The sequence below is a fragment of the Erythrolamprus reginae genome, chromosome 3 (assembly GCF_031021105.1).
Source record: "Erythrolamprus reginae isolate rEryReg1 chromosome 3, rEryReg1.hap1, whole genome shotgun sequence".
NCBI lineage: Eukaryota > Metazoa > Chordata > Lepidosauria > Squamata > Dipsadidae > Erythrolamprus > Erythrolamprus reginae.
Window position 1 is genome coordinate 122,081,658 of NC_091952.1, and position 144,179 is coordinate 122,225,836.

At 40.1% G+C, this 144,179-nt stretch overlaps 1 protein-coding gene across 4 annotated transcripts; it reads left to right on the forward strand.

The window, feature by feature from the left end:
- Nucleotides 1-23,954: 23,954 nt before the first annotated feature.
- PTBP2 (polypyrimidine tract binding protein 2) lies at nucleotides 23,955-102,819 on the forward strand. Of its 4 annotated transcripts, none has more exons than XM_070746530.1 (14): nucleotides 23,955-24,124; nucleotides 31,930-31,960; nucleotides 42,606-42,681; nucleotides 59,951-60,123; nucleotides 67,299-67,442; nucleotides 71,813-71,977; nucleotides 72,416-72,526; nucleotides 88,126-88,321; nucleotides 97,130-97,278; nucleotides 98,833-98,866; nucleotides 99,271-99,363; nucleotides 100,695-100,911; nucleotides 101,014-101,091; nucleotides 101,216-102,819. In XM_070746530.1, exons 1-14 carry the CDS (start codon nucleotides 24,117-24,119, stop codon nucleotides 101,343-101,345), a joined length of 1,605 nt encoding a protein of 534 aa, XP_070602631.1. In that variant the 5' UTR covers nucleotides 23,955-24,116; the 3' UTR covers nucleotides 101,346-102,819. The 4 variants fall into 4 exon arrangements, with proteins under 4 accessions (XP_070602631.1, XP_070602632.1, XP_070602633.1 ...); XM_070746531.1 differs by having other exon boundaries at nucleotides 97,145-97,278; nucleotides 101,213-102,819; XM_070746532.1 differs by having other exon boundaries at nucleotides 97,145-97,278.
- Nucleotides 102,820-144,179: the final 41,360 nt, after the last annotated feature.

Genomic DNA, 144,179 nt, shown 5'->3' on the forward strand with positions numbered 1-144,179 from the left:
CTCTTTTTCTCACTTTCTCTCTCCCTCTCTTTCTGTCTCGCTCTGTCTGTTGCTCTCTCTCCCTGGCTGGGAGTGCGGATGAGGAGGAGGAGAATCCGCAGCCGCCACCGCCATGGGAGAAGTCGCACCCCAAGACGGGAGGCGGAGAAAGCCAGAGAGGAGCGGATTGGGCGGGCGGGGGGCAGTGGCGAGAGGCCAGGGGCGTGAGGGGTCCGGAGGCATTGTGGGGAGCCGGGGGCAGTCGCGGCTCCACGGCTGGCAGGGGGATGGGGAGCACGCAGGGCACCTCCGCACTTTTGTCGCTCCCCGCCCCCAACTCCCGGCTCCTTGAACGCCCTTGAAAAAGGGTGCGCAGGGGTTTTATTTTGGGGCTCATGCATGCGCGCGCCACGCACAGCTTACAGGGAACAGTGCCGGGGGAGGGGCGTTTTTGCCTTCCCTGGGCTCTGGAGTCCCTCTGGAGGCTAGAAACAGGCCCATTTCCAGCCTTCCCAAACTTCCAGCAGGCCTGTTTTTCACCCTCCCAAAGTCTCTGTGTGTGCCCTGTGCTTATCTGCATCCAAAACAGGCTACATGGGGACTCCTGTGAGGGGAGGGATGGGGAGGGCCAGCCAAGAGTGGGATTACCCCAAATCCCAATTCTCTGAACTGCACAGAATCTTAGCTAGAGGTTCTCTGGACCCCTATGAACCCCCCAGCAGCCCATCCCTAAATAGTCATAAACACTACTTTGCCAATTAAAGGATATGCTTAGGGTTACTTCAGATGCTCAAAATACTTGTATTATTATTAACATAGTTACAGTTCACGCCTAATCTTCCTCGCACAAAAGCAAAAACCATTGAGTTCACTGCTACAGACTTACCTCATTTTAAGGCCCACGAATAAGAGCAGAATTTACTTTTAAACAAACCATTTAGCCAATCTCCTTAGGATTTAAGTCTTGAAATAGAGTTTTTATCTGAGATATTGTATATGTATTTCCTGCCAAAAAGATCATTTGTCATTTTTCTATGTAGGATTGGGACCGTACGTTACATTTAAATTGTAATGTGGTTTAGTTGGTTTGGGGTTATTGTCATGTGAATCCTGCCATTTATTGATAATATATTTAACAGTGCAGTCATATAGTTACTGGCTTGGAACTAACTTACTTCTAGGGAATTAACTTATTTCTGATCGATGTGCCTAGGATTGCTTTGTATAATCAGCAGGTGCTGTCCAAAAATAAAAAGAACCTCTGCCCACAGTCTAAAAATAACAGTACAATGAATTATGGATGAAGTCAAGGGAAGGAAAGCACAAGAAGAAATGCCAATCCCTTGCAGAGCACAAACCACCCACTTCCTAGTTCCTCAGTCTCTACCATGTTGTGGATAAAGACTTTGATTTCATAGAAACATAGAAACATAGAAGACTGACGGCATGGTCCATCTAGTCTGCCCTTATACTATTTCCTATATTTTATCTTACAATGGATATATGTTTATCCCAGGCATGTTTAAATTCAGTTACTGTGGATTTATCTACCATGTCTGTTGGAAGTTTGTTCCAAGGACCTACTACTCTTTCAGTAAAATAATGTTTTCTCATGTTGCTTTTGATCTTTCCCCCAACTAACTTCAGATTGTGTCCCCTTGTTCTTGTGTTCACTTTCCTATTAAAAACACTTCCCTCCTGAACCTTATTTAACCCTTTAACATATTTAAATGTTTCGATCATGTCCCCCCTTTTCCTTCTGTCCTCCAGACTATACAGATTGAGTTCATTAAGTCTTTCTTGATACGTTTTATGCTTAAGACCTTCCACCATTCTTGTAGCCTATCTTTGGACCCATTCAATTTTTTCAATATCTTTTTGTAGGTGAGGTCTCCAGAACTGAACACAGTATTCCAAATGTGGTCTCACGAGCACTCTATATAAGGGGATCACAATCTCCCTCTTCCTGTTTGTTATACCTCTAGCTATGCAGCCAAGCATCCTACTTGCTTTTCCTACCACCCGACCACACTGCTCACCCATTTTGAGACTGTCAGAAATCACTACCCCTAAATCCCCTAAATTTCAACTTTCAACTTGCTCCATTTTCATTGTTGGTATGCTCCAGTTTCTTGGGTACCTGAGCCTGATTCCTTCTTAAATTCAAACAATTCTGCTTTATTTGAATTTAGTAAATACTCAAAGTACCCATGTTTATTTGAATTTGGGAGGAAATGTCTAAAAATATTACAGAAGTAAAAACCTTTGAGAGGTAGAATTTGAAAGAAATTCACCAGTACCGGATTCACATCAAAACAAAAGAGGAAATACTGATGCTAAATTATTTATTACATTGAGATTCTTTTTTTTCCACTACAGTCCAATTTAATGTATACAAACTGAATCTGGACAACGTACAATAAAACCAAACAAAATAGAAAATACGATAGAATAAAGATTAAAAAAAGAGAATGGAATAAAGAACAGGAACGGTGCAGGCAATAATTAAAAATTGATTAAAAATGTTACTGTGTTTAAAAAGTCAGTAAAATGAAAACGTATCAATAAAGAAGCATTGTCTATGTGCAGATGTTCTCTTCCTAAACTTTCTTAAATATAAACTTTTCAGCTCTTTCTGTGCCTTCTGTGCTCAAATCGAAATGAGCTTGCGATGCTTTGCCTGTAGAAGAATGAAGTAAAACTGTTTTGACCTGGATATGGATTGAAATATGCTTATTCGAGGCAGAAGTGGCATGGGAAGAATAATAAGAACAAGAAAAGGCCAACACTGAAGGCTTTGTGATGACAAATATGGAACAGCAGCAGCAGGAAATGAAGGGAGCAAGGGAAGAGAAGATGCTGGATAGATCAGGGAATAGGTGAATCAGTGATATGCCACACATCAGCAGCACTGATGGCAGAAAGAAGGGAGAGGATGGAAGGAATGTAGTGATAGTATTATGGAGGGCTTACAAATGGAAAATGATGCCCTGGGAAATTTGGTGGTAGAAGATTTCTGCAGGGAGAATGTTCCAGAGGGTAGGGACTCTGGTATATAAGGCATGCCTCCTAATTTGTGCCAGCTAACATTACTTAACTGATGGGATCGTAACATATCCAACTTGCTGGTCCAAGTTGAACAGGTAGAAAAAATTTCTGGGAGAAGATGGTGCCTTAGGTAGCCCAGGTTCTGGCCTAAGATTCTGATTTTGAAGCTGAAGAAGTTGCTCCACCTTAGCCTCCAAAATGTCAGCCTCAATGTCCAGCACTAAGGTGGACATCACATGTGGCTGATCAATCATAAATGCCGTCTGTGCAGCTGGACCTGTCTAGTGAGGATGACTTAATAACTCCTGGTCCCCATATCAAAAGGAGAGTAGAACAGAGAAAGTCTATTATGCTACTTGCCGAGCAACAGAGTAAGTATTCCAATTAGTGACAGCAGGCTGCAGCTTATATATACAGTATATATACAGTAGTACCCCTACTTATGAACTTAATTCGTTCCATGACCAGGTTCGTAAGTAGAAAAGTTTGTAAGTAGAAGCAATTTTTCCCTTAGGAATCAGTGTAAAAGCAAATAATGCATGCAAACCCATTAGGAAAATCCAAATTTTAAGGCTTAAAAAAAAAGTGGTGGGCAGGCAAAGTGAAGGCTAACAGAGTGGAGATGGACAGCGAGGAGAAGTGAGGAATGGAGGTCCTAACAAAGGCTAACGCCACCCCAAATCACTCCCAAAATCATCCTTCCAGATGCTTTCTATAAAACTCCAAATCACTTCCAAAATCACTCCTCCAAAAGCTTCCTATGCCACCCCAAATTGCCTCCAAAATCATCCCTCCAAAATCTTCCTATGCTGCCCCAAATCGCTCTCAAAATCACCCCTCCAGATGCTTCCTATGCCATCCCAAATCGCTCCCAAAATCACCCCTCTAAAAGCTTCCTATGCCACTCCAAATCACCTCCAAAATCACTCCTCCAAAAGCTTTCTACGCCACCCCAAATTGCTCCCAAAATCACCTCTCCGAAAGCTTCCTATGCCACTCCAAATCACTTCCAAAGTGTTCCAGAATCTCATCTCCTTTCAAAATGTCTTGTTTCTCCTTGCTGCATTTCATCAATCCATTTGCCTTTGTTAGAACCTTGATTTGGGGTGGCATAAGAAGCGTTTGCCTCGTTTCTCCTTGCTGCCTTTCTTCAATCCATTTCCCTTCATTAGGACCTCGATTTGGGGTGCCATATAAAGCTTTTGGTGGGGTGATTTTGGGAGCGATTTGGGGTGGCGTAGGAAGCTTTTGGAGGGGTTATTTTGGAGATGATTTGGGACAGTGTAGGAAGCTTTTGGAGGTGTGATTTTGGGAGCAATTTGGGGTGGCATAAGAAGCTTTTGGAGGGGTGATTTTGGAGGTGATTTGGGGTGGTGTAGGAAGCTTTTGGAAGAGTTATTTTGGGAGTGATTTGGAGTGGCATAGGAAGCATCTGGAGGGGTGATTTTGGGGAGTGATTTGGGGCTGTGTAGGAAGCTTCTGGAGGGTTGATTTTGGAGGTGATTTGGGGTGGCATAGGAAGCATCTGGACAGGTAATTTTGGCAGCGAGATGGGGTGAAAGAAGCGGTAGGCTAGGGGGGATTTTGGCAGCGGGATGGGGCAGCTGCGGAGAGCAGAGGAAGTGGAGGACTAGAGGGGAAAGTGGCAGGGATATGGGGCGGCTGTGGAGAGCTCCTCTGACATGCACCGTTTTGGCTACTGCTCGCAGCAGCAGCAGCTGAGAGAGAAGCGAGGGTTCATAAGTAGAAAATGGTTCGTCAGTAGAGGCAAAAAAATCTTGAAAACACGGTTCGTATCTCGAAAGATTCGTAGGTAGAGGCGTTCGTAAGTAGAGGTACCACTGTATATACTGTGTGTGTATGTGTGTGTGTGTGTGTGTGTGTGTGTATATATATATATATATATATATATATATATATATATATATATATATACACACACACACACACACACACACACACACACATATATGAAGGTCTTGGCATATTTGGGTTTCTTCCTGTGTAAGTTTCAGAGATTTCTTGTGACGTTTCGACGAGGTCCCACTCGTCATCTTCAGGCTGGTGCTTTTGTCCTTGTGCTAGGGTGAACACAAAGACAAAAGCACCATGACCAGGTTCTTAAGTAGAAAAGTTTGTAAGTAGAAGCAATTTTTCCCATAGGAATCAATGCAAATAATGCATGCAAACCCATTAGGAAAGAAATAAAAGCTTGGAATTTGGGTGGGAGGAGGAGGAAGAAGAAGAGGAGGAGGAGGACAGTCACTGCCAAAGGCAGAAGGTGAGGTGAAGTGAATCAAAAATTCCAAAATTTTAAGGCTTAAAAAAAAAAGAGGGACTCTGATGTGGCGAGGAGGAGCGTGTGCCTCCCATACACCCGGCGCAAGGCTGCCTCCATTACACTTACTAGAGAGAGAAACTGGCCAGGCCTTCGTGCCGCTCTCAAGTTTCCTGGGAAATTTTTCTGGGCTGGGTTCTTAAGAAGAGGCAAAAAAATCTATGCCTGATTTGTGCATGTCTTCCATGAGTGAATTCTACTCTTGTACTTGAGACTTTAAACTGGCTGACAACAAGCTTTTGAAACTTGGACCAACTTGAGATAATTCTTCTGCATATTCCCGTTTTAATACAAGCTTCACAGTCAAGCCTTTGCTTTGTTTGACATTCCTTGCTATAGAGCTCACTCAATTGCCTGAAAATAAAATTGGTAATTTCCCAAGAAACCGTCGATGCATCTGTGGCTGAAACCTGAAGCAGGACACTAGTGTCCCAAGTTATGGAGGGGTTTAAATGTGACAACCAGCACCTTAAATTGCATCCCGAAGCACAGTGGCAACCACTGTAGCTCATGTAACAGTAGTGTGACATGAATCAAATATCTGACAAATTTATTACCCACACAGCTGCATTCTGCGGTAATTGAAACTTGTCAGTGCTTTTTCAAGGGCAGTCCAATGTAGAGTGCATTGCAGTAATCTAGAGGGAGATGGTGCTGATAAGTAAAAAATAAGGACCTTGTTAAGTACTCCAAGGTCCTTTTAAGGACCTTGGAGTAATCATCTCTAATGATCTAAGTGCCAGAGCCCACTGTAACAACATTGCCAAAAAAGCATTAAGAGTGGTTAACATAATCTTGCATAGCTTTTTCTCTGGTAATATTGTACTTCTAACTAAAGCATACAAAATATTTGCTAGACCAATTCTAGAATACAGTTCATCTGGCTGGGACCCACACTACATATTGGATATAAATACAATTGAGAATGTATAGAGATATTTCATAAGAGTCCTCCACTCCTCTGTTCACAACAGAATAACTTATACAACCAGACTTGAAATTTAGGGCTTAGACAATTTACAACTATGTCATCTTCAGTCTGACCTAAGTGTAGCACATAAAAATATTTGCTGAAATGTCATGTCAATGACTACTTCAGCTTCAACCACAACAATACAAGAGCACAAAAATATGACTTCAGCAATAGCGTGATCAATCCCTGGAATGCACTACTTGACTCTGTGGTTTCTTCCCCCTCCCCCAAACTTTAATCTTAGACTATCTACTGTTGATCTCACCCCATTCCTAACATGTCTGTAAGGGACATGCATAAGCGCACCAATGTGCCTACCATCCCTATCCTAATGTCCCCATGTATTTGTAACCGTATCATGTACTCATAACCATGCTTATACTTTCTCTGTAATCTCATATATGCTTAACAAAATAAATATTACAGTGATCCCTCGATTATCGTGAGGGTTCCGTTCCAAGACCCCTCGCGATAATCGATTTTTCGCGATATAGTGGTGCGGAAGTAAAAACACCATCTGCGCATGCGCGCCCTTTTTTTCCATGGCCGCGCATGCGCAGATGGTGTTTTTACTTCCGCACCTGGGAAGACCCAGGGAAGGTTCCTTCGGCCGCCCAGCAGCTGATCTGCTCGGCAGCGCCGCAGCAGCGAGGAGCCGAAGATCCGGGTTTCCCCGCCGCCCACGCAAAGGGGAAACCCGGATCTTCGGCTCCTCGCTGCTGCGGTGCTGCCAAGCAGATCAGCTGCTGGGCGGCCGAAGGAACCTTCCCTGGGTCTTCCCCGCCGCCCACGCGCCACTCGAGAGCAAGAGGGGGAGAGATAGAGAAAGAGAGAAAAGGAAAGAAAGAGATGAGAGAGGGAGGAAGAGAGTGTGAGAGAGGAAGAAGCAAGATAGAGAAAGAGAGAGAGAAAGAAAGATGAGAAAGGAAGAGAGTGACGTCATCGGGTGGGAAAATATTTTTAATTAATATTTTTTGAAAAATCGCGATATAGCGTTTCGCGAAGATCGAGATCGCGAAAATCGAGGGATTATTAATTAATCGAGGGATATTATTATTAATTATCAAGGATGGTCACACAATTCCCATCCTGGTCCTGGCAGAGATCATCTGAAAGTACAATCAATGCTGTCTCTGTTCTGTCACCTGATCTGAACTTTAACTGAAAGACCTCCCAATAAGGTAGAACACAAATATAATAATTATATATATCTATACTTAGGATTTTCAATTCAAACCCATTGCTCTTCTCTAGCATACCAATCGTAAGAACGTTACATTCAAATAAATCTTTTTGGGCTATCTCCTTGTTAAGTGCTTATAGGATTGCAGATTATAATAATATGTGTGGGTTTTTTTTAAAATGGCCAATGAGGAGACCCTCATGGCATAGGACCAGACTACCTCCAGGACCGCCTTCTGCCGCACAAATCCCAGCGTCCGATGAGTTCCCACAGAGTTGGCCTCCTTAGGGTCCCATCGACCAAACGATGCCGGCTGGTGGGACCTAAGGGAAGAGCCTTTTCTGTGGGGGCCCTGGCCCTCAGAATTCAGCTCTCCTCGGAGATTTGCACTGCCCCCACCCTCCTTGCCTTTCGAAAGAGTTTAAAAACTCATCTTTGCCGCCAGGCCTGGGATTTTTAGATCTTCGCCTCTGACCAATGAATGTTTTTTAGTATAATTGTCGAATGAATTGTGAATGATAGTCTTTTTTAAATTAGAACTTTTAAGGATTGTTTTAAATGTATTATTAATTGGATTGTTGATTACTGTTTTCTGTATATGCTGTGAGCCGCCCCGAGTCCTTGGGCAGCATACAAATCCAATTAAATCTTAAATCTTAAAGTGGACAGAAATTCCAAATTGTAATTTTACAGTAGCACACATTTCATCACTTCATCATTTTCTTTGCTAATATGGAAGATTTCATTCTATACCATACAATGAGTATCTCTGCATTTGCGGAGTAGCAGAGGATACAAGACATGGTTCACATCCTATTTGATAGTTGCTTGTATAAGGGAGTGAGATACAGGTACCTTGGTCTATATACCAAACAAATGACCCATTTGGATCCCCCATATCAAAACAATTTACCTTATGTGCAGCCTAGAAACTGAAAATAACATTTAACACAGCACAGTACTTAAACAAAATGGTTCAGTTGAGATCTGCATACATGGGACTGATTGGGGTAGATTCTAGGGATGACACCAAAAAATAATTTGATCATATTTTATCTATATCTTAAATTATTGTATTTTATTAAATTTCATTTTAGACTGTATTTTATTCCAACTTGATTTTAAATTGTTATTTTATTCCAATTCCATTTTAAATTGTATGGTATCAAATTTTAGTAATAATTTGTTTCTGGAACTTTGCACTTTGATATGGCTCAAGGGCTAATCAATGAAGACTCATGTCCTTTTCTTTGCTACATGAAAATTTGTTCACAGTATTTGTCTATCACTAAGTCCTCCCCATTGTAGTGTTCAAGGAATGTTACATGCTGGTTCAATTTTGCAAAAAACTAATATAATAAATGAGAGATCATAAAAAGAGTGCTTGCTGTAAGATGCTGTGCCTGTAGAATTTTCATAACATCCTGAATTTTCTCTGTACCCCTTAGTATGCCTTGGGTATAAATAGTATACAATATACAACCTGGGAGAAACCCCTTTTAGCAGTAGCGACTGCGAAAGATTGGTGGACAATCAACTAAACATGAGCCAACAATGTGTAGCAGCAGCTAAAAAAGCCAACACAATCCTAAGCTGCATCAACAGGGGAATACACTCCAAGACCAGGGAAGTCTTAATATCACTCTACTATGCCCTGGTCCAACCACACCTGAAGTACTGTATTCAGTTCTGGTCACCACACTTCAAAAGAGACATTGAAACTCTGGAGAAGGTGCAAAAAAGAGCAACCAAGATGATTAAGGGACTGGAAACCAAGACTTACGAAGAGAGACTGAGGGAACTGGGCATGCATAGCCTAGAGAAAAGGAGGGGCAGAGCGGACATGATAGCAGTCTACAAGTATACGAGGGGATGTCACAGAGAGGAGGGGATCACTTTATTCTTCAGGGCACCAGAGGACCGGACGAGGAACAACAGCTGGAAGCTGACCAAGGAGAGATTCAACATGGAGATAAGGAGGAACTTCCTGACAGTCAGAGCGATCAACCAATGGAACAACCTACTAGCGGACGTTGTGAACTCCAACACTCTGGACATTTTTAAGAGAAGATTGAACTGCCACTTGACTGGTGTACTATAGGGTTCCTGCTTGGGCAGGGGGTTGAACTCGATGGCCTTCATGGTCCCTTTCAACTCTAACAATAAATAAATAAATAAATAAATGAATGAATGAATGAATGAATGAATGAATACATACATACATACATACATACATACATACATACATACATACGTAGTACTAGATTATTATTTTTTTAAAAAAAACCTCTCAACAATAGTTCTATTGTACCTCCAGGGTTCTGTGAGGATCTGGTGAGGTTCTCTGAGGGACTAATAAGAAACAAACAAAAAAAGTTAACAAGAACACAACTAATTTTCTATCACTAAAGTTCTGTCTTTTGATCAGAGCTCTGAGATTTCTTTTTTCTTAAACTCACAGATTTAATGGCCTGAAAAAAGTTGAAAATCCCTCCCATAATGCACTGATTTTATAGCACCATCTGTAAAAATCGGTGCCGATTTAACAGGTTGGTGCTGATTTAACACCTTATCAAAGTGCTGATGCAGATGTTAGTCCAGAAACAAGTTTATAAATTTAATTGTATTTATGGTGAGAAACACTCTGAAATCTTCCTCCTCCAGAACACTAGAGAAACCCTTTTAGATTTATTTTGCTGAAATGTTGCTCTGCAGTGAGGTTAGCAAAAATGTCTTCAATTCCAGCAAGCACTATTGCTTGGCATATAATTGTGGATGAATGGTAACTGTTAAATCAGCACAAACTTTACTGTACCAGAATTTTAACAAGAAGAACCACAGGATTCACCCTTAGCTTCCCACTAGTGATGGGCGAACCCAATGGTGTTCGGGTTCGGCAAGTTTGAATGAACTTCGTGTAAAGTTTGGCCGAACCCGAACCGAACCGAACTCGAACTCTGAACGTTATGTGACGTCAAAGCTCTGCCCCCAGAATCCCATCGTTTTTTATTTTTACAGATTTTTTATTTTTATTTATTTTTATTTTTACGAAAAAGGATGCCGCAGTGGCGCTGCAAGCAAAGGGCGGACCTTTCACGTAAAAATAAAAATGTTTATTTTTACATGAAAAGTCCTCCCTTTGAAGGAGCTGGGGAATCCCTCCCATAAAGAGATTCTGGGGGCGGAGCTTTGACGTCACATATACCGGCAGGTTGCTAAGGACGCCAAGGTGATCACTTCCTGGATTCCATGGAATCCAGGAAGTGATCACATTGGCGTCCTTAGCAACCTGCCGGTATACGTGACGTCAAAGCTCCGCCCCCCGGAATCTCTTCGTGGGAGGGATTCCCCAGCTCCTTTTGTGCCTCCCTCCCATCCTCCCGACCGGCTGACAGCTCCCCAGTGTTCGCCTTCCTCTGCCGGCACCTGCACCTGGCTCCTCCTCCTCTTCTCAGCAGATGACAGCCGGGCGGTGGCTTTCGCAGTGTTCGGCATGAACGCCAAACAAAAGCACAATTTTTTTAAAAAATTCGGGTTTGGGTCCGGTATGCCAAACACCACAAAATTTGGTATGGACCCGAATTGTGCGGGTTCGGTTCGCCCAACACTACTTCCCACTAGTTCAATGTCTGCATACACTGCAGTATATAGCACTGAACATACTTTATGAAATTTGGGAGTGACACTTTCTTGTTATACAATTTTACCAAATGGTGCTGTGCTTGAGTGCTGTTCACCTCTTTCGAAAATGTTTCTGATCAGTGTACTTTACATTGACAGATATTACACTGTGATCTTTTTGCCAGTAATCGTTTTAACTGTACAGTGGTACCTCTATCTACAAACGCCTCTACTTACAAACTTTTCTAGATAAGAACAGGGTGTTAAAGATTTTTTTGCCTCTTCACAAGAACCATTTTCCACTTACAAACCCGAGCCTCTGAAACTGTAACCGGAAAAGGCAGGGAGAAGCCTCTGTGAGGCCTCTCTAGGAATCTCCTGGGAGGAAACAGGGCTGGAAAAGGTGGGGAGAAGCCTCCATGGGGCCTCTCTAGGAATCTCCTGAGAGGAAACAGGGCCTCCACCCTCCCTGTGGTTTCCCCAATCGCATGCCCTATTTGCTTTTACATTGATTCCTATGGGAAAAATTCCTTCTTCTTACAAATTATTCTACTTAAGAACCTGGTCATGGAATGAATTAAGTTTGTAAGTAGAGGTACCACTGTATTTCTAGTAACTTTGGTTTGGCATTATTAAAACACTCCTCAAATTCATGCTGCTAGTCATTAGGAAAGCAAAACCAATATCCAACTTCACTGATAAGATGTTGCTATTCTGTATTTGATGAGAGACCCATTGCAGGTCTTATTTTCATGCAAGAGATTGGCTACCCTGGTTTAGTAATAAATTCTTCATCTGCAGTAGTTTCTCAACCTGGGCAATTCAATAGTTGGCTGGGGAATTCTGAAAGTTGGGTTCCCTTCATCTCAGAATTGCCAAAGTTGAGAAACTCTGATTTATAGCCTTTCCTATTGCACTCCTTTTAAAGTAATGGCTTGGTAGTTTATCTCAGCAAAGGGTTTGCTTTTCCTTTAACAACAGGTTCTACGGATATATTTCATAGAAAATATTGTGTCATTTCCAGCTAACAAATAAAATACTCTGGAGTCACAAGCTTGACGCTGCTCTGTTGAACCTTTTAAAAGAACTACTGTAATTCTCAGGAGCCTCCAAGAGCAAAACACCTACAGGCAGCCCCAAGCAATCAAACCACAACCCCAGATCACAGGCATGCCTAATCAACCAACAACTACCCAGTACACTACAGTAAGGTAAGTTAACCAGAGTATTACTATAACACTTGTCGAAAATGTGCCTTCAATATGAGCAACACATTAGAACTTTAATTGAACTGGCTTAATGCTACCCTGACTCTTATCTAATAAATATATGTAGAAGTCATACTATAGGAAGCCCCACTCCGAGAATGAAATATTTCGGGGACTATTAAAAGAGGCAGAATATTATATTTCCCCAAAGGAGAAATGGAGGAGGAAAAAACCTTAGCAAAATCAGAAAGCAGCTCCAACAGCCTCCAGTAGATGCCTGAACTCTTTAGAAATGGATATTTTCTGCCCATTAAGAAATCTAGGCCAGTTGATTCACAAACAAAACACTTTCAGTTCCAGCTGATGGGATTAAAATTTACATGCCCCACCCAAACTCTTAAGAACAGGACATGACTTATAGGACATGAAAGGATTAACCCACCATCATTAGAATAGAAAAAGACACCAGGCTCACTACATTGCACAACCCCCAAGGAGCCTCTCAAAACCCTACAAAAATCCATGTGCTCATCAAACCAATTTGCCAGCTGTCCCAGAACTATATGCTGTTGTTGGATTATGTTCATCAACAAAGAGAGTCCTTCTTTCCAATCAGCCTCCATTTTATTTCCAGAAACTTTCCCCCTGTTAGCCACCAGACCAGATTTTTTCCCCAACAATACTTTATACCTGCATTCATTTATGCAACTGGAATAAATTCCTATTTGCACTGTTAGAAAACTAAATAAACTAAACCAAGGAAAACAGAATAGAGCTCAATTCTCAGCCCTTGTGGGGATGGCTCTTTACCTTCAATCCTATCAGAACAGTATACATAACAAACCAATTAAATATCTATTACATTGCATAATACAGCATGCAGGGTTATTGTTTTAACCTCACAGAGTCCAAACCTAAGTTCCAGTAGATCGGGTATGTCAAACTCACGTCATCATGTTGTTGTCACGTGATGTATCATGACTCCCCCCATCACTAAACCAGGGATGAGCGTGGCCAGCATATGACATATCCAGCCCTCAAGCCACAAGTTTGATACCCCTGCAGTAAATAGTGGACATTTTGCTTTGTTTATAACCAGGACAAAGTTTATAAATTGTTGTTTGAAATAAATCTGTTCTTTCAATTTCTAGATAACAATGGGGCTGTGATTTAATCAGAGGTGCTCTTCTTCTGTTATATTTTATAATCAGTATTGAATCTCTATGTTGGACAATGGTGACTTCAGCTCCTTCCTGTCACCACAGTTGGGGCCATTGTGTTTTGTTTTGTTTTTTTTAGTTTGAACTGTTCCTTTAAATAAAAAAAACACCCAGAAACAAACATCCAGGAAAGCTCTGCAAAGCTGGTGGACTGTTAATCAAAATGGCTGCACTCTAAAAGAGCAGATTGCCCTCCATTTGGCTAGGTGATCTGGTTCCAGGTCTCTTGGTAAGTAATCTTTCTCTGTGTGTTATGCAAATGTCTTCATTGGGTTTTGCATAATCCATAAACCATCTGAGCACATTTCAACCTAGAATAAGAGTGTCATGCAAAGACAGAGATTACACACTTGTTACAACTTTCTTCACACACCCCTTTCTCTCCAGTCTGGTTACTTTTCTACTGGATCAGTATTTCTTCCCGTGATCACCAATGAATCATTTCAATGAGTAAAAGTATCTGTCATGCCCACATAGGCAGAGGAATTGACAGGATTGTATTTCAAAGTAAGGAATTGGGCAGAGCTTTAGTTGTCAAACATGAAGCAATTTCAACAGCTATTAGCTGGATTCACACTTCTCTCTAAGCCATAATACGGTTTATTTTTGGTGTGGTGTATGAACTCAACAATTGTGCCTTGTGGCTTAATAGGCTGGGCAAATAAAGTCAGTTCTGGTTTGTTCCCATTTATCTATGTGTGATGAGAAGCCAGTCCCTTGCTGAATCTACAAAATGTAACAAATTGTAGCTTTGCCCAAGTGTGAATCCAGCTCTTATTTTTTAAAATTACCCTTTTGAATTAATTTCTACCTATTTAAAAGAGAAAAAATTCCTACAGTAGAGTTGACTCTACATGGACATATCCATGCAGTTTTCTTGGCAGCATTTCAATCTAATACCTGTTTTTTCCCCATGCCTTTTGCATCTGCCATCAGGACCAGAAAAAAATGCAAGGGACATCAACATCTGCTGGATAAAGAAAACCCAAGCTGTCTTCTTTGGCAGCCGTTCCTGGGACAGTGTTAATTCTAAAAGCTGCAGGAGGCCAGAGATTCAAAACTGAATAGCAAACAGAACATCTGAATATAGAAAGGGAGGGAAGGAGTAATAATTATTTCCACATGGCAATTCCTTTTTCTCTGTTCTAAAAACCTTTTTGAAGTCATCTTTGCTCAGAGATGCCATTTAGCTCAGGAAAACTTATTCCTGGCTAGAAATGTGAAGGCCAAAAGGTATTTAAAAAAAAAAAAAAGATGGTAAAATTCCTTCTCTGATATTTTTGCTTTGCCTGAACAACCAGACAAAAAGTGGATAAAATACCAGTACAGTGTTCCCTCGATTTTCACGGGTTCGAACTTTGTGAATAGCCTATACCACGGTTTAAAAAAAAAAATTAAATAAAAAAATACTTTGTGGGGTTTTTTCTATACCACGGTTTTTCCTCCCCAATGACATCATACGTCATCGCAAAACTAATGATTTTTGCAAATAAATAACAAAAAAATTATTATTATTGTTAATAAATAATTGTTTATAAATATCAGGCTCACTAAGTGTCTTATTCAACGGTGAGTACCAGTAATAATGATGAGTAAATGGTTAAGGGAACGGAAAATGGTAATTTAGGGGTTTAAAGTGTTAAGGGATGGCTTGTGATACTGTCCATAGCCAAAAATGGTGTATTTACTTCCGCATCTCTACTTCGCGGAAATTTGACTTTCGCGGGCGGTCTTGGAACGCATTCCTTGCGAAAATCGAGGGAACACTGTATTTCCTGATAGTTTCTTTTTAAAACATAACAGCTGAAAGAAATTGGCCTATACAGTGGTTCCTCTACTTAAGAACGCCTTTACTTAAGAACTTTTCCAGATAAGAACCAGGTGTTCAAGAATTTTTTGCCTCTACTTAAGAACCATTTTCTACTTAAGAACTCAAGCCCGGAAAAATTTCCCAAGAAATTTGAGAGCCGCACGAAGGCCCAGCCAGTTTCCTGCCATTCCCTCTTTAATCACGGCCATCTCGGGCTTTTCTGGGCTGCCAGAGGAGCCTTTCATTGGCACTTAAGGAGGCTTTGACAGTCTAGAGCAGTGATTTTCAACCTTTTTTGAGCCGCAGCACATTTTTTACATTTACAAAATCTCTCTCTCTCTCTCTTTCTTTCCTTTCTCTCACTTTCTCTCTCTCTCTCTTGCTGTGTGTCTCTCTTGCTTCTCTCACTCTTTCTCGATCTTTTTCTCTCTTGCTTTCTTTCTCTTTCTTGCTTTCTCTCTCTTTCTCTTTCCCCCCTCTCTCTTTCTCTCTCTCTCTCTCGCTATCTCTTTCTCTCTCTTGCTATCTCTCTTTCTCTGTCTTTCTCGTACACCACGCCGCAGCAGCAGCATTGGGCAGTAGCCGTGGGGCGGCGGCAGGGCAGTCAGCTGTGAGGCGGAGCTCCGGAAGGGAGGCACCGAGGGTGGTGGCTGGACATGTTGCTAGATGCCATACATGCTGGCGCTGGGCATGGGCGTGGGGCTGGAGCCTCCGTCCCGGCCCAGCCAGCGGGCCAGTGCCAGCCCCGCAGTGCCAGCATGTACAGCATCTAGCAACACGTTCAGCCACCGTCGGTGGCTTCATTCGGGAGCTCCGCCTCACAGCTGACCGCCCTGCCACCACCCCACAACTACTGCCCAATGATGCTACTGTGGCGTGCTGTACACTGTTGCCGATCGCTCGCAGCAGCCGCCCCGCAGCTACTGCCCGGTGCCGCTGCTGCTAGCGCCCTCCCGCCAGGCCCCAAAGCTTACCTGCTGCTGCCGCCAGGGAAGCTCCAGCCTGGCGGGGTGCTGCAGCTGCCGGAAAACTTGGAAGGCACGAAGAAGGAAGCTCAGCTTCCAGTCTCGCAACTTTTTGCTCTTCACATCCTCAGCAAAAAGTTGCAAGACCAGAAGCTGAGCTTCCTTCTTCGCGGCACAACTGACCATGTCTTGCGGCACACTAGTGTGCTGCGGCACACTGGTTGGGAAACACTGGTCTAGAGCGAACAAAGCATTTTCCTTTCTCTGGGCACTTGGAGAGGGAATAAACCTCCGCTAGCACCCAGAGAAAAACGCTCCCTTCGCTCTGTGCAGCCCAGAGCAAGCATTTTCCTTTCTCTGGGTGCTGCCTCATAGTCCCTCTTTTATTTTTTTAAGCCTTAAAGTTTTGGATTTTTTTTATTCCCCTCCCCTCACCTTCTTCCTTCAGCAGCAACTGTCCTCCTCCTCTTATTCCTCTGCCTCCCACCCAAATTCCAAGCTTTTATTTCTTTCCTAATGGGTTTGCACGCATTATTTGCTTTTACATTGATTCCTATGGGAAAAATTGCTTCTATTTAAGAATGTTTCTACTTAAGAACCTGGTCATGGAACGAATTAATTTCTTAAGTAGAGGTACCACTGTACAGTGATCCCCGGGTATCGCGATCCCGATCATTGCGAACGGCTATATGGCGATTTTTCAACCCGGAAATAAAAACACCATCTGCGCATGCGCGCCCTTTTTTCTATGGCCACGCATGCGTAGATGGCGCCGGGCAGATCAGCTGCTGGGCGGCTTCCCTGGGTCTTCCCCCTCTTGCTGGCGGGAGGGCGAGCGGCGGGCATCAGCGAGGAGTTTCCCCACCGCCCACGCAAACTCCTCGCTGCTGCCGGGCCCGCCGCTTGTCTTGTCTGCCCGCCGCTTGTCCGCCGCCTGCCTGCCCGCGCGCCCGCCGCTCGCCCGCCCTTCGCCCGCCCACGCCGTTCGCTCGCGCCGCTTCCCAGCTGAGTCCTGAAGCCAGAAGGCAAAGGCGAACTTCTGCGTTTGGCTTCGGGACTCAGCTGGGAAGCGGCGCTGGGGTTTCCCCACCGCCCACGCAAACTCCCCGCTGCCGCTCGCCCGCCCTTCGCCCGTCCATGCCGTTCGTTCGCGCCGCTTCCCAGCTGAGTCCTGAAGCGAACTTCCGCGTTTGGCTTCAGGACTCAGCTGGGAAGCGGCACGAGCGAACGGCGTGGGCGGGCGAAGGGCGGGCGAGCGGCAGCGAGGAGTTTGCGTGGGCGGTGGGGAGACCCCAGCGCCGCTTCCCAGCTGAGTCCCGAAGCCAAACGCGGAAGTTCGCCTTTGCCTTCTGGCTTCAGGACTCAGCTGGGAAGCGGCGCGAGCGAACGGCGTGGGCGGGCGAAGGGCGGGCGAGCGGCAGGCGCGCGGGCAGGCAGGCGGCGGACAAGCGGCGGGCGGACAAGACAAGTGGCGGGCGCGGCAGCAGCGAGGAGTTTGCGTGGGCGGCGAGGAAACCCCAATCTTCGGCTCCTCGCTGCTGCGGCGGAAGTAAAAACACCATCTGCGCATGCGCAGATGGTGTTTTTACTTCCGCACCGCTACTTCGCGAAAAACCGATCATTGCGAAGGGTCCTGGAACGGAACCCTCGCAATAATCGGGGGACCACTGTATTTTGAAATATTCATTCCAAATCAAATGACTGTGTAAAAGACTAGAGAAAGTCGCCTCAATATTGGAGACCTTTGGTTTTTTCAGATACATGCAAATGATAAAATAAGGGTCAAAAATTTAGAAATGTACTAATTAGAAAGCATAGTAGATATGTATTTGTGAATGATGCTAAAAAAAAGAATTGTGTACTGTATACTGTATTCAATTTTCCCTTTGGAATGTACATTTCGCCCCAAAGAAATTTTTTTCTTCCTGGCTTCCAAATTTCTCAAAATGTTATATTTATTTTCTTAGGCAAGCATAGGATTATCAACCAAAATATGTTGACATATTAGCAAATTTTATTGCATATGAACTACATATTAAGCCAGCGTGGTCTAGTGGTTAAGGCACTAGGCTAGCAAGAAGTCTCTGAGTTCTACCGTAGTTCTCCCTTAGGCATGAGAGCCAGCTGGGTGACCTGTCTCAACCCAACACACCTCACAGGGTTGTCGTTGTGAAAAAAATAGGAGGAAATAGAATTAGATATTATAGTTAAAGTTATAATGTGGTTTATTTTGTTTTATTAATATTATTATTATTTAGATTTCTATGCCACCCTTCTCCAGTGGACTCAGGGTAGCAAAAAAATACAAAATCAACAATATAAAATCCTATGCTAAAAGCTACATTCAAGAATCCAAATAATTAAAACCTACTCTTAAAAACCCAAAACTTTTAAACCATTCAATCAAACATTTGTCTCATCAAAATCATAGTATTCGGTCAGAGCAAGTATCCATGCTCAACGGTACCAGACCTGCTGGCAAAGGTGTGTTTTTAAAGCCTTACAAAAGGCCGGGAGGGTGAGGGCAGTACAAATCTCTGGAGGGAGTTGGTTCCCCTGGACTGGAGCCACCACAGAGAAGACCCTTCCCCTGTTTGGCTTATGGGATCTGGAGAAGGCCGACTCTGTGGGATCTGACCGGCTGCTGGAATACATGAGACAGGAGGTTTTAATATATTATCTTAGCTATTATGAGTTAGAAACTATTCTGTCTCATTGAACAAATATTACCTGTTGTACATACTCCTGATCAGTGGGAGGAGGATGAAAATATTGAGGACTTTGATTCAGATAGTGTTTATGAATTAGTGGGGGGCCTGGGGTTACAGGTAGTATAACAGGTGGGAGGCCAGCCACAGGATGGGGCTATGAGTTCAGGATCTAGCCAGGGAGAATCAGACGCTCGCTGGGTTAACCCTAAATTCAGAAGGGTCCAAAACGTAGAGAACAGAGGTCTGGAAGAAGATATGAAGGAGAGGAATGGGTTAAATACTGTAGTGATGTATTTGGCACGTCAGGGGGTCAATGGAGAAGAAGGGTGGAGTTTCAATGTTGCCGAAGGGAAAATGGATGTGTTTTTTGCCACGCTAAAGTAAGCAAAAGTAGTGTTGTTAACAGTCAGTTGTGTTGTTTTTCAAAGTCATGTTGTTAGGAAAATAAATCTTGTTAAGTGAAGCAGGAGAAGGAATGTGTGAAATGCAGCTAAGAGAGATAAGGACCGAATGCCTGTATGGAATGTGTTTGAATTACAGGAGAGCAAAGAAATAAATGGAGTTTCTTTATTCATGAAATGAGGCATTTCATGAGTTATTTGTAAATGCTAAATTTCTACCAGAAACCAGAACATTGCCTAACACAAAGTATGAACCCAGCTATAAATTGTGAACCATGAAAAGAATCCTGAAGATGTTGTGCAAATAAACCATATCAATAGAACCTCTAACAAAGTGACTGAGTACATATAATATGGTAGACTTCTACCTTGCTGGTTTGTATACTATGTTTGTTACATAGGTTTTCTGGTTTGTTTACATAACATTGGATGACTTGTAGAACTAGGTCACAAAGTGTTTGGGTCAGGGGTGAAATGATCCTGGTTCAATCATGTCTATCAGTTGTCGGAGAGCCAGTGGTGAAGGGAGCATGAGGCTCCATCCACCCATCTGGACGCCGTCATTTGGGTTCTTTTACCTTCTTTGCATGCGCAGAACACATTTCAGGTGCACAGAGGTAAAAGAACCCAAATGGGCGACATCTGAGCAGGTGGGCAGAACCTCGTGCTCCTTTCGCAATCGGCTCTCCCACGACCGATAGGCATGAGCGAACCTGGAGCATTTCACCCCTGGTTTGGGTGTATATTGTTAGCCATGATGTGGACTATTTACTTTTAGGTTAAATGTGATGCACAAACTTAGTTGTTGTTAATAGTTTACTGAATCACTCCAGCCAATTGTGCTGCTAAAGCAAATTACCATTAAGCAATCCATGGCTTACCGCAAGAGCTAGCTCATTGCTTCCCTATGGCTCTCAATAGCAAGTGACGATGATCAATAAAAAGAGAGCCAATGAAAATTGATTCCCTGAAGCATCCAAGTTAAGATACAAATACAGGTAGTTTTTGACTTGCAACCATTCATTTAATTACCATTCAAAGCTGCAACAGCACTGAAGAGTGCCTTATGACTGTTTTTCACACAACCATTGAAGCATCCCTGTGGTCAAAATTCTGACGCTTTGGCAATTGGCATGTATTCATACCAGGGTCATATGATCACCTTATGTGAAATCAAAATCAGCGACGAAGCCAAAATTCACTTAAGAACCATATTGCTAACTTAACAACTACAGCGATTCAATTAATTGTGGCAAGTTATAAAATACGAACTGAATAATCAAATTATCACAGATAATCCCCACTCGGTTAAAGACCTTGGTATACTAATAACAAAAGATTTAAGTGCCAAAGCCCACTGCAACAATATAGCCAAGAAGGCTTCAAGAGTTGTAGACCTAATCCTATGTAGCTTTTGCTCTGGCAATCTCACGCTACTTACCAGAGCTTACAAAACTTTTTTTCCAGATCCATCCTCGAATACAGCTCATCCGTTTGGAACCCATATCGCATCTCAGACATTAACACCCTTGAAAATGTCCAAAGATACTTAAGCAGAAGAGCCCTTCACGCCTCCACTTGAAATAGAATACCCTATGAGACTAGACTTTCAATCCTGGGCCTAGAAAGTTTAGAACTAAGACACCTTAAACAAGATCTAAGTATTGCCCACAAGATTATATGCTGCAATGTCCTGCCTGTCGGCGACTACTTCAGCTTGAACCACAACAACACAAGAGCACACAACAGATTTAAACTTAATATTAACCGCTCCAAACTTGACTGTAAAAAATATGACTTCAGTAACCGAGTTGTCGAAGTGTGGAACTCATTACCGGACTCCATAGTGTCATCCCCAAACCCCCAACACTTTACCCTTAGATTATCTACGGTTGACCTATCCAGATTCCTAAGAGGTCAGTAAGGGGCGAGTACAAGTGCACTAGAGTGCCTTCCGTCCCCTGTCCTATTGCTCTCCTATATCTCCTATACCTTTCTTCTATTCCTATATCTCTTCTTCTATTCTTTCATTGATATGTTCTATTACTATATCTTCTTTTCTATTATTTCTTAGATATATTTTACTATGAGTATCTCCTCAATAACCTTCATCATGTATTTTACTATGTGTATATAGATATATACCCACTAAAACCCTCATTTGTATTGGACTAACTAACTAACTAACTAACTAACTAACTAACTAACTAACTAACTAACTAACTAACTAAATAAATAAATTAGAAAACAGCCCCATCACCCAAGATCCCACACAGGGCAAAAGCCATTAGTCACAATAGGAACTGTCCAACACCCTTTCAGAACACAAGCCCATTCATTGCACCACCCCAGAGCAGTCCAAACTTCAAAGTCACAGAAACCTGGTAGCTCAGATTAAACAATAAAACAGAGATTGGCCAAATTAACTCAGACAAGCACTGAAGATTTGCATTTCTTCTTTTGCCTATAGAACGGGTGAAAACCAGCAGGTTCTGTCAGGCTCTGGATAATTGGTAGCAGAAATTTTGAGTAGTTTGGAGAACTGGCAAATACCACATCTGGCTGGTCCCAGAGTGGGGAGGGAATGGAGATTTTGTAATATCTTTTTCCCAGGAGTGGGGAAGGCATAGGGATTTTGCAATGTCTTTCCCCTGGAGTGGGATGGGAATGGAGATTTTGCAATATCCTTCCCTTGCCATGCCCACCAAGCCACGCCCACAGAACCGGTATGTAAAATTTTTGAATTTTACCCCTGCTATAGTACCAGCTATGACAGCTACATAACCTCTACATGACCCCACAGGAATCTGATAACAGCCAATAGAATATCAAAGGACATGTTCTTACACAGGAACAGGAAGCTCAAATACAAAGCCCAAATAAAATATAACACTCCCCCTCTCAACTCCATTTCAACAGCTGTCCAAAAATCATATGTGGTTGGTAAACCCTTCTTTCCAATCAGCCTCATGTTTTCAGTGTCTTCCTCCCAGCTCGGAACTAAACCAGATGATTTCCCCCCCCAAAAATTGTCTTGCTCAGCAATGGAAATTTTGGGTTCAATTGCGGTCCAAGTCAAGGACTATCTGTGGTGACATGTAAACATTTACAGGATAATAATAAATGGGTCTCAAGTTACTGCTTGTGCAAGACATGATTATGATCTTGCATAATCTTGCATAATCAACTCCAAAATAAAGCCCTGATTAAGAGAAATAGTGAAAATAGAACTTAACTATGTTAAGAGTTCCGCTTGCTCCTAGCCTCTTTACCGCTCAGGAGATCATAATTGTCCTAGAAGTTGTGGTAACGGTTTGGATCATATTTATAAAATTAACCTGCATTCCACTGAGGACCTGTATACTGCACGAGTCAAAGAGGGCTGTGAAAATATTTAGACCCCTCGCATTCTGGACATAAACTGTTTCAACACCTACCCTCAAAATGACGCTATAGAGCACTGCATAACTACAGAACAACTAGACACAACAACAGTTTTCCCCCGAACGCCATCACTCGGCTAAACAAATAATTCCCTCAATATTGACAAACTATTTACTAAGTCTGCACTACTATGAATCTTCTCATCGTTCCCATCACTCATCTCCTCCCACAAATGACTGTATGACTTTAACTTTATTGCTTTTATCGTTACAATTTATATTGATTGGTTCTTAATATGATTTGATCACTTATTTGTATCAGGACTATCATTAAGTGTTGTACTTTATGATTCTTAATGAACCAAGCATGTGAACCAAGACAAATTCCTTGTGTGTCCAATCACACTTGGTCAATAAAATTCTGTTCTACTTCTATTCTATATTCTATTCTATTCTGGAGTAATTGGTATATAATCGAGTTTGAAACAACTCTTAAAATTGGGGGTGAAGACATATACAAATACAACCGCAATGATTATCTAATGCCTCCCATGTTTTTAAAGACAAATTCAGGGATTTTTGATTCAGTATTCTCTGCATTTTCCAAACTTTTACTTAGTATATAGTCTTAGTAATACTGCAAAAACCTTACCAGTTTGGGGCACAAATATGCTAATCACAAATAAGAAACTGTATGTCTGAGACTGAAGATGGGCTGGAAGCCTAACAAGTGCAAAATCCTGTAGATATTTACTCAATATTTACTACACGAAAGAAAAACAGGGCCTGGTGTAGATATGAAAGGGTTTGTCAGATCAAAATGAGCTACTCCGGAAAAGCATCTTTCTATGTAAATAAATACAACTCGGACAATTGTATTTGTCCGATTTGTATTTATACAACTACAATACATTAGAATACTGTATAAAATACAATATTCTAATGACCGAAACGCGGAAGTCTCCTTTCCCGCATGTATACACATCCCATTTCCCTTTTCTTTACACTTCCCATAATCTTTTGAGGGCAAAACCAAAAAAAACCAAAAACCCCAAACCCTCAGTCTTGCGGACTGAGCATGCCCGAGCCGCCTCCGCGCATGCTCATTGAGAACAAAAGAGCTCGCCGATTTGATGGGGAGCAGAACCTAATAGAGCTCGGCAACCTTCGGTGTTTTCCGTTGGGGCCCGGCCGCCATTTTCTTGCTCCCTCTCTTTACTCGTTCAGCTGCGCGGCTCCCTGCCTTGGTCGCCAGCGCTTTTGTCCTTGTTCGGCGATGGACGGGTGAGTGAGGGAGTGAATAAGGGACGGCGGCCGGGAATAAGCAAAGGGAGGAGGGAGTCATGTCGCCGCCGCCGCCGCCGTTTCTCCCGCCTTTCTTGTCTCTGCATCGTAACTGACGGGAGAATCGGCCGCGCATCCGTTGCCCGTCCTAGGCTTTTCCTCGGCCGGCTGGTTCGCGGTGTGCGAGCCAGAAGGTTTTCGGAATGAGAGGAAAAAGGAGTGTGGGGTTTTATTTTTTTTGGGGGGGGGAGAGGCGGAGGCCGGGAAGATGGAGGGGAAGATGGCTTCTCCCCTCCCCCTCCCGTCTCAGGTTCCTCTCAGGGACTGGGCCCGCCGCAGCAACTGAGGCGCTGATATGAGGCATCACCATCATCCTATGGCTGGTCTCTTGAGATGCCGGGTGATCCAAGCCGGGGGGAGGGGTGGTGGTGATAGTGAACCAGAACAAGGCCTTCAAAATGCTGAAGGAATGGATTGAGCACACTTTCTGACGCTTCCCCTCCGCCTTCCTCCCCCACCCCGGAGCGGCCTTTTTCCCTCCCATTCGGCCTTGAAGGAAGCTCGCGCCCCACAAGTCCCAGCCCCCCTTTTGTAGTAGCCCCCCCCGCCCCCCTCCCTCCCCTCAGACGAGGGACCAGAGAACAGCAGGAGGCAGACGCCTTTGGCTCTTTTGTTCCTCTTTTAGAGCTCTGCTCCGCGGCCTGCTCCACCCCACCCCTTCCGAGACAGAAAAGATGCCTTTGTATGCGTGGAAAGACCGCCTGTCAAAGCCGAAGGCAGGAAAGAAACGGCTGTGGGGTTGGTCCGCCATATGGAAACAACCCTCACCATTTATGCCGCCAATGAGGGCTCTCTCTCTCATTGGCGGCATGAAATATTTCGGGTGGGTAAAGTCTGTAGCCACAGAACTCACCACGAGGCCTTCCTTTTTTCTTTTTCTTTTAAAATTGGAGGCTGAGAAGCCCTGGCTGTCGACTTCTACAGTATTTAAATTTGCTTTGGGAATAAAGCTCCAGACATTTTTTAACAGGAGGAATTCGGGAGTATTCGAAGGTGGGCCTTAGGGAATTCATGGTTGAGAACTGTCAGTGATTTAAAATTGGTTGGTCAAGGGCAGGGGTAGGCAAAGTTGGCTCTTCTATGACTTGTGGACTTCAGTTTCCAGAATTCCTGAGCCAATCATGCTAACTCAGGAATTCTGGGAGTTGAAGTCCACATGTCATAGAAGAGTCAACTTTGCCTACCCCTGGTCACGGGGAAAATAATTAGGTACCTACTATTACTACTACTACTACTACTATACACAATAATGTGAAATCACACTGCCAGCTCTTTAGTTCAGGGGTCTCCAACCTTGGCAACTTTAAAACTTGTGGACTTCCAACTTCCAGAATTCCTCAGCCAGCTTTCCTAAAGGCCAACACCAACTAAAGCAGGAGTCCCAAACCTTGGCAACTTTAAAACTTGGGGACTCCAACCCCTAGAATTCCTCAGCCAGCTTTGCTGGTTGGGGAATTATGGGAGTTGAAGTCCACAAGTCTTAAAAGTTGCCAAGTTTGGAAATCCCTGCTTTGGCTGGTGTTGGCCTTCATGTATGTCATGTTCTACCCAAGAATCTAACATGTCCTAATTTATTGGTATAGTACACGTGTAGATCCAAACAGCATAAGAACATAAGAAGAGCCATGCTGAATCGGGCCAAAGCCCCTTGAGTCCAGCTTTCTGTGTCACACAGTGGCCCGCCAATGGTACATGGGGATCTTGAGCAGAAAGAGAAGGCAAAACCCTCCCTTTCCCCTGACCCCCAATAAATGGTACCCAAGGGAATCCTGCCTGCCTCAACCAACATAGGGGCGGCATTTGGACATCCGTTTTAAAAGCATGTCCTTTTGTAAATGACAGATGGAAATTGAATTAATGTTCAGTTTTTTTGGTATTGTGCCCTATGTACAAATAACAACTGGAATCACCAAGGCTAGTTTTTTGCCATAATCTTTCAATTTCAGATCTTGATACACCAATTCTTTACCTTTTATCCTACCATATCCCTGATATCATCATCAATCCACACTTCATTTTTTCCAATCACGGTTATTTTTGGTGTGTTATGAACCAAGACTTTTATCATTTTGGAAATGGCACAGCATTTTCTACTACTTTTTCGACTGTAAACTTCCATCAGTTTTTCATTACTGGCATATAATTTTTCTTTACAGATGTTCCAATGTGAATCATTGCAGTTATTAAGTTACTTATGATTGTTAAGTGAATCTGGCTTTTCCTTTGACTTTGTCAGAAATATTTAACTGTGATCATATGATGCCAAGACCCTGCAACATCAGAAATATAACCCAGTTATTTGTTCATCAGTCATTTATTTAAATATGAGCCAGTTGCCAAGCGTTGAAATTTTGATCATATGACCTCAGGAATGCTGCTTTGTTTATGTGAGAAATGATCATAAGTCACTTTTTTTATCACCATTGTAACTTCAAGTGCTCACTAAACAAATGGTTGTAGGTTGAGTACTACCTGTATTCATCAGTGACAGGGTTTGGAAGTTTCAGATCATCCATATAAAACCATGAGGTTTGATTAGCATTTTTGTAATATGGTAGCCAGTATTTGTTTTTTTCAAATATTGTAGCAATGACAAATAATAAAGATAATATTAAGTCACCCTCAAAGTTGTCTCTCCTAATGTAGACAAGCCCATATATTCCATTTCCAACCACCAATTCCGTCTTCCGCTGCTTCATTTTATTTTCTATAAGCATTCTAATGGTTTTATTGACAAAAGTTGTTTGCAAACATTTGATCATTCATTTATGTGGTAATGAATCAAACTGTCTTTTTTATAATCAATTCAGAACACATGTAAATTAGTTTTCACCTTTTTGTAATTCTTCAAAACCATTTTACCAATCAGAAGTTGAACTTTTGTACCTTTGCTTTTCTTTTTCTTTTTGTTTTATTGGAAGGATATTCTTTTTTTCTAAATAATCTTGAATATTGTCTGCTACTAATCATTAAACATTGTAGGAAAGTATGTTATTGTCCTATAGTTTACTAGTCTTGTCCTTTTCCCTGGATATTTTTGAATCAGGTACATTTTGCCAGAATAACCAGTGGCTGATGTCTCCCTTGTGCAATATTTCATTAAGATATTTAGCTATAATTGGATGTAAGCTACTCAGATATTTGAGCCAAAAGCCATGCAATTGATAATTTTCAAGAGATATCCAGTTCTTAATTTTAATCATTCCTGCTGTAATTATTAGTTCTTTCATTTGATTTTATTAAATTCATCTTCAGATTCTTTTATCCATCTAGCTTTTTTATTATAGTCTATAGGGGTTTCTTATAGATCTTTCCAAAACTGGATTGTTTCCTTTTTGTTTGGTTTTACATATTCAGAATTTCTACTGTCATTTATTCTTAGAATTCCCTCTGGTCTTATGGCTATTATGAACAAGATTCCTTTCTGTTTGGATCTTAAAAGTCCCATAATAACCTAACCTGCTCATTTTTCAAAAGCATCTCAAGTTTGATGGCACCAGTAGTTTTTACTATATTTAAATCCAAGCCTCTGACAATTCAGTCATGACACTTATTGTAATTTGTAAAATTTTGCTCTTGCTGCAGCCACTGATTAAAAGGTCAATTGTTTCTTATGTTTTACTACAAAGGTGACATTTGCCATTATTTGTTGTATGTTGTATTTTCACTATAATGCAGTTAAATGACAAAATTTGTTTTTCAGTCACTAAAATAAAGCCTTCAGTTTCTTTGTTTAACAGTCTTGATTTTAATCAACTCCATAAAGGGTTTTGAATCTATTTTCTTTAAGTATTGACAATGCATTGGCTTGTTCTTCCAATTAACAAATTGGTTTTCAATTGTTTATTTTCTATATTAAGTATTCAACTTTATTGTTTTAAAGACCTTTTCTTGAATGACTTCCTTCAGCAAGGCTTTAATTTTTTTTCATGTACCTTAATAATTCAGGCCATACTTTTCTTCCTCCAGTTTGCTTCACTTGTAGGAATTATAGAATTATAGAACTCTTGCGAAATACAATTGCTCAGTGCCATTTTTGGGGGGTTCAAGGTTTGTGCATTGTCATTTTTTCTTGGCTTCCAAGTTATCAAATTCCAATTGAATCCAATCAATACAAAATAACAGACTGGTGATCCTATCATTCAGCTTTGATTTCAAATTTTTCAAAATAATATATTGTAAAAGAAAGTAAAGATAGTAGCAATAACGATAGGCAATCTCAAAACATATATAGCACACCATCAATCAATTATAAAAAACCCAGCTTTATTTGGGACAGCTTACAGGCAGTGGTGATAACTTTTGCACCATTAGACAATATCTACCTATCCCAGGCCCTTGGAAAGGGCTTAATAGATGGATAAAAATGCCAAATCCAGTCTAAATATGTGACTGTGTGACTAACTACAATGGTAATAATGAGCTAAAGTGGTATGCTGTAATTTTGTTATTTTTGTTCGGTCCATTCTTGATAATGATTTATATGGTTATTACCTATAAAACTTTGTAGGGTCTAGATAACACTCCGGAAACTGCTTATTTCCAATAACAAAAATCCGTCATTTCCAAATCCTCTGCATTAACACGCTGCCATCTTATGGGACCTAGGAAACAGTTTTTTTCTGTTGTGGCTCCCAATTTCTGAAGAAACATATCCCGCCCCCTGGACAACTACACTTTTCTAGGCTTTTGGAAATTGTGGTCCTAGGTCAGCCTTGATTCTTATAATATTTTTAAAGCCTTGATTTTAAAGCTTGTTGATTTTATTGTTCACATTAATTTACTCTGGATTGTATGTCTGATTTTATATTTTTAGCTTGGGTTTTTTTCTCTCCTAGTATTGTACTCCCAGAAATCCACCAGAGTTAGGCAGTCAATACATTTATATAAATAAATAATAAATGTTAACTTAATTTCCTTGATCATAGTTTTAGTTTGTTAGACTTCTAGTACATGCTGGCAAATACATTTAGCAAATTGCCTTTATAACATGGTATTATGATTATTGCTTGACATGCTGCTGATAATCAGTTTGGTAACAATTACTTCATTATTCAGATTAATTTTCTAAGATAATTAAGTGTAATTTTATAATAGGGTGGATTTGATTTAAATCAAGAAAATTTAAATCATGATTTAAATCATGCGTTAAATCAGTAAAAAGGCTTGATTTAAATCAACTCAATTTAAATCATAATTTTTAAAGAGCAATTGTCATATCTGACCTGCTGTTGATTCATCCAACAGTCTTAACACTGCAGAATATACAGCTTCATACTACATAACTAACTTCCACTTCATGCTGAATAAACTAAACTATTAATGTATCTTAAATAGAAAACTATCTTTAGATAGTTTTTTTAATTCCAAAAGCATTTTATTAAAATAAATTTGATTTAAAAAAAATAAAAAACCAATTTAAATAAATATATCCAATTTTTAATCGACTTTTTATTCATCCTGTTTTATAATTACTATGGAGTTATGAGACGTATCCAAGCATGATTATGGTGATTTTCATAAAATGAGATCTTATACAAAAACTTATTCTGTGATAGCTATGCTGTAAGGCAGTTAAAACCCAGTCTTGGGGTCAGATATATCTCCCTTAAGTATACGATGAACACCCTCCCATCACAATTTTTAAAGGAATTGTTTGTTTGTTTGTTTGTTTGTTTGTATTTAATTTCATATAAATTGAATTTAAGAGAACTCAAGATGTTAGGTTTTACAGTATAACTACAAAGTTTAAAATATATTAATTTTGGCTCCTTTTCTTATCATAATTCTATTTTATATATGTTTGTGGCATATGAGGTATTATTTGTTCTGATATTATTTACTATGTCATGAATCAAAACACTTTTAAGTTAGCATTTTAATACAATAAATATATAAAATAACTTGGTTTACAGCAGTCTGTTTAATTGCACTTCTTAATCAACTAGGTTTATAAGGATACCCAACTCAATATGACTCTGGGCATATATAATGGGCTGTCAGGAAGAACATTGGGAGTGAGAAGGAAGAGCCACAGCCCTAGATAAAGGTTTGATCAATGAAAACAGTACAAAGCCATATAGAATAACAGAGTTAGAAGGAACCATGGAGATCTTTAAATCCAACATCCTGCTTAGGCAGGAAAGCCTTGGGAAAATGCTTTCAGTCTTGCAATATTGTGGTACTTCTACTTAAGAACTTAATTTGTTCCATTATAAGGTTCCTAAGTAGAAACGTTCTTAAGTAGAAGCAATTTTTCCCATAGGAATCAATGCAAAAGCAAATAATGCGTGCAAACCCATTAGGAAAGAAATAAAAGCTCGGAATTTGGGCGGGAGGAGGAGGAAGAAGAGGAGGAGAGTCGCTGTCGAATGAAGAAGGGGAGGGGAATCAAAAAAATTCAAAACTTTAAGGCTTAAAAAAAAAGAGGGACTCTGAGGCGGCGAGAAGGAGTACGTGCCTCCAAGACACCCAGCGTGAGACTGCCACCCATACACTGGCTGCTGCTGCTGCTACCTGCTGCCACTTCCTTCCCATGCTGAAGGTCTCCTCTCGCTCGCTCGCTTTGTAGCCGGCGCCTTTCCTTCGCTGTGGTGATTCCTTGGCTGCTCAGAGCGAAGGGAGCATTTCTTTTCTCTGGGCACTGACAGAGGTTTATTCCCTGTTCAAATGCCCAGAGAAAGGAAAATGCTTCGTTCGCTCTGGACAAAGCACCACCAAAAGGCTCCTCTGGCAACCCAGAGGCTAAAGGGGGAATGGCAGGAAACTGGTCGGGCCTTCGTGCCGCTCTCAAATTTCCTGGGAGATTTTTCCCTGTTCGGGTTCTTAAGTAGAAAATGGTTCTTAAGAAGAGGCAAAAAAATCTTGAACACCCAGTTCTTATCTAGAAAAGTTCTTAAGTAGAGGCGTTCTTAAGTAGGGGTACCACTGTATTCTGTTATCTGAGAACAAAGGTAATACCAAAATTCATAGTTTTGGTTTCCTGACTGGATCACTTCATAGAGCCAACAGCAGCATACAACAAGAAAAGAACCATAAACCAATACCCCACATTACATTAAAACAGAAAAATGTACAATGTAGAAAAAAATGGTGACTGACCACCACAATAGAACAACTAAAGGGAGTTCAACTGGTCCCTAATACCTGAAAGAAAAGCCAGATCTTAAATACAAGCAGAGTTGGAGCTGTCAGACATCAGCTGGAAGACTGTTCAGAGAACAAGAGCAATTGCAGAAAAGGTTGTAGATACTTATTCATGTTTAAAAGGAGGAACCTAGAGCATGCCCTCTCTATGTGGGCATGTGGGACTGGCGGATTTTCTTGGGAAAAAGCAGCCTCTCAACTTTTCTCATTGTACCAATTTCAGTTGTATGAAAATTCCTTCTCTATGTAGCTAATCATAAATCCAATCTGCTGTGTAGGAATAGATTTTGAGAAACTCTAGAAAGTTCTGGGGAAAAGTAAGGAAGAAGCAATTTGTTTCTTATTCAATAATTTACCTTTAATATGATAGTGCTGCTTTGAATCAGCAATATGGAGGGCACATAAATTTAATAAATATGTCATGAGAGACTATCTAGTAATTTGAAAATGCAAATCTATTCCTATATTCAATTTCCCTTGTTTTTAAGTAAACAGGAAGTTAAATAGCAAATTGAATATTTGATTATATGAAAAATATTTGCCTTGGTGGAGAAAAATACATTTTCTCTTCTAAAATTTGATATTTTTTTTCTTTCCAGCATTGTTACTGATGTTGCAGTTGGTGTGAAGGTATGTAAGCAATTTAATTTATAATACTGAATAATGAAAGCATTGGTCTAAAAATATTTACTTCTAAATTTGTTTAGTATTATCTTGGTGACTGGTTGTCATTCTTTTATCTAGAGACTTCAAGCAACCTAGAAGTTAGTAGAAAACCTCCAAATTATTTATCATAAGCACCAAAATCTAAATGTAATTGCAACCAACTATAAAATGAATTAAAACATTGAGGAAATAAGATAATTGATAGGGAATTTTCATACTTCTAACCCAAGATTTTTGCAATAGTGGGGGGTGGGAGAGGAGAATATAAGCAATATTAGCAATAATATTGGCCTTCTGTTTTTATTATTCTTAGAGGCCTTGTCTAGAAATAGCCTTTGCAATTTTTATATCTCACATAATGGAATGGTGCTGTAAATATGTATACTCCTTCACCTGCACCATTTTTCTTGCCCTGTGCTTTTAATATGTTCAGACATCTGTTGATTTACACATTGCATTAAACCATGATTTGTCAATTTTTGGTTTTGATATGGAGTCTAAATCTAGTCAGTATACTTTGCAAATAATTATTTATGTCTGAGAGTATGTAGACACATACTTCAAACAGTTTTATTCATTAAACAACTTGGCATATTATTTTATGGACTTAACTTTGGTTTGCTTTTCCCTTTTCCTTGTCTTGATTGGTTAATTTAACTTTGGACCTAGTATCTTCTGCAAACTGTTGTTAGATTTTCTCCAATCATGGGTGTAGTCCACAGTCAGTGGGTTGACCTCCATCCGTCAACTAATCAGGATGGAGGTCAACCCACTGACTGGACTACTCAATTGATTGAGAATCACCGTTCAGGTAAGGAGGTTCTACAGTTGATTTCATTCAGAATTTCCCTCTGAGTAAATTAGGATCAAATCCAAGAAATTGTATCACAATCACATGCATATTCTCCATCTTTGAAGACCCTTATTCCTAAAATCAGAATTTGAATTACAGTAGAAACCAAATTGTAAATATTTTTGTTAATCATACTACAGTGGTCCCTTGACTTTCACAGGGGACACGTTCCAAGACCGCCTGTGAAAGTCAAATTTCTGTGAAGTAGAGACACTCCCTTCCTTCCTTGCTCCCCCTCCCTCCTCAATTCCTGATTTTACTTACCTCCAGAACCCGCAGGAGCAACTGGGCGGCAAGCTGGGGGATTTGTTACACTCTAGGGTGCAGGTGGTGGCGACAGAGGCTGGAGCGGAGGCTGCAGCGGCAGGAGGCGCAATCTGGGCAGCGGCAGCTGACAGAAGACACATGGGCCACCAGACAGCTGAGAGGCCCGGCAGCGGAAGGGGTCCTGTGAGCTGCCAAACAGCTGAGGGACCCTGCGGCGGCGAGATTGAGGTGGTGGTGGCGGCAGGGGTCACATGTGCCGCCAAACAGCTGAGGGCCCTGCGGCAGCGAGATTGGCGCTGGCAGCAGTAGCAGGAACACGTGGGCCGCCAAGCAACTGAGATGGCCTGGCAGCGGCGAAATCAGGAGGCTGGGGCGGAAGCAGAATCTTCGGAGAGGGGCAGCATACAAATCTAATACATTATTATTATTATAAAATATTATTTTATTTAAAGACGGCTTCTTTAAATACATTTTAAAAATAAAAAAACCACAGGTATACCACGGGTTTTCTAAAAAGAAATATTTATTTACTTACTTACTTACTTACTTACTTACTTACTTACTTACTTACTTACTTACTTACTTACTGAAAACCTGTGGTATAGACTTTCAGCGAAAGTCGGACTCTTGAATGTCAAGGGACCACTGTATAAAAATATTGGGAAGGGGATTTTTTTGTAACTAAATCAGTGGAGTATAATGTAACCACATAGCAAAGCAGGGGTCGGCAAACTTCAACACTCAGAGCCATTTGGACCCTGTTTCCCACAGAAAAACAACTCCAGGAGCCACAAAACCTAGGTGGGCATGGCCAACTTGACATTATTCACTTCCACCCAGTCACATGACCCCCTTGCCATGCCTACCCAGCCAATCATTAGGATAGAGAACTGGGAACCACAAAATCCTTTTCCCTCCCTCCCTCCTCTATGCCTCTATCTCTCCCTTGTCTCTGTATCTCTCTCTCCCTATCTCACCCCTCTTTCTGTATTTCCCCCTGTCCCTCTCTATGGCTCTCTTCCCCTTTTCCTCTCTATCTCCCCTCCCCCCTGCTCTCAGTATCTTTCTCCCCCTCTCCCCATCTTTGTATCTCTGTGGTTTTATGTCTCTCCCCCTCTCTCTGTGTCTATTTCTCCTCCCTCTCCACCCCTCTGTCTCTCCCTCTCTTCCCCTCACTATCTCTCTCCCCCTCCCTCTCTGTGTCTCCCCCTCTCTCCTTCTCTCTCTCCCCCCTCTATATCTCTCCTCCCCTCTCTCCCTCTCTTTATCTCCCCCCTCCCGTATCTCTCTGTTAAAGTCACTTCCTCGCTGGACAGTATGGTGTAGAGATCCAGCATGAAGAGGCGCGCGGAGTGATTGCTGCTGCTACCGCCAGCATTGCTGAGGGAGAGGAACTTCAGATTCTCATGGCTGCTGCAGCTGAAGCTCATGAGAGGGCTGGGACCAGTGAGGCAAGCCCAGCATTGACAGGATTTCCTTCTGCATCTCCTACTTCTCATAGGACTTCTGACAACAGTAGAGGAAGCCCACCAGCCGGGAGCAGTAAGGCTCAACCTCAGGCACTGTCTCTACCTCTGGTGGGCTTCTTTAAAGAAGTAACTTTAACACCAAGATTCATGGGGAGAGAGAGGGGAAGAGAGATATAAAGAGAGGGAGAAAGATAGAGGGGGAGAGATACAGAGAGCTCCTTCGCCTTCTGCTTCCACCCTCCCCTATCTTTCCTGTCCTTTCCCTCATGGGTGGCAGCAGTGCTAATTCATGGGAGGGGAAGATAACTGCTTGAAGCTTCCCTTCTCAATGACCCCACCCACCGCTTCCATCCAGCCCCAGGGGACCTATGGCACAGGCGCAAAGGTGTCTTGCCTACTGGCCCTTCTCGCAAACTCAGCTGCAAACTCTCTGGATCTCACACCCGAGTTACATCTCCTACTATTTCTGCGCGGGATGTTAGTTCAGTGATTAATTGTCAGGTTCTCTTCTCCCCCCCCCCCCATGTCTGGTAGCCGGCAGCTTTTTGTGCCATTTTCACGCCAAAACCAAGTGAGAGCAGCCCGCAGAGCCCTTTTTCCCCTCACAGGAAGTTCTCAAGAGAGTGGTGGATAAAAAGGTGAAAGCTCTCAACAGACCGAGCGGGAAAGGACTGGAGAAAGCAAAACGAAACAAAATTCCAAACTCCTAATCAGCCAACTTATCCCTTTCTTTCTTTCCCCCACTACCTGGGCAAAAAACAAAAAAAGTAGCGTACTCCGCAGATGGTTCCTCCCTCCCCCACTGAAGTTTGCTCGAAGTTGAGGGAGGTTTCAAGACAAATCCTAATGGCATACGCACTCTCCTGCTGTCAGCCTGGGCAGCCCTTTTAAGTCAATTGCTTTTGCAAGCACCAAGCTTTACAGAATATAAGAAGAGCCATGCTGAATCAGGCCAAAGCCCATCAAGTCCAGGATTCTGTGTCACACAAAGGCCCACCAGTTGTACATGGGGATCTTGAGCAGAAAGAAGGCAAAACTTTCCCTTGCCCCCCAACAAATGATACTCAAGGGAATCATGCCTGCCTCAATCAACATAGAGGCGGCACATGGACATCCGTTTCAATAACCACCGATACACTTGGCATCCATGAATCTGTCTAATCCTGCCTTGAATCTATCAAGGCTGACAGCTGTCATGACCTGTTCTGGAAGTGAATTCCATAAACCAACTACCCTCTGGGTGAAGAAATATTTCCCTTTATTTGTCCTCACTCTCTTACCTATGAGCTTTAGGGAGTGCCCCTTCGTCCTAGTATTGTATGATAGAGAAAATAATTTTTTTCTATCCACCTTTTCTATCCCATGCATGATTGTATACATTTCGATCAAGTCACCCCTTAAACGCCGTTTTTCAAGGCTGAAGAGACCAAGGCATTGCAACCTGGTTTCATAAGGGAGGTGCTCTATTTCCTTGATAATACTTGTTGCCCTTTTTTGCACCTTTTCCAGTTCCATTATATCCTTCTTGAGGTGTGGTGACCAGAACTGTACACAGTACTCCAAGTGTGGTCTTACCATCGATTTGTACAGAGGCAGTACAACACTTACTGACTTATTTTTGATTCCCTTCCTAATCATGCCTGTTGTGGTTCCATCTGAGGCCCCTCCGGGAACGGCTGACCTTCTGTTGGTTTCCAGCTCAGAGGGAGAGGCTGAGGAACAGGAGGTGCAGACAGACGAGGAGGAGGAATCCCAGGCTGAAGAAGAGGGAGGACAGCCAGAGTCCCACCAGGGGGAGCTCTCCCCAGCAAGCAGCCTGGATTCCTTAGAGGAAAGTGCACAAGCCATAATTGATCTGCGACAACGAAGAGCTACTCAGAGACGGAATCAATTGGCTAAATACTTTCAGCATTAAAGTGGCAACAGCTGGGTTTGGGTGTGGTGCTCTTGGGAAAGGCTAAAAGGCAGACCCACCCTTCCTGGCTTGTGGAGTTTTATCTTTGAGAGTCGTGGGACCTGACTGTGAACTTTGGAGTCTTGGAATCCTGGTTTGTGCCTTTGACTATTGAAACCTTGGGGGGGGGTGCCAGCAAGAAGCTTGCTGTATTGTCTGGACATCAGGACCCTGCTGTACCGTATTATATCCTGTCTGTTGGGAAGAACAGGTTTTCCTCTGTGCTTATTTTTTCCAGTTATAAAATACTTTTGGCTTTTACCAGAGTGTCTGGCTGTTTTTTCCAGTTGGTGTTGAGGTCTGGGGGAACCCAGACAGAACAATGCCAAGCATGGAATTTGCTTTTTTTTACTGCTGCTGCGCACTGGGTTGGCATCTTCATTGAGTTGTCCACCAAACCCCCAAGATCCCTTTCTTGGGTTGTCTCAGAAAGCTTGGTTCCCATCAGTTGATAGGTATAATTGGGTTCTTTGCCCCGATATGCATAGCTTTGCACAGGTACTGCGCTATCATCCAGCTAGCAGAAGCGGCCTGCCTCTTTATCTCAACCGGGAGGAAATACCACGTGCATGCCCGCAGGTGGTATTTTGTGGAAGAGCCACACTCAAAAGAGCATGTGACTCGTGATCTTGACCCTTGCACCAAAGGAAAGAGATTTTGTAACTATTGAATACCTTCTAATGAGGCATAAATTGTTCGATTGGGTTCATACAGCATACAAAATCACAAACAAGTAAGCCAGATATTTTTTTTTATTTTTTTTTTATTTTTTTTTATTTGTTTGTTTGTTTATTTATTTATTTATTTATTTATTTATTTATTAGATTTTTATGCTACCCCTCTCCGCAGATATATGTACATAGCTGTGTAAGTGGGGTCATTCTTGGAGAATGGAGTATAATTAGAGTGCGGATAATAACTTTTGTAATCTTATTTACCTTGAATGAAAGAATTACAAGGTAATAAAAGGAGTTTTTAATTTGGACTAATTTTATTTTTTTTTAAAAAAATACTGTCCTTAAACAATGCACCTGTAAAATTAGAGCTTAGGCTGTAGTAAATAAAATTTAGACTTGTATGAAAAAAGTGGCCTTCACACATTGCTTTCTTTTTCAGTTACATTACATGTATATTCATTTCTGACGTTCCCTTTAGGCTTACAGGTTTTCAGTAGAAACAGAGATGAGAAATGGTTGTTATGTTAGAGAAATTGTAATCCTGGTCTACATATAACATAACCTTAATTTAAATAAAAGTTTGATTTGCACAGAATACTGAGCCAAATATCATTGTTTTCTGAAGCAAATCACATTGGTGTGATTTACCTATAAAGGTAAACCATATTATATTATGAGTTACTGAGAAAAAAGAAAACATCAGATTATGCTAATATTGGTTACAGACTAAAGTTTTACACAAGGTGCTAGATTTTTTAAATGAAAAATTTGGTTTTCTGGGGGATTATTCCATCACATTCAGAAGTCTTGAACTGGAAATAGGAACATTCATTGGGAAATCTATACATAAGAGAATGTTTGTAGTTTAGGGTTGAACGGTGGGGAATATCATTAGTACTCTAGTGCTGCCTAGTTTGGCAATGAAATATCTGCAAGACAGCAACAAAACCTCACAATCTATACATCTAAATAATGCTATAGAACTTTGACACTTTTAAGTACAAATGAAAGAATTGTCCATTTTGCCATGTTCAGACAATTGTGAGTAAATAGTTTATTTTGTCAACCTCATCACTGATAATCATGTGCTGGTAATGAAAGATAGTCTTTTTACTCCATAAGCAACAGAGTAATTATGTAATTAACAGTAACTCTTAACTGTAAATCACTTAACATAGTTATGCAAAGTAATAATACTAGAAGAAAGCAAAATATTTTGGCTCCTTTGAAACTAAGAAAGAAGTGAATTAATTAAATAATTCTAAACTGTTAAATAAGCAGTCAAACAAAAACAAAGGTTTTTGGGTCCATGTATCTGTTATGGGTGGCTGTAATACTTTTCTTCAAGGAAAACCATTTAGTTTAATCGTCTTTATGAACTTCTCTAAGCAGAACCATGCGTAAAACATTTTACAATAATCTGGGAAGTTTTCAGATAATTGTGGCAGTACTTTAAGGATATAAATAAACAGGGGTATTTGTAAAAACGAATCAGAGTCAAAATGGTGAATGCAATGAGGCAGTGAAAGACTCCGTCCTTTTATGTATATGTGATGTATTGAAGCACAGAGACAGGGTTACAATCACTTGATCAAACATGTCATTTTGATTATCTTGACACCCTGGTCTCATCCCCAAGACTGATGAGACTATGGTAAATATAATAATTTAGCGTAAATGATCTCTAATCCTCCTTTTGGCCCTTTTTGGAATGAGGCAAACTCCTAGAGCTGACTATATATATCATGTGACAAAGTCAGATAAAAGGGGATGGTTGGATTGGTCTTAGTTGCAGTCTTGCTATTGTCACATTTAGCCTAGAATTGTTACCAATCACTTGCCCCTCATTTCCTATAATAAATTACCATATATTTCAGCACATAAGACCCACCTTTTTCTCCCCTTAAAGAGGATGGAAATGTTGGTGCATCTCATACACTGAATACAGCCATTTTTGTTGTCCTGAAGCCCTGACCATTTTTCTCAAAAATGGGGTGGAAAAAGGGTTTGGAAAGGCTGGTATGGCTCAAAAATTGGCAGGCCGATGCCCGCCATAAATGGTGGTTGGCTACAGACGCCTTTTCAGGGAATCATCTCTTTGGAGACTGGAACCGTTACTGAAATTAAGGACCATAGAAAGACCAGGCGCCTTACTCCAGACAACCAACTTATCATTCAGCTGGTCCAGTTATTATGTCCCAGAGATCCCAAGGGTTTTATGGACAGAGCCCGTGGCAACACCATGACCAGACTGAACAGGGGACACCCCTTTAAATCTTAACAGTCCTTTTCGAGGAGGAGGAAGTCATTCTTTCTTACGCTCTTAGTGATTGCATCCCCGAGCACCCTATTGGAGGCCATGTGGCCTATTATGTGGACTGATGGGAGGAGTCCACTTCGGATGCTTGGGTTAGAGAGATCATTCAATCAGGGATCTTTCTTGAATTCCACTCCATTCCCTTGAGTTTTTATCTCCGCTTTCCGATTTCTAGAGTTCTGGCCAAGAGGATCCTCATGGAGACAGTTATTCAGCACTTGCTGGATACTCATGCCGTCGATGACGTACCTGAGGATCAACATGGGCAGAGTTTCTATTTGATCTTGTTTGTCGTTTCATAGGCCTTGTGGGGATGGAGAGCAGTTCTCAATCTTAAATGACTTAACTGTTATGTCATCTATAAATGATTTAAGATACATTCACTGACATCGACCTTGGAGGGTGTTCGGGAGGGCAATTTCCTCCCATTGACCTTGCAGAGGCATATTTGCATGTGCCAATTGTCCCGCACCATAGACAATATCTGAGATTCCAGTTCGCTGGGTCTCAATATCCGTATAGGGTGTTCCTGTTTGGGCTCTCATGGGCTCCTGGGGTATTCAATAAATTATTAGTGGCTATCGTCACAGTCAATAACTAGTGGCTGCCACCACACTCATGCATGTCCAGTGCTATCTGGATGATATTCAGATGAAATTCAATCACCATCCCTCTCGGGCTCAGGAGTACTTACAGTCAACCATTCAGGTCCTGCAAGACCATGACTTCTCCATTAATCTGGAGAAGAGCTACCTATCTCCATCTACCAGATTGCTCAATTTAGGGGCTATAATTGACTTGGTGCAGGGTAGGGTGTTGCAAACAGTTCATAAATTTCCCAGAATTACTGGAATTAGACAGTATATAAATTTAAATATTAATAATAAAAATCCTCCAGTGTCTTGATATTTATCACCATGTTTTATGGCATCAACCTTTGTAGTTTAATGATGCATTTGGTAAAGAAATATTTCTATCTGTTCTGTACCTATATTTTATTTTACTGGGTTGTTTCTTGGAGAAAGGAAGAAAGCTCCTATAGTGGTGCTTAAAAGGTTTAGAATCCCTTTGAATTTTCAATATTTTTGCATTAATATGATCTAAAATGTGAGCAGTTCTCCATACAAACCCTAAAATTAGATAAAGAGAACGCAATTAAAAATTGAATCAAAAATATTATACCTGTTCATATGCTTATTGAGGAAAATGATCCAAAACCACATATTTGTGTAGTGCAAAAATATGTGAAACTAGAATTACTTACTTCTGAAAGAGAAATTAGAGTCATGTGTTTCAATCAGTGGTATAATAATTGATTATGGGTATGAGTGTATTGCTCCACAGTGCTTTACAGCACTCTGAGTAGTTTACAAATGCCAACATATTGCCCCCAACCTTCTGGATCCCATTTTTCCAATCTTGGAAGGATGGGTCAGCTTTAAAATGAAACTCTGGGCTGTAGGCAGAGTTTATCTGCAATACTGCATTCTAACTTTCTAACCACTGCACCACCATAGCTCACCCTGATGTTCCCAAAAAATGTATTTGGAAGTGTGGCATGGCTCAAATAGAAGAAATGTCTGTGGAGTATGAAAAACAGGTATTAATGCTCACCAGTTTACAAAACTAACAAAAGGTTACAAAACTCCAAAAAGAGTTTGAACTCCATCAGTATCCAAATGGAACATTGCTGCCCATCTATAGGTTATGAAAGACCACTTGGAGAAATCTGGAAGCTATTGAAAGCATGTTCTGTGTTCGGATAAAAACAAAATAGAACTCTTGTTCTTGAATAAAAAGTTTTCTTTTTTGCAAAAGGCAAATACTGCATTCCAGCAGAAGAACCTTATTCCACCTGGGAAACATGGTAGCATTATCAGGCTTTGGGGCCTTCTTTGCAACCTTTGGACCAGGACAGCTTGCCCTCATTGTAGAACTATGAATTCTGAATTGTATCAGCAAGTTCTACAGGAAAGTGTCAGGGTATATTTCTGTGAATTGATGCTCAAGAGAAACTGGGTCATTCAACAAGACAATTGAAAACACATCCCATACAACCAAAAATGGTTAAAGCAGAAGAAATTCATTTTTGACTATGTTTGAGACTGCCTTCTACCACATAGCTCCCAGAGACCGGTAAGCCCACAGTGTTGGTCTTCTGCAGGTTCCACCAGCTAAACAGTGTCGGCTGGCGGGTCTGTGGGTGAGGGCCTTCTCTGTGGCTGCCTCGCCTCTCTGGAACCAGTTACATCCTGAGATCTGGACTACCCCCACTAATTGGCCTTCCGGAAAGCAGTAAAGACCTGGCTTTTCTGGCAGGCCTAGGGCCGCTGATTTTATGGTGGTAACCAGCAAGATCTGGCCATGAATGGTATGCAGGGGTCTTACTGTGTGAATTGTCAACTGTTTTAACTGTTTGTAGAGGTTTTTGTAGTACTGTTGATATTTTATATTTCTGCTGTGAGATGCCTAGAGTCCCCAGGGAGTTGGGCGTCATAGAAATTGAAGAAATAAATAAGAAAATTAATTTTCATCATTTTCCTCAATAAATCGATGAATAAGTATGCTCTTGACTCATTTGTTTTTGACTCATTTGTTTAATTTGGGTCGCTCTTTGTCTAATTTTAGGACTAGTATAAAGAACAAATCACCTTTTAGGACATTTATGCAAAAATATTGAAATACTGAAAATTCAAAAGGATTTGCAAACTTAAAAATCACTGTATATCTACAACTTCAAGGGCTTCACTACTTGACAATACTGCCTTGATAATGTAGTTGTTTCTCATTTTTCATATAGGATGTTTGTAATTTAGATCTCTTTTGTCTGCAATTTTCATGGGGATTTGGATAAGTAATTTGCTTTAGTCTTACCTGAAGCAATTGTAACTGAATAAAAATTAAATGTAAATTAGTTAATATTTTAAAAGGACACCTAAAAGTTTAGTGGAAAAATAATAACCCACTAAATAGTTTTCTTTAGATTTTCACTTAATGTCATTTTCACATTATTAATACCAATTTTGTATTTTTAGATGGCAAACTGCTTGTTTTTTCTTCTTCTTTTCTTAGAGGGGATCTGACGAACTTCTTTCAGGCAGTGTACTCAATAGCCCGAACTCTAATATGAGCAGCATAGTAGTTACTGGTAAGTGATGCATTTTTAAAGGATTGTTGTTATTTGAATATCAAAATCTATCCATCTTGCAGACTAGACTAAAATATATGGCAGAAAGGATGTTCATGATGCCATTTACATGATGACACACTAAACTTTTAAAACAAAACAAAACCAGCAATAAATGCCTGAACTAAATTCATTTGATGTGTATATATATATGTGAATAAATAAATAAATAAATAAATAAGTTGGGAAAAAAATATTCTGTATTTTTTAAGGCAGGATAACAAATGGAGGTTCAGCAATCTACTTGAAATTATGTTATCTTATTCTTTCTTTGCCATAGCCTGACCTGCAATTGTTATTTCACTACAATATTCAGGTTGCCCTTGATTTACAATAGTTCATTTGAAGTTACAGTGGCACTGAAAAAGGTTACTTATGACTGTTTTTCACACTTAAGACCATTGCAGCATTTCCATGGATATGTGATCAAAAATCAGTTGCTTGGTAACTGACTCATAGCAGTTGCCATGTCCCAGGGTCATGTGATAACCTTTTAAAACCCTCTGACAAGCAAAGTCAATGGGGAAGCCAGATTCATCTAACAATCCTTCTATCAATTTAATAATTGCAGTGATTCACTTAACAACTGTCAAGAATGGTTATAAAATGGAATGAAATTCAATAATTGTCTCACTTAGAAACAGAAATTTTGAGCTCAGTTGTAGTTGTAAGTCTAGAACTACCTGTATTACAGAAAATTAATACCTTCACGCTCTCCAGATCTGTTCATTTGTATCCCTTTTACTGCAATATTTCTGTTCTACTTTTTCTGCCACATACAAGTATACTAAATGGGCGATAAAAAAAATGTATGCCTTATACCAGTGATAGCGAACCTTTTTTGGTTCATGTGCCAAAAGGGGATGCTAGCATGTGTGCATCTGCCCATGCCCCTTCCCTCCCCCCATGCATGCACAACCCCCCGTGCTGTCCCACAGCTGGGGCACAATCCCCCCTCATCTCCGTGCATGTGCGCAGGCCCTATTGAAGCCTGGTACATGAAAAATTGTCCAAAGGGGCAAACCAGAAGTTTGGGAAAACACACCTCCGGTTTGCTCATTGTGCTGTTTTTTGCACTCCGGAGCTTCAGGAAGGTTCCCTGAACCCTCCGGACTGCAAAAAACAGCACAATGGCGAACTTGAAGTGTGTTTTTCCGAACTTCCAGTTTGTCTCTTGGGTGATTTTTTTTTTTTTTTTTTGCCCCTGGGGCTTCAGGGAACCCTGAACCATCCACAGGACGAAATGGCCTTTTCCAAGGCAGAAAATCAGCTGGCTTGCGCTGGAGCTAACTATGTGCAAAGTCTTGCGTGCCCTCTGATATGGCTCCATGCGCTACCTGTGGCACGCATCATGGCCTCATACTGTACCAGGGGTCTCCAAACATGGCGACTTTAAGACTTGTGGACTTCAACTCCCAGAATTCTTCAGCCGGCTGGCTGAATAATTCTGGCATGTTGCAAGTTCCTAAGTCTTAAAGTCACGAAGTTTGGAGACCCCTGTACCATGCTCTTGAATAACTTTGTAAGTTTTGCAAATAATGTTAAAAGGACAAGTTCCTAGGCTTTCATACTCAGATAATCTCTTGCTTGGGCATCTAGCAACTGTACAATCAATGTGTTGAAATCTTAGTGTTTTTCTTACTTATGCATTAATTAATAACTTTTCATTTTATTTGGTGCTTCTATTTATCCTTTATTTGACAGGTGGTATTAGAATTTCTTTTAGTTTTTAAGTTATCGTGGGATATTTTGCTTAATATCTGCAATTTACATCCCTCTGCAAGCATCTGTTAAAAAAGGCACTAAAAACCCTAGCTGATCAGATTATGGAGGCTGAAGCCAAATACCCTGATTCACTTGGCCATTATTTTGGGAGATTTAAACAAGGCAAACTTAAGAGATGAGCTACCAAAATACTTTCAACATGTAAATTGTCCCACCAGAGGCAATAATATCTTAGACCATTGCTATACAACAGTAAAAAATGCTTACCGGCCTTACCAAGAGCAGCTGTGGGCCATTGATCATTGCATGATTCACCTTGTACCTGCTTACAAACAAAGATTTAAAGCCACAAAACCAACAATTAAATCAGTGAGGACTTGGACTGATGAAGCAAAGTTAAAGCTACAGGCTTGCTTTGACTGCACAGACTGGAATATTTTTAAAGACACCTCTGCAGACCTAGATGAACTCACAGATACTGTAACATCATATGTCAGCTTCTGTGAAGACCTTTGTATACCAACCAGGAACTTGCAAATATACAGTAACAATAAACTTTGGTTCACAGCCAAACTCTAGCAGTTACATCATTCCAAAGAGGAAGCCTACAGAAAAGGTGATAGAATGCTATACAATCAGGCCAGAAATATATTAACAAGGGAGATCAGAGCAGTAAAAAGGAACTACTATGAAAAGCTAAAGAATCAATTCTCAACAAATGAACCAGCAAACATGTGGAAAACTCTCAAAAACATCACCGGTTACAGCAAACCACCTTCCCAAGCTGAAGGAGATCAGCAATTGGCAGATGACCTGAATGTGTTCTACTGCAGGTTTGAAAAGAAACCACAACCACTTATCTGCACAACCTCCATCCCAGACACACCAACAACAGCTAAATCTTCTACAACTGAACCCATCCCATTGGGTGATCACAGAAAAGGAAGTGAAAGATCTATTTCACAGACAGAATCCTGGAAAAACATCAGGCTCAGACAAGATAACTCCTTCTTGCTTAAAAGTCTGTGCTGAACAATTGGCCCCCATCTTCACCTAAATCTTCAACAAATCACTAGTTCTTTCCTGCTTCAAACGCTTGACTATCATCCCAGTTCCGAAGAAGTCCTCCATCAAGGAACTGAATGACTACAGACCAGTTGCTCTAACATCTGTAGTTATGAAAACCTTTGAAAGGCTAATGATGTTCCACTTGAAAACCATCACGGATACACTGTTAGACCCCCTGCAATTTGCATACCGAGCAAATAGATCAACAGATGATGCTGTCAATATGGCTCTACACTACATCCTTCAACATCTTGAATCTCCAATGACCTGCGCTAGGGTCCTCATTGTAGACTTCAGTTCAGCATTCAATACCATCATACCGGACATTCTCTTAACCAAACTAAATCAGCTAGCGGTACCTGAACACACTTGTAAGTGGATCACAAGCTTCCTAACAGACAGGAAGCAGCAAGTGAAGCTAGGAAAAATCACATCTGATACATGTACAATTAGCACAGGTGCCCACCAAGGGGCACCACTTCTCTCTATACACTAATGACTGCACTAATGACTAATGATTGCATCTCAAACAATCCATCTGTTAAACTACTGAAGTTTGCAGATGATATAACAGTGATTGGACTCATTCGAGACTGATGAATCCGCATACAGACGGGGAGTTGAACAACTATCCTTGTGGTGTGACCAGAACAATCTAGAACTGAACACACTCAAAACTGTAGAAATGGTAGTAGACTTTAGGAGAAACCCTTCCACCCTTCCACATCTCACAATACTAGACAACACAGTATCGACAGTAGAGACCTTCAAATTTCTAGGTTCTATCATATCTCAAGATCTAAAATTGTCATCTAACATCAAAAAGATCATCAAAAAAGCACAACAAAGAATGTTCTTTCTGCGCCAGCTCAGGAAGCTCAAACTGCCCAAGGAGCTGCTAATAAAGTTCTACAGAGAAATCATTGTGTCTGTCATCTGCACCTCTATAACTGTCTGGTTTGGTGCTGCAACCCAACAGGACCGACACAGACTTCAGAGGATAATCAGTACTGCAGAAAAAACAATTTATTTATTTATTTATTTATTTATTTATTCGATTTTTATGCTGCTCTTAGACTCAGGGCGGCTTACAACATGTTAGCAATAGCACTTTTTAACAGAGCCAGCATATTGCCCGCACAATCCGGGTCCTCATTTTACCCACCTCGGAAGGATGGAAGGCTGAGTCAACCTTGAGCCGGTGATGAGATTTGAACCGCTGACCTACAGATCTACAGTCAGCTTCAGTGGCCTGCAGTACAGCATTCTATCTGCTGCGCCATCCCTGCTCTTTTTGCTGCCAACCTGCCTTCCATTGAGGACCTGTATACTGCACAAGTCAAAAAGAGGGCGGGGGAAATATTTACTGACCCCTTGCATCCTGGACATAAACTGTTTCAACTCCTACCCTCAAAAGTCGCTACAGAGCACTTCACACCAAGACAACTAGACACACGAACAGTTTTTCCCCGAACGCCATCTCTCTACTAAACAAATAATTCCCTCAACGCTGTCACTTCTATTCTACTAGTTTTTCTCATTATTCCTATCATCCTTTTCCTCCCACTTACGACTGTATGACTGCAACCTGTTGCTTGTATCCTAAGATTTTTTATTAATATTGATTGTTTCTTCATTGCTTATTTGACCCCTATGACAATCATTAAGTGTTGTACCACATGATTCTTGACAAATGTATCTTTTTCTTTTATGTACGCTGGGAGCATATGCACCAAGGCAAATTCCTTGTGTGTCCAATCACACTTGGCCAATAAAATTCTATTCTATTCTGTTCTGTTCTATTCTAATGTACAAATGAACTGAAACTGGAATATAATAAAATTAGGAGAGAAGATATTCTGGGATGGCTTGCTTACAATAAGCAGGTAATCTTTGATTGCTCAATGGCTTACATAGGAATATCTGTTTCATTCTGGTTGTATATGTTTGGATTATGTGCTATTTGTGTGTGTGTGTGCTTTCAAGTCGGGGATGATTCCTGGCGACTGCCTAGACAAGGACCTGTAAATTTCTTGTCAAGATTTCAAAAGTAGTTTGATACTGTCTGCTTCCTAAGACTGAGAGAGTGTGACTGGCCTGAGATCACCCTGTTTGTGTCATGCCTAAGGCAGAACGAGAATTCATGGTTTCTCACATGATGGCTTGAACTTTATACCAAACTGCCTTGCTAATATGCTAGTATTAGATTCTGTTAAAGTTGTATATTAATAGGAAGCACCATTGCTCTTATTTAAGGATAAAAAATTCTGTTGGTAACTGACATGTTTCAGATTTTGAGATATTGAGATATTTCAGAATGTATATAAAATAACTACTAGATGAAGCATGATTTTCAAATGACTTCAAAAATAATTGTAACCCTGAAGTATTTATGTTAAACTTTACATAGCATTGAAATAACAGTGGACAGTAATATTGTGACATAAATCCTAAATATATTTAATGGCATCCTGGTATCTGTTGCAAGTATGTAAGCAATAGGTTTCACTGTGGCTTCCTAGTTGGTGGGTGTGTATTTGTATGGATGTATGGATGTATGTATGGATGTATGTATGGATGTATCTTATTTTGGGGAAAACAGTCCACACACACATGTTGCTTTGATATGGCAAAATGATCAACACAATCAAAAGCTTTGGAGTAGTCTATAAAACAGAAGTTGATTTCATTTTGATATTGTTTTAAATCTGGCCTTGAATGGATTAGGTGTAGGTAGATATTTTCCAGTCTTGGATCCCTGTTGCATTTTTTTACATTGGTTTGCAAAGGGCTGTCATGATTTTTCGCACTGGCCTCTAATTTCCTCTTTATGGAAATTGGATCAGCTCTGAAGTTTTCCTATGCAAGTAGTTCTCAGCAACTACAATCCCAACACTCCTTGCTGCCATTGTTAAACAAGAATTGTGGTTTGATAATTGGTGAGAGATTAATATAAGGAGTGCTTCATTGAGTTGGGACAGGCTCTGGTAAGTCAGCGCATGCCATGAATGAGTTGAAGGAGTGCTGCAGAATGGTGCAAATCCGAGGTGGGTTGCTGACGGTTCTTTAGAACTGGTAGTGGAAATTTGGCACCAGCAGCAATGACCAGCTGTCCATGCTGCCAAACTGGTCTGCCGGTCATCACAGATGGCAACTCCCCCCCTTTGCGCATGCTCAGAGGCATCTGTGCATGCACAGAGGGTCATTTCCAGGAAGTTATGCATGCTCACTTTGCTTGTGCACGCATAACATGTACTTTCATCGCATTGTGAACTGATGGGGAAGTTAAGTAGAACTCACCCCTGGTGCAAATGCAGGGATGGCAGCAAAGAAGCTCCTAAAAGTTTCAACCACCCCAGCAGTGTGCCCCAAGAAGCACCAAAACCCAGGAAAGTTCCACAAGGGGGTGTGATGCAGCCCCCCCCCCCAATTAAAGGGCCAAGCATGTAGGAAGCCTACACAATTCTGCCAAAGGCACTATATCCAGGAAAGTATCAATGTCTAGAAAGCCTTCATTGTGGGGGGCAAAGCAGAAAATGCCAAACCTTAAGAAGCTCAATGGCACTGCTCTGCCATCTTCCTTCCTTTGCTCGCTGTCCTGTTCCTTCCCTCCTTTGCTAACATGGACCATGGCCGCCTTCTCCCTTCGTACACTCGTACACTTCATACACATAATTTGTGCTTTGTTGCAGCACTGGGGGAATGAGAAGGCCTCATGAACAACCAGCAGCTTCCAAATTGTGGTCCATAGTGTACTAAAAGCACCCCTCAGACTCTTGGGAGTCAAACTTGATTGCATCCCATGGCGTATCGCGATAGTTTTTGCCTTTGTGGAGCTGGAGTGGGCATAGCCTGCACGTGACACACGGCCTGCGGGCTGCCAATTTGAACCCCCTGCTCTAAAGAGAAAAGCAGAGAAGGAGAATGCAGTGTGAATGAAGGAGGCAAGGGGCGTGCAGTACATGAGTTATTTGTGACCTCTCCTGCCAGCTTCCCCATTGATTTTATTCCTGGAAGCCACAGGAAAGTTGCAAATGGTGATCATGTGTTTATGGGGTGTTTGGCAACTGGTTGTAAGTGAGAACAGGTTGCAAAACACCCAGATTGCAATAACATGAATGTGGGAGTGCTGCCACAGTTACTTTTGACTCCACATCCAAATTTTCAACCTCCCCATCTCCCATTTTCAGCCTCTGCGCACCCCATTTTCCGCCTGTTCCGGGCTGTGGGGATCGGAATGGGTGGAAAATGGGATGCACAGAGGCTGAAAATGGGGCCTGCAGGGACCAAAAATGGGGTGCGGAGGCCAAAAATGGGGCATGTGGAGGTGGCAATAGATAATTGCAATCCTTGCAGCCTGAAACAGCTGATGGTTGGGAGGACAATCCAACCGACAATCATTTGCTTGTGCTAATCAGACTACTGAAACTGAAACAAACTGTTTGCTGTAAAGCGGCAGATTGCTGGGAGGCAGAGGCCAAAGGTTGTGGGGTGGGTGGGTTTACATTCAGCATATAAGATGTACCCAAATTTTCACCCTCTTTTAGAATCAGTAAAGTGCGTCTTATACTCCGAAATATACAGTATGTTGGATTAAGGCCAAAGAATATGCTTATTATTATTATTATTATTATTATTATTATTATTATTATTATTATTATTATTATTATCATCATCATCATCATCATCATCATCATTATCATTATTTATTAGATTTGTATGCTGCCCCTTCCGTAGACTCGGGGCGGCTAAATATTCTTTGGCCTAAATCCAATTTACCGTATCACAAGTGGCAATGACATTAAGATGTGGTGAACTATGGAGAACAATGCAGTTCTACCAAATGCCCCAGAAATCCAGTCACAGCACTTTTAAAATTGCAGCCTATCTCTCTGACTGTAGGCAATGATGCATGCTGGCATAAACTCAAGGTGAAATAAATCAGATGAGATTATGACCAAGCATCCACAAGTGAGGCCTCAGCAATTCTATCAACTCTGGCATCATGAGGAAGGATAATAACACTATTTTAAGATCAGTTTCATAGTTTATCAAGTGTTAGAAAATGAGTGGGTCTTCTTTCACTGTTAAGTCTTCAGAGGGAAGCTAAATTGTATCTAGCAGCAGTATGCTTTAGTTCTAAATTTCTTCAGCAGGAGTTGGGACTAAGTAATTTACAGGTCCTGATTTATGTATTGGTTAAACTAATTACTAAATACTAACAAAATGGTGATAACAAAATGGGTCTATGCTTTTTTGTTCTGGCATTCTGCCGGACAATTAAATATGTACAGTATTTTGGATAATTTCTATTGTAAAAGAGCCAAGACTTATGTTGATTGGATAGGTATGAATGTGTGGTTGATTGGATTGTTGTGGGCTTATAATAGGATTTTATTGTTTTAATGTGTTTAGTATTAATATTGACTTCTATTATTGGGCGGCATAGAACTCAATTTGATAATGATGATGATGATAAAATTCCAGATGACAAATTATTTTTGAAAGGGCTCTCAGTCCAAAAAGGGTAATGCCTATGTCTCTTTTGATATAAAGTTGACATAATAGAAGTGGCATTAGTAATTTCTAAAGCAGAAAACAGTTCAAACAGATTATGTTTGGCTAGAGTATATTAGTTGTTTATTGAAGATTTTTGTGTGTAAAAAAGAAAAGTTTATAGAAGTTAAAATTATGCAACTTCTATCATCATGGAAGTGAGTTGGAGCTGCATGCAGCAAGGGCATATTGTTTTCTGGCAATTAACCCTTGCTATTTATAGTAAAATATTATTCAGGCGTCACCAGGTTTTTTTTTAAATTCAATTGACAAATCCATAGTTACTCTGGTAACTAGCAATCAGGAATATTACCAGATTTTTGCTGTTTTCCTTAGTTTGCAACCTCATTTTTCATCATTTTCCTTTAGAGCATCAGAATATACATTGCACCAAAAAAATAAAGGGAACACTTAAAAAACAGAACATAACTTCAAGTAAATCAAACTTCTATGAAATCAAACTGTCCACTTAGGTAGCAACACTGATTGACAGTCAATTTCACCTGCTGTTGTGCAAATGGAATAATTGTGCAAATGAAATATTCAATGAGAATATTTCATTCAGATCTAGGATATGTTTTTTGAGTGTTCCTTTTATTTTTTTTGAGCAGTATATTTTTAAAGGTTGTAATGTTTTCCCTTCTTACCTTGTTTGGAAGAGAACCAAGTAATCATTTCTATTTGAAAATTAAATGTGTTTATATTTATGTTTGGTCTTTGTAAATATTTATAGCAAATTGTAATTAACTGGTATTGCAATAGAATGATGAAATCTACAATACTGAGTGGACTGTAATTGGGATGGTTATTAGGGAGCTTGCAAAAACCGGTCTAAGAAGCCATCTGCTGCTGTATATTCAGGACATTATTGGAGAGGATGTAAGAGGAGGAAGTCTGATCACTTTTTTATTTAATTTAGCAAATCTGCCAGGCCATTCAACTCCAACATATTTCACAGATGGGAAAAGGGTTTTATGCTGGAATGCAGTGTTTGCCTTTTGCCAAACATTTTTCATTCAAAGCCGCTAAGTTCTATTTTGGTCTCAACTGTCCACAGAGCACTCTTCCAATAGCCTTGTGGTTTATCAATTGGTCTTCTACAAATTGTCAGTGGGAAGCAGTGTTCTTTTCAGAACATTGTATAACCATTATTCCCCCCCCCCCCCCTTGCTGGTATTAATTGTAGAAGGAGTGGCAGAAACTGGAGGCAGAATCAAAAGAAGAATCAGCCTAGAATCTTTAGTAGCCACAAGTAGAAACAAACACCCTCCCAAATTACATGGGCTCTTATTTAACTCCTAGGTCAGTGATGTCGAACCTTTTTATTATTGTGTGCCAAAGTGGCAGTGTGCGTGTGCGTGCCATTACCCATAATGCAACATGCCACCCACATGTGCATGCACCCCTGTGCCGCCACCACACTACGCATGTGCCCTATTTAGAATTTACTTGATAAAAATTGCAGAGGTGCGTGACGCCTCTGCATAACCCCCACCATACCTGCCACCAGATGATCCGAGATGGGGAAGAAGCAGAGGGTGGGACATGTGGCCACCCAATCAGCCAATGCTGCCTCCTGCATCTGATCTGGCTCCCAGCGTTCCTTGTGTGCACCCCCGCCACCCCAGAAAAGCACTGGCAGCTGCAAGGGGAAGGGCAAAAGCTACCAACCACCTCATGCGCACCTCGCCCACCTCCTGGGATTCCCTCGCACCCCCATCTTCTTATCTGCTGCTTCTAGGAGCACACACGCTTGACTCATTAAAAAAAAAACCAAAACACAAGGGGAAGAGGACAGTCAAGTCAGCATTCTCAAAACATGAGGCGGGCGTGTGGAGAGGCCAGCTGGGGTGTTCTCCTCACTCTAGTCGCCATGGTGGGCTTTGACAGCATGTCTCCCCATCTCGGGAGGGAGCCTGACTAGCGAACTCAGCTTTTAGACTACCTCCTACTGGTCAGCAGCGGCGCTGGGGGCAAGGAGGTAGTGGCAGCGCAGCTCTGGCTCTGTTTTCAGGCTAGGCGACTCTTTCCCTTCCCATCAGACTTTCAAGCCACCCAGAAGATGAAGATCAGAATCCAGGCTTCCAAGCACTGCCTGCGCTTTCTCTTACCTCCTGCTTCTTCCTAGTTGCTTTGCCCTTAGCCAGGGATGGGATTTCCACGAAGATGTTCCAAAATCCAAGCAGGAAAAGGGAGAAAAGGAGCCGAGTCTCCCAGCAAGGAGAGTGTGATCTGAAAGGCAGGCATGCCTGGCATCAAGTGCTCACCAGGGCCTTTTGGATCTCACTCTCCTTGCAACAACTGTGATGCAGACAGGCAGGCAAGTCAGCTGGCCAGTGGCTTCATAGGGAAGGATCTCACACTGAAGACAGCAGAGCCTGGGAAAAGCCTCCCCTCAGGAATAATCAAAGGGGTGCTGAGGCCGAGGTCCCAGTTTGGCAGTTGTTGCAAGAAGAGTGAGATCCTAAATGCTCCGGTGACCAACTTGTGCTGATGGAGGAAGGGAAGTCAACAGCCAGGCCAGCCTGCCTTTCGGATCTGGCTCTCCTTGCCAAGAGACTCAACTCCTTTTCTCCTTTTCCTGGTTCCAGACCCCAACAAACATGGAGTTTGCCTGTCACAGGTTCACAGATTGACTCCTGCCCTGTTGGTGTCCCAGTCCCTTACCTTTGGCACGCCTTCATAGCTGCTTCGCTAGACCCTTTCGGCTCTGCTGCCAGGAAATTACTGACATCGCCTCATTTCAGCCCATTGGCGGGGCAGCTAGGCTCTGATATTCTGCCATTCGGCACCCACACGCAGTTTTCGGAGGAGGCTTTTCTAAAGACTAGTGAATATAATTATTGTTCAAAAGGTTTTGAGTCTAATTGATCATGTTTCAAGTATGTTTTAGTTTATTGATTGGTAACACAGGTGACATAAGCCTAAGGGGACAGGGTTTGGAGTTCTCCTAATTATGCAAATTTTAATAATATTTAATCAATATAGGAAATAGTTTTATTGGGCTATAGTAAAATATTTGTTTTTGAGTTTCACTTGGTGAAACCAGGGGTGGGTTCTAAGTTATCTCAACGCCTGTTCGCTTTTTCCTGCGCCATGTGGGTGCGTGTGCATGCACAGTGCCAAAAACTAAGCTCTTCTGCTCATGCACAGAAGCAAAAAACAGCTTCTGTGCATGCAGAATACAAAATGGCAGTACTTGGGCGCTGGCATGGCCAACTGGTGATCACTCCCGGTTCGGCAAAAGGGGAGGAATTCTCTCTACCGGTTCCATAGAACTGGTCCTAACTGGGAGCAACCCACCTCTGAGTGAAACAATGTATGGAAACTTTTGGGGAAAGTGAAAACAACATTGATGATCCACCTTTAATCTTTGACTAAGATTGATCTTGGCCATTGAGTTTTATTGATGTCAAAAGTAAGTAGTGGCCTATATGATTATGTTAGAAAGCTAGAAGTTCTTGAAGTTAGGAGAGTTTTCAGTCTGCTAATGTTTTTTCTGTAGTTAACCTTGATGGAAGATACAGTATATGAGAATTTTTGTCTTGGAGTATCTGTGTCCTCAAGTGACCATCAAAAAATCCCATTCTTATGATCACATTATGAAAACATCCAAAACTATCCTACCCCTTCCCTATACAAAGCTGATTAAATATGTACTGATAATTTTATATCCCAATTCAGTACATATATAAAAATGATAATTATTTTATTTTATTCAGGAGAATTTATTCATTATTTAATTGTGTGATTTTTAAATTTTAAAAATTATTAATAACAATTTTATAAAATTGCAACAAATGAAATTATTTCTATAAAACTATCTTATTGATTTTGCTGTTGGTTTATTTTTTATAGAAATATGTTCTCATTATAACAAAGAATAAAAAGCATTTTCTGTCCATTCCTGTTTGGTATTTTCATCAGAATTCATCTCTATGCAGTCAAGCCACTGGACATATTCATATGTCATGTATGATTAAACAGGAACATATTTGAAAGCTAGGTACCTTCAAGGCCAGTCGTGTCATGTGAAGTTTCTATCTGGATTAGTGCAATCCCATCAGTACTAAATACCTTAAACTCGCAGATCTTTCAGGCTTCACACATTCAATCATACCAGAGTTCATTTGAAGCTGATTGTTGTCCCATCCAGACCTCTACAACCTCCAGGCACCATGAAAGCAAGACTTGGATCATCAGGGTTGGAGATGCAAAGTTGAATATCATCAATATATTGTCTTATGCTGTCTACCTACATCTAACAAACTCAACATGAGAAAAAGATTTGCAATACATTTGATAATAACTATAGCAATAGCATTTAGAGTTATAGGCCGTTGGCAGTTCAAATCATCCCTTTATTGTTCCAAATTTCCCCAAATGCTCCCACATTTCTGGCAAATTCCAGAGCAAAGTGATGAACCCCCCCCCCCCTCCAACACACATCTCAAGCAGCCTCTGCAAATAGTCCAGTTCAGCATTGGGTGCACCAAGGCTGCACAGCAACAAATCAAGGAGTCCAGGAAGCAAAGGATCTAGTTAATTAGGCCAGAAAGTGAGAAAGAATGCAAGGATTCTTGGAAAGTTCAAGTGTCAGGACTTAACACTTCAGGAACTCACCCGATGAGTTTCGTGAAGATGGGCTGGGCACTCTTCTTCTGAGTAACCTGCTCAGTCTTACCTTCTTGTTGTTCTTATCTTCTCTCCACTCTCCATGCTTTTGGATCCTGAGGGAGTGGTCCTTGTTCCTGCCCCGATCCTACCTTCGTACAAGCTGCTCTAATCCTAAAAGGCCTTGGCCTGACTGGCCCAGCCCTTCTTCATTTTCCTCCAAAGGCAATGAAGCCATCTCCTCAATCTTTGTCGGCTCAGGTTCCAGCTTGTCCAGTAGATTCAGACTTCAGTGGGAGCATGACAGCTGGTAAGGGGAGTGTGGGACAGCTCCACACATGGCCATGGGTCCATGCTCCATTGTGGCCACAAGCAGAATAAGTGGGATAGCAGCCACGCGGGGTCCTTCTGGATGGGGTTGGAGGCGCTGCAGCCATGAGGCAAGGCAGGTGTCAGGGCGTGGGTGGGCTGGCTGTGAGGGCCCTGAGATATGCCAGTGCAGGGTTAGTTCCAACTCCCTTGCCTTGCTGCGGCAGTGACACTGTTATGCCACACAGCATTGTTGTTATTATTATTTATTAGATTTGTATGCCGCCCCTCTCCACAGACTCGCAGACTTGTGCTCTGCTGCAAGCAAGCAGAAGAATTTGGCCGCCTATATATGGAAAAAAAGAAGACATCCCCTGATAGCCCTAGTGTTTATTTTGCTGCCCAAAAGAAAATAAGACCTGGTCTTATTTTTGGGGAAACATAGGTCGGAAAGAAGAAGCTCTACGTCAGTTTCCTCCAGTGGATGAAGATATTGCATGTTTTGGCCAGTAGAATGCAATGGAATTTTCTATGCAAGTTTTTTTTAAAGTACCTGGTATGATCAATAAGAACAGAAATGTGTGTTTATTAAATAAAATAAGATCATAAACCCGAGTTCATCCTTTGTAAGAGACGATAAATCCTGGGGGTGTTGCTTTGCTTGTACTGTTAGCCAACCTGGAAATTTGGAAAAAAGAAATAAATGGAGCAGGACTCTGGTGACTGTTTGTATTCAGATATCCTGCTTGAAAGCAGTTTGCAGACACTAATTCTAAATTTTAGAGATTTTATTCCTGTGATATCAAGTTGAATTAGCACATGGCCATAAATATATGAGCTCAGGGATTCAGAAGACATATTGGGTTTTTTAAAATTATTTTTTGAGAGCTACAGTACTAACACTTTTGTCATTTGGACTGATAATTTTTTGGACTGGAAGTGATAATTGAAAATAAGCTCTTCTAAATGTATCTAGCTCAGACCCAAATGAAATAAACCTTTCCTTCCATTTTTGAACATACTCACATGATGTAGAAAACCAAAAAGAACCATATGCTTAACAATATTGCAAAAGTTATATAATCATACTCCTTCATATCCATTATTTTAAAGATGCGTGGCAGATCAGACCATAGATTTTTCAAGTCCATAGGCTTATGAGGTCCAACATTCTGTTTCCTGCTGTGGTCGGTAAGATAACACAGACTGGTCCACAGCAAAACATGGGAGTAATAGCTATTCTTCCTCCTCAGTTTAAATTTATAGGTATGCTGCTTTCTACAGATAGCTTGCATGCAGTCATGAAGATTAATACTGTAATTGATGATCCTTAATCATTGGACATTTGTTTTATTTCTTTTTAAATGTGATTAATTCTAAAGTATGCACAAATTTTAAAACTGGGTTATGAACAGGATTCTGTTTTTTATGGCATTATGGTTATTTAACTTCAGCAATCAGATTATTTTTGAGAAACATGTATACACACCTGATGACAATTTTTTATCCCATTTTCTAATCAAAATACTTACTTGTTGACTTTTCTTTTTAGAATCACCAATATCGGTTTCTAGCAGCTATTGTTTTATTATAGATTTATTACAATTTTGTATCCCTCGTTAAGATGATTCTGGGTTGTTTACAATAAAACTCATAAAACATTCCATTAAAATAACCATCATTTGACACAAAAACTATGATTGAAATAATTAAACATTACCCAATGACAATAACTGGTTGTTAACATTGTTTTGAAATACTGTTTTCCATGTAGGTGGTCCAGAATCTTGCTATAGTTGTGATCTGCTGTCACCAGGGCGGTGTGTGTGTGTGATTTTGTTTTATTATATTAATTTATTTCATTATTTTTAATTAGTTTTATTGTTTTAAATGAGGCTTTACATTCTGTGAGATTGGGCAGCAATATAAATTGAAGAAATAAATAAAATATGTTGCATTTATCAATACTATACAGTGGAACCCCGACATAAGAGCTGCTCTACTTAAGAGCAACTCGAGATAAGAGCTGGGAGGGGAGAGATATTTTTGTTCTACTTACAAGCCCAAATTCGAGATACAAGCGCCAATGAGCTGTCTCCTGAAGCCAAACGCTAACTTCCGCGTTCGGCTTCAGGAGACAGCTGCGAAGCGGCGCGCGTGTTTTAAAAGGTTGCAGCCGGCCTGGGGGGCTCGGGGGGGTGCTTGCAGCTTTCTTTCTTGCTCTTTTTCTTTCTCTCTTTTACCTTCCCTTGTATTTCTTCTTTTCTTTCTCCTTCCCACCTTCTTCCCTCCCTCCCTTCACTCATTCCTCTCTTACTCTCCCCTTTCATAAGTTTCCTTGCTTCCTTCCTCTGTTCCTGTCCCTTCCCCCTTTCTTTCTTTCTTTCTTTCTTTCTTTCTTTCTTTCTTTCTTTCTTTCTTTCTTGCTCTTTTTCTTTCTCTCTTTTACCTTCCCTTCCTCTATTTCTTCTTTTCTTTCTCCTTCCCACCTTCTTCCCTCCCTCCCTCCCTTCACTCATTCCTCTCTTACTCTCCCCTTTCATAAGTTTCCTTGCTTCCTTCCTGTTCCTGTCCCTTCCCTCTTTCCTTCCTTCCTTCCCACCCTCCGTCCATTCATTCACCCATTCCTCTCTTGATCGCTTAAAGCCGGGCCCTGGTGCAAAAAGGGTTGGGGACCTCTGTCCTACAGGATTGGGTGGCAGAGAAGTTGAACATATGTAAATTTAAAAGTTTAAGAAAGTTTACAAGTTAAGTGAAAGAAACTTCATTATTCATTTATATGTACATGTACATTTCTTCATTAAAAACATGTCTTTCTGCATAATTTAGACTAACTTTGTGAGTTTTTTGAGGGCTGAAACCAATTAAAATTATTTACATTAATTCCTATGGGGAAAAGTCGTTCGAGATAAGAGCTGCTCGACTTAAGAGCCCAGGTCCGGAACGAATTAAACTCGTATCTCGAGGTACCACTGTATAGGTTTAAACCTGCATTTAAATTTTTAAATGCTTTAAGTCCAATCTATCCCACCATCAGTCTGCATCCACAATTCCATGGACATTTATTACATCCTAATTATGATTGTGTTCTTTTTCTTAGTACATAAATCCAATAATCTCTTGAAAGTATGTTTTTGAATCTTGAGCAAAGTTCTTAAACATCTGGCATCTAAATCTCGAACTAAAGCAATTGGCGTAATACATTATCTGTTGAGAAAGAAATAAGATTTTCATGGATTTAAATTGTGTTTCCTGATAACTTAAAATTTATATATTTTGTAAATGTTTCATAGCTGAATTGTTCCAGATTTTTCAAATTAAAATAGAACAGAAATTCCACATTTATAGCCAAACTGCTTTCCTTTATTTAATTAGTAGAATAGCCCAATAAATAGTAGTGATTCATGCAAAAACTCAGCATAAGCTTTTATTTTTTAAAAAAAATGCAGTTATGTTGTGTGGAGTTTGGGCTGAGATTATCTATATCACCCTCCAAACAGGGATGGAGTATAATTTCATTTTCTGTGGATTAGTGAATGCTGATTATAAGAAAACAGATTAATACGCTAAATTATAAAGAAATCCTAAAGGCAGCATCTCCTGCTAATGGGATGGATAATTATTTTGTGAGATGTACACAGTGTTCAGAGTGGCTCAACACATGACAATTGTTTGATAATCCAAATACAAAAAATAATTGTCACTCATTATAAACTGATTTTTGCTTTAGATAATTAGTTATAGAAACTATGCAAGTATGTCTTCCCTTTTTCTGTATGATTTTGGTCTGCTTGGTAATTTATTAGATGTAGTTTTTATTATCTTTTAAACTTTTAATTGAAAGAGTTCAAATTCACTTTTCATATAATATTTGAAAATGTGTCAGTATACTAAATGTATTTTTCTCTGAATTTATAAGAGATTTTAGATATGAAATTAATTCAAAAATGTCTTACAGCCAATGGTAACGACAACAAGAAATTCAAGGGTGAAGATAAAATGGATGGGGCTCCTTCTCGTGTTCTTCATATCAGGAAATTACCAGGAGAAGTGACAGAAACAGAAGTTATTGCTTTGGGCTTACCTTTTGGTAAGGTAACCAACATTCTCATGCTGAAAGGAAAAAATCAGGTATTTTCTCTTTTTCTTCCAGTGTACAAAGTGTTTTTTCCATCCCAAGACCGTTAAGTTTTAGATTTGTCATATACATATTTTATCATAATACAGTGATCCCCCGGTTATTGCGTCCCCGACCATTGCGAATGGGCTACATCGCGATTTTTCAACCCGGAAGTAAAAACACCATCTGCGCATGTGCGCCCTTTTTTCCTATGGCCACACATGCGTAGATGGTTTTCCCCGCCGGGCAGATCAGCTGCTGGGCGGCTTCCCTGGGTCTTTCCCCTCTTGCTGGCGGGAGGGCGAGAAGCCCCCCCCAGCACCCGCTCGCCCTCCGTTCGCCCGCCCTTCGCCCGGCCACCCGCCATTTGCTCGCTGCTCGCCCGGCCACCCGGGTTCGTTTGGCTTCGGGACTCAGTTGGGAAGCGGCACGGGTGTTTAAAAAGGTCTCCGCCGGCATGGGGGGCTTCTTAGCACTCCCCCAAACCCGGGTTGGGGGTTCGGGGGGGGGTAGGAAGCCCCCCATGCCGGCGGAGACCTTTTAAAACACCCGTGCCGCTTCCCAGCTGAGTCCTCAAGCCAAGCGCAGAAGTTAGCCTTGAATCCCTTTGAATCCCGCCGCTTCTGCTGGATACGGGCGATGGGGGGGCGAGCTGCCACACCCCTGGCTTCCGCACCGCTCGTCCCACCCACCGCCCGTATCCAGCAGAAGCTGCTGGATTCAAAGTGCTGGGGTGGGGGGCTGTCGGGACACCCCCCCCACCCCAGCACTTTGAATCCCGCCGCTTCTGTTGGATACGGGCGATGGGGGGGCGAGCTGCCACAGCCCCTGGCTTCCTCACCGCTCGTCCCACCCACCGCCCGTATCCAGCAGAAGCTGCAGGATTCAAAGTGATTCAGGGAACAGAATGGAGCCTTCCGCGGCGGGGCTGGTAGGAGGGGAGCCGAGGGGATAACCGAGCCCAGCCCCGTGGCATTCGCCTTCCTCCCGCCTGCAGCCGAGTGATCGTGGGCTCCTTCGCAACCTCAGAGAGCTTCCTGGTTTTCGTGAGCTTTCATGCCCAGGAAGCTCTCCGAGGTTGCGAAGGAGCCCAGGATCACTCGGCTGCGGGTGGCAGGAAAGCGAATGTCACGGGGCTGGGCTCGGCTCCCCCCCCTTATCAGCCCCGCCGCGGAACGCTCCATTCTGTTCCCTGCCGGCCCGATTGAGCGGCCGGCGGTCTCCATTCAGGGAACAGAATGGAGCCTTCCGCGGCGGGGCTGGTAGGAGGGGAGCCGAGGACGGACCCGAGCCCAGCCCCGTGGCATTCGCCTTCCTCCCGCCTGCAGCCGAGTGATCGTGGGCTCCTTCGCAACCTCAGAGAGCTTCCTGGTTTTCGTGAGCTTTCATGCCCAGGAAGCTCTCCGAGGTTGCGAAGGAGCCCAGGATCACTCGGCTGCGGGTGGCAGGAAAGCGAATGTCACGGGGCTGGGCTCGGCTCCCCCAGCCCCGCCGCGGAACGCTCCATTCTGTTCCCTGCCGGCCCGATTGAGCGGCCGGCGGTCTCCATTCAGGGAACAGAATGGAGCCTTCCGCGGCGGGGCTGGTAGGAGGGGAGCCGAGGACGGAACCGAGCCCAGCCCCGTGGCATTCGCCTTCCTCCCGCCTGCAGCCGAGTGATCGTGGGCTCCTTCGCAACCTCAGAGAGCTTCCTGGTTTTCGTGAGCTTTCATGCCCAGGAAGCTCTCCGAGGTTGCGAAGGAGCCCAGGATCACTCGGCTGCGGGCGGCAGGAAAGCGAATGTCACGGGGCTGGGCTCGGCTCCCCCCCCCTTAGCAGCCCCGCCGTGGAACGCTCCATTCTGTTCCCTGCCGGCCCGATTGAGCGGCCGGCGGTCTCCATTCAGGGAACAGAATGGAGCCTTCCGCGGCGGGGCTGGTAGGAGGGGAGCCGAGGACGGAACCGAGCCCAGCCCCGTGGCATTCGCCTTTCTCCCGCCTGCAGCCGAGTGATCGTGGGCTCCTTCGCAACCTCAGAGAGCTTCCTGGTTTTCGTGAGCTTTCATGCCCAGGAAGCTCTCCGAGGTTGCGAAGGAGCCCAGGATCACTCGGCTGCGGGTGGCAGGAAAGCGAATGTCACGGGGCTGGGCTCGGCTCCCCCAGCCCCGCCGCGGAACGCTCCATTCTGTTCCCTGCCGGCCCGATTGAGCGGCCGGCGGTCTCCATTCAGGGAACAGAATGGAGCCTTCCGCGGCGGGGCTGGTAGGAGGGGAGCCGAGGACGGAACCGAGCCCAGCCCCGTGGCATTCGCCTTCCTCCCGCCTGCAGCCGAGTGATCGTGGGCTCCTTCGCAACCTCAGAGAGCTTCCTGGTTTTCGTGAGCTTTCATGCCCAGGAAGCTCTCCGAGGTTGCGAAGGAGCCCAGGATCACTCGGCTGCGGGCGGCAGGAAAGCGAATGTCACGGGGCTGGGCGCTAGCTCTCGCCGCTTTCGAGCTGAGTCCTGAAGCGAATTCGCTTCAGGACTCATCTCGAAAGCCCGCTAGCGAGGAGCCGAAGATTGGGGGCGGCGCGGCTGTTTTAAAACGTCGCCGCCGGCATGGGGGGCTTGCCAGCACCCCCCGGACCCCCAACCCGGGTTTGGGGGGCTGCTAGGAAGCCCCCCATGCCGGCGGCGACGTTTTAAAACAGCCGCGCCGCCCCCAATCTTCGGCTCCTCGCTAGCGCTGCGGAAGTTAAAAACACCATCTGCACATGCGCAGATGGTGTTTTTACTTCCGCAGCGCTACTTCGCGAAAACCCGCTCGTTGCGGGGGGTCCTGGAACGGAACCCTCGCAACGAGCGGGGGATCACTGTATACCAATTATAGGACACTTTTTTAAAATGGAGGGAGAGGGAAGCAGATCTTAAAAATACTATTCTGTTAAATAGATCTCGGGGTAAATGTCTGATTGTACAGTATATTGCAACCAAAATGGTCCACTGGTTGGTTTTTAGCTGTACACTATAGCAGTGTTTCCCAACCTTGGCAACTTGAAGGTATCTGAAATTCAACTCCCAGAATTCCTCAGCCAGCATTTGCTGGCTGGGGAATTCTGGGAGTTGAAGTCCAAATATCTTCAAGTTGCCAAGGTTGGGAAACACTGCACTATAGCACTAATTAACTGGAAAGTAAAGGAACTGGACACATTTCCTATGTTTTGTGGTATCATGTTCACACAGTGATATAGTTATTTATAGGGGACTCTGTATCCTTCCATGAATGTTTTTAAATGGGAGCAACATAGCGTTCTATGCTTCGGATGCAATCAATTCTAGATTGACTTGGCAAGTTGTATCAAAACTACTTTGAGCTGTGTGAAACTTGAAATAATCAGCAAATAATAGTGTGCATAAAGTAGAAAAAAATTGTTTTGTATTTTGGACATATCTACTAAGTTGCCTACATCTGAACAAAACTTTAAATAATTTGTTTCAGCTAGAGCAAACTATTTTTCTGTAAAAATAGAAAATAATAAGAACTTAGTAAAATGCCCCATTCCTTCATTTTTGGGATTAGATGGGATGATTTGGTGTTCAGGGTGACTTTTGCTTTTCATCCAACAGGCACAAAAGTTTGCAATGGGAGTAATTATTAAAATAAGATCAATAGGCAACAATTGAACCAATAATTTAAACACTGTTATTTTCCACAGCCTGCCTAAAAACAAACAGCTGCTGAAATCTAGAAAAAAATAGCATGATTAACTTCTTTCTGTGAACAATAATGACAAGTGCAACAAAAGTATTTTACTGGCTTCTCTCTTAATGTATAAGCTCATATACCTTTCCATTTGACAGTCTACAAGCAAAACTCAACACATGAAGCAAAAGCAACCTACTCGTTGAAGTTAACTTGCTGCCTGAAGACTAAGCATCAGCAAAAATATGCACATAGCACACAATACGACTCAACAAATAAACAAAAGCAACAGTTTTAGCAAAACTTTCTAATAAACATTGCATGGAAGAGACCTTTCCATTTGCATAATGACTGTCAATGAAAAAAAGCACAAAACAGAATGCATAAACTTCCCAGTAGCTAAGAAGTTTAAAGAAAAAAAATACTAAACTTATCCCCATCTTGTTAAAATAATGTCATTTCCACCTCCTTCCTGTTCCTCTTGCCTCCCAGTCTTGGCCAGCAATATGCAGCTACTGTTATTTTGATAGTTATGCTGTGGAATAAATGTATGTATGTATGTATGTATGTATGTATGTATGTATGTATGTATAAAATTTAATTTGATTTCATTTCATCTCATTTCTATGCCGCCCAATCCCAATGGGACTAAAGGCGACTTACAACAACAAATAATACAATACAATATAACAAAAAGTCAAATATTAGTTAAAAACAGTAAAACACTATTACAAAACTCTAACAAACTATCCAATCAAACACACATACATACAAAATCAGTGATAATTTGGCCGTGACAAGATGTTACATTCACGGCCCCCAGGCCTGCCAGCAAAGCCAGGTCTTTCAGAAGGTCAGACGGGTGGGAGAAATACAGACATCAGGGGGTAGCTGGTTCCATAAAGCTGCAGCAGCCACAGAGAAGGCCCTCCCCCAAGGGCCTGCCAATCTGCATTGCTTAGTTGATGGGACCCAGAGAAGGCCAACCCTGTGTGATCCATTTGGTCTCTGGGAGATATGTGGCAGGAGATGGTCCCCTAAATAGTCTGGTCCTAAACCATGTAGGGCTTTATAGGTAATAATCAACACCTTGAATTGTGACCAGAGACTAATCTGCAGTTTCCAAACATTCTTCAAGGGTAGCCCTATGTAGAGCATGCTGCAACAATCAAGACAGGAGGTGATAAAGGCCTGAGTGACCGTGCGCAGAGCCTCCTGGTCTAAATAGGGCCGCAACTGGTAAACCAGGCAAACCTGGGTAAAAGTCCCTTTGGCCACAGCTGAGAGATGGTGGTCAAGGCAAAGTTGTTGATCTAGGAGGAAATCCAAGTTGCAGACCATTTCTGAGAAGGTTAAAGTCTCCCCCCCCCCCCCCCCCCCCAAGATTAATGAACGGACATATGGAATGATCCTTTGGAGGAAATGGCCAGAGCTACTCGGTCTTGTTGGGATTGAGCTTGAGCCTGTTGGGTCCCATTCAGATTCTTACAGCTTCCAGGCACTGGCACATCACATCAGCCACTTCTCTGAATTGACACGGGGTGGAGATATATAACTGGGTATCATCAGCATACTGATGGTACCGCACCCTGTGCCATTGGATGATCTCCCCCAATGGATTTGTGTAAATGTTAAATAGTAGAGGGAGAAGATGGACCCCTGAGGCACCCCACAAAGTAGGGGCCTAGGGTTGGACATCTTCACCCCATCTAACACACATATATATAAAGGAACTGTTTGGCTGCATGCAAGAAATCTTTCTCCTCCACACTGTGCCAGGAATGAGTCTTCATGAGACTCATCGAGTCTGCAAAAGGGGAGAAGATTTTTTGCATGCAGTGTGCAGCCAAAAGGTTCCTTGTCCTGGTGCTGTGTCTTATGTGCACCTCCCCACCACCTGAAAGCTTTGCTCGCCAGCTGGCTAGAAGTTTGGCTGTTAGCTCAGCTTCCTCATTCGAGAGCTGGAAGCAGGGTGGGAACAGAGAAGCCGCTGCTAGCTGCTTTGTTTTCTCACAACTTCTGAACAGCTAGTGAGTTCTGGCAGACCCCAACACCACTGCTTGAATCTCCACTGCAGCATGCTCAAAGTCACCATGCCCCCATCCTCATCTTCAATGCTTGCCTCTGGCTCCGCCACTCCCAGCACCACTGGCACTCTTAAGTCTGCCTCTAACCTCTCCCTGCCCCTACCAAGGGCCGGGTCACCACCCGCCACTACCAGCTCTACCCTCTGCCATTTTCATCAAGTGTGTGCATGTGTGTGTGTATGTGATGATCTCCCCCAGTGGATTCATGTAAATCCAATCAATCTCTCTCTTTCACACAAAGAGAGAGAGATTGATTGATGGATTTGATTGCTTGAAAGGGACAGGCTGCGCTTTGCTTCTATTGTAAGTATGCACTTCCCACAATCCCCTATTCTTTTTTCAAGCAGCAGCAGCTAGGTGTGTGTGAGGGGAAGTGACGATTCAGACTGGCCGCATGGCATTCTGCCTCATTGTAGCCTGAGCAACACCTGTGGAGTGCAAGCGTGGTCGCCACTTGCTCACAAGGGCCCTCGGCTGCAAGGTTGCCTAGTGCTGTGGGCAGAGATGAGGCTAACAAGAGTGTGCTGGAAATATCTCCAGGCACCCAGGAAGAGAGAATTTCCAGCCCTCGCTTGATCAGCTGATCAGTGGGCCGTGATTAAGGGGCCCAGTAGACATGAGGTGACCAAGAAAGGACTGCCTCCTGTGCTGGCCATGGGCCCCCTTTCACTGGGGCTTATTTTCGGGGGAGGGTGTATATATATGCCCACCCCAAAAATCAAATGTATGTATGTATGTATAAAATGTATAATTAAATTACATAATTATACATATCATATAACACTTAAAACAATGTTTTGAGCTTAAAAGTTTACAAGTTTGGAATGTTTCAACATCACTACAAGTGGAGAGTGCCAGTGCTACAGCGGCTTCATTCTACCTTGGGGACCTTGAATTAGTCTGCTTCCCGCCCTGGTGACATTTACCTTGGGTATGTCCCTTGCTTGGATTCTCCAAGCAGCACACAGGAGAAGGAATGTTGGTTTTACCTGAACGTTCATTCTCTGTGCTCTACAAAGAATCCAAACTCACCCTTGTGACCAATTCGGTTCAGGGTCTAAAGAAGACCATCTCCTTTTTCCATTCTACCTCTACTGGAGGACTATGCCTTTGTTGAAGCAGAGGAGGCGTGGCCAATTCTTTTTTCTAACTCAGTCTCTGGACAAATAGACAGAAGTTAACCCGTGCTTGGATTCTCCCACAGAAGTTAACCCTTGCTTGGATTTTCCCACAGTGCACAGAGAACATACTTTCCTTCTAAATCCAATCTAAATTCTAAATAATTTTGGTAAATAGTTTTAATACTTTACCAGATTATAATTCTGAAACTAGGTAGGTAGATGAATAGATGAATGGATGGACTGATGAATGTGATTGTAATTTTTTTTATATATAGTTACGTGTATACATATATATATATATGTGTATATATTTCCTAGGCTTTTTTAGAGCTGGCAACAGAAGAAGCTGCTGTAACTATGGTAAATTATTATTCTGCCGTGACACCTCATCTTCGCAATCAACCTATATATATTCAGTATTCGAATCATAAAGAATTAAAGACTGATAATACACTTAATCAGGTAACATTATTATCATTTTTAATGATGTGACTAATCTGTATATGTAATTGTCAGTATAGTTTTTCTATATTTATAACATATTTAAGAATATTGGAAATTATTTTATAGTTATCAATATGGCATTTATTAGTAAGGATCTAAGCATGTTTATCATTCTTTCTGGCTCAAGAACTCAAGTTAGCCTGTAAAAAATTGTTACTTTGTTAAATAGATAATGTGAAACGGTGTTTCTGATATGTTTAAATTATTCATTCGAGTTTTGAAACTCAATTTTACTTTACTACAATCTGCTTTTTTACTAAATGAACTTATTGAAAAACATTCATATTTACTGTGGGAATAGCTGAGTACATAGTTACTTGATTTTGAAGATATTTAAAATGTATTATTTTAGATCAAGACACTATTCATGCTTCAACAATAAAACTATAGTTATGCAGATACTACATGGACATTTTAAGTATATAATAGTCTGCAGAGAGGGGCAGCATACAAATCTAATAAATTATTATTATTATTATTATTATTATTATTATTATTTATTATTATATGATAGACGGTGAAGCTTAAAAATGTCATGGAAGAAGGTACTGACACATTTTTGTAGCCATCCTCAAGAACATTGATATAACTATCAGCAATTAATTTAAAAAAATGCTCAGAAGATGTTTAAAAATTGTAAAATAATTTTAATTAAGGGGAAAATGAATAGATTCTATTCATTAAAGACTGACTGGATTATATTGCTACCCAAATAGAAATGTGTTAAAATTAATACTGAAATGTATTTAAAAGGTGCTTCAATTGAAAAAAAAATTACCCTATTTATATAGGGTAAAATATTATGCCTTAATCCTGCAACCCATTCTAAATTTGAAGGTTGGCTGCTGGTATAGGAAATACATATTTTACACTATATCTGTACACTTTTATATTAGCTCTTCTCATCTGAGATTCAATATACAGTATATTTTCAATAGTATTATCATAGTGCTGTGACACATAGATGTGTTACTTATTTTTATAGACATACTATCATCAACAAATATTTTTGTCTTGCATGGAGGAGTCTAAAATTTACAGTCATTTGTTGCTGAAGCTACAGTTTACTCTTCCTTGTTACAATTTAATAGGGGAATTAAAATCATTTATTTACCTAAGTCATTCAGTCTTTCAGCTGAGGTTCACAAATTTTTATTCCACATGATAATTTGTAAAGTGCCTAAAGCCAGAAGTTGGAATGGGCTTCGTATGTTTTTTTTAATAATATATTTTATCTTGTGCTTTGCATGACATTATAACCAGATATTTATGTCTCTATAGTTAAACCAAAATTAAATTAGATCTGCTATTTTTCTAACGAGATTTATTATTTTTATCTTTGTTAATATGGTGAGAACTATAACTTTCCTTAATGAGATGTTTACATTCATTACCTGAATTTCATATAATAAGCCAAAGTTTAAAAATTCCAAAAAATTTTAAATATAAGATTCCAGAAAACGCTTATATGCCTCAATCCTCCAAAGTTAATATCCTCAGGTTGGATAAGCCAAAATGTAGGACCAGATGGTGTGATGTCTGCATCTATCTCAGATGGTTAAAACTGTCATATCCATATAATTGTAAATGCAAATTACTTATATGAGAAATGCATTGCAAATTAGTAATAGTAATTCTTCAGCTGGTTTGCACAGCAGGATACCTGGGGTCCATGTACAAAAGGCTCTTTTATCACACAAATTATCCACTAGCCAGCATTAGGGCATATGTAACAATGGAAACAAGTAATATTTTTTGTTATTTAGTCATGCTCATCATCATGTCATGCCACCTGCACTCTAGCTGTCAAACACCATCATTTAATTGTCTGTAGCTCTCAGAAATGCCAGAGGAGCCAGAATGTCTTTGAATTTGAAAACATTCAGATCCATCAGCTGTGTTTATATAATGTGCTGATCCCTAGGTAACTGAACCATGATGTAATGAATGATCCCAATTCATTAGACACAGAACCAAAAATTAACTACACAGTAAGATACGGGTTATTTAAACATATTTTGTCCTAGTGCATTTGGCAAACAAAATCTTTTATATCACAACCTAATGCATTGAGAAGATTGCGGACTATAAAAAATTTAATGAGAGATCTTAGAAAATATCCATGGATCTTCAAGGGTAGACATTTATGTTTGGGTTTTCCATCAATTTGGAGTTTATGAGCCATGGTAGTGCAGTGATTAGAGTGCAGTACTACTACTGCTGACTGCCGGCTGGATACAATTTGGCAGTTCAAATCTCACCAGGCTCAAGGTTGACTCAGCCTTCCAACCTTCCAAGGTGGGTAAAATGAGGACCCAAATTGTTAGGGGCAATATACTGACTCTGTAAACTGCTTAGAGTGGGCTGTAAACGGTATATAAGTCTAATGCTATTGCTATAATCACAATCAAATGATTGTGCATGATAAATAAACCACTGGCTTCAATAATTGAGACTAAACCCCTATTAAAATAAGATCTAGTGAATAAATCCTGCTGCTGCTGATAAACACATAGTTGTAATAGAGGCCATAGAATCCTGAGTTTTTCCTAAGGAACTTTATCACCATAGAATTAAAATTTCCTAAAATTCAGCAGTAGGTTGCATGACACATTTATGTAATCTCTGTCACCTTCAAGCTCCCAACCAAATATGTTGAAGAAAATGCCATTCCTTTCATTTATCTTAATTGGCATTAATAGATTAGGCTAGTCTATTTTTCTTGATACTGATTCAGAGATTCTTAAAGCATTTACTTACCTTCAGAACAAAGAGATTTCAGCTGAACTATTTGGGCCACCAGGAATGTCCAGAAGGGTGATTGAAAAAAGGCATATAATTAAGAGCAGAGCATTAATGACCACCTAACAGCTGTAGTGCGTGAATCTAGCTCTGCAACTACAAGCGATCAGCATAGGGAGCCGCCATTTTGTTTGGCTGCCAGTTTGAATTGCCCCAAAGCGGAGCTTCCTCTCTTCTGACTAATCGCCAGGGATCTGCTTTGCCATAGAGTAGCTCCTGTTCCTTGGAACAAACAACCAACCCTATTTCTGACCTTGGGCTTTGCTTGCTCCCCTTTCTCCCTGTGTCACATGGGAAATTTTAAGATGGCGAATGCCTCTTCTTCCCAGGTGGCCATTTTAAGAGGTGATTTGTCTTCCTCGTCATCCAGCAGCCACAACCTTTCGGAAGCCTCCACCAGGCCTTCCAAAATGAGTTTGGGGGTTCTCACTCAGGCCGCTCTCACAGGTCCTCTAAGAGGGTAGACAAGCATGCTCAGAGTAGACACAAGGCCATTGAAAAGATAATAGCCAAGGCATAGATAGCTTCCCCCCTCAAATCCAGTGGGCAACAGGAGCTGCAGGTCTCAAGATCTTAATCTCTTTCTCCTTGCAGGGGGAGCAGGTTTCTGGGGTTGCTCTAGATGTTGCCCTACCTACAGATATCTCAAAGGGGCCTCCTTTAATCTTGCCTGATAATGAGTGAGGCTTTGGCTTTGTGCCATTTCCCAAGAAGCTTGTTACTGAGGCTGAGGTTCATTGCAGCAAGAGATAATGGAACTATCATTGAATTGAACTTTTATTTCTTTCATTTCTTTGAACTGTTGCACATTGTAATAAATTTTAGAGTTCTATTAATTTGTAATAGTTCTAGATTTTGTTTTATAGTGACTTCCTGCATTAATGTTAGCGTTTGTTTAGAATTCTTTTTTTATGAGATTAAAATTAATGTGATTTATTTTTGCGGGGCCAAGAAGTTCATCTTGTAAAAAATGAGGACTATTCATAAGATGATTGTCAAAAATCAAATATTCCAGTGAAAAGGTGAATCAGAAAACAAATTTAACAAATAAAATTCTGTAGTAAAGAATTATTCTCTATAAATATTTTCTTACAAGAAAATAGATTATTAAAAACTTATAGATTTTAAGAATATTTTACCAAAACAAATGGCAGTACTTTGCTTGTTTCTCTCCAATTTCTTTACAGAATAGATTGCAGAACAGAACATGCCCATTGAAAGAAATACAAACCTCAAAAATCCATGCTTGTCAATCTACAATATGTCCTAGATTTTTTTTTCTACTTAACTAGTAGCTAACCCTTCAGTATAGTTCTAATTTATTGTTTTTGAGGAACCAGACTTAATGCATAATTGACTTTTAGCTTCTCTTCAGCTAATGTGAGTGGTGATATTATTTGGTTAGAAATAGTTAAAGTTGCTTACTGTGATTAATTTATTTTACAAAAAAGGTTTGAGGCAGTTACTTAATATTGATCTCTAAACTTAATCCACATGTATTATTTTTTCTTTCTCTTTGCATATAGCGAGCTCAAGCTGTCCTGCAAGCAGTAACTGCTGTGCAAACAACGAATACTTCTATAAGTGGAACTACTGTTAGTGAGAGTGCAGTAACTCCAGCTCAGAGTCCAGTCCTTAGAATAATTATTGACAACATGTATTACCCAGTAACTCTTGATGTTCTTCACCAAGTAAGTTGCCTTTATGAGTAATTTTCATTCTCTTTTTTACATGCTTCAATGGCCAGAAAATGACAGTGCTAATATGTTCATGATGATGATGATGATTTCCAGTTTAGTGGCAAGCAAGCAAGATCAGGGCTCTTCCTCCTTCCTGGGAGCGATGGTTGCAGTGAAGTATAACAAATAATCTGTGATGTGACATGAAAAAAAAGTCAAAAGATAGCGGCAGACCTAGTAGAAATGAAGGGATGATATTTCACCTCATTTTGTACCCAGCACATGGCCATTCAGGGAGCTCAATTCAACCCTTCTACTTCAATGCAATTTTGTTTCCACTAAAAGTTTGAACTTTAGCAAATATGTTGGCCTTCTAATGAAGCATAGTATGCTTTATATATATGTTTATCGGATATATGAATATTCATTTACTTTTTTCCCCTCCAACAGATATTTTCTAAATTTGGTGCAGTTTTGAAAATAATTACTTTCACAAAAAACAATCAGTTTCAAGCATTGTTACAATATGGTGATCCTGTAAATGCCCAGCAAGCAAAGCTTGTAAGTATGATTTCAAATATTTCTCTTTAGCCTATGTAAATAAGTATAGTACATATGTTTCTCTTGATAGTACTTTTGCAAAATTTTGTTTTGTTGGATAGAATGGACACAACTTTAAATTATAAATGTCATTCTATGATAGACTTCTTAATTATTATATTGGATTAAAACAGGTAGTGTACTGTTTTCAAAGCAGTTTTTATGTCTCGTATCAAGACAAGTCACCATTTTACTTTGTTGAAAAATAGTTGATGAAATGTTATGCGCAATTTGTCATAGTCCTTAGTTTAAATATATCTATTCCAGTGTGCTTTCTGTGGATTCTGCATGGACTATTTAAGGTACTTTATGTGGGGGTCACCCTTGAAAATTGAAAGTTAGTTAATCCAAAATAAAGTAAGAAGAAGAATAATGAACATATCCTATATTTTCCATGTAGCACCACTGCTTTGTATGGTTCTGGCTTTTGGATATGTAATTCAAAATGAAATTTGCCATTTTGTGGGACATACAACCTGCCTGTTTCCCCCATCTATGCCCTTTTGGATACCCTGCACTCTTCCACCCCTATCGCCTCTCACCATTGACCTTTGCCATCTTTGCAGCAGCTACCTATCCTCCCCCCCAATCTCTGCTTTTTGGGCATTTGCACTCATTACATAGGCCTTGCAAACGGTCAGCTGCTTCAGTTGAGCACTCCTCAGAACTGAAAGAAAGAAGATCAGCTGGAAGTGATGAGGGTGATAGGCAGGACAGTTGAAAGAGGGGGGTTAAAGCAGAGGTGAGTGCAGCACAGCAGGAGAAACATGAGATCATCTCCCAAAGGTAAAGTTCTTGCCTAATGACCATAACCAGAACTGCCATTGCTAAGAGGTACAATCACATGATATTTTTGGCTGATGACTCCTTCACTTAACAATGGAAATCTTGGTCCCAATCAGGATGATTAAATGAAGACTCTCTCTAGTGTTAGGAAATAATGTAATAGGCTATAATTAAGATGACTGGAGAAAAGACATTGCTTTGAATTTGGCACGCTTATACTGTATGTTACTTCTCCAAAAGTTAAAGAATGAAAATTAAAAGTCTTAATACAGATTTCAAGAGAGCATTTTATAATTCCAATTTACATAGTTATGTAGTGTCTGCGGCATAGTGATTCTTGAATATCACTTTTTTAGTTTTAAATTATTTTATAACATGATGAATAACTCTGGAGTACTGTACGTAACAGTCAAAATTAAATGATTGGAATGGCTAGTTGTACTGGGCAATCTTTTAACTGATTAAAATCTCACAGGAAAATAACTTTTGAATAATATACATGTAAAATCTAGTTCTGGCAAAAATTCAGATGAAACAGCCTAATGCTATCCCAGTTTGTTACATAATAAGGAACAGGTAGAAATTGTTTCTCCTTACAAAAAAGAGAAGCTTCAAACTTTTGGATGGGAGAAAGAAAGCAAAATAATTTTGATTTTGATACCACTAGAAATAATATTTACATTTTACTGTAGTCATTACTCTAAACAATAGCTTAATTATTTTTTTTTTTTGCAATTAATTTTTTGGAGACAATTCATATTTAGCGCCTATTTGTGCCACTTTCATTTCTAGGATTTGCTGGTGAAATCCTGAGAATGTATTTTATATTACATATGGGTTTATCATCAATCAGCAGAGTTGGGTCCTACTTACCTTTCCCACTGGTTCGCATTGCAACAGAAGTGCACGTTTTAAGTGAACATGTCACTTCCTGGAAATGATCCTCTGCTTATGAGCAGCACTATTAAAAAAGCTAAAAAAAACTGGCTCAGGGGCATGGCAGGCCTGGGTTGCTGCTGGTTCCAGTGACTCAGGCCGCCAAGTATACTACCGGTTCTATAAAACCAGTCCAAATCAGAAGGAACCCACCTGTGATCACTAGACTATTATCTTTAGTACAATATTGCAATAATATATATGGTTCTTGTAAACCTACAAGAGATATTGCAGCTTGTGGAGGATGCCAATTTAATAAATAGTATTTCCACCAAACCTGAAAAATAAAGGCTAATGCCTGCATCCGCAGAATGTTGGTTAATCCATCGATTGCAGTATTTTAAAACTTTGAACAGTGTGTACTTTTAAAGTGAATTAATGAAGAGGTAGGTACAGAAAAAAAACCTTAAATATAATGTCAAAAAAATAAATATCAGATTGCCTCCAGAGAATAAAGAGCCATCCCTAGTCTTCAGAGAGGGGCGACATATAAATCCAATCAGTCAATCGATCAATCAACCAATCAATCAATAAAATGAGATAAAATGCCCAGAGTTACGATGAGTAAGTTGGATGGTCATATGTACTTTCTTTGAACTATGGTGCTGGAGAAAACTCCTGCAAGTCCCTTGGACTGAAAGGCGATCAAACTAATCAGTCCTAGAGGAGATTAATCCTGACTGCTCTTTAGAAGGCCAAATCCTGAAGATGAAACTCAAATACTTTGGCCACCTAATGAGAAGAAAGGACTCACTGGAGAAGAGCCTAATGCTGGGAACGATTGAGGGCAAAAGAAGAAGGGGACAACAGAGAATGATATGGCTGGACAGGAAGGCCTGGAGGAACATTGTCTATAGGGTTGTGATGGGTTGGACATGACTTCGCAACTAACAACAACAAAATACATTTTCTTAATAAATAAGTAAAATAAAAATGAAATAGCCAACAGTTGACAGATGTCAAGTATAATGCAGGTGAGAAATCATCAGATGTGTTCACTGGTTCCTTATAAAGGTTAATAGCAAAAATTCTTTTGCACATAGTCTATATAAGGAATCAGAATGTGGCCTTCAGAGGTGTTTAAAATTTAATAAGGAAAACTTAAAAGAACATTTTCTGAAAAATCTGATAAAAATAATTTTATTGCCAACTTCCTGCTATAAAGTATTGGTTATTTTTAGCATGTTACTCAGGTGGCAAAGGTGAATATCGGCACCAATTATTTTATTTTTGTCTCACAATGACTTCTTTCCTCCATAGTCTGTGTTTATATCATAAATTACTCTTTAAAAATTACATTGCAAAGAAACATTTATCATTAGTTTGTATGAGCCACCAAAACAAATATATTAGTTTCATTTTCTAAAATTAGATCAGAGTATAATAAAAGTATCTCAGATGAAACTGTGTAGGAAACAAAAACGTGAAGGGCACAAAAACGTGGATATCAGAAACAGATTTCCCTTTTTTCATTTCCATTTTCTTCCAGTCATAACTTTCTGTGAGGATTGAGTGAAGTGGATAATGTTTGTTTTTGACTTTAATATCTGTAGCAGTGAAGCTGGATAAAGGACAAAGATTCCTGGCAAAAGACTCCTGGTCCCTATGAGTTTTAATCCAGAATTGTTGGAAACACTTTCTTAATTTCTTGTGAATAAACATGCATACATGTTTTAACCTTGGGAAGAAATGTTATCCATTGTCATTTAGAGTGTTTTACCATTATGTTCATCTGTGTTAAATGGTATTTTAATGTCTTCAAATAGACAGATTATTTTTATTGTGTCATTTCTTCTGTTTTATAATTTGTTGAATAATAGTTTTTAGTGTATTTGTTGTTACCTTCCTGAGGCAATAGGACCAATTTGGATGGTCCAATTCTGGTGTTTAATGAAATTTAACTGCTTCCAGGAATACCTAGGAAACAAATTGTACCTTATCTCTGGCAGATGGTTCTGTTTCGTGCTTGGTAAACTGTTGTCAATGGGAGGCAAGCTGGAGACTGAATTAAATCTCCCCAAGTTGTCTCTTCCTAGGGAGTCAATCCCTAGAATACATATACCATATCAACATGGTAATGCATTATTCCTATCAATATGAGCTCAAACCTTTTGATACTACCAAAATTGAAATGTGCTTAAGGGATCTTAGCAGGCCTCCAAACCCTCTGTGTGCCCCATTTTTGCAAAACAGGGTGTGCAGGGCAGGGGTTTTAGAGGCCAAAAATGGCTGTATTCTGTATATAAGATGCATCAACATTTTCACCCTCTTTTAGGGCGGGAGTGCATCTTATACTCAGAAAAATACAATAAGTCTTAAGTGCTATTGCTATAGTAATAAATTTAGGAATATCAAACCAAATAATATGATAGAAACATAGAAGTCTGACGGCAGAAAAAGACCTCATGGTCCATCTAGTCTGCCCTTATACAGTGGAGCCCCGACATAAGAGCTGCTCTACTTAAGAGCAACTCGAGATAAGAGCTGGGAGGGGAGAGATATTTTTGTTCTACTTACAAGCCCAAATTCGAGATACAAGCGCCAAGGAGCTGTCTCCTGAAGCCAAACGCTAACTTCCGCGTTCGGCTTCAGGAGACAGCTGCGAAGCGGCGCGCGTGTTTTAAAAGGTTGCAGGCGGCCTGGGGGGCTCGGGGGGGTGCTTGCAGCTTTCTTTCTTGCTCTTTTTCTTTCTCTCTTTTACCTTCCCTTCCTCTATTTCTTCTTTTCTTTCTCCTTCCCACCTTCTTCCCTCCCTCCCTCCTTTCACTCATTCCTCTCTTACTCTCCCCTTTCATAAGTTTCCTTGCTTCCTTCCTCTGTTCCTGTCCCTTCCCTTTCTTTCTTTCTTTCTTTCTTTCTTTCTTTCTTTCTTTCTTTCTTTCTTGCTATTTTTCTTTCTCTCTTTTACCTTCCCTTCCTCTATTTCTTCTTTTCTTTCTCCTTCCCACCTTCTTCCCTCCCTCCCTCCCTTCACTCATTCCTCTCTTACTCTCCCCTTTCATAAGTTTCCTTGCTTCCTTCCTCTGTTCCTGTCCCTTCCCTCTTTCTTTCCTTCCTTCCTTCCCACCCTCCGTCCATTCATTCACCCATTCCTCTCTTGATCGCTTAAAGCCGGTCCCTGGTGCAAAAAGGGTTGGGGACCTCTGTCCTACAGGATTGGGTGGCAGAGAAGTTGAACATATGTAAATTTAAAAGTTTAAGAAAGTTTACAAGTTAAGTGAAAGAAACTTCATTATTCATTTATATGTACATGTACATTTCTTCATTAAAAACATGTCTTTCTGCATAATTTAGACTAACTTTGTGAGTTTTTTGAGGGCTGGAACCAATTAAAATTATTTACATTAATTCCTATGGGGAAAAGTCGTTCGAGATAAGAGCTGCTCAACTTAAGAGCCCAGGTCCGGAACGAATTAAACTCGTATCTCGAGGTACCACTGTACTATTTTCTGTATTTTATCTTAGGATGGATATATGTTTATCCCAGGCATGTTTAAATTCAGTTACTGTGGATTTATCTACCACGTCTGCTGGAAGTTTGTTCCAAGGATCTACTACTCTTTCAGTAAAATAATATTTTCTCATGTTGCTTTTGATCTTTCCCCCAACTAACTTCAGATTGTGTCCCCTTGTTCTTGTGTTCACTTTCCTATTAAAAACACTTCCCTCCTGGACCTTATTTAACCCTTTAACATATTTAAATGTTTCGATCCTGTCTCCCCTTTTCCTTCTGTCCTCCAGACTATATAGATTGAGTTCATTAAGTCTTTCCTGATACGTTTTATGATTAAGACCTTCCACCATTCTTGTAGCCCCTCTTTGGACCCGTTCAATTTTGTCAATATCTTTTTGTAGGCGAGGTCTCCAGAACTGAACACAGTATTCCAAATGTGGTCTCACCAGCACTCTATATAGCGGGATCACAATCTCCCTCTTCCTGCTTGTTATACCTCTAGCTATGCAGCCAAGCATCCTACTTGCTTTCCCTACCGCCTGACTGCACTGTTCACCCATTTTGAGACTGTCGGAAATCACTACCTCTAAATCCTTTTCTTCTGAAGTTTTTGCTAACACAGGACTGCCAATACAATACTCAGATTGAGAATTCCTTTTCCCCACGTGCATTATTTTACATTTGGAAACATTAAACTGCAGTTTCCATTGCTTTGACCATTTATCTAGTAAAGCTAAATTATTTACCATATTACAGACGCCTCCAGGAATTTGTCTATGATAATAGACAATCCCACAGCAAAGGTATAATTATTCCAATTCTCATTTTGTACTTGCAGCATAACAAAGTTGACAACTTTTTCTTTAAAATTCTTCTGGTGTTTGGGGAAAAGGTTTGAGACTATCTTATTTTAAAATAATAAAATACATACATAAGTATTTAAAACTTTAACCTAACTGCTTTGCTAATACTGTATGGAGTATTCCAGAGTTAATGTAATAACTTATATCATTCTTTGTAATGCTCTGTAACTGTCTGTTGGAAAAGATTTGGACCAAAGACAAAATCAGAAGTTTTTTTGATACATTCTGTATTGTGCAGTTCCACATAATCCAAATTTCTCTTACAGTTTAATGGTGTAAAAATTAAATTGCCAATAAGGAGGTCTAAAATCTTTTCCCCTTGTGGCTCCTTTCCAATGGACCTGCTGGACTTTCCTCTCTCCATGTCCCATTACCATATAAGGATTTGAGACAGTAACATGTATTTTCTGATATCAGTAAGGCAATATAGGTAGTCATTTTTAACTATCATTTCTTCAGTGACCATTTGAAGTTATAAGTGTGCTGAATGAGTAGTACTGTTGACCAGCCCCCAAACTCCATCCATCCCAGTACCCTACACTTATCTGATCATGATCCGGGCGCCTGGCAACTAGCTCACAATTAAGACAGTCGCAGCATCTCATGTTCTTACAATAATTCATAACTTTTCTCACTTGATGTCACAGTTTACTACCTGCATTACTTAGTGGTGGAAATTATGATCTCAGTTACTATTGTTAGCCAAGAACTACTTGATTTGCAATATTATATACTTTGCTTTTCTGTAATCCTATAATCTCCTTGGCATGGGCCATGGCTCCCCTGTTACATGTTTTTCATCTGTGGCCCCTTCGAAATATCCTACGGCCCCCAGAGGGTCATATGGCCAATGATTAAGAACCAGTCTAGAATATTGTTAGCCCATGAATATAAAAAGTGGGAGAGGAAGATGCTTTACCTGTGATTTTCAAACTGGAGCTATCTCAGAATGCAATAATATTACAGTTGGTTTCCTATTCAGCCAGATGTTTAGACTGGATGGATTTCTTGCCTGTTGCTTATTTGTATTCTCTTTTACCACCTTCTTTCCTATTTCATGCTCTAACAAGATTTTTTATTTTTATCACCTTTTAAAGTTTTACCTACATTTTTTAACATCTCAAATAATTCATCATACATCCAAATATCCATATTGCCAACTTAACAGACTTTTAATCTTTTTATATTATATCTCATTTACTTAGTACTTAAGGTCCATGTAATCTCTCTTTATTTTCAATTCTTATATATCCAATTCAGATAATAATCCAAACCAAATCAATTCCAAAATTTATTGTCTTTCACAGCCATAAAAAAATAAGGCTAACCAGTTAGCTAACACTCAATTCAATTCAATTCAATTTATTGGATTTATATGCCGCCCCTCTCCGAAAACTCGGGGCGGCGAACAACAGTCATGAACAATATGAACAATATACAGTAAAAAATCCAATACTAAAAACTAACTTAAAACCCCTTAAATGGCTACTAATGTTGTATTTATAATTTGTATATTTGACATTACATTTTGTTTTTCTGCCACCAAAGTTCCTTCTATTTTTCCTTGGCCTACTGGGGATGAGGGTATCAGTGATGAGTTGATGTTGTTTTTTCCTCCTGTTCTTAGTGTTGTTGTAATACTCGTGATATTACACAGATGTAAACTACTTTGTTGTTTAGTTCTCAACTTTATACAATACCCTTTATAGCCAATCTCCACCTTAACTTAAGTACAATGCTGTTTATTCTTTATATCCTTATACTTTAATTCCCTCTTTATATCTTAACTATCCTATTGACCTCTAATTGTTTAATATTACTTTATATTTATGTAATTGTCTAAAGTACTAGTTTCACAGTATTCAAATTAATTAAGATATGTATATAAATATAATTAATTATAGATAGAATAAACTTATACGTCTAAATCAATTAATATAACTTATTTTTATATTTAATATCTATATGTAGACTATACGTTTAATCATTTTAATATTTCCTTATTTAACTAGCAACCTATTACTTTTAGACCTTTCCAAATCCCAGTTTCTTCTTCATTTTCCTTCATTTTCTACGGCTATCCCTTCTTTTATTTCCCACTCCCAAACCTCCTTTTTTCTTCCACCAACACAATCCACTTTCTTTATTCCTCTTATTAACTCCACATTCCTTCTAAATAGCTGGTTTCTTTCTCCAATCTTCCTTTGTCTGCTGTCAATCTCCTCCTGTCGCTCATGCCACCAGGTCCCGTCCTCTCTATCTCTGACTTTCTGTTGCCGTCTGCTCTTTCCTCATCGTCCTCGTCTGCAGCCATTCCACTCCTGTCACTCTCACCACTGAGTCCCATCCTCTCTGTCCGACTTTCCATTGCCTTCTGCTCCTTCCTTGTTCTTGTCCTCCTTCATCTGCAGCCAATCCGCTCCTGTCACTCACACCATCAAGTCCAACTGATTACTCCATGTTCACACTACCACCTTCTTTTTTTTCTCTCTTCTATTTTGCTTTTTCGTCAAACCAGATTTCTGGATTTCAGATTCCTTCTTTTATTTCTCTCCCAATCATTTTCTTCACCATATGCTATCTTTTCTCTTAAAGGTCTTGTCATAAAGTTCTTTGTCTCATTTCTCACAATCTTTAGGTATTTTAATTTGCTGACTCACAGCTCTTCCTGCTAAGTCGCCGCTTGCTTTGAGGCTTCCCTCACAAATAGAGCTTATTTCTCTCACCAGAAATCATGGGTTTACTTTTTCTTTAGGCCCTTTCCTTGTATACAGGTTGGAATATTTTACTTACTTCAAATGACACAGACTGTTAAATCTCTCTTTGCTTCCTCATCCACTGTGCCTTGTCATGGCCTCGGGTCTGCCATCTTGCAATAGCAGACACTTTCATGCCAGGTTTAAGGGGTTTCCTTTCATTTCAGCGTGTGATTGCCTTTTATCTTGCTATCCCCAGTCTTCCCCTTTATTCCATGAGGCTCTCCTCTCTGTCCCCCAAGGGAACCCGATCATGAAAAAATCAGAGTTGGAGAATGGAAACCATCCTCTTTCCTCCACATTGCCTCAACCTCACCACCAGAAGGCCTCAAAAAAACCACACCTTAAATTTCTCAAAGTTTCTAAATTTATCTTCTTACAATCAAGAACAGGTTATGCAGCTGCAACTTCTCTTTTAGATTCCACAAAAGGTTGCAATATTTTCTTCTCTCCAGAAGATGGCTCTCTCCAATCCCCAATGCACTCAAATCAGCTGATTGAGTACATTGGGGATTGTCAAAAGGCTTTAAATCCAGACAAAAAAAGGTTTCTTCCAGATTTCTTTCTTTTATTTATTTTATTTTTCTCCAATTGCAATTATAACCAAAATAATCTTCTTGGGCTTTAGGAATTTTGAGTCTGCTTTTTTCCCCATCTGTACAATTCGCAAATGCCAATTAGCTTCTATTTTCAGCTTGGAATATTATTTAAAAATCCAAATTCGAAGTTGCCTTTCACCTGTGAATTGGCCACTCTCTTACCCAGTTTCAGTACTCTGTCCAAACACCGTTCCTGCACATAAACTTAGTCTGGTTGCCCCAGCTTTGTAGCGATCATTCAAAAATGGCTGCCACCCCAGCCTCTGACTGATCGAGGAACTTGCCTGCTCCTCTTCGATCATCCGAGATACCTCTCCTTCTTCACCATCCCGTCAGGACAGTCACACACACACAGAGAGAGAGAGAGAGACAGCAGTTTGTCAGACTGGATTTTCCTGAAGCTCATTGGAGTCTGTCTCACTGCAATGCTTCTGGTTTCCTCTGAATTTCTTGCCTGTATATTGTGCAGACCTGCTTCAAAATACCTATGAAAATCTGTAAAGATTGGGGGTTTAGGTGACATTTTGGTTTTCTTAAATAATCTTAGATTAATTATGCTAAAGAAAATGTGTTTGTAACTATCATGTTCTTTAAATCATATTATTGATATACAGTGCAGCTGTGAAAATGATCATCTAGGAGCAGGGAATCCCAATTTGACTTTCACAGTGCAAACACACACTGCATAAATTTGGGGAGTGCAATGGAATGTGTGGATGGTTGTGTATTGGGGGACAAGAGGAAAAGATCTGGCTAAGAAACAATCAGACGAGCGGTAGGAGCCCTCGGTGGCTTAATGGTCAGAGGGAGAAACTTAAGAAAAACCCCTTTAAGAAGTTAAGAGTGACAGTGGGAAATTTGTACTTTCAGACTTGCCACTTTCAGTTAGTGTAACTTTATATAAAAAAGTAGAATTAGCTCATCTAGTTGTATTTTTTGTCTGATTTACCTGGGAGAGCTGACTGGTACTCACTCTTTCCAAGACTAATTTTGAATGGTTCATATTTATGACGGTTGCATGTTCCAGGGTCATGTGATCATCTATACCAACCTTCTGATAATCACTCAATAGGAAGCCAAATTCATTTAACAAACATGTTGCTAACCTAAATATTCCAGTGATTCATTTAACATCTGTGGAAGAAAGGCTGTAAAATGAATAAAAAACTCACCTAACAACTGCCTCACTTGTCAACAAAAATGTTGGCTTCAATTTCTTAAGTTGAGGACTACCAGTATGACTGTAATAAGTCATATCAGACTGAATACCAGATAGCCATAATTTATTTTGGATCTAGAAATATGTAATCCAGGATATTTTAAAATTATTGCTGATTAAATGTTCTGACAACTATGCATTTTTAATTACCGTATATACTTGAGTATAAGCCGACCCGAGTATAAGCCGAGGCACCAATTTTTGCCACAAAAAACTGGGAAAACGTATTGACCCGAGTATAAGCCGAGGTTAGAAAATGCAGTGGCTACTGGTAACTTATAAAAACGGAAAACAATAAAATTACATTAATTGAGACATGTTTTAGAATATTTATTTTAAAGAAAACCAGTAAACTAGCTCTGTAAATTTAAAAGAGGGTAAACAAATTAACAATATTAACAATAAATTAAAAAGTAAAAAAAGTAGCTCGATCAGCAACAAAGCTAAAACCTAAGAGTTAAAATCCTTCAAAACTGGATTCCTTCTCATCATTAATTGGATTTACATTATTGTTCTGTTTTTATATATGCTGTGAGCCACCCTGAGTCCTTGGAGAGCGATGGCGTACAAATCCAATTAAATAAATAAATAAACAAACAAACAAACAAACAAATAAATAAGTGTATCCAAAGAAGAGCTTCAGCATTAGCTGCTGTGAGATTATCAGCATAGAAAACCAGATAGATAGATAGATAGATAGATAGATAGATAGATAGATAGATAGATAGATAGATAGATAGATAGATAGATATAGATAGAAAGATAGACAGACAGACAGACAGACAGAAAAATAGATAGATAGATAGAAATAGATACAGACAGATAGATAGATAGATAGATAGATAGATAGATAGATAGATAGATAGATAGATAGATAGAAAAATAGATAGATAGACAGATAGAAAGATAGATAGATAGATAGATAGATAGATAGATAGAAAAATAGATAGAAAAATAGATAGATAGAAAGATAGACAGATAGAAAAATAGATAGATAGATAGATAGAAATAGATACAGATAGATAGACAGACAGACAGACAGACTAGCGAGACAAGCAAAACTTGCTAAACACAGACAGCTCTTGTGGTTTTGTATCCTAAATATGCAGGTCCTATTTAGAATCAAACTCATTTTTAAAATATGTAAAATGCTTCACATTATTAGATCCTATCCAAGCAAGGACAGCAACTACCACAAAATACCATTTTTTAAACAGTTTAAATCCTTTCAAAGGAGGGGGAGGAGAATCTGACAGCAGGGGGCCTTTTTAATCCAGCTAAGGGCAATGCAGAGAGAGCAAGGAATAGTTACTGTAAACCTGTTGACAAATACACACAGGGAGTTTTTAAAAAAAGCCTCTGGGTTTCAGCAAGAGGTAGCTGGCTTTTTTCACGGTGGGGGGGAGAGGGGGCATACACACACACACACACACACACGACCTCACCGGCTTCCCATTGCTTTCCCCCCCTCTTGGTTGGAGCAAATGGCTGCCTCCTTTGCTTGAGCCAGGGAGAAGGCACGAGCTCCACCCGTCCCACAGCTCCTACGGCGTGCGAGAGGGGACAAAAGCTGGTGCCTCCTTGCTCTGGCTCAAGCAATGGCGCCCTCTTGTGGTGACTTTGTCAATGACCCGAGTATAAGCCGAGGTTGTGTTTTTCAGCCCATTTTTTGGGCTGAAAAACTCGGTTTATACTCGAGTATATACGGTACACTAGCCCTACCAAAGACTACCAAGGTATATTATATGGGTGCTTTATACTTTTTTCTATTCTAATGGTGGATTAGTTAGAGGCTAAAATTTTAATAAAATTTTAGATCCTCTATAAGGTTCTCATGCTACTCTAACTAAACATAATTCTTGTACATGGAAAATAGCTTGTATATAGAGTTTATTTGGACGAATTATAATTACTTTAAATCCCTCATAATAAAAACATCATTTATACTCAGTTGCATACCAGACCTGTTTTTGTATCTTGACCTTTAGTTCATTTGTTAGATAATTGCAATATAGTTTCTGTTGTAAGATACAATCAAGTTCTAATAATATTAACAATTACTCCTAAAGAAAAAAAGTGTGGTTCCTCTAAAATAATAATTAAATATACCAATATTAAAAGAAATGTATAAAAAGTTGAAACAAGGCTTCAGATTTTCTCTCAGACTTTCAAAGAGGCCAAATTGTTGGTGCTCGAATGGTAGGCGCTAGTCTAACAGAAAGTGGCCGAATGTTTGGCGTTTCAAGAGGTAATGTCTCAAAAGTAATGATTGCTTTTGAAAGAGAAGGGAAAACTTCCTCAGCCAAGCACAGGTCTGGTCGAAAGTCGTAGTTGTCTGAGAGAGACCATCGGACTCTAAAGCGAATTGTTAGACCGGATTGCAAGACTACAGCTCTTAAATCACTGCAGAGCTCAATAGACACGTACAGAACCCAGTTTCCACAAAAACTGTTCGAAGGGAGCTTCACAAATCTGGATTCCACGGAAGAGCTGCAATTAGAAAACCTCTCCTCTCAAAGACAAATGTTTCAAAGCGTTTAGAGTGGTGTAGAAACCACCAGAAGTGGTCCCTCGAGCATTGGCAAAATATGATTTGACAAATCATAGTTTACCATTTTTCCGACCTCCAGCTGTGTTTATGTTTGGAGACAGCCAAAAGAATAATTTCATCCAGATTGCCTTCTCCCAACCGTCAAACATGGTGGGGGTTCAGTGATGATCTGGGGTGCTATTTCTTGGAAATCTGCCGGGCTAATGATTTCCCTTCATGGAAGAATTAACAGCCATCACTATTTAGGAATTTTGGCTTACCAAATTCATCCTATGGTTCAAGAACTGTTTCCAGAGGGGGATGCCATCTTTCAAGATGATAATGCAATCCATAAACCAATAAACCAATCCATAGAGCAAGAATGGTTAAAGAATGGCACGAGGAACATTCTAATGAAGTTCAGCATCTCAATCTGGCCACCACAATCACCAGATCTCAACATTATTGAGCATTTATGGTCGATTTTAGAGATTCAAGTAAGAAGTCGATTTCCACCACCATCGTCTCTAAAAGAACTAAAGGGTGCTTTAACTGAAGAATGGGCTAAAATTCCTTTGGAAACAATTCACAATTTGTATGAATCAATACCTCGGAAAATTGAGGCTGTATTTGCCGCAAAAGGTGGACCAACACCATATTAAAAGCTGCTTTGTGATATTATCCATTTGTTTATATCCATAAATGGATACATTTATTTTTTTTGGTTCTGATATATTAAAATAACCGATATTTTCTCAATATTTTGGATAGTGTGGAATACCACCTTACGTTGTTTCTCTGGTATTTTTATTTCCACGTGCCATCTGACCTTTCAAAACTTTAAATTATCTTTAAGCATCCTGAACTGATTATTCTTTTTATCTATACTTTTCAATTCTAAGAAGCTGCTTAAATATTAAAACACGTTGGATTTAATAATATCAAATTCATTGTTCAACAAAAATATTCTTTTTTCACCAGATACTAAACATTTTAAAATAAATTCTTCATTGCTTTGCTTTGTCTGTAGGAACTACCCAGTCATTCCGAGACCTTAATTTCTTATATCTAGTAATATTATGCATCAGTTGCAGATAAATCAGAATATTTATCTAATAAATGGAGGGTAGCTTATTATTACTATATTTTCTCCTATTTCAATTTCATTTCAAGATTGCTGAATATATTCTATATTATTTTGGGATTAGACATGTACTGTATATATGCTTTGATCTTAAAAGGCAATATTTTATACCAATCAAATATAATTTACTAGTAAACCAGTGACTGTTGATAAATATTTTTTTCTTTTTAGTTTGTATTTTAATTTTTAAGTGTCTTAAGATTAACATCGTTTTGTTAGAAAAAATATAAAGATGAGAATAAAGTAAATAAAATACATTTTGATCTTAGATTTAGGCAACCTTAATGGACTGCTACATTCCATGTCTACAACTGCCATTTTAGGAGTTATGGTTTCTTTTACATTCCCTATTTGTTAAGGAATTGGAATATATTACCAGTTGCTATTTTATAAAAATAAATACCCAGTGTACAAATGTTGTATAGTTTTAATTATCTTAAACTACAGTATAGTGATAACTGGGATAATGTGAATTTTAACTTTTGTATTGTCTCATTTTCCCCTTTTCGAGCAAATGATAAGATACCTGCCCATCTATCTATTACAATAAAATTACATGCCCAGCCAGTCTCATTTGGTATTTATAAATTTGGTAATAACAGAAAAGAAGATAATCTGTCATGAGTAGTAACAGCTCTTATAATATTATCTCTTTTTTTTAATTATTTTCTGAAACTGCTCCAACTATTTGATTATTGTATCCTGATTTCTGAAACTTCTAATAATAAGTTTTTAAAATATTACCAGTAGGTAGTTATCGGTAGATATAAATGCTCCAAGTTGGCTAGATTGCTAGAAATACTGAAGCACATATTTCTTTCTGTAGTAGGAATTAACTTTGCTTCTGCCTTCTTATCCTAGAAACCAAGTTGGCTCCTTATGAAATCCTTCATTCCAACTTCAGTCAAACATTTTTAAATGATATTGGAATTTACTATATATTGTTTGATGTCTCTGGAAAAATGAGAGTAAAATAATTATTGAGATAAGACCTTTCCTAAAATGGGTGGAAAAGGTATTAAAAGAAGATGTGGAAAAATTCCATGAGGACAAATGCTAGAATACAGATTGGGAAAAGAATAGCTGAAGTTGGAACTTCATATCACAAGAGCAAATGTCACTTGGCAGTTTGGAAGCAAAGAAAGCAAGATCTAGTTGCTATAAGCATTTTAAAATATTTTGAGATTAATTTCAGTGGATATTTAATTGTAATATTTAATTTTCTTTTATAAATTTTGCTGTATCATCTTATTCCATATTTCTGATTTTCCAGGCATTAGATGGTCAGAATATTTATAATGCTTGCTGTACCTTACGGATTGATTTTTCCAAATTGGTGAACTTGAATGTAAAGTATAATAATGATAAAAGTAGAGATTACACTCGTCCTGACCTTCCATCTGGTGATGGTCAACCAGCTTTGGATCCAGCTATTGCTGCTGCATTTGCAAAGGAAACTTCACTTCTAGGTATGATTTTTTTGGTTCTTCTTTCTTAGTTGTACTATATATACAGTAGTGCTTTTATAAACTAGATGTCATTTGTGGTTTATGTACACAAACATACACACAAACACATGGATGAGCTTATTGAATTTAATTGGTCCCCAAGAATAAAATGATTTGATTACTTTCTTACCGCTTTTTCTTTCCTTTCTTAAGCAATTACTTATTTATATCATTTCAAGTCTTTTCAATTTGAGTACCTGCTTCTGATATTCAGGTAATAAGTTTCCCATTTTGGAAGGTACTTTTATTAACATTGCATTAATTGAATGCATCATCCAGAATCTGTTGACTGTTAATACATATCCTATTCTACATGGTCCCTTATATTTTCATTGGCCAATTTATTATCTGTGTGTGACAGAAAAAGAATTGGCCATGAAAATTGGCTAGTTTTATTATCTATGTATGACTAAAAAAAATAGGATAAAAATAAACACTCAGTTTTGAATTAAATTATCTAATTCACTGAAAATCAAAACAAATAATGCTAAAGATGCCTTTTTTAAAAAACAAAAGAGAGTAGATTTCCTTTTCCCTAATTCTTAATAGGTTAGGGAAACAGGCTGAAAATGAAATTTGGAAAGCATTAATATTCTGTAGTATTTACATTTTAAAAATGCACACATTTTAGTGGTATCTAGTTAATATTTTTTTGGGGGGGGGGGATATGTTAGGATTTTAGAGTCTAAGCCAGCAATATCACATGGTCAGTCATATGATATAGTTCCTATATCATGAGTCATATGATCAGGAATCATACATTCCTAAATCATAGGAATGCTCCATTCTGCATTTGTCATGTTCCACCCCAAAAATGATACATCATGCTTTAGAAAACCTAGTATTCAGACAAATTGATGCATCTAGAGAAGGGCAGCAAGCATGTATGAATAGGGAATCAGAAACTAAATTTTCTAAGAAACAAAGCGAACTGAAAATGTTCAGCTTTAAGAAAAGAATACCAAGGTAGAATATAATAGCACTCATTAAGAATTTGAAGGGATGTCACATAGAAGACAACCACCGCCTGTTGTCTGTCATCCTACAGTATAGTACATAGCAAAGCAGATCCTAATTGCATGTTAAGAAAAATCTCCTGAGAGTAAGAGTAATTTGACAGAGTCAGTTATTTAGAGAGATAATGGGCTGTCTTTGTGGTTGTGTTCGAGTGGTAGCACATAGCCATATATTAAAAACTATTTTATTCATTTTAATTCCTGCACTAAATGAAAGGTTTAATTCAATAGTCTAAATTGTCATTTTCAATTCAGAATCTCTGATCTATATAATAAAATCATATTCTCGCAGTGATATAATCCAGAAATGATACAGATGATGCTGTGTTGTTGATGTAGGGCATATGAACTGAGATAGTACAAATGCTGAATGAGGAATTGCATATATCAATAAATAATATTAGCAATTTTATGGTAACTTGTATCAAAATATTTTATATTAGGGATCAAAAAGGTGTTACAGACTTGTAACTATTTCAGAGCATGTAAGTGAAAATAAAAGTTCAAGTTCACTCTGACTCTATCAAATTAGCAAGATAATTTTAGGCTCTCCAGTTAAATATCGGCCTAACAAATCTAATAGAATAGATTTGTTTTTGGTTGATGGGATACAGGGCAAATTTCATTGGTCATAAAAATAAAGAAAAAAAATCTTAGTGCTGCTTTTCCTTTTCCTTTCTGTCCTTTAAAACTGCTATTCCTGTTATTTGATAATCATTTGAAAAAACAGCTTTCATTCTAAAGATGTACTGTATATCCTTTACTGATAGGAACCGGGCCTTATATAATTGAACAGATTATTCCAGTAGAAATAATTTCCAGTTCAACAGTGAAGAAATGTGAAAGATTTATGTAGCAGACCTAAGCACTTTTAAGCATAAATTCTTGTCTAGCTTGTAATTAAAACTATTAAATAAAAGGAATAACAATTAACAACACTAGATAGTTACATCAACAACTAAAATGCTGAAATGGCTGGTGTGATTTTCTCCTACAATTGTAACATAATTTATCAGGTAAGTTTCTGTGGAGATGGGACTCCAGATGCAAGATGTCACAATGAGAAAGCTTTCTGTCTGATCATTAACCACAGAGTATTGTAGTAGAAGGTGATAACATTTGCACAGAACTGTGTGTAATTTGACAAATCCTTCAGGTAGTTAAGCAAATCCTTCAGGAACCATGTTATGAATAACAGCACTTCAAAATGAATTAGCAATCAGCCAGTTCCAGTCTTGCAATGTTGACAAGACTGCTTTTTGCATTGTTGTTTTCAAAGAAGATTTTAAAGTTTTGTGTTTCTGCAAGAGATGAGAGCTATTACTTGTTTCCCTCTTCCTTTGCTTCTCTGTCAATTGTATATATAGTTGGGATGGGAAAATCTCATTGCTTACAATCATTCAAATTCGGTCAGTATCTTCACTGGAGCAATAAATTGTATTGTCAAAAGGCAATTAAATATACTTTTTGCTTTGTGCTGATAAATATTGCTTCAAGGGAAAAACACAGTAAACTGTGAGTATGGCTATAGGTTATTCTGCATGAAATCTAATTATATTTATTGCATTTATTTGTCAAAACCTGTTTAATATAAAAGCAAAAATGGTCTTTTGATGAGTATGTCACTGTACATGAGCTTTGTACATTGATCTTTCCAACCACCTGAGATTTGGCGTTAATGATACTGAAGTAAATAAAGAAATGGTTAGGGGCTGCGTTATCCATATCTGCTGGTTTCTAATATAAAGTTTGGGGCCAAAACCAGAGCATCGCTATCATCGCAGAACTTAATTTTTTGAGATTTGTAATGCATGTAAGGTATATATAGCTCATATTATTTCTGATTTTCAGTTCAAAACTCTAAATGTTACTCCATGATCTTTGTTCATATATGTATATATCCAAGATCTGTTCTTATTGTAAATTGGATACAATTTCAATCTGCTTTCTTATGTTCTTGTAGAGGGAAAAAATCTCTTTGACAAATAGAAAATCTTGCTTTCTGATGTTTTGTTAGGAAGAGTTCTTGATTTCTTTACTGACATACATTTTGCACTTTATAGAAGAAAATTGCACAGAGGAAAACTGACTGTGTGCCGCTGTATTAGTTCTCTGCTTGTGGCTTAAGAACAATAACATTTTGATAGTGCTATAATTTAGTCTTGAGGGGGGAAAGTGTTTAAAAATTTGCACATTCAGAACTAAAAGTAAATTTAAATCTTTGCAAAATGCATTTGGATAATTTTTTCATTAGAAATCCCATTTATATTTTACATGAATAAGCTTCTTTTGGTCATACTGCTCGTGAGAATCCATATAGTGCAGGTAATGTTTAGTTGAGAGAAAGAATACTATTAAATCTGCCGGAGTAAGTGATTTGGAAATTATATATGTAAGACAAGGACAAGAATATCTTTTCCATTAGGACTATAGAATTAGAGGATAAATAAGCATTTGATCTATTAGTGTAGACAAATAAATTATTTTTCTGATGAGTTGAGATTCTTCTGTGTAATTATGCAAAAGACATTCACATGCTTAGTAATAAAAATTAGAGAGTAAAACAATTGACATTTATTTCCATAGGATGGTAGAACTGTACGATTAGGATTGAATTACAAAAGTAGCTAAAGACTATAGTCTTGAACAAGTAACAAAAAAACTCATTAATTATTACGAAAAATCACTTAAGCTATTTTAATAATGCCTCTTTTCCAATGCATTCAACATTGACTCTATGCAATTGTTGCCACAATTTTCCATGATGCTTTATGACATATTAGGTTTTTAATTAGTTAATCTGTTTTTTCCCAACAACACTTATCTAAGTTTCAGCTGAAATCTGCCCAAGATCCTATTTAGAGATAGAAGGACATTATCATGAAGCTTAACCCCAATATTGGAGATGGGATTGTTTTATGTTAATCTAGTAAATTGCTATGTGGACTTGAGCTGGAAACATTCTGATCCAGAACCAGAGTTTTTGCTGATGTGGGTTTGGTTTTAGGTTTAGGTGAGAATAGATAACAAAAACCACCCCCAGAAACAGTGATAGCCTGAGGTTAACATGTTCTCACTTCATAAATACTGTCTATATTTAAGTAACCTGATACAATGTGCAGAAAGCAGGGAGCACGCCCATAAATTGAGTCAAGGACAGAAACCTTTTTCATCATTTTATACACTTTGAACTACAAGTAATCCTTGATTTATGACCACAATTGAGCCCAACATTTCTTTTGCTAAGTGAAAAATAGTTGTTAAGTGAATTTTGCTCCATGTTGTTACCTTTTGTTGCCACAGTTGTTAAGTTGGTCACATGGTTGTTAAGTGAATCTAGCTTCCCCATTGACTTTGCTTGTCAGAAGATGGCAAAATATGGTCACATTACCCCAGGATACTGCAACTAATAAATATGAGCCGGTTGGCAAGCATCTGAATTTTGATCATATGGCCATGGAGCTGCTACAGTAGTAATGTTAAAAACAGTCACGTCACCACTTTCAGTGCTGTTGTAATTTCAAATAGTCACTAAATGAACTGTTAAAAGTTGAGAACTACCTGTAGGGTCTATGAAACTAAAAAATGAATCTCAAGTTTGCAATAGAGAAAGTTAAGAGTCTCCAGCATATAATCTAGAAATCACATACTTGCTGAGTGTATTTACTAAAAAAGAAATTTGTATTTTTACCATATGGAAATCCCAATCAATTTAATATTACATTAAGCTGATGAAGAAGAATCTTTTGCTTTACACATGAGATCATTTAATTTTTAAGATTAGTGTCCCAAAACCAAAAAAAGAGAAAGGAACAGAGATATTGAGGTAGATATTTCTAATTTCTTAATGAATTCTTAACATAATACATTGAGCAAGAAAACATTGCCGTTTTTAGCTTCTTCATTTTTTTCCAGAATATACAAAATAGCAATCTCCTAAGTATAGCCATGTCAATAATAGGTAAAATTGTTAACTCTCATTTTGAGTAGAAAAGAATTTTATTGATTTGCTTGCAGAAAGTGAATTCCATTATCTGTTTCTTGACAGAGAGGAAGGACTGGTTATAAGGACACTGCAGCGTTAAAGTTCTTATATCACCTGTTCCCCCAAAGAATTTTCCAGCCTAGTTAAGGCAGTTACATAAGTGGCATTTGAGTCAGCTGATATTTATTCAGGTTTACTTGGATTGCTGAAATAAACGTTCTATAAAGGCAAAGCCCCAAATCAGGCGGTATCATTTTAGAATGGCCATATGCTTGTAAGGAAGAAGAATCCTATTTCTAGATAGAAATGAATCCATATTTCATTAAGGCTAGTTGCTTGTCAAATGTACTGATATGAGTAAAAATTTAGAGGTTTCCTTGTAGTAGCTCTTCTTCTAATTTAAGTCTATGAAATAAGGAGTTTGGAAACCTGTTCACCAGTTACATTATTGCTTCTGACCAATGTGAAGATTCAACTTGCATTCTTTCAGATGTATTATGATTTCAGCATCTGGATTATTTTCTACCCCTATAGTACCTTCACTGAAGGGTTATATGAACATTTGTTGCTTATTTCTTCATCCCATTTGGTCTCTCAAGTATTGAAATTAAATGTTCGTATTATTTGTCAGAGTGGCATTTTTTAAATGAGCGGGTTTTTGGTTAGATTAGGTTAATTTACTTAGGTTTCCTTTAGTCTAACTGAGCCAGAGTTATATTTAAAGGATGCAATAGACCAGCTTTGCAAATGTAATGCCCTCTAAATATATTCCCAAGAAGCATGGCCCATTCATCATTCAACCTAGATACTACTTACTTATTCTATGAACTTTCTAAAAATACAATGATATTTAATAGATATCCATGGGAAATTATAGGGCTTTATTGAGTGTTCACCTATAACATTTTGATGTTTATTTTTATTTTTTATCCAAACATTATATATAAAATCATGGTGGGTTACTAAATTTCATATTGTTCACTGGCCAAAGCAAGAACCTGGGGTACGTCATGATCATGACATATTTAATAAAGATAGTAATATGGCACTGGATTTAGCATTCTGTATCAGTGAAGATTTGTGTAATTTGTGATATGCAGATCTCTGAACTCAATATATATTTTGTATTATTAGTCAAATAACTATTTCTGCAATTATAGTCTTAGATCTCCAACTATTGAATTATATGGCCAATTTAATAGTATATAAATCTGTTAGGGAGGGAGGGAGGAAGGGATTTATAAAGAAATGTTACTTATAAATTTACCCATGTTTAGAAATTCTATTACTGTTCCAAAATACTGTACATTATAGAATAGAATAGAATTCTTTATTGGCCAAGTGTGATTGGGCACACAAGGGGTTTGTCTTTGATGCATATGCTATCAGTGTACATTTAAAAAAATACATTGATCAAGCATAATAACATACAACACTTAGTGATAGTCATACTAATAAGCAATCAACTCGTACTAGGAAACAAAACAATATGAATTGTAAAGATACAAGCAACATGGTTACAGTCGTAAGTGGGAAGAGATAGGTATTAGGAAGGATGAGAAGAATAATAGTAATGCAGTGTTGACAGTGTTGTGGGAATTAGTTGTTTAGCAGAGTGATGGCATTCGGGGAAAAACTGTCCTTGGTCTAATTGTTCTGGTGTGCAGTACCCTATAGTGTTGTTTTGAGAGTAGAAGTTGAAACACTTTATGTCCATGACATGAGGGGTCAGTAAATATAATCACAGCCCTCTTTTTGACTCATGGCAATATACAGGTCCTCAATGGAAGGCAGGTTGGTAGCAACTGTTTTTTTTCTGCAGTTCTAATTATCCATTGAAGTCTCTGTTTGTCTTGTATGGTTGCAGAGCCAAACCAGACAGTTATAGAGCTGCAGATGACAGACTCAATAATTCCTATATAGAACTGAATCAGCCGTTCCTTGGGCAGTTTGAGCTTTCTGAATTATGCATAAAGAATATTCTTTGTTGTACTTTTTTGATGTTAGGTGTCCATTTTAAGTCTTAAGATATGATAGAATCTAGAAACTTGAAAGTCTGAAGTACTGTGTGGTCTAGTGTGTAAAAAGTGTGTAAGAAGTGATAGTATAGAAGGGTTTCTCCTAAAATCTACCACAATTTCTACAGTTTTGAATGTACAGTGGTACCTCTACTTAATAATTTAATTTGTTCCGTGACCAGGTTCTTAAGTAGAAAAGTTTATAAGTAGAAGCAATTTTTCCCATAGGAATGAATGTAAAAGAAAATAATGTGTGCAAACCCATTAGGGGGGAAAAAAGCTCAGAATTTGGGTGGGAGGAAGGGGAGGAGGATAGTCACTGCCGAAGGAAGAAGGTGAGGTGAGGGGAATCAAAAAAATCTAAAACTTTAAGGCTTTCTCTTCCTTCCCATGCTGAAGGGCTCCCCTCTCCTCTTTCTCGCTCGCTTTGCAGCGCCTTTCCTTCACTGTGGTGACTCCTCAGTTTTGCTGAAGCCGAGTTGACCTGGCCAGGGCAAGGCACCCCCTTTTGCCTTTCTGCATCCAGATGCTCCGGGAGGCAACCTCACGCCGTGTGTATGGGAGTCCATGTTTCCGGAAATGTTGAGTAGTTTAGAAAACTGGCAAATACCACCTCTGGCTGGCCCCAGACAGGGGTGGGAATGGAGATTTTGCAATATCCTTCCCCCATGAGTCCGGAAGGAATGGAGATTTTGCAGTATTCTTCCCCTGCCACGCTCATCAAGCTACACTACAGAACCAGTAGTAAAAAGAAATTGGATTTCATCACTGGAATCCAATACAAGTATTACTTGTATCATTGGATACAAGTAATACTTATTGGTACATAGTCCATTATCACCAGAGTTTGATACTATTTGCAAGTAATTTTTTCATTCAATACCAAATGGTACACAACACAGGGACATTTTTATGTTAATCTCTACAATATTGAATCATGGTTTTACAAGGTACTAATACAGATCGATTTCATACTTAGGACAGATAATTGTGAATGAATTATTCTGAAGAGAATTGTCATAGAATATAGTTTTTAACCTTAGATAGATTATTTTTCTTTAGAAGCTATTGTGCCAGGACTGTGGCAATGATGACTTCAAAATTAGGAAGGGTGATTGTCCATGTCCATTATAGAGTTTGATGCTTATATGTATCTGTGTTTTCCATCACATCTGGTAGATAATTTGCAGTACATTAGGGGAAGTTTGCAGATTAAGAATTTAACTTCATTTTTTTCCCATTGAATTCTGAGGAATGTTGAAATGCAAAAATGCGTACTCTTTTTCTTTGTCTTTCTCTTTGTTACGTATGTTACTTTTTTCTGATAGAAACATAGAAGACCTCATGGTCCATCTAGTCTGCCCTCATACTACTTCCTGTATTTTATCTTAGGATGGATATATGTTTATATAGAATATGTAGGTAAAAATGCTTCAAACTCAATTTGAATTTGATTATAATTTTTTTCCTTCACTTCGCTAGAAGGGATTTTTTTTTTAATTTAAAAAGTCTTAATTTTTCGTAAAAGAAATAACATCATTTGCTTCGATTTATATTAGTCAGTTGAAGAGCATGCTGGATGGATGATTCTGCAAATTGAAGTCCACACAACTTATAGATGCCAAGGTTGAGAACACTGCAATAGAGTTTCTTTACCATAAAGAATTGGTTTCAGCAATGGGAGCATTAATTAGGCTATATTAGAGCGACTTGTGTGTGTTTCGTAAAATATGCTTTATTTTAAAATTAGGGCTTCCTGTTGCAGCTGTTCCAGGAGCGCTGAGTCCTTTGGGGATTCCAAATGCTGCAGCGGCGGCGGCAGCGGCTGGCCGTGTGGGTATGGCTGGAGTTTCAACTGGTGGCAATACAGTCCTTTTGGTTAGCAATTTAAATGAAGAGGTTAGTGTACCTATTCTTTCTTCAGCATTCTTTTTTTTAATCATGCTTCATTCTTTTTCAAATTCTTGTGTATCCTTATTTTGAGCTTGCTTCCATATCTTAAGATCAACTTTTTATTTATTCATGTTACTTCAAATTGCATTATGGCTGAATTCCAATATGTTCTATATTGTTAAATACTTTAGACTAGTATTAATAGCTAGCCTTTTTAAATAACCCTCTTCTATTTGCCTACCTATGTTTCATTTAAAAAAAATTAGACAGAGTAATTATTGCATGTTATGGATATTTTTTTTAGCTTATTTTTGTAACTCTGAATGTGTTTCATTTTAAAATATAGAATTTAATACCCTGTTTCCCACAAAATAAGACATCCCTGAATCGGGCTTTTGAGCGCATAGCAATAAGGCCAATGCTTTTTTCAGGGTTGAAAAAAATTTAAGACAGAATCTTATTTTTCGGGAAACATGGTAAAACTGCTATTTTGTCGTTAGTTGTTCCTTTGCTTATTCATTTCATGCTGACACATCTCTGCTCTTTTTGTTGTATTAATGTATGTGAACAACTCTAACGAATTTTTCTTTGAAGGTTCCTCCCAGCGATCTTGATGCAGCACTCTTCAATCTCTCTTAGTAATTTTTCTTTTCTTTTGCAGTTGCTATTCATTTTGTCTCCTGTTTAGAAAATCTTTGTTTTATTATTTCCTTAACTCTGAAGTCTGAGTTACTTTTAGTTTTGCATTTTATTGCTTTGGATCTTTACTTTGACTTGCTGTGGAAGCTGGTATGAAATGTGGGATAGTTTGTATCAGTTTGTCTACTTTGACTATGTGTTCCATTTGACTGGCCTCTGTTTTAATATTGAGCCATTATTCTCTCATTTTCGTCATTCATAGTCTTGCGTGTTAAAATGCTTGAATCAGAGTGCCATTTGAACGACTTCTCCCTGCATTTCATAACCAGACATGCTTATGCAGTTAAAGTTTAGAGAATTTTTTTTTAATTTTAAGTTTCTATTGCATGTTTTTTCATGTTCTATTGAAATGTAATTTACTGTATGATATGGATGTACTTTACCCATATTTTGTCTTGGATGACTACATTTTACTCAGTTTTTCTTGTACAATACATAAACCAACCATTTTCTGACCAAATTCCTGCATTTCCTATGTACTGACCTATATTTTATTTTTTTTTTGTTCCCCACTTCCTTATTTTTCTTCTGCATTGCTGTTTCCCTTCCCCATTTCATCTTCTCCCTGTGTGCTCACCTACCCTTTCCCTGTCTCTTCCCAAATTCCCACACCCTCCCCTATCCAATCCTTTGCATTCCTTGTCTACACCCCTGTCTCCATCCCCTATGTTCATGCTTCTGTGCTTGAACAAATGTTCCTCGGACCAACTTGCCCCAATTAACCGCCTTGAACCATGATCCATGACCACCTCACCATTCTGCGGGAACCACCCTTCGTTATGGATGATCTGTTCATCTCCGCTCTTCCTCGACTCTTCTCTCTTCTTGTCTTATGCTGCTTGCTCTTCTCTCCTTCTAAAGATGGTTACGCCCCAAAGTCTGTTTACCCTCTTCGGTATGTTATCGTTAGCACTATACTTTTATTATTGATTTAATTATTTGTTTCACCTTAATTCTTATTTATAGCTAGCAGTTTGGCTTAAAGTTGAATAGTAAATCTTTTGCTATTTTTATTTTGCTATTTTTAAACTCCATAGATGCAACTTTTCTTTTAATGCATGTGATTTTATTTTGCATGGTCTTTTATTTAAAACCATTCTCATAGCTTTGAGGGTATATCAAAAATGTCTTCCTTTTTTCAAAATCCACCTATTCAAAATCTTGTTCTTCTTATTCATTTGTGTGAATGCTGGAAGAAGTGAAAGTTCTGTCCGAATGTTTCATTGATGTTTCAATGTATTCTATTTAGCTATATTTAAAATACTATTTCTTTTGGGTTACTTTTCTAATCCTAAAAAGGTGTTTATGGGGATGTACAACGAGTGAAGATTTTATACAATAAGAAAGACAGTGCTCTTATACAGATGGCTGATGGAAACCAGTCACAGCTTGGTGAGATTAATATGTGCTTTTTTCCTTACATTTCATCCTTGGTTTTCAGTATTTCTTAAAATAATTTGGGAAATTGTTCATATTTCACAGTTTATAAAACCATAGGATTTCTGTAGGGGTGAATAAAGTCTGTAAAGTTGCTAATATGTTCCACAGATAGATAATTGTTTTTTGAACATGATGCTGTTCAATCTGACAGTACAATGTCATGATTCAAATTTTCTTTTCATTGGGTACAGCTACAGACTTTTTTTAATGGACGTTTGGTTTTTTTAGATCTCAACCCTCTGTACCTGTGAGATAATTTATTAATTGTAAAACTGCACCTGTCGTAGGTGGATAGTTAAATAACAGAATATTGCAGATTCATGTTCTTTTCTTCCGAGGTTGCATTAAAAGTAATTTTATCTTTTAAGAAAGGGAATGAGACTAATGAGGTAATTCATTAACTTGCCTACTTACGTTAAGCATAATCTTATTTATAAGAAGTGGAAGGAGAGTACATTTTTATGTGCATGGCACATTATATAATTCTTTTAGATTCTGCTCCAAAATGCACTATTGTTTACTGTCCGAATAAAGTAAAAGTTCTGCTGAAACACATCTTTTTATCTTAAAATTGATCTGCCTAATTACTGGTAGTAATTAAATAATCTGATTTGTACATTAAATAAGCTATTATTTTCCTTTGTTTTTACTGAATACACAGTGATGTGAATGAAACTTAAAAATTAACTTTAATTTTAAGTAGAAATTCATCAAAATTCAGTAGTAATTCAACAAAAAAGATTTCTAGACAGAGACAGCAACCTTCTTGCCTACAGGGTCTTGCTTATTGAATGCCCTTTCCAAATAGGAAGGTCAGGGTATTTTGTTAGTGTCTTTTCAGTACCAGGCATTTTAAGACATTCCTTTTTTTCTAAGGATTTCTATATTATGCTACTTAGATTGAGATTAGATGTCTGCTATGCACTGGAATCATAAATACTAAATTTATTTATTTTATTTTAGAGTTTCTGGGCAGTCTAGACACTAGAGACAGAGGGACAGACAGAATAGACAATGCTTTATTTTTCATTCTATCTTTTATTATTTAGATTGTTTTTGTTCGTTTGTTTTTTAAATTAAAAAAAAATCTTTGCGAAACCTCCAGTATTTCAAATAACTTTTGATATTGGGCAGATGGAAAGAAATTACATCTTTTTAATGTCTTCATTTAATGAAACAAATTGCCACCAGAGACACTTTTTAAAACAATAACTATATCAAAAAGTTTAATTGCTAAATTGATATGAGGACTGAAGCAAATAATCTTCATTATTTTTATTTAGCTATGAGCCATCTTAATGGTCAGAAAATGTATGGCAAGATTATTCGTGTCACTCTTTCCAAACATCAAACAGTTCAGCTACCTCGAGAAGGTCTCGATGACCAAGGCTTAACAAAAGATTTTGGCAATTCACCTCTTCATCGTTTCAAGAAGCCTGGTTCAAAAAATTTTCAAAATATTTTTCCTCCATCTGCAACTCTTCATTTATCTAATATTCCGTAAGTCTTGGCTAGCAAATTCCTTGAAAAATTTATGTAAAAAGCCATATGGAGCTTTTAATTCTTTCCTGTCTCTCTTCTCTCTTTTACTTCTTTTTATAGACCATCAGTTTCAGAAGATGACCTGCGCATGTTGTTTGGTAATACTGGAGGCACTGTGAAAGCATTTAAATTTTTTCAGTAAGCACATTTTTTAAAAATATTCATTTAAAATGAGGGAGCAGCTGTCTTTGGTAAAATAGGTTTTATATTAAAACTTTCTTGTATTGTTTTCGTATCTAATTTCATTGCTTTGTTCCAGAAGAGATCACAAGATGGCCCTTCTTCAGATGTCAACAGTAGAAGAAGCTATCCAGGCTTTGATTGATCTGCATAATTACAATCTTGGAGAAAATCATCATCTGAGAGTTTCTTTTTCCAAATCAACTATTTGAAGTGAGATATCAAAATAATAAGGTTGTATCACATTGTTTAGTGTTGTCATCTATGACTGTTCGGGAAAGCGGGGACCAGAGATGGACATCTGTTTTTCATGCTGTTATCATTCCTTGATTGTTTATGTATAAATGAAATGAAAAAGGATTGGCAAGGAAGAAGCAGTGATATTATCTGCTGGTTTTGCATATGTTTATGAAACCATTTTGTTTAAAAGGGATTCTGAGGAAATCCCATAGTTTTTCAACTTAGTTAACATACGTGCCTTAAAGAAGGAAAACTTAGAGTTGCATTTACTAGTTTAAAATTTGGTTGTTTGGGGCACATTATATGGGAATTAATAGGTGCAGTCCAGTAAACGTTAGGCTTGCATTTATTCCATTGAAATCCAAGAATTAGAACATTGATTTCAGGGGGAATTTGTTGCACCTAACTTCTGCAGGATTATGCCAAATATGTATTAGGCAAGAGTGTGTAAAAAGGGTTAAGCTTTTTTTTTCTGTTTGGGATTTATCATTTTTCCATGAAACATTTTAAAAACAAAATCAGTTGTTCTTCTCGAAGAGAAACTCAGCATATTATTTTTTTCTCTCAGTAAAAATGGCCTTTGTATTTCAGATTTAGTTTAGTTGAAAATATAGGCTGTAGTCAGAACTACAAAGATGCAAAGAATTAATTTCTTTAAAAGTCTGAAAGTGATTCTTCTGTTTGTTTGTTTTTTGTTAGTTCCTGTGGCTTTTAGCCTCAGTGAAAAAAAAGAGTTGTATAAAGTCTTAACCTTTTTGTAAACACACTCTGGGGCAAATCATATAAATGTTGGCACTAAGTAATGTCTTGTTTGTGGCTGAATATTTTTTGTAGATGTTTTTTGAAGTTGACATAACTTACATGCATTTAAATATATATTGCCATTTTTAGTTAGTAATTACAATTTGAAATATGGTTGTGGATTTCTGAGCATGTTCAGACTGGTCTAGCTAGTTCAGGAGTTGGTGCATGTATTTCAAGGATGAAGAAAATGTATTGCAAACTTTTGCAGAAAAATTAATAATTTTTTTGGCAGTTTTCTTTATAAAAAACAAAAACAAAACTGACAACCAGGTGGGACCAAAGTTTATGTGCCTTTAGTCTTAATTTACCTTGCATTGTAATATTCAGTTTTAATAAATCTCTTCAAAATATTTTATATCTAGAAATGGATCTGCCTTTACTATAAACATGGCTCAGAATCTACAGGAAAAAAAATTCATTTGGAAACAGTTCCTCTATCAATTTGGACTGTTTTATTGATTCTGTTCAAATGACCAATACTTTTTGCAATTGATGTATTTAGTTCCAAGAGTCATAGATTATGTTATCTATGTAGAAAAAGGTCATGTATATTTTCTATTAGTTGAGTTTTTACATCTTTAGAAATGTAATATTTCAGTATAGTTTGAAAGCGGCACAATTAAAAATTAATTTTCTAACAAAGTTGGGAGGTTTGATGGTTGTTTAATTTCTTCTTATGTGTACGCTGCTTGCCTCTGTAGCATGCTCAATAAACACTTCTGTAGCTCTGTATTCACCTCTTCTGTCTTTCTCTGCTGCCTTTTCTCTCTTTTCTTCTTTTTTCCCCACTTCCACTGTGCTTCTGAATTCATGTTTATTCTCTGTCAGGGTGGGAAAAGCATAATAATCTGGTTTTTTAAAGTCTGGATTTATGGTATTTAAAAACCAAATGCTGTGGAAAGAAATAATACTTTGGACAGCATACATACTTTATACATTTGGAAGTCTAACCACTTCACATATAGAAATGGATATTAAACATTTCCCACCCTGTTATATAATCTGTAGCTTTAAAGACATAACTTTTTATAGTAGCTTGTAAATTCTATCCTTTTTGTTTTTAAAATAGATTTATGCACTAATTAACTTTTCAGATTTGCCATGCTTCTGCTGCAGTTTCATCTTCCATTTTCTGTGTCTGCTAAAAATGCCTTTCCACTAAACACAGGTATTACGTGGGTTAAACAAAACTGTCAAATTGCTCAATGGAGGGAGGGGAAGGAAGAGAAAAAACTGAGGAAAAACCTTGTCAGTTGCTAAATACAACTAAAAGGTGCTGAATATGTTATCCTACTAGTTTTACACTAGTTCAAATTCTAATTGTATATACATCCCCAATTATTTTTACGAGAACTATATTTAATAATTTATTTTAAAGCTTGATTTTTGCCTTTTAATCTGATCTAAATCTCTGTACACAATCATGTATGATTGGATGTATTTATTTCCCTGGAGTTTAGCTTACAATTTTATACTAAAAATGAAACAAATCCATGTTTACATAACAGTATATCAATGACTTGTTTGAGGCTCTTCAGGAAACTTGAACTAATAATTTAAATTCAAACATCATTTTAATGAATCATTTTACATGAACTCAAAGACAATATCAAGGACTTTTAAACATAATTATTCCCTAGGTACATGCCAGGACTTATTCAATTGTGTAAGAAGATATAATCCCAATTAATAACTTAGCCAATCTCCAAATATGCCGGTGAAGGGAATTTGAGAAACAGGAGGAAAAATAATAAATTCACTTCACCCAAAACGCTGCATTTTGCAGTTTAATATCCACATTAATGTGTTGTGTACTATGATATTTTTGTGTACTACAACTTCCAAAACAAGTGATCTATAATAAGCAGACATTAATGTAAACTGTACTTGATGTTCAAAGAATATAGCATAAAAAGCATCTTTTGTCATTTAACATATTTGGGAAAGCAGCTCTCTCACACGACAAACTGCTTTGCATTATGCAGTAGTCTGACTTGATTGCTTATAGAAGAAAAGATGAGCGGTATACTGCAGAGTCACTTAGCTTTGCAAAGTGGATGTGGATGTGGAATGAACCCATGGCATTCATTCTGCGGTATTCCTCTTAGGCGCATACTCTGCAAAAATGCCCAAGGCTGTAAAATCTGGAGATGGATTCATGGGGTAAAAAGCCCACAGTATATATTATTTCTGTTACCTTCCACTTTTTATTCCTGCTGTTTCAGCTTTTTTACTGGACTGTGTTCTTTTATAAAACAAAATATAAGTTTTATATTTATATTTATCTTCCATGAAACATAAAAATAAAATAGATGAGCATCTGAAACCAGGATTTGGGAATTTAACAAAAGACTTAAGTGTGCCAAGAATGTCTCTCTCAGGCAGTTCCTGATTCATCTTGCTGAAAACTTTTACTTTCAGAAGTTTTAAACAAAAAGCATAAGAGAATCAACTGTGGTTTCATTTATTCTAACCAATAGGAGGGAACCCCTAATAAAAGAAATGGAAGTAGCTGGAACAGTTGAAGGAAAATTAAAACTGAATGTGGACTAACATATTACATAATATATAAGATGATATGCTCTGAATTGATGGAGTTTCTAAAAAAATATCAATTGCAGTAGCAAATCATTTCAATGGGGGGGGGATGAAGACAGTACAAAAAGTTAAAGGTGTAATAAAAGTTTTAAAAGCAAAGGGTGTACAGAAGAAAAATGGTCAACATATAATTAAAGGGAAGTGTATGCAAGAAGCCAAGAATTATAGAAAATAATGATACGATAGTTACAGTCCAACAGTTGTCATTGGAGGTCAAGAACAATGATAACATAACAAAATGTCATCAGAAATGTTCAGAATATAATTAAAATAGTAAATATAATAATCAGTTGCTTAATACAGACAATGTAACACTAATAGGTAGCAAAAAAAGCTAGAACTATTGTTTACTAAATTTGTATGTTACAAAATTGGATGAGATAGTAAAGCAAAATTAAAAATGCACTGAAAATAAGGATTGAATGAGCTTAATAGAGAAAAGGCAAAGTTATTCATTTAGACATATGGTTACACAGAATGGGATATCTGGCTGAACAAGACCACTTTGTGAAAAAGATGTTGAAGAGTAGTTGATTAAAAATTAAGTAGGTGTCATCGTTGTAATGCTGCCAATTGTAAATTTCCACTTTATTTTCCATTGGCTAGACATCAGCTCAAGTATTACAGCAGTTCTGGCAGTTTAAGAAGAATTCAAACATTGGAACCTAATTTGTAGAAAGAAAATTAAGAATGATTGGGATGAGGGAAACAAAGCCTTATGAAGAGAGACTGAAGCATGGTGAATTTTGAGAAGCCTAAACAGGGAATATAATACCAGTCTTCAAATACCTGAGAAAATAACACACAGGATGTCAAGATCTATCCTCAGTAGTTCCAGAGTGCAGAACATGACATTTTACATTGGGTGTGCTTCATTGAAAAAAACCACCACAGGTAGTTGTGTTTCATTGGAAGCTGTGGTTTGACCTTAGAAAACATAGAGAACTGTTTTGGAACTTGGAAAAAATCTTCGCTTCCTCATTTTTCTTCCCATAACTACAAGAATAAATAGGATGTCAGTTCATGCTCACTTCAACCAAACATTGGATCTTTGGAGAAAACAGCCCTTATTTTATTTTTAATAATATAATATAATATTCTATAATATTTTATAGAAATTGTATGGAAACAGGTGACTACAACATTTGATATGCTTCTGAGCAATACTGATAAAAGGGAATGTGAAGTGGGATTGGCTTTTTAACTTCTATCATCCTTTCAGGTATCTACAGAAATGCAGTTAGGCAGAAAGTGAATTTTAATTAGCCCACAAACCTAAATATTTCTTTCAAAACTCATAATCTTTTAATGTACATTGCCTAAACCTTACATTCAAAATCCCAGATTATCTCAACCTGAATATTTACATGGGAGATTCCATCTGAAAATGTATTTCATATAATATTCTTGGCTGTTTGGTTGCCTAAAATAGGTCTGCAGTTCCTGTTTAATAGATTGAGAAAATGAGTAAAAGAAAGAGGTAAGGAAGACTGGGTTAAGGAAATAAACAGTGCCTTCCAATTCTGGATATTTTTTTTCACTTATATTTTAAAATATTGATAAAATGAAAACACTGCCTCTCATCAAAAGGGGGGGGGGGGGATTTGAATCCCCAAAGGTAGAGAACTGTACTAAACAGACAAACCAATATGCTTGCATGTGTCTTATTCAATGAACCATGGACAAAACAAATGCACAAACATTTTGAAATTTTACCATGTTATCTGAAGATGTCGTTTGAAGGGCAAGACATGATGTACCTGGGGCAACCATTGGTCAATCTGTGCAGATTTTGGTATTGGCTGTCCAAAACTGGATAAGCAAAAGCTTTACTCTGGCTTACTAAGCTAACAAAAGGAACCTTTCTCTTTCACTGATTAGATCAATACACTAGTTGGTGTAGAAGCTCAATAGAATCAGACTTTTTATCAATTGCTGGGAATGAAATATGCATCAGATGGTTACTGATACTTGCTCTATATTTAAGGACTTTGCTCAATGCATAACTCTACTGTACGTTTGAGTCCCCAAAGCTTTTTGAATGCTGCTTTTCCTGGGATTCATCCAAGATGTTTTCTAAGAAAAGAACAAATTGCAGAACCTGGCCTATTAAGGCAATCTCTGATGCCGAGAATGGCTGAGGTGGCACATAGAGTGCCTTGCCATGTTGCGTAGGTGGAGTTCCAGAACTTAAGGACTGCCAGGGCAATCAAATGCTTCACACTTGATATGTTTCATTCACACACTCAATATGTGCCTTTGTCAGTACAAACACATGGTCTGATTCCTCTTGGTCACCATTACTACCCATTTTGGATTCCTTTTTCTCGTGACTTTTACTTTCAGTCTTCTGGATTGCTAACAGAGAGCAGAAACCTAAATGAGTGCCATTTAGTAACCTTAGCTCCTCCAAATGGTGCTAAAAGCCCTTCCCCAAATACTGAGCCATTCTTCCACCTAACCAACATAATAACTGAGCTCACCGAAGCTGCTACAGAAAGCCAATTATTGCATCCACTAGTCATTAATTGCAAGAGACTAGACCTGTGATGGTCATATCAGAGGGCATGCAAGACTTTGCCTGTGTCAGCCCCAGCGTGCATGTCCAACTGATTTTCAGTCTTGGGAAAGCCGTTTCACCCTCCAGACACTTCAAGGAAGCTTCCCTGAAGCTCCAGGGGCAAAAAATAAAAAAATAAAATTGCCCAATGGACAAACTGGAATTTTGGAAAAATGCACTTCTGGTTTGCCGTTGTGCTGCTTTTTGCACTCCAGAGGGTTCAGAAAAGCTTCCTAAAGCCCTGTAGTGGAAAAAAAAACCCAGCACAATGGTCAAACCGGAGGTGTGTTTCCCAAACTTCTGGTTTGCCCATTGTGCTGTTTTTTGCACTTCAGAGCTTCAGGAAGTTTCCCTGGACCCTCCGGAGTGCAAAAAGCAGCACAACAGAAAAACGGAAGTGTGTATTCTGAACTTCCAGTTTTCCTGTTGTGCTGTTTTTTTGCACTCTGGAGCTTCAGGAAGCTTCCCTGAACCTTCCAGAGTGCAAAAAACAGCACAATGGCAAACCGGAATTGCATTTTCCCAAACATATGGTTTATCCGTTTGGGCATATTTTTTTTTCATGTACAAGGCTTTAGTAAGGCCTGTGTGCATGCACGGGGGCAGTGCATGGGAGGTGTGCATTTGGGGGAGGGGAGGGGGGGGCTGTGGGCATGTTCACAAGGGCTAGCAAACACACATGCCACTTTTGGGCACCGTCACCATCACTGGACAAGACCATAATTTAACAATATTTTCTGAAACAAAATAAAATACTTAAAACAGCATGCCTTGTTTCATCTTCAAAATAAAATATTTAAAATGTGGATTTTGGATCAGAAAACACTCAAAAAAGCTTTCAAATTTTAATTATTTTGCACACAACTCCCCAACACTTGATAAATGTAAACAGATTGTAGACAGTTACGCTTTAAGAAATGTGGATTACACAATGGATTCTATCAACCAAATGTACTTATACTGAATACACAAAAAACATCATTAAATGTAACTTATTACATACATAGCTACCAATCACAATACAGTATTCCCTTTCATAGTGTAATAAACTATATGGAAAAAAGACAAAGCATGTGTCCCCCCCCCCCACCTCTATAGAGGAAGGGAAATCTGATTTAAACTCTTCAGAGTCCTTTCTGTACAGTAATATTGCAAGGTACGCTGTGTTCCTCCAAATCTATGCACTGATTCACACATTACATTCTGCATGTCTTGTCACTTCATCTAAAAGCAACTTATGTTAATTTTGCAATTTGATCCTTATTGTTCTTCATTTACCATCTTATTCTTTACCAATTGTTTTACCATCCGGACTTTACTAATCCATTCCCTCTATATCCAAATTTCCTTCCTTCCAGCAATTTTTTCTTCTTTCAACATTGCTCTGCAATGGACTATGGACTGTCTTCTATCTTTCTCCAACTTTCCATCTTTAGCAACCATTGTAGCAAGATATCTATGGAAATTCCCAGTCATCCACATCATGTTTGTCCCAAAGGTGGTGTCCTCCCCCCCAAGGCAACTGGACTTTTTCAGAACAAAAAAATATTGGACCTTGTAGCAAGATATACATTACTTATCCTTTCTCGTTATAAGCATTAGAAACAAAGTGTATTTTATTTAGCATTTTGCCTATTGACATTGAATGACTCCTTTCTAGATTTTGTTCATTATAAATTCATTCCAAAAAATTGAAAATAAATGAGAATTGTATCCTAGTGTTGTCAGGTGACATGCAAATGATATGAATATTACTTGCAGTGCCAGGTGAGCCTTTTAAAAATGTAAATAACTTCAGATACCTTGGCTTTAGTTAATGAAGAGCAAATGTAATGCTGAATGATTTATTAGGATCATTTTTACTGATTAGTAATTGCATCACACTTTTAATTTTTGAATTGCACATTATTTGGATGATTCTCCAACCGCCCCCCTTTCCCCTAGCAACAGCTTTTCGAACATCCATCTTATTTCTGATTAGCACTCAAAAGTTATTAACTATGTGTGTTTGGCGTCTTCTAAAAATTTAATTGATAGAATCCTATTTTTCATGCTTCAAACTGTCCTCCCAGAGATGGCATCATGTTTGGCCTCAAGTGTAGGTCATTTTCTTGGCACTGAAGTTACTGAAATACACACTATATAAATGTGACTTTCCTTCTCTGAAGTTAAAGTTGCTTTCTTCCAATTATTCTTCATGATTTTAATCTTGTCAATTAGTTACCTTCTTTTTAAAATCAATAAGGTAACTATTCACTACTTTTTATGTGGGATGCACGCTTTTGTTGTGTCTCTGTACAAATATGCATTTCATATTAGGCTGTTGCTGCCAAACAACTTATGTAAGAACTAGCATTATGTGTTTCCCTTTCATTCCTCTTTCGGCATATCTAGAAGTGCAAATTTTAACACTGTAGTAAAGATAAAAGATAAGGTTTTCCCTTTCAGAAGCCTCCATGTATTATTTATAGTTGCCCTTTCATTCACTTTTAAAATAAAATTAAAGGATGCTATACTCTGATTATTGAACAAATTTTTTAAATGTAAAGTTTTAAAGAGAAGAACTATAGAAGAATCTCTTCAAAATAATTGCTAAAGGTAAGTAAATTATTTGTTTGCCATATACAGTTCTTCCAATGAAATGCCAGATCATCATCATGACCTTTCAGAACATTATTGCTAGCAGGGACTTTTGCAATTATTGGAAGCCATTGAAAATAATAACTTAGAGCACAATATTTTAGAATGTAGCTTAGATTTGATTTCATTATTATACTTGGACAATATGATCTGGTATCACTTTACTGCTTGCACGAAATCTTTCACTGAAAAAAATAAGCAACCTTATTCCATTCTGTGGAAACTAGATAGACTTTATAGTACATCCTATTCTGGAAAAAAATACGAGTCTGCGGAGAGGGGCGGCATACAAATCTGATAAATAAATACATATTTTTAGCATTAATAAAAATAGTAAATACCAAAGATGCATTTGCTTTAGGAAGTTATAGTGAAATGCTTTACTTAGATTTTAAAACAACTTGAAAGACTTGAACTTTAAAGAAAAAAATATGCTGGATAGACCAAAGGCTTACCTAACCCAGAATTTTGTTCTCACACAATCAACTAGACAAGTATATAAGGCTATAAAACTCCCATTAATTTATTACATATACAGTGGTACCTCTATTTAATTTGTTCTGTGACCGGGTTATTAAATAGACAATGGTTCTTAAAAAGAGGCAAAAATATCTTGAACACCTGGTTCTTATCTAGAAAAGTTCTTAAGTAGAGGTGTTCTTAAGTAAAAGTACCATGTATACGCCACCTGAATCTGGGTAGTTTACAAATTAATGTTAGAATAGCATATTGCACTAGCATGAAGGAGAAACTACTTTTTCAAGAGAAGGTGCAAGGAAAAGAGTCATGGGTATCATCAGTTGGAGTTTGTCTTTTCATAGAAATTTAATGAAGGGAATTGCTTATTTCTGCCTGTTAGTAAAAGGCAAAACGTAAAAGTTTAAACAGCTTAATTCTTTCCTATTGCTATTAAAAATGTTACACTGTTCTAAATTGTTCTTTGGAGTATCATCACATGAGCAGCACTCTGAATATATTAACTATTTGTTTATTTTCTTCAAAAAAAAGAGTTTGCCAAAATTAGGGGTTTTTTAATAGATGTCTCATATGCAATGATTGATTTATTCAAATAAAGCTCTGACCATTTACTGATAAAAATAAATGATAATTGCTTATTGGAATTTACTAGTCATTCTTTGCATAGAAAAGTCTTTTTTGTCTTGCTTATACATTACTTATACTATTTTTGTTATTTCATTACTATGACGGGCAATAACATTTCTGTAGATTATGCTTTGGCAGTCCAAATCGTATTCTAGTAATCTTGTACATATTATAAACTTATGCAGAACCTAAAGCAACAATAAAATGTAGCTTGAAGAAGACAAAAGGCTGCTAATTAACACTTCTAGAAGAAAAAATGTGTAGCTAATTGTGAGTACACCTATTAACATGTGAAGAAGGTACATTGTGAATACACATGTGTTTATAGCTGTATACAGAAGATAATATTCAACAAGCAGTAATGCCAATCTCTCATATTTTAGTAGCTGAAATAGCTTGTATTGCTTGCAGCTTAAACAAGCAAATTATGTTTGTCAGTTTGGTGCTCAAATATATCTCATGTATGTTAGGTATACATGGCTGTCCCCTTCCAAGCACTTTCTTCAACAGTATGATAGTGCTTATTCTCCACTGCATCTGGAAGGAGAGTCCAACATGGGTATTTACCAATCCTATTGGTAGAGACTGAGTTAGAAATTTACATAATAATTAAGCACCGCCCCCACACTGCTCCCATGAACCCAGTTTTAAAAACTCAGTCCCAGTGTAGAGACGTACTGAGTTTAGCTCTAGAGTATTAAATGATTGAAACTGTTGTGTACCTGTTTAATGTTTCTTTATTTTGTCTCCTTACAGGTACTGGAACAGAAGATCAGGAGCAGATGGGGTTGCTACCCTCCGCGGGCAGCAATCCCCGACGTCCTCCTCAGGGGTTCGATTTCCTCCGAGGGAACTTCCCCGAAGAGGAGCAGCACGGGGTCCCTGACCTCCGTGGCCAGACCAGGGCTGCGAGCCGAAGGTGGGGGGGTCCACCCCCACCATTGGGAGGCTCGAAGGCGCGTTTTCAGGAAAGGCTCCCGGAGAGTAGCGGAGCAGCGCCCATCAGCTGTTTGGCGGCCGGGAATCGGCTGGACAACCCCCGCTGCTGCAGCCGCCGAAGGGACAAAGGCTCAAGAGCCGAGAAGGGCGGCCAGCGCCTTGGCGGGGGAGCGGCAGGAAGCGGCCAGAAGCCCAGGAACGGCCGGACATTGCCAACAGCTGGGCGAGCCGCAAGCAGCTTGGGCAGCGCCATCTTGGGGCCGCTATTGGCGCGATACCCCTTGGCGCCAACCAGAAGTACTTCCGGCAGCTGTTTGGCACGAGGAGGCCACCAGACCTCAGGGCGCAGGCGCAGAGCCTCTCGAGGCGAGATGCCATTTTGAAGTATCGACTGACGAGGCGTTTTTTTCCAGACGGCTTACCGAGGCTTCCTCTAGATCACCAGAGATCCTACAGAGTGAGTAAGCTATGGAGGATCAACCAGGCAGCAAGAAGCCTGTATCCCCGACCAAGCCTAAGGACAAGCCCAAGGGGAAGGCCAAAGATAAATCAAGGGCCTCTCAGTCCCCTGCCTCGGCCTCTTCGCTCAAGGAGGCCGAGAAGCGCATTAAGGCCCTGGAGAAAAGGCTGGAGGCGGCCTTGCATACCTCCCCCTCAGCAGTCCCTCTGACCCAGAGGCAGGCCTTGACCCCAGACCCAATGACTCCACTATCGCCTTTTGGCTTATCGGGCTAGGCATGAGGGGGACTGGTCGCCAGATCAACATTATACAGCAATGCCTCCTGTGGCTCCTTCACCAGCCTCCTCGTGGACCAGACCCGGGTCAACTGGACACCCCAGGAGAGACCCCCAGGGCCCCTCAGCCACGTTCACGCCCACGGCGACAGGGCTGAGGTCACAGGCGAGTACATGGCAGGACATGCCACCAGATTTGCAAGAGCTCATTGCAAACGCCTACTCGCAGGGCGTGGCAACTGGAGCCCACCAGTATGCTCCACAGCCAGCACCAACAGCAAGGAACGTGTGGTCAGTACCGCCCCCCTCGGGCTTGGGGTCCCTTTCCAAGGAACCATTGTTGGGAGAGAACAGTGAAAAGGATTATGACCTGTCTGAGGATGAGGCACCCCCAGAACAACCGCCACCGGTAGGCCTGTTTAAGCCAACTCTGTTCAGGACTCTGCTATTCAAAGCTAAACAGGTAATGAACCTACCTGGGATGGCTAAAGCAGCCGAAGAGGCGGGCAAGACCTCAGCTACTCTGCTCAGAGAGCCCCAGCCCGAGTCCGACCACTTTCCAGCATCACACATATTTGTGGAAGGGGTAAAGAGACCGTGGCAACACCCAGCGGCGGCCCAAGGCCCATCAAACCTGGAAAGGAAGTTCTACACCTTCGATGAGGAGGTGGAAAAAACTTCTCGAGTACCCGCCAATAGACGAGCCAGTCGTGACCTTAGTCTCCAACGCATTGGTACCCTCGGAGACAGGAGAAAACCTGAAACCGGAGGAGAGGAAGGCGGAGACACTCCTGCGGAAGGTCCACCAGATGGCAAGCTGGGGATTCAGAGCAGCAGCAGCAGCATCATTCCTGAACAGAGCATCAATCCTGTGGCTGCAGGAGATGCAATCTCGGCTAGGACCGGAAGAGGGCAGGTTGCGCCAAGACCTGAGCAAGCTACTGGCGGCAGCGGAATTTTCTGCGGACGCCACACTGCACGTGGCAAAATTCTCCAGTAGAGGGATGGCCGCCTCCTCCTGTGGTTAAGGAACTGGCCGGCGGACCTGAAATCCAAGTGGCGATTGGCGTCGGCCCCATTCCAGGGCTCGATGCTCTTTGGCGACATCCTAAACAAAGTCCTCGTAGAGGACAAAGACAAGAGAAAAGTGCTACCCAAGTCGGGCAGGCGTCAGGATTGGAGATCTACCCCTTATACGAGGCGTCAAACACCTCGCTGGGACTCCTCCACAGGCATGACACAGCATCAGCGACCATTCAACCAAGGTCAGTTCACACAACAAACCTTCAGGAGCAACCGGGGGTCGTTTCAGGACAGGCCCAGGGGCTACCAACCATCCAGGCGGCCCTTTCGGGGGAACAACCAAAGAGGTTTTCGTCGGTCCAAATGACTTTGCCGACCAGCTACCAATCGGGGGAAAACTGCAACACTTCAGTACCCCCTGGCGCAGCATTTCGTCCGACCAGTGGATCCTTGCCACAGTGTCGGGAGGACTTTGTCTGGAGTTCATTGGGCGACCTCCCAATCCGTTTGTACGCTGTCCGGTTATCCGAGAGCCTCAGAAGATGCAACAATTACAAAAGGAAATTACACATTTGTTAGAGATCCGAGCCATAGAACCGGTGCCTCCCCAAGAGAGGGGCAGAGGGTTCTACTCGATGATCTTCATTGTTCCCAAGGCCTCGGGTGGTTGCAGATTAATCCTCAACCTCAAGCAACTCAACATCTTCATCAAATACCGGAGGTTCCACATGCACTCACTACAAACCATTCTGTCCTCAATCAGGCCTTGAGACCTCTTGACTTCCATCGACTTAAAAGAGGCATCCCTCCACGTGCCAATACATCCGGCACACCGGAAATACCTCCGTTTTTGCTCCGAGGAAACACATTACCAGTACAGAGCTATGCCATTTGGCCTCTCGTCAGCTCCACAGACTTTCACAAAGCTCCTGGACGCTCTGACAGCCCACCTGCGCGGACATGCCATAAGGTTGATGGCATACCTAGACGACATTATTATACTGTCCAGGTCCCCGGCACAGGCGAGACAGGATTTGGTTCAGACCATACAAACGCTAGAAGGCCATGGCTTCATCATAAACAAAGAGAAAAGCCAACTGACACCCAGAACCAGGCTTCAACATCTGGGAGCCATTATAGACACTCAAGCCAATACAGTGTCACTTTCCCCAGAGAGGCTAGAGAACATCCAGCGCCTAATCGCCAGCCTGAACCATCACAGACGGATCCCACTGTCACTACTATCGAAGATTCTGGGAACTTTGGTGTCGGCCATAGGAATTGTTCCTTGGGCCAGGCACCATATCCGAACCTTGCAGTGGTTCCTACTACCAGCACAAAGGTCAAGGGCGAGCCACTCTCACCGAAAGGTCAAACTGCCTCGGGGGGGTCAGAGAGTCCCTAAACTGGTGGACATCTCAGGCAATACGCAAAGGCTCCCCATTTCAAATACAGGACAAAGTCATCCTTACCACAGATGCCAGCCTTTATGGTTGGCCATCACATGGCGCAGGGCACATGGTCAACAACGGACCTAACCCTAATAAACATAAACTTCCTCGAACTCAGAGCAGTACACTTAGCTCTACGGGCCTTCCTTCCGATTGTACAGGACAGACATATTTTAGTCTTAACAGACAATGTGGCGACCAGAGCTCACTTGAACCACCAAGGGGGTACGAGGTCGCATCGCCTTATGGAAGAGTCAAACAAGCTGTTCAGCTGGGCCGAGGCGCATCTAGCTTCATTGTCTGCGGAGCACATTGCTGGAACCATCAACACGCAGGCAGATTGGCTCAGCAGGACCACACTGGACCCGTCGGAGTGGAGATTAGATCCGGGACTATTCCAGCAGATGTCCCACAAGTTCGGGAGGCCCTCGGTAGACCTGTTCGCGACACGTCAGAACGCGCAGACCCCAAGGTTTTTCTCACGATTCCCAGAACCGGGAGCAGAAGGGGTCAATGCCTTATTGACACCATGGCCACCCGGCTTGCTATACGCGTTTCCCCCAGTGAACCTGATTCCAAGAGTGGTGGAGAAGATTCTGAGGGAGAAGGCAGAGGTGCTGATGATAGCACCGCACTGGCCACGCCGTCCGTGGTTCGCCGACCTGACGGCAATGTCAATATCACTACCGTGGAGGATCCGGGACCACATCATCTCCCTCAGCCAGGGGGCCCTACAACATCCGAACCCCCAATGGCTACAACTGACCGTATGGCACTTGAGCGGCATAAACTGAGACATCTGGAGTTGCCAGAGAAGGTCATAGACACAATACAGGCCGCACGGCGTCCTTCCACCTCCAGGATTTACCAGGCATCGTGGGCGGCCTTTTGCAAATTTTGTGGTCAAGGGAACAAGAATCCCACGGATGCATCCGTAATTACGGTGCTGGAATTTCTTCAGGCAGGGATAGAAAGGGTTTGGCCCCTAACACCCTGAAAAGACAAGTAGCGGCTCTTTCCACCATGGTCCAGACATCGGAAGCTCGGTCATTAGCTCAACATCCACTAGTCAGAGACTTCATACGGGGCGCTTCGAACAAACACGCGCCACCGATTAGAAGGTTTCCATCATGGGACCTCACACTAGTTCTTCAGGCGCTAACAAAGCCACCATTTGAGCCGCTGAGGACGATCCCGATAAGAATTCTTTCCATGAAGACAGCCTTCTTGGTGGCAATCACCTCGGCACGCAGAGTTTCGGAACTTTCAGCTCTTTCCGTGAGACCGGACTTATGTATCTTTTATCCGGATAGAGTGGTGCTCCGTTTAGACCCCACCTTCATTCCAAAGGTGAACACACATTTTCATAGGAAGCAGGAGTTAATACTACCTGATTTCTGCACACATGGAGACCATCCTTCAGAGCTACGATGGCAAAAGGTTGATGTCAGAAGAGCCCTGAAGATATATATCAGACGGACTGAATCATTCCGGAATTGTTTGTTTCCGAAATTGTTTGTTTCGTTTTCACAACACCAAATGGGACTTGGAATTTCAGCCAAATCTATCAGTCGTTGGCTGAAGGACTGTATTACGGAAGCCTATAGAGCGGGAGGGCACACCCCACCGATAGGACTAACAACCAGGAGTGCGGCCGCATTGGCAGCTTGGACAACGCAAGCATCCATAGACGATATTTGCAGAGCGGCTACCTGGGCAGCACCGTCTACGTTTATTAAACATTATAAGTTAGATTCTTTTGCATCAGCGGAGGCTGCATTTGGTAGACGTGTCCTACAGAAAGTTTGCTCATCTCCAACGTCTCCTTCAAGACCTTCTCCCTCCCATGGGCCTTAAAACTTTGGCATATCCCATGTTGGACTCTCCTTCCAGATGCAGTGGAGAAGACCCGTTGTACCTACCTGAACGGTCTTCTCGGTGCACTGGAAGGAGAGTCCAAACCCAGCCGGCGTGTTGAGTTGCAGGGACGCCGGAGATGGGAGTTCTTAAGTTATGGTTGTATTAATAAAAGTTGGTTATCCTCTGACATGGTTTTTTCGTTTTTAAAATTGGGCTCATGGGAGCAGTGTGGGGGCGGTGCCTAATTATTACCGTATTTTCCGGCGTATAAGACGACTTTTTAACCCCTGAAAATCTTTTCCAAAGTGGGGGGTCGTCTTATAGGCCGGATACTGCGCCCATTCCACAGCCGCGGGCGGGAGGAGGCCAGGAGCGGGATTGGGGGGGGAGCGGACCCGCGCTCACTTTCGGCTCCGGGGACTGCGGGTGGCTATGGCGCCGAAAGGAAAAAGCGCTGCTGTCGCTGCTGTCGCTGCCGCCTGAGGCGGCGGCACTCGAATCTGGCGTGGTGGAAAATCTGGAGGCAGGCAAAGATTTTCCACCACGCCAGATTCGAGTGCCGCCGCCTCAGGCGGCAGCGACAGCAGCAACAGCAGCGCGTTGATGAAGCCGGCGAGGGAGCTCCGGAATCGGTTGGCGCTCGCCCGACACCTTGTTTTTTTATTTCCCCCTTTGGTTTCTCTTCACAGGCGGGAGTTCGGGAGGCAAGGGAGCGCTCGAAGAGACAGCGTCTTGCGGCATCGCTCAGCAACTTCTTTTTCCTTTCGGCGCCATAGCCATCCGCAGTCCCCGGAGCCGAAAGTGAGCGCGGGTCCGCTCCGCCCGCCCGGTTTGCAAGCGGCGGAGATCCCGGGCTGCTTGGCTGAGCGGGGCTTCCATTCAGGACGGGGGCAGGAGGGAGGGAGGGAAGGGAAACGCAGCCCTTTGCCTCAACCCGCCGGCTCCGGGGACTGCGGGTGGCTATGGCGCCGAAAGGAAAAAGAAGTTGCTGAGCGTCCCTTCGTCGTAAACCCGACGGGAGGCGATGCCGCAAGACGCTGTCTCCTCGAGCGCTCCCTTGCCTCCCGAACTCCCGCCTGTGAAGAGAAACCAAAGGGGGAAATAAAAAAACAAGGCGTCGGGCGAGCGCCAACCGATTCCGGAGCTCCCTCGCCGGCTTCATCGAAGCGCTGCTGTTGCTGCTGTCGCTGCCGCCTGAGGCGGCGGCACTCGAATCTGGCGGATAGCTGGCGAGGCGCTGGCTAGAGGGCTGGACAACGACGCTCCTGCCGCCGGCTTTGCTGGGGTGGAGCGCCACTCCCGGCGGCAGGAACTGCGGGGGGTAGCCGGCGTAACGAGCCCTTGCCGCAGCTATCCGCCGCTTCTTTCTTCTCCGCCTTGCCTACGCTACTCCCGCCGCCGCCTTTGCCTCTTGCCCGGCGGGGAGAGCAAAGGCGGCGGCGGGAGTAGCGGAGGCGAGGCGGAGAAGAAAGAAGCGGCGGATAGCTGCGGCAAGGGCTCGTTAGCCGGAACGTACGCCGGCTACCCCCCGCAGTTCCTGCCGCCGGGAAGCAGCCCCTTTACATTAGCGGTGGCTGCAACGGCACTGGCGATGCGGCCGCTAGCCGCTCCGAGCGGTGTGGGAACGCCCACCCCTCTCATAGTCCGGTCCCGGGCTGACAGTAAAGGGGCTGCTTCCCATCCTCCTGCCAGCTTGCTCAGAAGGAAACCTTCTGAGAAGGAGGATGGGAAGCAGCCCCTTTACTGTCAGCCCGGGACCGGACTGTGAGAGGGGTGGGCGTTCCCACAGCGCTCGGACCGGCTAGCGGCCGGATTGCCAGCGCCGCTGTAGCCACCGTTGTGGGAGGAGCCTCAGAAAGAAAATAAGAGAGAACAAGAGAGAGAGAGAGAACAAGAGAGAGGGAGAGAGGTGATTCTTGAAGCATATGGTAAAAAGCACCCAAATAATAAGAAACACCCCCCCAGCCCACACCTGTGTTTGAAAAGAATAAAAGAGAAAAAAACCCCAGCCCTCAACTGGTTTTGGAAATGGTTCGAGTGTGTATACACACACACACACACACACACACACACACGTAAGGGGTGGAAAAAGAGAAGTGAGAGGGAGAAGGAATGAGGGAAAAAGGGAGGAAGAGAGAGAAATGAGAAACATGAGAGAGAAAAGGGGGAAAGACAGGAGAAGAACCCAGAAATGAGACAGTGGTATAAATTTGAGGAGGGATGATTGATGATTGACTGTATTTATAAGGGGATGTTACATGGGATTGTATATATGAGGGGGTTATTTATGTGTGTGTGTGTGTGTGTGTGTGTGTATGTATGTATGTATGTATTTATTTATTAGATTTGTGTAATTTTGGTTGGTGGTGTGCCCCAGGATTTTGTAAATGTAAAAAATGTGCCGCGGCTCAAAAAAGGTTGAAAATCACTGCTCTAGCAGGTGGTAAATCAGCACTCCTTTTAACTGACAAGGGACCCATTTCCCAGACTTTGATCATTTCCCCAGGTATTTTTGTACCTACTTGACCAACATTATTAGTGGTTGCAAAATTGAATGTTAAACTGGATGCATTTATTTCTGCCTGTTTGTATTTGTTCTTATGTTTAACCATTGAAAATGTACTTTTCCTCCAAAAAGAATCATCTTTCCATATTTCTTAGGCAACATTTTAAAATAACTTTAAAAGCTGAGGTCATATTATTCACCCTGCTCTGTATCATAGCACACTGCACAGTACTGAAAATTGGCAGGGTCACTAATTAAACCCGACAAGTTAAAATCTGTTTAAGTGACATTGCAAGAGGATAAAGACAGAAAGTGCGGAAAGAGGAAAAAATGGATGGGCTGTTTGGATTGCCATATCATGATATCACATACAGATTCTCATTCCATAATAGATTCTCACATAGGTGTCAGCATGCTGCATGTTAGACTGAAAGATACCTGCAGAATAGATGGTAGGAGAAAGAAAAATAGCCAGGTTCACCTTTTTGTGTTGACAAATTATGATGAGTTATAATAATAAACTTAATTGTGGTGAGGAGAAATATGAGAGGCAGACAAGACAGATAGACAGAGACATATGGAGAGATAGACAGAAGAGTGCTCCCACTTGGCTCTCTCTCTCTAAATAATTCATTCATAATTTTAACAATAAGATCTTCATCATTAGTAATTAAAATATTGTGTTATCATGTTCAGAAATGATTTTTTTCTCAATGCAAGTACATCATAGACCTAGACTCAGTTTTTGACAGTCAGAAGAGGGGTAGTCTTATACGGCGAGTATATCTCAAATTCTATATTTTAACTGGAAAAGTTAGGGGGTCGTCTTATACGCCCAGTCGTCTTATACGCCGGAAAATACGGTATGTAAATTTCTAATTCAGTCTCTACCAATAGGATTGGTAAATACCCATGTTGGACTCTCCTTCCAGTGCATCGAGAAGACCGTTCAGGTAGGTACAACGGGTCTTTCCTTCCTATCCAGGCTGTTGAGTCGCAACCTTGGCAACTTTAAGACTTGTGGGCTTCAACTCCCAAAGTTCCCCAGCCAGCAAAGCTCTGAGAGTCCACAAGTCTTAAAAGTTACCAAGGTTGGAGACCCCTGATTAGGGGACATACATCTCACCTAATAATAGTGCAGTAGTTCTTTTACCCTCAAAAAATGATCCATAAAAAGCATGAAAGTTGATACAGATTTGGAGATACTGGAAGAAAAACTGGCACTGAAGGTTTCATCTTTTCAGTTACAGAATCACAAATAACTTAGGTTATTTTCCTTGGTTACCACTTTCTATACATTCAGAGTTGGTTTCACACACCATCCTGCCCAGAAATCTGTAGTCTTGAATGATCTTGCTTAGTAAAAAAATCAGCTAATCTTTCTATTTATATTTAGAAGGTAACCCAATATTTGTTTGGCAATCCACTTATCTAATAAATAGTTCTTAAGATGCAAAGGTACTTGCCACTGACATCAGAAAATGTCAAGCTCATCAGGCACGTTAAAGAAAAGAAAGAAAACGGTATTAAATACAAATGACAAGTTAAATCATCTGTCACATCTGTGAAAGCTGCCTTGTGTGGCTTTAAAAGTTTCAAATTTAATATAGATAGCAAATAGCAACGAAATAACTTTCATTGATGGTGCAGAATTGTGTAGACTATTCCCTAGAAGAGAGATTGGAAGGACAAGTAGCGGAAAGGAAAATAGAAGCAATATATTTTTTTAAAGAAAAACAACAATCTGGCGTTCTGTCATTTACCTCCCTTCTTAACCGTAAAACTTTTGCTATTCTGTAAACAAATGCAACCAAAATCCTCAACTATGACAGCAAATATATTGACCTGATATAAATTGAAAGCATTCATTTCTGAAGTGAAAAATAACAAGATGTCACACTTTTGAATGAATTCTTTTAAAAATATTCAGCATAAAACAATGTATGAAAATAGTAATAATTGTCAAACTACCATCTTTCCCCAGAAATAAGACCCTGTCTTATATTTTTTTGAACCCTGAGATAAGTGCTTGGCCTTATTTTCATGCACTCAAAGGCCCGATTGGACTTATTATCAGGGGATGTCTTATTTGGGGGGTAACAGTATATCCAGTGAATGCAGAGCTGAGTTTTGCATCTGTATAAGTCATCTATGATAGGTAAACTCATACATTCATTATGTAGCCCAATAAAATCTGTTCGGTTTTGATATGAACATAGAGTTTAAAATTCTGCAGGAGGATGACACCAAAGCAGCTAGACAGGTCTTCTACATATCCATGAGTATGCTGATCCTTCCCCCCCTCTCCCTTGCTTTTAAATGATGTGGCTGTTAGATGTTTGTACCACTGAGTAAAGTGTGCTTCAGTTTTCAAGTATAGATTATAAGCAGCAGCTGCATCTCCTTCCATATCAGAAGAGTGTGATGCTGCTAAGCAGAAAAAAAAAGTAGGAGAAGGTATTTAGAGGCAGAATGTTAACAATGAAGTTTGTTCAGAATGTCATTTTTCACCATGCACCTATAAGATTCAGAAATTGTCATAAAAGGGACAGAATTTTAAAAAGCCACTGAATTGGCAGCAAGAGTATGCAGTGTTAAATGAAGTAAAAAACACTTTTAACCTCTCTTTGTCATGCACACTTTGCACTGGTGTATGAATCATCCTTACACTGTAAATATTACAGACTCTGCATTGCAATTTTTTCTGATTTCTCTGAAAATAATTTGCATTTAGCATCCCACCTGCCATTGTAGTGCCTTCCTCCATGAACAGGGTTACAGAGGAAATCCTGTCAATGTCTGAGCAAGAGTTCCCATTATGAGTCTTAACAGTCAGGAATTGTGTTTTTTAAAACATAAGATCAGAGCACAAGTATTACATGATTGGCAAAGATTTGCATGGATTTATATTGGACCAGAGAAGTTCACTACAAAATATTGGCCTAAGCTGCATCTGCAGAAGCAAAGTACCATGGTCAAGTGAAATTCTCATTACTCTCGAATCTGCATTTGTCAGATCATATAAGAAAGACTTGGGAAGTTGAGCTTTTCTGGATGAGAACAACCAGCATAATCAGTGTCCAGAAGGAAGGGAAACTTCTTAGTTGGAGATGCTACATATGTTTAGTCTGCAAAAGAGAAGATTGCAGAAAAATATATTTGTCTTCCACAAATATGACCACAATTGAGCCCCAAATTTTCATTGCTCAGCAAGAAAGTTAAATGAGTTTTGCCCCATTGAATTTCTTGCCGCAGTTGTTAAATGAATCACTGCAGTTGTTAATTTAGTAACACGGTTGTTATGGAAATCTGATCTCCACATTGACTTTACTTGTCAGAAGGTCACAATTGACCCAGAACACTGCAACTGTCATAAATATGGGTCACTTGCCGAGCGCCTGAATTTTGATCATATGACCATGGAGATGCTGCAACAATCAATGGTCATAAGTCACTTTTTTCAGTGCTGTTACAACTTCAAACGTTCACTAAATGAACTGTTGTTGTAAGTCGAGGACTACCTTAAGTTAAAGGACTTCTATGAAGATGGAGAAGTATTGTCCAGGATTATTTTAAAATGTAAGGATTGAAATTGAAATTTTGATTGGACATCAGAAGAAAACCCCTTAGAGTAAGGATTGTTCCAGGGTGATAGAGTCTCCTTGCAAGAGGCAGATCTGTTGGGGATGCTATATGGATGAATTTGGACTAAATGAACTCCAGTATGTCTTCCATCCCTTCCATTTTATTATTCTGCATTTTTTGTGTTAGGAAATTCATTCTTTTTCATGCTTACCAGTAGTGGTATCTCTGACACTGATGCTAAATCATTATTCATTCCCATTTCTGTTCATTTCCACCACCAGTATCATGTGCAATTGGGTCCATACACTATTCCAAGCTATTTAATCTATCTTCTGCAGTTCATTTTCCTTTCATTAATAAAACAATGACCTCTGCAAATAAAAATCAAATCAGTGTGAAAGTCTCATTTGATCACAGTTATTGTTAATGGTTACTTTGAAAATGAGTTCTTATTCCAAGTGCCTGATTAATGGATCTAAGAATTAATCAATTACAGATTCCTGATTATTTTTGCCAGGGAGTTAATAGACCATTGATTTACCTAGTGTTGGGTGCATAAGGGTGTGCAGATACATTGGTTCACCCCAAGCAAGGGCACTACAGGAATGCAAATAGTATATATCAGCTTATGTGGATCTTAGAGCCATTGAAGTGTTACTACTATATTGTCTTGCCATTTCACAGGTGATGATATGCAAAATATTCGAGGTGCACATTTTAATTATTACATTTTGACTTAATAGGTAAGGAATACATTTTAACTGATTAATGTGAACATGAACTACTTACTTGCTTAAAAGAACTAGAAGATGTCTTAGACCAGGCCAGATTTATTTATAAATCTAGTAGGTGCATCCATCTGAAGAAATAAAGGGAAAAACAGTAAGGTTGATTTTGAAACGTGATGGCTGCGTGGTTCTTTAAGCAGCTCATTCTTATGCATTGTATATTAAAGATTGAAGGAGGCATTATCAGGCACAAAAGACTCGTTGCACACATGAAGGTTTAATTTATTTTTTGCTCAAAACCTATGCACAGGAATCTTCTTAACTAATGGTCTGAATTTGATAAGGAACAATGGCAGATAAGGAGATTGGACTTTGTGGCTACATAGAGATTCTAGTCTGATCCCTCTTTTTACTCCACCAAACTGCCAATCCTACTCTACAGGAACTGACTTCAAAGCACTCTTCTCTGACACATTACCTTCCAGATGAAGATATTCAAACAGCATTTAGCACAACAGATCTATGCAGTGCTAGGCTAAAGAAGACCCATAATAAAATGAAATTATTATGAAAATGAGCTAGCTACAATTGACTACTTCCAAAAGGTCATGATTGTTTAACCTAAGACTGGGGGTGAGGGGGAATCCTAGGATTTTAAAAAATTATAATCTAGCTAACATCAGCCTTACATTGGACTAAGTACCTGAATCCAATAGATTGCACTGCATTAAATTGGCTCTGAAACTTGTAGTCATTGTGTGACACATAATCTCCAGTTAGTGTTAAGCTACTTCTCACTATTAAGTCTTAAGATATCTGTCTGCAGCTACTCATAGAATATATCATGCTGACTCAAGCTTGCTGGGTCTCCCTTGTCTTACTTTAAAAGGGTTGATATCTCATGAATATGCAGACACTCATTCACTCGAGAAATGAATATGCTCCATATCGACTAGGGAAAAGTTAAATACCACTCCTCAGCTCCCTCAAGAGGTTACACCAAAACTATGGGGGAATCAAAACCTTTGCTTGAACAAGCCTAATAGTAAAATGGGGGCGTAATCCCTTCCCTTTTAGCCAGAAAGGCATTGTGGAGCTCAAGGGCAGGAAGGACCAAAAGCAAAACCAATTAGTCTCACCTTTTCTGTTTTAAAAAAGCTTGATTTGAGATGTGTGTGAGACAGATCACAAGGAGATATAACAAAAAAGTATAGAGAATGAAAAAGAGATTGCCGTATTTTTCAGAGTATAAGACACACTTTAGTGTCGGGGAAGGAAAATAGGGAAAAGAATCTGCTTACCAGATGTTCATCTGGCTAGCATCCTTAGTCTGGTCAGTTTCAGCACATTCTTTTATCCTCTGGTTAAGGCTTTTTTTAAAAAACCTTATTTGGTGAGAGTAACAATGAAAGAGCTTGCAAGCCAGTAAGAGCTGGGAAGAAACATTTGGAGCAAGGTAGAGCAATGGGAAAATAAACCTGCAAAGAGGGCTTGGAAAACATTCTTAGTAGATAGGAACAATGAAAGAACCTGCAAGATAAGAGCTGTGAAGATGGTTAGCAACTAGTTATGGCTGGGGGGAAAAAGCTTCATAAAAAACTGCATTCAGAGTATAAGACACACCTGAATTTTCAGCCTCTTTTAGGGAGGAAAAAGGTGCGTCTTATAGTCTCAAAAATACGGTACTGGAAGTCATGGGTTACCATAGATCCAGGAAATCAAAAACAAAATCACCCCACCTTGAGCTGGATTCAGAAAGGCAGAAGGTCAAGGGGGAGGTAAATTCCATGGGTCTGGTAGAAAACTGGTTTCTCCGACAATGGAGGTGAAAGAAGAAGAGCAGAAAATTGCAGCTCTGAGTGCTCAGGAAGTCCTTGGAGGAAAACCATACTCACAACCAGCATTTCCCGTAAGCTGCTCACGTGCGCACGTGTGCCCCTCCCAAATACCCCCTGCGCACCCTTTTCCACAGATGCGTGCTCCCCATCCCCCTGCCAGCCTGCGGGGGGGTGGGGGGAGGCGCCGGCAGTAGAATGGAAGGGAGCCGCGGCTGCCCCTGCCTCCCCACGGTGCCTCCGGCCCCTTGCGCCCCTGGCCTCTCAGCCCTGCCTGCCTGATCCGCCCCCTCTCCTCCGCTGCTTCCTCCCTTGGGCCGCGACTTCTCCTGCGGCGGAGGCTGTGGCTTCTTCTCCAACTTCTGCGCTCCCAGCCAGGGGTCTGCGAAAGAGTTTTCTCTGCGCACTTCGGGAATGCCCGCCCGACCCCTCTCACAGCCCCTTTGCTGAGAGTGCTTTCGTCCCGGACTTTCAGCAAGGGGGCTGCAGTAGAGGCAGGGCAGGCGTTCCCAAAGCGCTCAGAGAAAGCGCTCTCGCAGCCTCCTCGCTGACAGAGAGAGAGAGAAAGTAAGTGAGAAAGACAGAGAGAGAAAGGGGAGAGAAAGAAAGCAAGAGAGAGAGAAAGAAAGAGAAAGAAAACAAGAGAGAAAGAAAACGAAAGAGAGAGCAAGAGGGGGAGAGAGATAGAAAGAGGGAGAGAGAAAGTGAGAAAAAGAGAGAGAGCAAGAAGCGGAGAGAGAAAGAGAGAGAAATGACTCTTGATTTAAAGCATATGGTAAAAAGCACCCAAATAATAACGGGGGGAAAACCCAGCCGTTTGTGCATGTGTGTGTGTGAACTCTTGAACCATTTCCAATAGCTCACCTGTTACTGGAAATGATTCAAGAGTTCACACACATACACACACACACACACACAAGGATGGAGGAGATAGGGATGGAAAAAGAGGAGAAAATAGTAATAATAATAATAGATTTTAGTTTTGTTTTATTATTAATTTCTTTTAATAAAAAAGATTTTTTTTCTTATTTATTTATTTATTTATTTATTCTTCTATGCCGCCCAGTCCCAAAGGGACTGCCGCTCAGACACTATACTTTTCCGCCCACACCGGAAAAAAATTAGAGGGAACATTGCTCAGAACACTGAAGAATACTTCTCTAGGTCTGTTGAAAAGGCAAATTCTCATATCTGTAAACTTTATGTACACTGAGAGCATATGCATCAAGACAAATTCCTTGTGTGTCCAATGACACTTAACCAATAAAGAATTCTATTATATTTTCTTTTTAGAGCTCTGCTACTTTTAGTGAAGAATAGAAGTAAGCTATACAAAGTTTGAAAAAAATCACCTTGAGTGTCCCGAGGAATAGTGAAATTTGAGAGGCTGATTCTAAACCAAAACACAATCACAGAAATGTGAAGTCAAAAGATCTTGTCACAATGGGAAGCCTCTCTGTTCATTTCACTGTTCCCCTCCCACGGGAACAGAGAATCTTAAATTTTCCTTAAGCAGAGCTTGGTGTTTTATAGTTTCACTTGAGAGCTTCCTTGCAACCCAGAAAAATGACCTCTGAATAGAATAGAATAGAATTTTATTGGCCAAGTGTGATTGAACACACAAGGAATTTGTTTTGGTGCATATGCTCTCAGTGTACATAAAAGATAAGTTCGTCAAGGATCATAAGGTACAACACCTAATGATAGTCTGGGGCAACAAAATTACAGTCATAGTCGTTTGTGGAAGGATGCACCAGTTGCGGCCCTATCTGGACCGGGACTCATTGCTCACAGTCACTCATGCCCTCATCACCTCGAGGTTCGACTACTGTAATGCTCTCTACATGGGGCTACCTTTGAAAAGTGTTCGGAAACTCCAGATCGTGCAGAATGCAGCTGCGACAGCAGTCATGGGCTTACCTAGGTATGCCCATGTTTCACCATCACTCCGCAGTCTGCATTGGCTGTCGATCAATTTCCGGTCACAATTCAAAGTGTTGGTTATGACCTTTAAAGCCCTTCATGGCACTGGACCAGAATATCTCCGGGACCACCTCCTGCCGCACGAATCCCAGCGACCGATTAGGTCCCACAGAGTGGGCCTTCTCCGGGTCCCGTCAAATAAACAATGTCGGTTGGCGGGCCCCAGGGGAAGAGCCTTCTCTGTGGCGGCACCGGCCCTCTGGAACCAACTCCCCCCAGAGATTAGAACTGCCCCTACTCTTCCTGCCTTCCGTAAACTCCTTAAAACCCACCTTTGCCGTCAGACATGGGGGAATTGAAACACCTCCCCCGGGCTTGTTCAATTTTTATGCATGGTATGCTTGTGTGTGTGTCTGTTAGTATATGGGGTTCTTTTAAATCTTTAAATATTTTAAAGCTATCTGAATTATTTATGATTTGTCATATCTTGTTGTGAGCTGCCCCGAGTCTTCGGAGAGGGGCGGCATACAAATCTAAATAATAAATAAATAAATAAATAAATATGGGTGATGAGAATACAAAGATTAATAGTAGTGCAGACTTAGTAAATAGTTTGATAGTGTTGAGGGAATTATTTATTTAGCAAAGTAATGGTGTTCGGGGAGGAAATGCTTCTTGTATCTAGTTCTGGTATGCAGTGCTTTATACTGTTCTGAGGATAGGAGTTGAAGCAGGATGTGAGGTATCTAAATATTTTCACATCCCTGCAGTATATAGGTCCTCAGTGTTGTGCATGTGAATCAGAGGTGGACTGCTAAGGTGGAACGGTGACCTGTGCTCTCCCCTGTGGCTCTGAGTGCTAGCGGAGTCCAGCGCAATTATGCTACTGCACCTGGGCAGGTAGCGTGTCTGTGATTTTGCTACCTGCCCAGGTATAGTAGCATAATTGTGCTTGACTCCGCTAGCACTCAGAGCCACAGGGGCCCACCTTTCATGTGAATTATTATGTTGTGCATGTGAATTTCATACATAACAACGCTGAATTCCCAAAATGGGGAGGGACAGCATATTGCATAGGTTGGCCTCAGTACTCAACTCCAGTAGATTCTTCAGAAATAAAATAATTTGTTAGAGTTATAAACCACAAAGATCAGACTATACAGTGTTCCCTTGACTTTCACAGGGGATGCGTTCCAAGACCGCCGGCAAAAGTCAAATTTCCGCAAAGTAGAGATACGGAAGTAAATACACTATTTTTGGCTATGAACAGTATCACAAGCCTTCCCTTAACGCTTTAAACCCCTAAATTACAATTTCTCATTCCCTTAGCAACCATTTAGATTATTACTCACCATGTTTATTTATTAAAGTTAATTTTAAAAATATTTATTAAAGGCGGACGAAAGTTTGGTGATGACATATGACATCATTGGGCGGGAAAAAACGTGGTATAGGGGGGGAAAACTCGAAGTATTTTTTAATTAATATTTTTGAAAACCCGTGGTATAGACTTTTCACGAAGTTCAGACCCGTGAAAATCGAGGGAACACTGTACACACTTAAGTATTTAATGGAGGTGCTGAATGTACAACACCCCAGTTGTTGAATGGAGACCTTAAAATATCCCTCCTATCCCACCAACCTACTAATTCACTTTGCCACTTTTCTCTTTTTAGTTTTCCAGAAAACCTGGATTTTTTTCATAGGTGCTACAATAGAACTATGATACAGATAGACACTATTCACTTGATGACCACCTTGCTTAGCAACAGAAGTTCCAGCCCTAATTATGGTTGTAAGCTGAGGACTGCCTATATCTAAAACTGTTTGTAAAACATCCCAAGGGAGTGACCATGGCATTGGTTTTGTGTGTGTGTGTGTGTTTTATAATTTTACAGTTATTCATTTTATTTTTGCAAGCCATCCATAGTTGCATTTAAAAGGAGCAGCCATACAAATCTTTTAAATAAATATGTGCCTATAGGGATTACTGGGCCCTGTTTTAAATGACCTGGTGCAGTTGTTACATACAGTATGAATGCTGGCTGAGGTATTCTAGGAGTCCAGAGACATCTTAAAATTGTCTAGTTTGAGAAACACTGCTAAGTGAATGCTGCATATTTAGAAGGGTGGGCAGTTCCCCCTAATTTAGAGATTGAATCATGAAGATTGGTTCAACATTCCAGAAAAAGTTGCTTTAATTTTCAATAGGCTATGAGTTTTTAAAACATAAATATCCATTTGAAGCCCATCTTAATTTTGCAAGGTGAAACCATGTCCTACCTTATCCCTCTTTTTGCTGTATAATATATACTATATCTAGTTTAATTTTTAAAAAACAAATTAAATGTCAGATCGAGATTAGCCAAGACATTATTGCAATAGAAACTCATTAAAGAATTATTTTGATGTTAATTAGAGGTTTTCCCTACCTACCCACCTGCGACTTTTCCGTTCTTTTTTTCAGAATAAAGCAGAGCTCACCCAGGTTCAGGAATGCAAGGCTATTAAAAATCTTCACTTTCAGAAGCAAGATTTTCTTAGCAATCCCCAAATCCCCAAAGACCTATGTAGAAATCTCAGATAGCATGTAATTTTCGAGAAAGAAAGACATGTAGTTCCCCTTTTATACATTCTGCTAAATTTGGACTTAGCATTTTTTCTCCCTAACTCAAAGAGTGATTTAGTCTTCCTTAATTCACTTGAGAGATAAGAGATTCAGGAATTGAATACAGACTTTTAAAGTACAGTGCCTTCAGCTGGTAATATGTTGATGTTAGAAAAATACTTACACATCTAAGGGAAGGAATTCAATATTCTGTCTTGAAGCTTTTGCAGTAGGATATTACTTATTCTGGCTTGATGGAGACATAATTCTAAATAGAAATCACAAGATTTGGTTCAGATTCTGAGTTGGCCAGTAGATATAATATATACTGAAAGTGGGAGTTGTGATGTCATGAAAGTAAACAATAAACAACAGGTGATATATAGACATTATTAGGTCATGAACCTTATCAGTCATGACCTGTGATCTAATCCCATCAGGAAAGGCAACTTACTAGCCTTTAATGTTAGTGATTAACATAATCCTCCACCTGATTGCATTGGCATTTGTTCACTCTACAATTTGATTTTATTAAAATTCCATATTTGAAAGCAAATCACATTTTTTAAATTATTATTATTTATTATTATTTATTAGATTTGTATGCCGCCCCTCTCCGAAGACTCAGGGCGGCTCACAACAATAATAGAAACAATATAACAGTGAAACAAATCTAATATTAAAAATAAAACATATCTAAAACCCCAGCAATTTAAAACCATACAACACATACATACCAAATATAAAATATAAAAGCCTGGGGGAGGATGTCTCAGTTCCCCCATGCCTGGCGATAAAGGTGGGTCTTGAGTAATTTGTGAAAGACAAGGAGGGTGGTGGCCATTCTAATCTCTGGGGGGAGTTGATTCCAGAGGGCTGGGGCCGCCACAGAGAAGGCTCTTCCCCTGGGGCCCACCAAACGACATTGTTTGGTCGACAGGACCTGGAGAAGGCCAACTCTGTGGGACCTTATTGGCCGCTGGGATTCGTACGGTAGAAGGCAGTTCCAGAGGTATTCTGATCCAATGCCATGTAGGGCTTTAAAGGTCATTACCAACAGTTTTACTTCTGGGAAGTGTTGAAAATAAATTTCTGGGGAAAAAACATTTTCAAGTTACAAGTCTGTTTCTCTAGCATTTCTGAAAACTAAACACACCCACCCACACCACAATGTTTCCCTGAAAATAGGACCGCCCCTGAAAATAAGACCTAGCCCGATTTTCATGCCTGAGCCTAACGTAACGCCTACCTCCAAAATAAGTCCTAATGAAAAGGGTTTTGTGTGGCCATGAGAGAATTTGGGCTGATGATGTTTGGCAGTAGTCGCAGCCCACAGGTGCAAACAGCAGGCGAAAGGACAGGCAGGGTGGAGGCAGGTGGTCCGGACATGCCATATAGGCCATGAGAAAGCTGAGCAACAATGGGTCAGAGTGGTGGACAGCCCTGGGATGCTTATCTTCATGTCTCTTGGCTTGCCTGCTATGTGGCAGAGCGCACCAACCACGGAACCAGCAGGCTGCAGCTGCTGATGGATACTATCTGTCCCCACATGCTTACTATCTCTTGGGGGTGCACTGCAGGAGAGGGCACTCAACTGGACTAATCACCCTGAAATCGTGTTTCCCTGAGAATAAGCTCTCTTATTTTGAGTTTTATTGAAGGAAATCAAAAGCTACCCAAAAGAACTTCAAATTCTGTGTGCCAAAATTTGATTACAAGTATGTAATTTTGCTGTAACATAACCCCACAATGATGACTGCCATATTCAAAGCATGTCCTCAAAAAGATTGGTTAACTAAATAATTGAGTAACTACTCAACAGGTGCACAGAGCATAATTTGCGAGGGTAAATGTGTATCGCCCAGTAAAGCAGGTGCTGGTAAAATATCATGACCTGTCTGTGGGCAGAAACATTTGACTTTGACTTTGCTTTTTGAAAAGAAAAAAGAAACAGGTGTGAAGATGGTGACCTCAGATATCAAAGATGCTTAAAGATTTTCCAAGGGTTTTTTTTTTTTTACACCATTGGAGGTGCTCTCTAGCACTTGGAATAATTCAAAGAATTGTTTCTCAAGATACATTATTTGCAGAAAGAAAGCCCCTGGCCATAAGTTGTAATAAAGAGTTGGTTTCTTCTACTTCCTTTGATTGTGATAAGAGAAATTCCAATTCTGCCAAAACTCACAAGCAACAGCGAAAAACTAAGGCAAAAATCAGAGGGAGAGAGGTTGAAGGGAGGCATTGTTTTCCTTAAGTCCATCAAAATAATTGCTGAGGAAGTTGGGCATAAGCAGACTTGCTGAAGCTAATCTCTGAGCTAACCTCTATACCAGTAATGGCAAACCTTTTTTTCCTCAGGTGCTGAAAACACGTGTGCATGTGTTATCATGCATTTGCAAATGCCCACACCCATAATTCAATGCCTGGGGATGGCGCAAATGGCCTCCCCCGCCCCTCCCGGAAGCCCTCTGGAGGCTTGAAACAGCTCATTTCCCAACCTCTGGTGGGCCTGGGAGGCCTGTTTTTTGCCCTCCCTAGGCTCCAGAGGTTCTCTAGAGCCTGGGGAGGGCAAAAATGCGTCCCCCATCCCCCTAGAGACTCCCTGGAAGCTGAAAATGCCCTCCCAGAGCCTCTGGGCAAGCCAAAAATCAACTGGCCAGCACACACATGCACACTGGAGCTGAGTCAGGGCAACAGCTCGCGTGCCAGCAGATATGGCTCCATGTGCCACTTGTGGCACCAGTACCATAGGTTCACCATCACTGCTCTATACTATAAAGGTCTGTGTTGCAGATACTGGGGAAGCACTTGCCCTATTGTTCCTGGGTGTCCAGAGTCATAACAACATCAGCTTTCAATAGCAATAGTCCTTAGACTTGTATACTGCTTCACAGTGTTTTATAGCCTTCTTGAATGGTTTAAGGAGTCAGCATATTGCCCCCAACAATCTGTATTCTCATTTTACCAACCTCAGAAGGATGGAAGGCTGAGTCAACCTTAAGCTGGTGAGAATCAAACTGCCAAACTGCTGGCAGGCACCAGTCAGCAGAAGCAACCTGCAGTACTGCATTCTAACCACAGTGACTGAGGGGGGAGCAATCTCTTAGAGATTTTCTGCATTCCCCTGAAGTCTTAACCAGTAGACCCACTGATCTCTTCCAAATTGAGATGAAATAAAGTAACATGGTTGCTTCATCTTTGGAAGCAGGAAGAGAACTTGTTTTATTGATTGGTTGACTGATTGAGATGGCTGCCCAGCTCGCAAATATGATTCCAGACAGCCAATAACACATAATTAAAAGCAACATCAAAAAACAGTATAGAATAGAATTCTTTATTGGCCAAGTGTGATTGGACACAAGGAATTTGTCTTGGTGCATATGCTCTCAGTGTACATAAAATAAAATATAGATTTGTCAAGATTTATCAGTAAAAGCAATAGTCATCAAGAGCAAGCCCAATAAAGCTTAGCATTAAAAGTTACATCTCAAGGGATACCTAACTTCCTGACTTTCATGACATACAGCAAAACTAGATATTCAGCAATTTTCAAAAGGTTGACATGGTCAGGAGTAATTTAAACTTAGGGGGGGGATGTAGTCTTCCAGAGGGGGGGGGGGGTGACAGAAAGGGCCATCTTCTTACTCTTCCCTTCAATGGCATTTTTAAAAAATTGTCAGGATCTGAAAACTGACCCTCCTCTTGGACCTGGTGGGAAGGACAGAAAAGTGGTCTTGCAAATTATCCATGTATTTTAAAGGCTTCAAAGGAGACAACCAGCATACTGAATTCCACTCTGAATTCTCATGAAGCCAGTGTCACAGGGTAGAGTGTAACCTGTACATATTAAGGTTTACCTGTAACTGCACACCCCACTACACCCCTCACTGCATTCAGATATAGCTTCCAGATGGTCTTCAAACACAACCAGTAGCGGGTTGCTACCAGTACAGTAAAGGACAGTGTATCAGTAGCAATCACTGTCCATGTAGCTTTGATTATCTTATGTGCGCGCATGCATGCATTCCAGCATGTTTTTGCTTCTGCGCATGCTGCATATGCACAAAAGCAAAAACATGCTGTGACACACACACACACACACACACACACAAGCTAACCAAAGCTTCACGCACAGCACACCAGTAGCAAAAGTAATAGCAATCCGCACCTCAACACAACCCCACATAGAGTTCTTTGCCGTAATCCACTCAGGAGGTGACTAAACTGAATGACTATAAGCATGACCTCATAGAAGCCATGAGTCCTGAAGGACCTCTGGAGGGTGTACTGGTTCTGTTTGCAGTATTGCAAACCCCATTTAGAACTAAAAATGAAAACAACTTTGGATTCAGGGGGGACTAAAATACAAAGCCATTCAGTCTTGCCAGCATTAAGATGAAGATTGTTCATCTCCATCCAGATTTCCCACAGCTTCTAGATGTGCTTCTAGACTTCCCACAGCTTCTAAATAAGACAGAACCTCCATGGCGTCACTGGGTTGGCCTAGAGCAGAAATGGCGATGCCTCACTTTGTGCTGTTGGATGATCTCTTCCAGGGCTTAATATACATAAGAACATAAGAAGAGCCATGCTGAATCAGGCCAAAGCCCATCGAGTCCAGCATTCTGTGTCACACAATGGCCCACCAATTGTCCATGGGGATCTTGAGTAGAAAGAGAAGGCAAAACCCTCCCTTTCCCTTGACCCCCAACAAATGGTACTCAAGGGAATACTGCCTGCCTCAACCAACATAGAGGTGGCACATGGACATCCGTTTCAATAACCACCGATACACTTGACATCCATGAATCTATTTAATCCTATCTTGAAGCTATCAAGGCTGTCACGACCTCTTCTGGAAGTGAATTCCATAAACCAATGACCCTCTGGGTGAAGAAATATTTCCCCTTATTTGTCCTCGCTTTTTTACCTATGAGCTTTAGGGAGTGCCCCCTTGTCCTAGTATTGTGTGATAGAGAAAATAATTTTTCTCTATCCACCTTTTCTATCCCATGCATGATTTTATACACTTCGATCAAGTCACCCCTTAAACGCCGTCTTTCAAGGCTGAAGAGACCAAGGCGTTGCAACCTGGTTTCATAAGGGAGGTGTTCCATTTCCTTGATCATATAGGTGTAGATAAATACACTGTAGGACTTGGGTGGGTGGGGGAGCATTGAGTCATATTATGGTTTTCAGATTATTTCAAAGAGACGATTAGCCCTGAAGCAAAGTACCTCCTTAACTTTCGCAGAGCTGTAAGAGTGGTTGTTTTCTAAAGCCATCCAAAATTGATAGAATGGATTCCAAAATTATCTTAGAATGAGTACTTGCTGCCAAAGCACAGAGAAATTTTCAATCAGCTTTCCAAACATGTGTTAATGTATCTTTGAGAAAGATCATTTATCACAAGTGCAATGCTTTCATATGCATTACAATGCAGTGCCATACTAATGACCGTTACATACCCAGGTGTTCATATTTGCATTGCAGCTAAAGTTTGGCTAACTCATTAAGTTTTTCCTAAAGTACAGAAAAAGATCATTAAACATTTTGATTTAAGCAGCCGAGAACTTAACTTTATGAAATGCTGGGGGGGGGAAATATATTTGATCACTATGGGATCATGGGAATTGTGGGTATGAAACAGCTACAAACTATGGTCCAAAATATATGCAAAAGAAGAAAAAGCAGAAGCTGAAAAGGCTATAAATATTCAGCCTCGAGAGCAGTGTAATTATCCAACCTTATTCACATCTAGAATGTACCTCTTTAGCTTAAAATTAGCATCAATAGCTTGGAATTCTTAAACATGCTATTAAGGAATTACCATATTATTAGGGAATAGTTATGTTGCTCCAAGTTTACTCTTGGCATAAAGATGCCAGCACATACACATTATCCCTACTAAAAAATAAAAAAGGAACAAAGGAAGGCTTTACTACATTCAGGGGCTTCTGTGTGCCATCCTTGAATCCATGAACAAAAGATACCAGACCTCTGAAGAAATCAAATGCCTTATCTCCCAAATCTTTCAAAGTTCTCCCTACCCCTTGGGGTAGGTCTACGTGCTTATGAATAAAACATTAAAATATAAAGAATGTTTAGAAAGTCAAATATTGAAATAGAAAGAAAAAAAAGGGGGAGAAGATAACACAAAAAAGTCTACCACACTGAAATTCAAAAGAAAACCATAGTAAGAATTTTTTTTTGGGGGGGGGGGGGGGACACAAATCAAAATAAAATGAAATGGAATTGCATTCTCTCCTTCCCTTCTATTTATATCTGCAATCAGGGTACAATTTTAAGATTTAAACTTGGTGGCTAATATTTGTAATTGTTTCTAATTTCTATTTGGGTTCTTTAAAAAGTCCCACATGTATAAACATGTCTTGCTCTGTAATGTATTCAGTAGTGGGTTGCTACTTGTGCGGTAGTGGACTGTGCAGTGGTAGCGGCCGCCAGATTGCGCAATTTGCACACGACTGTTCCAGTGCCAATCCTATGGGCGCTGCCATCTTTTTAAATATTTTTTGCTTCATACGCATGTGCAGAAGCAAAATGTTGCAAGGGGGAAGTGCACGTGTGAGATTTGGTGATTTGTTGCTTCCGCACATGCGGAAGCAAACAATTGTCAAAATCTCACACATGTACGTCCCCTCGCAAGATTTCTGTGCATGTTTTCTTCCTGCACATGTGCAGAAGCAAAAACATGCTGGGGATGTGCACACATAGTGTGCATGTACTTGCAAGACAACTGAAGTTGCCCGCACAGGGCGCTGGTAGCAGCAGTAGTAGAAATCCACCCCGGAATGTATTGCATATAAGGGTGTTATTCTTGCTTAGATAGGCTTTTAAATAACAGATAGCTGGACAGAGACATATTTATTTATTTATTTATTATTTAAGACTCGGGGCGGCTAACAACAATAAAAAGACAATGTAAACAAATCTAATATTAAAAATAATCTTAAAAACCCCAATTTAAAGAACCAATCATACATACAAGCATACCATGTATAAATTCTATAAGCCTAGGGGGGAAGGGAAAATTTCAATTCCCCCATGCCTGGCGACAGAGGTGGGTTTTAAGGAGCTTGCAAAAGGCAAGGAGGTTGGGGGCAACTCTGATATCTGGGGGGAGTTGGTTCCAGAGAGTCAGGGCCGCCACAGAGAAGGTTCTTCCCCTGGGGCCCGCCAGATGACATTGTTTAGTTGACGGGACCCAGAGAAGGCCAACTCTGTGGGACCCAACTGGTCGCTGGGATTCGTGCGGCAGAAGGCGGTCCCGGAGATATTCTGGTCCGGTGCCATGAAGGGCTTTATAGGTCATAACCAACACTTTGAATTGTGACCGGAAACTGATCGGCAACCAATGCAGACTGCGGACTGTTGGAGTAACATAGACAGCACTGGTCCCTAAAGAAGGGCAAGATTTACCTAAAAACTATAGACGAGTATCATTATTGTACAATGATTATTACATTTTTACAATGATGTTAGCTGAAAGGATGAAAAATGCTTTAGAAGGTTTTATCCACAAAGATCAGGGTGGATTTTTTTTTTACACTAGAGACAATATTCAAAATGTTCTTAATATATTAAAGTACTAGGAGGAACTGAATGAAAAACTGCTCTAAAATGTCTTCATGCAGAGAAAGCTTTTGACAATTTGAATTGGTCTTTTGTTTAAAATGTTCAGAGACATGGGTTTTGAAAAGAACTTATTACAGGGGTAAAAAAGAGGTATACAGTAATCCCTCACTACTTCGCTACTGGATTCGCTACTTCACGGGTTTTTTCAAAGGGGGCTTATGGCCACTATGTTGTGGATAATGAAGGAAAACCCAGGAAAACCATGAAAGATGAATATTCAAAATATTCACAGCGATTGCTGTGCCCTCCCCCTCCAATTCCATTCCCAGCAGAAGTTTTGTGCCTTAGAACGCCGGGGCAGTGACAGTTTGTGTGTGTGGGGGGGGGGGTAAACTGCAGGGGCGGCTTCCTTCAGCCCTCACAGTAGCTGAGGGCCCCCCCCTCCATCCCATTCCTGGCAGAGGCCTTGTGCCTTAGAACGTCAGGGCAGGGACAGTTTGTGTGTGGGAGGGAGTGCAGCGGCAGCTTTCTTCGGGCCGCGTGCCATCAGGAAGGCTCGGCTTGTCTTGTTCTCCAGTTCGTGGAAGTTTCTCAACTCTCTGAAGATCGTCTGTCACCGCCTGACTGCAGGAAAGCAGCTATCACTGCTGCTGACCGCTGAGGGAAGCTGGTCTCTCTCAGTGGTCAGCAGCAGGGGGTTGTTAACAATACAAGGAGGGTTTTAAAAGACCAAATACTCGTTAAATACATAAAAAAACCCTTTCCTCTACTTCGTGGAAATTCGTTTTTCGTGGGTGGTCTTGGAACGCAAACCCCGCAAAAAATGAGAGATCACTGAACTTCCCAAAATGTCACATTGATATTGTTTGTTTATAAAAGATAAAGCAGACTGCATAAGTTTATGTGTTCAGATATTATTAAAATTGCCACTAAAAATAGAATTAAATGAGAACTAGAATAAATAGAGCAACATTAATCACATTAAATAAAAATTGACCCAATTTATTCTTAGCCACCTTCTCTGTATTATTTGTTCATCAATGGTAGGGACCTTATCATTCTAGATTCTGATTGAAGGGATGTCCTTTGCTCAAGCGATAAGTATATCATATTAACATGCTGATTAAGAATGAACATTTACCAGAGCCATTATTTTGTGTCTTCAGAAATAGCCAGATGCATCCTGGGTGTTCATAACATTCTTTCGATGTTGCTCCTCAGAACTTGATTTGAGAGCACCCTATCTTCAATTACAGAGATGGAATACAACCATCACAGCAAGGCACCATTGACAGCTTATCTCCCAGGGATCTAATTTCTTTTGTCACCTGTCCCATTTGATGGCAATGGATTGCATCACAGGTTAATTGTGAGTTATAGGAGTACCTGGTTTTACTGGTCCTGAATTTTCCTGCTTTTAGCTTTAGTGGAGACTCTGAGCTCTAATATTGTGCAGAGAGGGATGAAATCGTTTCTCTATTGACATTTTGCACAACATGCCTGACTTTATATGTTTCAATCATGTTCTCCATTTCTTTCTAATCTAAAAAGCTCCAAATGTTTTGGTCTTCCATTGAAGAAGAATTACTTTGGTGCCTTAAACATTTTGGTTTTGCTTTCAATTTCTACAATAATGTTCTCAGAGCGATGACAAAAACTGTATAAAATATTATATAGCACGCTTGCGCTTTCAGTTTATAAATGGGCATTACTATGTTGGCAGTTTTATTTTCTATTTCTTTGCTGATGACTCTACTGTACAATATTTGTTTGGGTTTTTTTTTTACAATTGTCTAATATGAGCTGACATTTACATTCAATTGTTCACTAGAAATCTAAAATCTTTTTTCTAGTTAATTACTGGTAGCTTAGAAGATCCTCTTAATATATATGAAGTTTGGACTGTTCTCAAACTCACACACTTTGCACTTGTGTTCTCGCTTTTAGTTGTGAATAAATTGTCCATTTATTCCTGTTCCTTGTTTCCTGTTCTTGAGTAAGATATTAATCCATGAGAGAATCTTACTTTCTTTTTGTCATGGTTGCTGATTTTTCCAGAGAATTTTGTGATAATGTATTTTATGAAAGGATTTTTTGAGAATCAAGGACATACTCAATAATGTACTGAAGCCAGCTTGTTTCAGCTCACAAGAGCCAACTGTTAAATATTCTTGGAGGCCTAGCATGCCAACCAGCTGTTTGATGGTTCATGCAGCAATTTAGTGTCGGCAACAAAACTGACAAATTTGGAATGCAGCTGCAAGAGCAATCATGGGCTTTCCCAAATATGCCCATGTTGCACCAACACTCCGCAGTCTGCATTGGTTGCCGATCAGTTTCCGGTCACAATTCAAAGTGTTGGTTATGACCTATAAAGCCCTTCATGGCACCGGACCAGACTATCTCAGGGACCGCCTTCTGCTGCATGAATCCCAGCGACCAGTTAGGTCCCACAGAGTGGGTCTTCTCCGGGTCCCGTCAACTAAACAATGTCGCTTGGTGGGCCCCAGGGGAAGACCCTTCTCTGTGGCGGCCCCGTCCCTCTGGAACCAACTCCCCCCAGAGATTAGAATTGCCCCCACCCTCCTTGCCTTTCGTAAGCTTCTTAAAACCCACCTCTGCCGCCAGGCATTGGGGAACTGAGATACTCTTTCCCCCTAGGCCTTTACAATTTTATGCATGGTATGTCTATATGTATGTTTGGTTTTACAATAAAGGTTTTTAACTGTTTTAATATTCAATTCAATTCAATTTATTAGATTTGTATGCCGTCCCTTTCCGAAGACTCAGATTATCATATGCTGTCTACTACTGTTGTTAGCTGCCCCGAGTCTACGGAGAGGGGCGGCATACAAATCCAATAAAATCAAATCAATCAAATCAAATCAAGCCCCCATAAGGCACTCCAAACAAGAAACATAATGTTGAATGCTACTTCTGTCATTATTGTAAGGTTAAATTAACAAAATCTTGGAAGACTGAATGCATTTCTCCTTCCTCTCCTTTTACTACAAAGTTCCCTTCTGAAATACTTCTCATGCCTCCTCTGCTTCTGTGGGCTGAGATAACTTTTACACGCCAGTTGATCCAGTCTATGGCTCTTCTTCCTGTATCCCAAGGTTATTCTCACGTGCCATTATAGGATTTCTGAGCTGTCAAGAATTTGTTATTAGCATTCTGTCAATCAGTTGATTCTATAATTGACTTCCTTCCTTCCTTCCTTCCTTCCTTCCTTCCTTCCTTCCTGTTGTTTTTGGATGAAATAGCTATAACACTGATATTCTCCAAATAGCTTGATTGTACAGTACTTCTTTAACTAGGAAAGATGGCCTCTGGAATCTGTAAGAGAGAATGAAGCTCATTCAATGCCTTTTCTCCCTTTAGTGCAATCCCTTAACATGCCAAGAACCCCAAATGAAGAAATCCTGGAATGCTATCATCCACAATTTTGCATGAACAGATACATACTGTCAAGGAAATGCCAAACCCCCCCCCCACACACAAATATTTTTTCTTGATAGATGAAGAAATGGTATATGTTTTTGTTTGACTGGCAATGGATATGCAGCACAGCTGGCCTTCATTAGAGACTGCTGGAGGGCTGATGGTTTCCTGCACACAAACGTAATATCCTAATATCCTGATTTCTAAGAAGACTGTAAATGAATAGTCCAGAGCAAGATTTCCTAGACTTTTAATTGGGGTTGGAAAGCTTTGCAGATGGAACTGTTCATCATCTGGAACTGTCTTCACACTTACAGAAATGATTGTTTTTCTTTATTTGTTTGAATTTTTTTTTTCAGGAACTTGTTCTGCCGGCGTGTCCTAACCGCCCGTAATTACAGGGTAATTAGTCCAAACAGACACAGACCAAACGATAGAAGGAAAACAAACGGTCTTTATCAACAGAAAAGCAGAAACAACTCCCTTTTTAAATGTCAAAGGGAGTTTCTGGTACACACAAGGCACAGGTTAAATGCAATCCAATTTCTCACCCAGTAACTGGGAAATTGAGTCCAATTCCAAAGTCCAGAAATTCCACACACAGTCTTGAACAGGGAAACAGCAAACCACGGTCTTGACGAAACTATGAATCAGATAAACTTCCACGAGGCTAAACCAGCATGCTGATCTTTTTATCTGTAGCACTAATTACAGCAGCCCCACCCAACCACAGTTGACCTCACTTATCTCCTGTAATAATCCTTCAGTTGTTCTCTCCTATGCATCACTCTACATATGCGTGGGTCCGTCATATGTTCTTGTTCAGAATCGAGGGATGATAAGGATGATTGATTTCCTCCTGGGCTGTCTGCCAAAGTCCCCTCTTCCCTGTCACTCACGCTTCCTTCGTCAGAGGAGACTTCGTCATCAGATTCTATTGGGAGGAAAACAGACCTGTGGCATGTGGATGTTTCCTCCACATCCACCTCCACATTCATTGGGGCAGGAGCTGGGCCAGAGCTAACCACAACAGAACTCATTCTGCCAAACTAGTCTAAAACTCCCTTATCATCCAGCTAACTCTTTTTCAGAAATTGAAATCACATTAACTCTTTTTCAGGCTTGAAGATAGTTGCTGATTTTGGAGGGCAAAAAATGGATGTCATACTTTTGAAAGAATCACTGGGATTTTAGTAGTTCTTTTTGGCAACAAGGTCTATAATGTTGTCTCCATTCTTAGAATTCTACCTCTGAAACAGTTTGTTCAGATGCAGAAAGCATAGGCTTTATATCCTCAGCTGCGAAGATAGATCAAATAATTCATTGAATTTCTCTGCAATTTCCTTTACCACCATTTAGGTCATCTTTAGGTCATCTTTGCAATTTCCTTACTCTCCTTTAGGTCATTTTTATCTTAAGACTCATTGGTCGCACCACCTCTGTATTCAGTGGCCTGCTTTAAATATAGTAAAATGCTTTTTTTAAAAAACAAAAAACCATCATTCATGTTTTATTTTGCTTTGTTTTTGCATCCTTGGCAGTTTCCTTGCATCTTTTCTTGGTAAAATGGTGTCTCTCTCGCTCTTTCAGTCTCTGGCAAAATTTCCATTCATCATTTTTAGCTTTGTTGTATTCCACCCAGAATCATTTTTGGTGAGATTGGTAGCTTTAACAAAGAAAGCAACAAACTTCTTTGATCTGTCTCATTAACCATTAAAAGCCCCTTTAATATGACATCATATTTCTTGAGTTAAGGTGTGCTTTCTAGATACAATTTCATTACAGTTCCTCATTTAACATTTTTATTGAGTTGTAAGATAAAATAAGATACAAAATAGGAAAGTAAATAGAAAAGCAGTGGGGAGGAAGAGGGGGAAGATAAGTGAGGAAGGATTAGGAAAAGGAAAAAGAAGCATTGCCTTCTGATTCTCTCTGTTGCAGTAAAACAAGGCATTAACATTAGTGTTGGGTGAACCCAACGAAATTCGGGTTCGGCGAACTTACCCGAACTTGGCGGCGAAATTCGGGTAAGTTCGCCGAACCTGAACCTGAACCCGAACATTTCTCCGTGATGTCAAAGCCCCGCCCCCGGAATCCCATCATGGGATTCCCCACCTCCTTTTGCTTGCAGTGCCATTCCCAAGGCGGGGCTGAGGCATCTGATCCTTTTCTGTATAAATAAAAGGATAAATAAATAATTTCCCCACCTCGGGAATGGTGCTGCAAGCAAAAGGAGGTGAGGAATCCCATGATGGGATTCCGGGGACGGGGCTTTGACGTCATGGAGACTTCCCGTTTCAGCCGGCCAGGAAGGAGCCTCTGTGATGTCAAAACTCCACCCCTGGAATCCCATCGTGAGATTCCCCGCCTCCTTTTGCGCCTCCCGACCAGCTGACAGCTCCCCAGCATTCACCTTCCTCCACCGTCACCAGCGTCTGGCTCCTCCTCCTCTTCTCGCTGAGTCAGAGCCCTCCCCACCTCCACCTCCCACCCACTGCAGTGTTCAAGCGAATGCCGAACCTGAACTTTTAAAAAAGTTCGGGTTCGAGTTCGGCATGCCGAACATCACAAAGTTCGGTTCGCCCAACACTAATTAACATCAAATCACAACTTTGGTTTTCTTCTTCTTCTTCGTTACAGTTCCTAAATTATACATAGGAACTTAGTACATTTGACTACCTCTGAAATTTTCTTTATAGCATCATCTTATTTGGAGTCAGATATGACTGTTTTGGACATTTTGAGCAATTAATAAATAATTTAATAACCAATTAATAAATTATTCTCTTTTCCATGCTAAATTCAGTTGCATTATGATCAATGTTTCCAAGTTTTTCAATAATATCCAGAGAAAATGCTACTTACCT

Bases quoted from the DNA above. Each gene is read 5' to 3' on its own strand.
- PTBP2 (XM_070746534.1), top strand. The intron at 71,978-72,415 runs GTAAGTTGCCTT...CCCCTCCAACAG, and splicing joins CTCTTGATGTTCTTCACCAA to ATATTTTCTAAATTTGGTGC. The intron at 88,322-97,129 runs GTATGATTTTTT...TTTTAAAATTAG, and splicing joins AAAGGAAACTTCACTTCTAG to GGCTTCCTGTTGCAGCTGTT.